We start from the raw sequence: 144,179 nt of genomic DNA, 5'->3' as shown, positions 1-144,179 counted from the left end.
ACCACATTAATCTTTATGAGAAGAGGAAAGGTTGCCAAAATGAAGAATCAATATGACACTTTAAATGACCTGACTAGTAAAAAAAAATTAAAAAGTAAGTAACAATAAAAAGTGACTTGGGAGGATTGGTTCAGGATGGCAGAGTAGAAGGACGTGTGCTCACTCCCTCTTGCGAGAGCATTGGAATCACAGCTAACTGCTGAACAATCATCGACAGGAAGACACTGGAACTCACCAAAAAAGATACCCCACATCCAAAGACAAAGGAGAAGCTGCAGTGAGATGGTAGGAGGGGCGCAATCACAATAAAATCAAATCCCATAACCACTGGGTGTGTGACTCGCAAACTAGAGAACACTTAAACCACAGAAGTCCACCCACTGGAGAGAAGGTTCTGAACCCCACGTCAGGCTTCCCAACCTGGGGGTCTGGCAACGGGAGGAGGAACTCCCAGAGAAACAGACTCTGAAGACTAGCAGGATTTGATTGCATGACTTCGACAGGACTGGGGGAAACAGAGACTCCACCCTTGGAGGGCACACACAAAGTAGTGTGCACATAGGGACCTAGGGGAAGGAGCAGTAACCCCACAGGAGACAGAACCAGATCTACCTGCTAGTGTTGGAGGGTCTCCTGCAGAGTTGAGGGGCGGCTGTGTCTCACGGTGAGGACAAGGACACTGGCAGCAGAAGTTCTGGGATGTACTCCTTGGTGTGAACCCTCCCAGAGTCCGCCATTAGCCCCAGCAAAGAGCCCGTAGGCTCCAGTGTTGGGTTGCCTCAGGCCAAACAACCAATACGAGGGAACTCAGCCCCACCCATCAACAGACAAGCAGATTAAAGTTTTACTGAGCTCTGCTCACCAGAGCAACACCCAGCTCTACCCACCACCAGTCCCTCCCATCAGGAAGCTTGCTTAAGCCTCTTGGATAGCCTCATCCACCAGAGGGCAGACAGCAGAAGCAAGAAGAAATAAAATCCTGCAGGCTGTGGAACGATAACCACATTCACAGAAAGATAGACAAAATGAAAAGGCAGAGGACTATGTACCAGATGAAAGAACAAGATAAAACCACAGAAAAACAATCAAATGAAGTGGAGATAGGCAACCTTCCAGAAAAAGGATTCAGAATAATGATAGTGAAGATGATCCAGGACCTTGGAAAAAGAATGGAGGCAAAGATCGAGAAGATGCAAGAAATGTTTAACAAAGACATAGAGGAATTAAGGAACAAACACCTAGAAGAATTAAAGAACAAACAAACAGAGATGAACAATACAATAATTGAAAAGAAAAATACACTAGAAGGAATCAATAACAGAATAACAGAATAACTGAGGCAGAAGAATGGATAAGTGACCTGGAAGACAGAATGGTGGAATTCACTGCCATGGAACAGAATAAAGAAAAAAGAATGAAAAGAAATGAAGGCAGCCTAAGAGACCTCTGGGATAACACTAAATGCACCAACATTCGCATTATAGGGGTCCCAGAAGGGGAAGAGAGAGAGAAAGGACCAAGAAAATAATTGAAGAGATAATAGCTGACAACTTCCCTAACATGGAAAAGAAAATAGCCACCCAAGTCCAGGAAGTGCAGAGAGTCCCAGGCAGGATAAACCCAAGGAGAAACATGCTGAGACACATAGTAGTCAAATTGACAAAAAGTTAAAGACAAAGCAAAATTATTAAAAGCAACAAAGGAAAAATGACAAATGACATACAAAGGAACTCCCATGAGGTTAACAGCTGATTTATCAGCAGAAACTCTACAAGCCAGAAGGGAGTGGCATGATATATTTAAAGTGATGAAAGGGAAGAACCTACAGCCAAGATTACTCTACCTGGCAAGGGTCTCGCTCAGATTCGACGGAGAAATCAGAAGCTTTACAGACAAGCAAAAGCTAGGAGAATTCAGCAGTGCAAAACCACCTCTACAACAAATGCTAAAGGAACTTCTTTAGGCAGGAAACACAAGGGAAGAAAAGGACCTACAAAAACAAACCCAGAACAATTAAGAAAATGGTAATAGGAACATACATATTGATAATTACCTTAAATGTGAATGGATTAAATGCTCCAACCAAAAGACACAGGCTCACTGAATGGATACAAAAACAAGACCCGTATATATGCTGTCTACAACAGACCCACTTCAGACCTAGGGACACATACGGACTGAAAGTGAGGGTATAGAAAAAGGTATTCCATGCAAATGGGAATCAAAAGAAAGCTGGAGTAGCAATACTCATATCAGATAAAATAGACTTTAAAATAAAGAATGTTACAAGAGACAAGGAAGGACACTACATAATGATCAAGGGATCAATCCAAGAAGAAGATATAACAATTATAAATATATATGCACCCAATGTAGGAACACCTGAATACATAAGGGAAATGCTAACAGCTCTAAAAGAGGAAATTGACAGTACCACAGTAATAGTGGGAGACTTTAACACCTCACTTACACCAATGGACAGATCATCCAGACAGAAAATTAATAAGGAAACATAAGCTTTAAATGACACAATAGACCAGATAGATTTAATTGACATTTACAGGACATTCATTCTGGAAACAGCGGATTACACTTTCTTCTCAAGTGCACATGGCACATTCTACAGGATAGATCACATCTTAGGTCAAAAATCAAGCCTCAGTAAATTTCAGAAAATTGGAATCATATCAAGCATCTTTTCCGACCACGATGCCATGAGATTAGAAATAAATAACAGGGAAAAAAATGTAAAAAACACAAACTCATGGAAGCTAAACAATACATTACTAAATAACCAAGAGATCACTGAAGAAATCAAAGAAGAAATCAGAAAATACCCAGAAACAAATGACAATGAAAAGACGACAATCTAAACCCTATGGGATGCAGCAAAAGAAGTTCTAAGAGGGAATTTTATAGCAATACAATCCTACCTCAAGAAAGAAGAAAATCTTAAATAAACAACTTAATCTTATACCTAAAGCCATTAGAGAAAGAAGAACAAAAAATCCCCAAAGTTAGCAGAAGGAGAGTAATTATAAAGATCAGAGCAGAAATAAATGAAACAGAAACAAAGAAAACAATAGCAAAGATCAATAAAACTAAAAGCTGGTTCTTTGAGGAGATAAACAAAATTGATAAACTTTTAGCCAGACTCATAAAGAAAAAGAGGGAGAGAACTCAAATCAATAAAATCAGAAATGAAAAAGAAGTTACAGTAGACACCATAGAAACACAAAGCATCATAAAAGCCTACTACAAGCAACTCTATGCCAATAAAATGGACAACCTGGAAGAAATGGACAAATTCTTAGAAAGGTATAACCTTCCAAGACTGAGCCAGGAAGAAATAGAAAATATGAGCAGACCAATCACAAGTAATAAAATGGAAACTGTGATTAAAAATCTTCCAACAAACAAAAGTCCAGCACCAGATGGCTTCACAGGTGAATTGTATCAAACATTTAGAGAAGAGCTAACTCCCATCCTTCTCAAACTCTTCCAAAAAATTACAGAGGAAGGAACACTCCCAAACTCATTCCATGAGGCCACCATCACCCTGATACCAAAATCAGACAAAGATACTACAAAAAAAGAATATTACAGACCAATATCACTGATGAATATAGATGCAAAAATCCTCAAAATACTAGCAAACAGAACCCAACAGCACATTAAAAGGATCATACACCATGATCAAGTGGGATTTACCCCAAGGATGCAAGGATTCTTCAGTATATGCAAATCAATCAGTGTGATACACCATATTAACAAATTGAAGAATAAAAACCATATGATCGTCTCAATAGATGCAGAAAAATATTTTGACAAAATTCAACACCATTTATGATAAAAAACTCTCCAGAAGATGGGCATAGAGGGAAGCTACCTCAGCATAAGAAAGGCCATATATGACAAACCCACAGCAAACGTCATTCTCAGTGGTGAAAAACTGAAAGCATCTCCTCTAAGATCAGGAACAAGACAAGGATGTCCACTCTCGCCACTATTATTCAACATAGTTTTGGAAGTCCTAGCCATGGCAGTCAGAGAAGAAGAAGAAATAAAAGGAATACAAAATGGAAAAGAAGGAGTAAAACTGTCACTGTTTGCAGATGACATGATACTATACATAGAGAATCCTAAAGATGCCACCAGAAAACTACTAGCACTAATCAATGAATTTGGTAGAGTTGCAGGATACAAAATTAATGCACAGAAATCTCTTGCATTCCTATACACTAAAAACGAAATATCAGAAAGAGAATTTAAGGAAACGATCCCATTCACCATTGCAACAAAAAGAATAAAATACCTAGGAATAAACCTACCTAAGTAGGTAAAAGACCTGTATTCAGAAAACTATAAGACACTGATGAAAGAAATCAAAGATGACACAAACAGATGGAGAGATATACTATGTTCTTGGATTGGAAGAATCAATATTGTGAAAATGACTGCACTACACAAAGTCGTCTATAGATTCAGTGCAATCCCTATTAAATTACCAATGGCATTTTTTCCAGAACTAGAACAAAAGATCTTAAAATTTGTATGGAGACACAAAAGACCCCAAATAGCCAAAGCCATCTTGAGGGAAAAAAATGGAGCTGGAGGAATCAGACTCCCTGACTTCAGACTATACTACAAAGCTACAGTAATCAAGAAAATATGGTACTGGCACAAAAACAGAAATATAGATCAATGGAACAGGATAGAAAGCCCAGAGATAAACCCACGCACCTATGGTCAACTAATCCATGACAAAGGAGACAATGATATACAATGGAGAAAAGACAGTGTCTTCAATAAGTGGTGCTGGGAAAACTGGACAGCTATATGTAAAAGAATGAAATTAGAACACTCCCTAACACCATACACAAAAATAAACTCAAAATGGATTAAAGACCTAAATGTAAGTTGGACACTATAAAACTCTTAGAGGAAAACATAAGGAAGAGCACTCTTTCACATAAATCACAGCAAGATCTTTTTTGACCCACCTCCTAGAGAAATGGAAATAAAAGCAAAAATAAACAAGTGGGACCTAATGAAACTTAAAAGCTTTTGCACAACAAAGGAAACTATAAACAAGATGAAAAGACAAACCTCAGAGTGGGAGAAAATATTTGTGAACAAATCAGCAGACAAAGGATAAATCTCCAAAATATATAAACAGCTCATGCAACTCAATATTAAAAAAACAAAAAACCCAATCAAAAAATGGGCAGAGGACCTAAACAGACATTTCTCCAAAGAAGACATAGAGATGGCCAAGAGGCACATGAAAAGCTGCTCAACATCACTAATTATTAGAGAAATGCAAATCAAAACTACAGTGAGGTATCACCTCACACTGGTTAGAATGGGCATCATCAGAAAATCTGCAAACAACAAATGCTGGAGAGGGTATAGAGAAAAGGGAACCCTCTTGCACTGTTGGTGGAATATAAATTGATACAGCCACTATGGAGCACAGTATGGAATTTCCTTAAAAAACTAAAAATAGAATTACCATATGACTCAGCAACCCCACTACTGGGCATATACCCAGAGAAAACCATAATTCAAAAAGACACATGCACCCCAGTGTTCACTGTAGCACTATTTACAATAGCCAGGTCATGGAAGCAACCTAAATGCCCATCGACAGATGAATGGATAAAGAAGATTAGGTACATATATAGAATGGAATATTACTTAGCCATAAAAAGGAACGAAATTGGGTCATTTTTAGAGACATGCATGGATCTAGAGACTGTCATACAGAGTGAAGTAAGTCAGAAAGAGAAAAACAAATATCGTATATTAACACATATTTGTGGAAGCTAGAAAAATGGTACAGATGAACCAGTTTGCAAGGCAGAAATAGAGAGACAGATGTAGAGAAGAAACATATGGACACCAAGGGGGGAAAAGCGGGGCAGGGGGGTGGTGGTGGTGGGATGAATTGGGAGATCGGGATTGACATATAAACGCTAATATGTATAAAATAGGTAACTAATAAGAACCTGCTGTGTAAAAAATAAAATTCAAAAAAATAAATAATTGAAAAGTGATTTGACTGGTCCCACACTTAGTGGAGCCTGGAAAAGAAATGGTTTCTCTGGTGTGGTTGAGTACCTGTGATAAATTGTAAAAACGGGCCCAATTCTTCACCACTCCCCACGTCCACTCCCTTTTCCTTGTAACTTTACAGAGTCCTTCCACACTGGCTGGGTATTTCTGGCTTACCTTTTGCTCTGACCTTAAATGCGTGGTTTGCTTTGTGAAAGTAGTGTAGCAGCTCTCTGGGGGTGAAAAAGAAGTCATGATCTGTAGTGTTGGCAGATTTTTAAATTTCAATCTATCAGTGATATAAAAGGTGTAACTCACAAGCTTTCTGAATATTTCACAGTTGGCTCCTGCAAGCTGGAGGAGCCAGCTCCGGCAAACTGTTGCTCTAGGCCTGTATGATGTTAGCGAATATAATGCAAATAGAGGGTTAAAAAGCATTTGTGAGATTGGGCTCGCTCACTCCTGCTCCTTTGCCATTGCCAGGAGAATTGCCTGGATAGACTCCTTGAAAGATTAGAGACATATGGAGTATGGACCTCCAGTGGCCCCAGCCGATAGCCAGCTGACTCCCAACTGACCTCAGACACACAAGTAAGGAACAAACTGTTACATGTCACTGAAGCTATGTGGTTGTTTGTTACACAGCGTTATGGTAGCAGGAGATAGCGGATACAGCACTTAAAATCAGCAACTTACGTAGGATAGAGATTTCCGCACCCGTTCTTCCTTTTTGACTCCATCCTAATCAGGATGGGCGTCTTATAAGCATCAAAGAGTAATTACCTATCCTGTTCCACCTCTCTCACTGGAGGTAGAACCTCTGGTGGAGAAGCAAAGTTTTTCCTCCCTTAGAAATTCTTTTGAAAGTTCTTCTGCGAGGTTACTTTAGGTGGTGAGGCCTAGGGCCTGTCTTGGGTGTGCTTTTGCATGAGAGGAACTTCCAGAGAGCTAAGTTGGCCAGAGAGAGGCCTCTGGGGAAAGGAGAGGAGCAGTAAATTGCTTAGAGCTTTCTGTTACTACGTTTTGAAGATAGAGCTCTTTAAAGAATGACCTGCAAACATTCCAGGTAGAGGGAACAGCAATTGCAAAAACCTTAAGGAGGTGTGTTTAAAACTGGCCTACACCCCATAGCAGGCAATGACAAACATTCAGTAGATTCTTTTGGTATGTGCTACTCACCTAGGTTAGATAGAACTACACACATAAGGTGTGCATTTGGTATGTATGGGTCTTCACTCGTGATGGTTCAGGAAGGTGGGATGTTATGCACAGACATGGTCAGTGCCTTGCCCATAGCCCTCAGACCTTAGGCACATTTCAGTGTGCTCCATCAAGTTCCTCCTGTTGGCCTCTGCATCCTTGTGCCTGAGGGCTTTTCTCCAGAACCTAGCAAGGCTACCCATCCATGCGCATGGCAGGCCACAGGAGCAGTCCTCAACCTACAACTCTTGGGAATCAGTGTATAAATACCCCTGTTCCCTTGCATACTGGGTTGGGATGGTTGTGAGGTTCCCATTTTGCATAATTCCTCAGAGTTTCCTTGCAGGATTAAGCTTCAGGGGCCCACAGTGCTAGCTGGCTTGATAATGTACTCTTTATTGGTTGCCTTCCTTTCCACATATCCCATACTTCTATCCATATTCCCTGCACCCCTCAAATAAATTACTTGTACGGAGATCTTTGTTTCAGGATCTGATTCTGGGTGAATTCAAACCAAGACTGTTAGAATAAAAGCAAACTCAAATTCTAACAAGTGGACAAACATTTGTCAAACAGGCAGAAGAAAGGTTTACAACCAGTTCTGTAGATCTACCCTTGGCACTCTAGCTAACGCCTGGCATGCAAGGCTTGCTCTATAGCAGATGCAAAAATAGTCTTAGAGCTGGATCAGGTCACGGGGCGTCTAAGTGGAGGGATCCAGGACAACCAGGCTAGGACCTTGAGTGCTGAACTGATGATGCTGAGTATATCTCTGTACTTTATTTACGTCAGGGCAATGAAGCCGTAATGATATTTCTGACTAATTGCCTATACTGAAGTTCTCTCATTTTACCAATAATAATCAGATGTCTCTTTTGGTAATTAACTCAGCTTTCGGATAACAATATTTTAAGTGCTAAGTAACCACGAGTTAACGTATTAATTCTTGATTAGGTTCTCTTATATTGTAGTTAACCCCTGGGGTATTAAGATCTGATATAGGAAATTTAAATGCTAACTGCCTGTAGGGATGCAGTGTAGCAGTAGGAATGACCTTGTGTGTTCAGACAGTAGAATGAGGGGAGTGTGGCCAATGTGTAGGGAGCGTTGTGAGGGAGATGGGAGGAGCCAGATCACACAGGGCCTTTATAAGGAAAGCCAGGAGTTTGAGTTTGGTTCAAAGTGTAATGACCAGCCATTTCAGCAGGAAGAGATGTGCTGAGCAAAGAATGGATTTTTTAGAAGTAAGCCTGGGGAAGAATGAAAGCACGGGGCTCATTAGGAGGTGAGAGGTGGTCATGGTTTGGAATTGGGGCAAGCTGGGGAGATGGAGAGAAGCAGGAAGATTGGGGATATACTTTGGTAATAGAAAAGCACTAGTTGCTGATTTATTGGTTATGGGGATGACACCAGGGCAAGTAAAAATGATTCTGAGGGTTTGGGCTGAGCAGCTGGGTAGATGAACCAAGTATGGAGGAAGAACAAGTTTGCAGGGGAGAGCAGGGGAAAGCTTTATTTTGGCCATGTTATATTTAGACATCTTTTAGACATCCATTCATTCAACAATTATCTGTTGAGTGCCTGCCAAGTGCCAAGTACTGCTTGTTTTTGGTGATTAAGATACATCATTAAACAAAAAAGACAGAGATCCTTGAATTATTGAATGACATTGAGTATGAAGGTGGATAAAGGAGGCTGGAATTTAACACTGTGGTCAAGGTAGGTAATACGAATTTAGGAGTCATTCCCAGGTAGATTGGCCAGGCATCCTCACAGGCACTGGGAATGCAATCCTGGGAATGAGAGATGTCATGGAATCTGCATTCCATGGTATGGTGTCATCTGTATGTAGGCTCATTACCAAATTCATAATTTATCATCTCAGATGAAAACAAATTTATGCTTTAAAGGCTGGTGTCTTTATGGGCGTAGTTTAGCATAACATACCAGCTCTGGATCAGACTGTCTGGATTCAAATACCAGCTTCACCTTTCTGGGTGATTTTAGGTAGATTTCTCAACTCTCTGAACGCTAATTTTCTCATTGAAGAATGGAGATAATACTGGGACTTATCTTTTAGAGTTACCTTAAGGATTAAATGAATTAGTATATGTAAAGCACTTAGAAGAGTTGTGACAAATAAAAATTATTCAGTTAATGCTGATATTCGTTATTATAAATGTTGTTGCTAAGATTCAGCATCAATAGATAAGACAAATTCCAAAATGACCTCTGTCTTTAAATCAAATGGGGGAAGGGGAAGAATTCATGTTCTAATTTCGGAGACCACGTAAACTTTTTAACAAGGATGTGGATTTCACCAAAAATCTCAATCCATGTATGAGGAACTGGAAGAGAAAAGAAAAGTTTAAAAGTGCAGCTTATGGAGATAAAGAAAAGGAGAATAGACAGGCAGGTGGACTGCAGGCTCTAAGCCTTCTTGGGTGATCTGTGTGTCTGATTGCATTCGCGTTCTCCCCTCATTCTCCCCCAGTGCTCCTATGAATCTGCACATATACAGAAACGGCAACCAAATGCACAGTTTGGGATTAAATCTATTATCTTGTCCTGTGTGGCATTATCTTGCCTTGTTTTGTCTGAATAAATGAAAGAGCATGGCTAGATGCTCCTTGAAAGACAGAAGAACTTCTGTTGGGGACAAAGCTTCTAATAGGCATTTTCGAAGATGCTTCTAAGTGAAGTCAGGATTTCTTTTTGTTTTGTTTTTATTGTTATACTTGTATATAATAGTATATATATACTATTTTATACTAATATAATTATATTATTATATAATATACTACTATATACTATATACTACTATATACTATATATACTAATTATATACTAATATAATTATTAATACAAGTATTACTAATTACTAATACAATATAATATTGTATTAGTTTCATGTAGAAAACAAACTTATAGTTACCAAGGGGGAAAGAGGGGAGGGATGAATTGGGAGATTGGGACTGGCATATACACACTACTATATATAAAATAGATGAGTAATAAGGACCTGCTGTATAGCACAGGGAACTCTACTCAGTACTCTGTAATGGCCTATATGGGAATTGACTCTAAAAAAATGTGGATATATGTATATGTGTAACTGATTCACTTTGCTGTACACCTGAAACTAACACAACATTGTAAATCAACTATACTCCAATAAAAATTAATTAAAAATATTGTATAAGTTTCAGATGTACAACATAGTGATTCAGTATTTTTATACATTATGAAATAATCACCCCAGTAAGTCCACTTATCATCCGTCACCATACAAAGTTGTTACAGTAGTATTCACTAAATTCCCCGTGTGTACGTTATATCTCCTGATTTATTTATCGTGTAGCTGGAAGTTTGAATCTCTTAATTCTCTTCACCTATTTTGTCTGTTCCCCTAACCCCTACCTTTTTGTTCTCTGTATCTATGACTCTGTTTCTGTTTTGTTGTGTTTGGTCATTTGTTTTTGCTTTTTAGATTCCACATCTGAGTGAAATTATATGGTATTTGTTTTTCTCTGACTTATTTCACTTAGCATAATACCCTCATGTTCCATCCATGTTATTGCAAATGCCAAGATTTCATTTCTAATGGCTAAATAATATTCCATTGTGTATATGTACCACATCTTCTTTATCCATTTATCTACTGATGAAATTTAGGTTGCTTCCATATCTTGGCCGCTGTAAATAATGCTGCAATGACAGGAGGGTGCATATATCTTTTCAAAATAGTGTTTTTGCTTTCTTCAGATAAATACCCAGAAGTGGTATTGCTGGATCATATGATAGTTCTATTTTTAATTTTTTGAGTAACCTCCATACTGTTCTCCATAGTGGCTACACCAGTTTACATTCCCACCAACAGTGCAAGAGGGTTCCCTTTCCTCCATGTCGTCACCAACACTTGTTTCTTGTCTTTTTGATAATAGCCATTCTGACAGGTGTGAGATGGCATCTCATTGTGGTTTGGGATAATTTTGGCTTTTAAATCCAGTTGATTGAGGGAGTTCTCCTTCTCTGATCTTCTTGAATCACATCCCCACCCTACCTCCCAAACTATTGTGCGGGAAGATGGGAGAGGTGAGATAGTAGGTCTGCTCCTGAAAACAGTCCTTTCTGTTTGCTTAAAAAAACGACCATCACATCCATTTTTTTACTTCAACCTGAGATTACACAAAGTATACTCACCTTAAAAATGTACACAGCGGCCCAGATATGCGTTTTCTGTCTTATCCTTTTATCTTTCCTTTATTGTTGTTATGAGGTCATGAAACCTTAATGCTTTTGTTTCACTAGTGGATAAGTTAAACTCCTGCCGAGTTTAATCCCAAGAACAGAAAATTAAGTTCTCATTATATCTATGCTTATAAACGGGTTTTTGTCTCTGCATCAGTTATTTTTAAGAGCTGAACGTTAAGTATGTGAACCGTGACATCAGATTATGAGATTGCTATTTCAAGAAGCATACTGAACTTGGACATGAGGATGTTATATTTTTTGGAAGTTGAATGCCATTTCAGTAATACTATCATTGTTCAAAATGTTTTGGGATTCTTTTCTTGAATTTCTTTCTGGTCTGATTTACTAACCTTAAAAGTAAAGCCTCAAGTTTGTAGACACTTTAGTTGACAGCCCCTTGTAACCCTCCCCATTAGAGTGTCAGATGTGTGAGTGAAGCAGAATTGGCATCCAGACAACCCCATATTACTCTGAATGTCATGTAGTAACTTCCATGGATGCCATGTGTAACAGAAGAATCACCCAGCAGAGACTTGCCAGAATTCTTGACCTACAAAAGTGAGAAAGACAGTACGATTCTTATTGATATAAATCACTAAGCTTTGAAGAAATTTATTATGCAGGAGTAGATAACTGGAAGAGAATTCCTGAAAACAAACAATTGTTAGGAGTTCATTTTCTGTTACCTGATTTAAATACTGTGTATTATTAGAAGGGTATAATTAGTTGAGTTTAAAGAAATGTAAATTTGTTGTGGTTGGCTTGCTCTAAGTCAAGACCTGGGTGTAAATGATTCATTGTTTATATAACTTGGCAGTGAGTTTCAGAGAAACTTCCCTATGTAAAGCACCTGGCACATAGTAGGTAGTCAATTGCAAACATCCACATAAGCACTGCCTCTTACCAGAGATTGTTTTAGGTTCTAGGGATATGACAGTGAATAAAGTAGATAAAAACTCTGCCCTTATGAAGTATACATCCTTGGGTGGGATGCAGACACCATATAACAAATGAGTGTATATTATTTTGCTTGGTAATAATGCTACAGAGAAAAAAGAAGCAGGGAATCCTGGGGCAGGATGGAGAGGACCCTTGTGATTTTAGACAGGGAAGCCCTCACTGTTAAGCTGATATATGAGCAAAGATCTGAAGAAAGTGTGAGGGGAAGAGCATTCCAGACAGAGGAGATAACTAGTTCAAAGGCCCTGAGACAGAAGTGTGCTCTGCTTGTTCCAGGAACAATACAGAGGCCATTGTGGTGGGAGTGGTGTGCAAGGTGGAGAGTCACACTGGTGTGTTTGGGCAGAGAGCAGGAACTGGGCCATCCAGGGTCTTGCAATGAGTGCCATGGCTTCCACGTTGGGTGAAATGAGTGCCAGTGGAGGCATGGAATACAGGAATCACCTGATCTAGTTGTTATTTTCATTGCTTTCTATTATTAGAATTACATGCTAGCAAATGACAGGGCCAGAATTAGGCTCTGGATCTGTTTAGCCTCCAAGTCCGTGTTTTGGCATTGTCCTATGCTGACCTGTTACCTGGCCTGTCCATGGCTTTAGGGACCTTGAATTTACAGTGGAAGACAAAGAAAAAAAATCTGAAATGCCAAAAACCCTCCCACCCACAGCTCTTCAGTGTTTGCCATCCACTGCCATTTCTCAGCCTCCTCTCATTCCCCCTATTCTCCAGTTTTAGCCCAGTTGGCAAGAAGAACTTAGAAATATTTACATCAACTTCCCACAAAGGCAAAGGAGGTACTCTCACAGAAGGTTTGAATTTTTTTTTCTTTTGCCCCCCCCCTTCTCTTTCTTGGGACTCATAAGACTATCTGGATGAAGAATATCTTATTTCTCAAAGGCAAAATCCTAATGATATTTGGCCCAAATAACCTTTCCTGCCCATGCAACTTTCACTGAGCTCATCATAGGGGGGACACAATTTACATAAGAAGTGGATCTGTAAAAAATTTCCCCATAAATTCCTTCCAGCAGCATGCAAACCTTTTTAGTTCCACGGTGTGTGCTCATATAATGATCCTCCACCTGGCTCGGGACCTTTTTATGTGGGAACATTAAACTAATTTTGCTTGGAATGTGGGATGGTTTCTCAAGATGGCACACCTGATGCTGAAGCACAGATCACAAGGCTCCTTGGGAAGATGGATGGATCCCTGGAGGCTCTTTAGGCTTTCTGTTGCTCTCAGAACTTCTCTCAGAGCCCAGTGCACCTCTGACAAACTTCTGCTTCACATTTGGTATCCCTGTGACAGCCACCAAATGACTGGGTAGGGTCAAGATGTCAACTGACTTCCTCATATGCTTCTGCCATCACTTCGTGCCTGGGTGGGGGTGGAGGCCAACCAGGGTGCCTTGGGTCTCTGTAAGGGTGTGAGAGTAACAAGGGTACTGATCAGAATAAAAGATGAGGTGGAATTCTTCACCAGGCTTGGGTTAAATGGCACATTCCACGAGTGGCTTTTGTCCGGTAGCAGCGAAAACACTGAGTCGTGTGATCTCCCCTCCGTTGCTTATGACATGAGGATATGCTTTCCTTCTGGTAACAAGTTGATTCTTCGCAGTGCGTAGAATGGTGCTACAGGAGGACCTAACGGGGGCTAATTCCTGGGGGCTCTGTGACTACAGCTGATACGCATTAAATGATTTCATCTATCAGCTACCAAATGCCAGCCCTTACAGAAGCCAGGGGTGCATCCAGGGGAAGCTTGGCATAAAGGGTTTGACTTAATGAAAAGGATCTAAGGAAACATGCAAGTCCTATGTTTGCAACTGGAGAAAAAGCTAAACCAGGAGCTTCTGGTATTTGCTGCCTAAATGGTAACTCCTGTTGCGTTCTTAACTTTCGGAAACCTCAGCTGAATCTGAATCTGCTTATGCTTTGTGGAGTAGCTCAGCTTAAAGCAAAGCCACATTATCCTGCTTGATATAGTGGGATGATTGCTGGGTTATGAGTGTAGTCAGAAAACCCTGGCATGAAAGAGACTTTAAATGAACACATGAATAGAGCGATCAAAGGGCCATCCAATCAGACCTAAGCGGATTAGGACTTCACGCAGCCTCAGACACACAAATAGATCGAGTCCTCTTTGATGTATCAAAGTCACTCATTCGAGATGCTCATGTATCCCTGACTCTCAAATGCTGCTCTTGAGACTGACTTTAGTTGCATTTTTCACAGGCATCGGGCAAATAGAGTCCAGGGGACGTGACCCTGACTTTTAGTATTGCTGTAGTGTGTGTCTTCCTGTTGTTCATTTATAAATATTTCTATGTTTAGGTTTTGATCAAGCCTTTTACAATGATTATTATGATCCTTTTCTAGCTGGTGATTCTCAGCCTGAGGTGACTGTTGGGAGATATTTTTGGTTGTCCCAACTGGTGGTGGGGGGGGTGCTACTGACATCTAGTGGGTACAGGCTAGGGATGCGGCTACCCATTCTATAATGCAGGGGGTACCCCGCCCCTTCCCAACAAAGAATTATTCACCCCAAATATCGAGAGTGCTGAGGTTGGAAAACCCAGACTTAGAGCGATGCTGTTGGAAATTTTTATTTCAGAAAAAAAGGTCCCAAATTGCCACTGCCTTTGGCCGAGTCTACATCATGTCTTAAGTAGACTTTTTCAATAATTTCCAATTTTCAGTAATCTAATTACATCACGTTTTTGCTTGAAATCTTTTAGGGGCTTCATGTCCCTTACAGTATATGGTCCAGATTCCTTAACATGGCAGACAGAGCGGGACTTCCCCTTAAACCTCCACACTCAATTCAACATCAAGATGAGTCAGTACTGCCTATGTTACATATCTCCATCCATTTGCCATCAGCCAGCTAGGTGAGGCTCTCAAATCATGGTAAGGAACAAGGGCTTTGAAGTGGACAGATCTGGGGGTCCAGTCCTGGTTCCTCTATTTACTAGCTCTATGACTTTGGGAGAGCTCTGTAACTTCTCTGAGTCTACGTTCTCCTGTCCATAAAGTCAAGATATAGAACCCCACGATGTTGTCTGGGATGACGCCTCCTGTGGCCTCATGCATGGCACATGAGTGTGGGGCACTATTTTATTTGCTCCGACACTAGTATATTCAAACCAAAACTATTGCAGTAATTTCTTGACTGCCCTTGCTGCCTCCTTCCTTAGGATAACCTAGAGAATGATGTGTATACTTTTTTCAGGGAGATGAATTGAGGGAAACTTAAAAGAAGTCATTGGTCAAAGTTTTTGTTTTTCATTCACAAAGAAAAAAATAGCTTTATTAAGTTTCAAAGGAAAATATATGGATTATTCCAAGGTAGAGGAATTGATTTATGAAATTGAAGAATTTCAATGAGACAACTGTGTTTTTTGAGCTACTGGCAAGTGAACAGCTAGATATGTTTGTGAGTGGTAACATGAAAGTGGCTTTCTATTCTTTCATCCTATGAAGTCTGTGTAATTAAATCACAGACTTTATTACCAAGCTAGGATAGCTCTGTGTGGCCCCCAAGTCCAAGTCGCTCACTGCTAATCTAGTGTGTCCATCACACGGCTGACTTGGATATCACCCTTAGAAACAAGTGAGGTTGTGCTCGGGCCCACCATTCGCGAATCTCCGGTTTCTCCGTGTTGTGTCCAGTGCCTCCACCACTCAGCCCCATCCTACTTTTCTTGTTTTCTCTTACTTTGTTCACTTACTGACCTGCTCCATCTATACTGAACCATTCTTCAAACACACCCTTTATTTTTCATACATGTATGTGTCATGTCTTCATGGTGTTGTTCCCTCCACTTAGACATCTGCCAAACTCCCATCCCTACCTGTAAAAATCCTACCCTTCACTTCTCTGAAGCCTTCCTTGAATTCCTTCAGTCAGACAGGATCACTCAGCTCTCTGTGTTCCCATTGCAGTTTTAGTTGTATTTTTGTTAAAGCACTGATTTAATTCTTTTAGGAATTATAAAGAGCGCTTCATTCTTGCATCAGTGGTGCTCCATAACAGACCAGAACTGTGTCTTATTCTTCTCACCTGTTGTCCACATTTATGTCTTAGTGCTTTGAAAATGATACACATTCAACCAGTCTCATTAGTCTTCTTTCCAACAAAAACAGAAAAAAAAAATCCTATATTTATTAACAAGTTATAACTGCCACAGGATTGTCAGGATCAAATGAACTAACATCTATTAAGACATTTTTATAACCTGTACACTATTTTTCAGAAGTATTTATTGCTATAATTATTGCACAACAGTAAACCCAGATACTCTTGTCACACAGATTTAAGTTCATTCTGTCCCCACCATTTCCTAGATGCCATATTTTAGGGGTTAAAAGCTTTTGGAGCAAGTTTCATCACTCTCTTTGCCTTGTTTCCTTTTTTTTTTTTTTCAATTTTATGGTCTTTATGATGAAGATTTAAGTAAATGAGATAGTGTGTCTGTAGTTTTCTTGGTCTAGTACCTGGCACGTTAGAAGTGCTCAGTGTTAAGTGTCATGACAATTAAAAACATATAGATTATTGCTCAGTTTGGCAAATAATGACAAAATGTCAGAGAAACATATTACCTCTCTCCTGCATGCATTTCTCTAAAGAAAGGGTAACGTTTTGACAACAGATAAGCTGTTGGCTTACAATAGCCCCCATTATAGAATGGGACAGTTTTCTTTTGACCCCCACTATGGCCCTATATGCCCAGGGCTTTTCCTTTTGCTTAACATTGGAAAACCTACGCTACTAGCTGGCTAAAGAGGGTCCAGTCGGCTAAGATAATAAAATGCTTCAGAATTTGGCCCACAATATAGACAGATGCTGTCTAAGGTTGAGTGCAGAAACATGATCTCTCTTTTGGGCAATTTTTTTGGTTACATTTTTTTTCTTATTACAAAAGAAATATGTGTTCGTCTCTAGCTACCATGAAATTATCAGTTGCCACTTACTGTCTGTCCCACTAAATGTCTACTATAGCTACTCTGAAGTTTTGGGTTTTCCGAAACTTTTAGATTTTATGATCTTTTCAGGGCATGAACTATTTCCAGCACTACTTTTTTATCTTTCATAGGGAAGCCATCGATTAATGGGTTCCTGTAAATTCCTGAAATCATTTTAACAGTTAAAAATATTTTTCTATTATAGTTACATGTATAGGAATAGGTGGAGGTTCATAAATCCAGACACTCCTAGGCAGAGGCCAGGCAGATACTTCAAATGAGATGGTGAGTCAGGCTGGAGCTGCACGAGGAGGAGGGGGTGTGCCCAAGGAGTGACACAACTAGCTACAGGTGAGTGTTGTTATGTACAAATACAAGCTAGTGTTGCCATACCCTAGGAATCTTCAAGGAAAGGCAGAAACCAAGAATTTTGAGTCAAAGTTCCTGGTTCTTAAATGCTGACAACCACTTTATTTTTTTATTTTTTGCGGTACGCGGGCCTCTCACCGTTGTGGCCTCTCCCGTTGCGGAGCACAGGCTCCAGACGCGCAGGCTCAGCGGCCATGGCTCACGGGCCCAGCCGCTCCGCGGCATGCGGGATCTTCCCGGACCGGGGCACAAACCCGTGTCCCCTGCATCGGCAGGCGGACTCTCAACCACTGCGCCACCAGGGAAGCCCAACTACTTTATTTTTAAAATGCCATGAGGACTAAACAAATGTGTTGGTGGGCTACTCTGGACCTTCACTTTGTGACCTCTGGTGTGTGCGATTCTACAACTTAATTCTCAGTTTAGTAGGCAAATTAAAAATCTTGACCAGAGCAGAGGAGTGACTATTTCCTAATGCAAAGCAAACAGAAGTTTCTCACCAAGCAATATTCTTAGACCATTAGAACTAAGGTAATACTCAGGAAGGATATTTAATATAGTAGTAGGGCTGTCTCTGTTAACTTCTTAAACTCTTTAATATAGATAATTACAATAGGGAAGGGAGAGAAAGGGAATAAGCCAGATAATAGCCCTGTTTTTTAAATTTTTCTTGAAAGTTCTTTTTTGACCTGTTATGGCTTAGGAGCTGTCTTCTGTATTTCAGTATATGATCAGGTTAATAGATGGTGGATCCATCCAGTGAACTAAAAATCAAGTATTTGCTTATGATCATTGGCAGCTGGTGCTTCTAGCTGAAACAAAGGGCTGTTTTTCTCAAACCACTAATGATCAGTAAACAGAAATCCCTCTCTATGAGGCTGGATTGGATTTTCACTCTGAGGCAGATCCTGCTGGTTGCTTAACCAATATCCATTTTCCCCTTCTTCTTTTGCACTAGAAATAATCAGGGTTTTGGGTGGGAAGAATAACAACAATGTCCAGGAAATGAACAGCTCAACAAAAGACACACTCTACTTCTACTTCTTACCCTAGAGTGGCCGTGTGACTTGCTTCTGGCTGAAGAGAAATCAGAAGAAATTGCTGGATGAGGCTTCTAGAAAAGGCTTTTAGGAAGGGACAGATTCACTCGACATGCACTCTTTGACTCTCATCTTCTCTCTTCTTTCTGTCTGAAACATGTAAACAATACTGTTAAACTATTTTTATCAATTTATTGTCTGGTGCACCTCTGATACTTTTTTTCTTACATTGCTTGGCTGTTATCTTTTGCTTTGCCTTTTCTCGTGGCCCTGATTTTGTAATATTATTTTGACAGGGAGCATAGAAAGTTTTCAGTCTTACTTATAGAACGGTTCATCACAATTTGATTATTATTATTGGTATATAGTAACAATAAACACAGACTCCATGATTTCATACAGAGATGCCCTCCTTCCTCATAGCACTGATTAAGATCGCATCAAACCGAGGAATTCGTTTCTGTTAGATTTAATTTCATATAATTACCATCAAAAAAAGAATAACAAAAAAATGATGTGTTTATGATGGCATCAGTGCATTTCTGACATTTGTTCCTGGAAGGAGAGAACTTCCATTCTGACTGTGTCAATAAGATCCTAATCCTCTAATCCTCTGCTTATAATTTTACACGTTGGGTGACTGGCAGAATATTCCACAGACCAACATCTGGTGTGGACATTTTATAACATGGTCTCTTTCATTCTATAGTTCATCCAGTGCTGGGCCCCATAGGACACATTGTGATGTGACCTTTGTCCCTGCATCTCTGTATTATAGTGTTGGGTGAGTTTGCATTTTGGGCTGTAGGAGAATTCCTGGCTGTTACTCCTATACCAGGATGGCTAGTGATAACTAGATACAAACGTGACTGTAAACCACATAAATATAACTCCCTGAAGTCAAACAACATCTATGCTCATCTATCCCTTTCATCAGATCCCCAAAATATCTGTGGCCACTTGGAAGCCACCCTTTCATTAGGGGAAGTGTAACAGAGAAGCAGCTAGAGTGGAAATAGCAGCATTAAGAGATTACAGTTAACATATTCTGTTTTGAACACAAAGGCAAGACCAGGGATGGGACCTGTGCAAGTGACCTTAAGCTTCATTTGCTTCTGGGTAAAATTGCCTCTGCTTAAACCTTGAACTGACTATAGACATGCTGCCTTTTAAGGGTAGCACTTTAATTAATATCAGTGGAGAAACAAATTGCTGTCCTGTTATTTCTCAGAGATACCTGTAGGTAGAGTGTCAGGAAAAATATAAATTTCAAAGCATTTTTCAGTTCTGTGCCACTCAGAGGTAGGTTTGGAAATGAGGATCTATGTTTTAGCTAAGTGTGTGTGTGTGTGTGTGTGTATGTATACACACACACACACATACGTACATACATACAGAAGGGATTGAATATAGAAAAAAATAAATAACTTACCGTAGCATAATAAAGTAAAAAGAATTGAGTTTGAGGGAAAGAAGCATTTCTATTATCTATCACGGGGGACTAGAGCATCTCAAACACAGAAGCTTAAAATAAAATCTTTCACTTATTCTTTCTCATGATTTTGTGGGTTGGCTGAGCTCAGCTGGGATGTTCTTCTGCTCCATGTTATGTCAGTTGAGGCTGCAAAATCTAGAGGCTTGACTGTGCTGGTACATCCAAGGTGGTCATTCACATGGTTGGCAGTTAGTGCTGGGAGCTGGGCTGTTGGCATAGTGCCTTGGCCTTCCTCCATGTGGCTTGTCAACATTGTATGAACTTCTTACACCATGGTTTCTGAGAGACTCTAGGAGGGAGTGCTAGAACAAAAATGGAAATTGTAGACCTTTTAGGACCCAGCCTTAGAAAGTTACATAGCATCATTTCCAAAACATATGAATCAAAGCAAGTCACAATGCAGCATAGATTCAAGGGGAGGAGAAACAGATTCCACTTTTTGATGTCATGAGTGGCAACGAATTTATGGCCACCACAGGAGGTAAGGATATCCAAAGTTTTGCATTCTTACTGGGTTGAGACTTTACATATGGATTATAAAAACAGAAAAAAGTAAAGATAGGAAGACAGTGACTGACACATAGTAGGCGTTTAAAAATAGTTTGTTGACGTAAAATTTAGGAGCCAGGTTTTTTAGTAATGACTTTTAACGACTGTGATCTTACATTTTCCAAAATATTTATACTTTCAAATGCTCTGTTCTAGTCTCACATCATTCATCAAATTGAATCCTATGTTTTGGTTCAGAAAATTTGGTCACTGTACTTATAGATCATTCGTCTGTGGTCTTAACTTGGCTGGCTCTCTGGTATTGGAGTTTCATGGGGTTATTTAGAGCCCTGTTGCTTTCTTTTCCACTTTTATTTGCTTAATAGACATTTTTGGGCAGAGGCAGGTGAGGGGGACTCTAAGGTTGAGGATTCCTGTAGACTGTAGGCTTGAAGGCATTCTTCCAGTCTGAGGCAATCTGTCAAAAGAGGCAAGCAATCTTACAGTGGGAGTAATAGCCCCAGCCATAGCACATGTTTGTATTTCTACTGACAATTAAGAGGAGGGGAAACCAATTTTCAAAAAAAAAAAGTTTGGAAGATGGAAAGGGAATAAGGGGTTTGTTTGTCTACATGAAATATTAGTTTGAGTGTAAGAGGAAGCCCTGAGAACCATAAAGATGAGGTGGGAATAAAAACCCTTGATGCATGCACAACTCAGCTGGGATTAAAAGCCCAAGGCCTTCCTAGAACCTGATATAACCATTCATGTTGTAATCTAAAGCCTTGTCAATGTATCACAGGTGCACACCACATGACCAGGTGGGGGAAAAGGAGGTGAAGCCATCGGGGAAGAAATGTGGCAGTTTCATCTTCATAATACATACATCCCAAGGTGCGAGTGTGCATCTGGTTTCTATTTCAGAACTTTTTACTAGTAGCTTTACCAAAAGTAGGGCAGACAATTCTGTGAGTTAGGGAGACCATATGTTAACAAGGGGCTAGGAGGGACATGGCATGGTAGTGATGCTGAGGGACCTAGGAGGGATGCTGGGAACCAAAAGGATGAAACGAAGGGATCTGGGAGGAGGTGTTCAGACTTTAGGTTGGGCCACCTGAACAGTCATATGTTGCTTGGCACTGCTAAATCTTCAGGGAGTCCATAGAATTTTGAAGACATGGATTAAAAAAAATTGTTTCAAGGATGATTGCCTTTTGGATAGAGCTAAAATGCCTTTCTGATGCGGAACAGATGAAAAAATCACTGATTTCTAGAGTTGGAAGGGATTTTAAAGTCATCTAGTGCAGCTCTTCATTGACAGGAAGGTCCCTGATGGCCTCATGTGTCCAACGGGTTATTGGACCTGCCCAAGGTTACAGAGTTTGTGTTCAAGGCAGTGTAGAGACCCATATTCCTACCCTCTATGCAGGACTCTTTTCTTAAATGTATGCTGCTCTGTTGAGCACCAGCCATGTGAATGTGTTAAGACCCCTCTGGTCTCAGATTCCTGGGCCACTGTCCTGGTAATCAACTAGCATTTGTCCAGTGGCCTTCGTTGAAATTCACATTTGGGAACATTTTTATTAGTCTTAGGTGAAGTGATGCCGTGGTTGTAGTGGTGCTGAAAGCCTCTCTCAGTGGTTTGGCAACATGGGGAATATACTGGTTTTCCTCTGGAAAGTCATTGTCTCCACTTTTATAAAGTGACACTGCTCCCCTCACCCCACCAATATAATCACTCTTCACCAGTGCATCCGTGGGGTTACCCCTGAGATCTTCATTTGGTTCTAATTTATTTCTTTATTTGTGTATTGATGAAGGCTTTGTTGAAGACCTGCTTTAGGCAAAGGACCATGAAGGGTGCCGTAGGGGTGACGTGTTAAATGAATTTGAGCCCTGAACTTAAGAAACAGACTGTTGAGTAGAGTTGAAAGTATAACAGTACTTTAAAAAAGTGTTTTAAGTGTTTAGTCAGAAGGGATGAGAGGAGTTTGGTTTTACAGCTGTAGGTTATGATGTGGACCTTGGAAGATTAGTAAGATGTGGTTGTGCAGGAGGCAGGAGAAGCATCTAGATGGAGAAGGCGTGTGAGTGAAGGCAGCACCTTCTCATCTCCAGAAACAGAGTCTCAGAGAAGAGGATGACTGTCCCTGCTGCTGCTGCCGCCGGCCCCCCACTAACAATTCTCCCAGCTCTTTCACTAAAATGAGAATAATTTTCCAAAGTTCCCTTTGCTCTTATTTTCCCCCATCTCTGGCATTTTGACTAGACATCAGTGACGAAGAAACTAGGAAACAAATTAACTTGCCTTTTTTTTTTTTTAAACACTTACCATCATATTATCGACTGAATCTTTAAGAGTGCCTTAAATAAAAAGGTACAACCAGTGCCTTCTAAATGTCAAAATAGATGTTTTCCCTGAAAGCATCTAATCTTGCAGCCTCTGAGGCTTTCCCATGCTCTGCTTGGTTTTATTCACCTTGAACCTTCCATTGCATGCTCTTGAGCATCTAGCAAACTCGATGACATAGGACTGCTTCTCCGAACGGAGAAGCTCCTGGGAGCTACTTCTTTATGTGGCCCCAGTGGGTTCAGAAAGGCTTACTTTGCTTGTCCTGGAAGGACACCCAAACGAAACCTTCCAGTGACATGTCAAGGAGTGGCGGGCCCGGATGTGTGCTTTTGGCAGTGTTGAGCTGACACGAGCATCTGTCAGGTCTGCCTTTTTATGACTCCCTCCAGACAGCTTGAAAAGAGATGAAAAAGTTTATTGGATCTGAGGAAGAAAGTGGTCAGGAAAGAGCGTGAGGAGGGTGAGGCTCTTGCCAAGCTCAGGTTCCCCTCTGATATCTCAGAACATGTGGTTTTTTTTGCTAGCCAAGTAAGACGTGTGGTTTGCATTCTCTCTCTGTCTCTGTCTTTATCTCTATCTCTCTCCCTCTCCCTCTCTGGGAGCTGTCTTTGTACTTCTCCTTGGAATCTATTGCCTTTTATTTCTTTGTTTTGGGGGACTTGTAGTCAGCCTCTAAACCTTCCTATTGATATTTCAAATGGGGGCAGGCTTCTTAGCCGTGTGTTTTTGGAGTCCTTTCTGGAAGGTATAAGAAAGATTGAAAAGCTATTGTCATCTTTGTGCAAGCTCCCTACCCTCCTCTTAGAATTCCGTAAAGCTATTTGTTTTTCTTCTTCTGTAGCTCTTCGTGCTCTGTGGCCTCTTTTGATGATCCTCTTACTGAATTTTACCTAACTAACCCCTCAGTCCCAAACTGAAGTCTCAGCTTTATCCTAGGCTCCAGGAGCAACCTAGTCTTTGATTGGAGCAATTTTAGGAACACTGTTTAACTCACATTTCTCAAAATAATGTCTTTTTGCTGCCACTTGAGATCTGACTCTGGGACTGTTCATTTGTTCGTTCATTCATTCAGTAATAAGTATATATTGATTATATACTAGCCTGAGGCATTGTCTTAGTATCTGGGGACATGGTAGGAAGGAATTCAGACAAATTGTTTGCCCTCAAGGAAGACAGATGCCAACTCACTAAGCAAGTAAACTGTGTGTAGAGCATATTAGATGGTAATCAGTTTTAAGGAAGGTGAAGGCAAGGATTACTTCCAGAAAATAGAGAAAAAGTTGAAGAGTTACCCATAGGAGAGAATACTTAAGTAATTTAGAGAATTGGTGCAAAAAATTAGAGAACGGCGCAAATAGGATTTTCAGAAACAGAAATGGAAGAGAGGAACATTTTTGAGAAATGATACAAAAAATTTTTCCATAATGGAAAGAACATGAATTTCCATATTGCAAAATTTCACTTAGTCCCTAAAACCATGACTAGAACCAGGATACATTCTCGTGACAGGGATGAAGAGGAAATTCTGAAATCTTCCAGAGAGCAAAATACAACTCACTCACAAAGAAATGAAGATGGCATTGTCCAGTAGCAACACTGGAATCAACCCAGAAGATAACAGAGGAAAGTCTTCAAAATTTGGAGAGAAAATGATTAAGATAGAATTTTCTATCCCAAGAGACTCATAATTGAGTGTGAGGGTACAACAAAGACAGACATTTTCAGATATGCAGGTTTGCAAGCAGTCTTCTTCTCATGCTTCTTAGAAGCTACTCGAGGAGGACATAGGATGCAGGAAATAGACAATGCATCATGGAAGAGTAATGAGAGGGATTTCCAAGGTGACGAGAAGAAACCTCCCAGGACATCAACTCTGCAGCAGGACTGGAGAGTGACATTTCAGCCTGGAGCAAGAAGAGAGCACATGAAAAAAACATGTAATTAATGAATTTACTTTATATATTTGAGAATATGGAAAATTGTATTGAGAGGTTTCGACAGAGTGTAGGGGGGGTCTGGTCATAAGTACCTAGAAAACTAAGCAAATCTTAGGACAAGCAGAAGGTTCTTTGGGAAAGGAAATGTAATCATGCTTAATACTTGTCACAGCAGTGAACAATATTCAGTAATCACAATAATGTGTATTATATTGTAGGTTGTGTATTGTAGGTTGTGTATATAAAGTGTATTATATTGTAGGTTGTAGAGAAGGTTAGTGGAGGTATGAGGAATGGAATGTAAATAAGCTAACCAATTCTCTACCATAGTGAGAAATCGATACATAGTAGTTAAAATTGAAATTGGCACTAAAGCACAGTTTTTAAAAATAGTTTCATATCAGAAGAACAGCTAAGGGAGCTGAAAGTGGTTGTATTCTAGGAAAGAGGATGGTGGTGAGTCAAGGAGTCAAGGAGTGGTGAGTCAGGGGACTGGTGTTCTTTGTTATCTACCTTTTAGTATCATTATCTCTATGACTGCTAAGTAAGTGTCAACTTCAAGAAAATTAAAAATATGAATGAATGAAATGGGACGAAGAGCAGAGGGTTTGCTGCATCTCTATCTATCTTGGCACGTGAGTGGGGAGAAAGAAAGGAAATCTGCTTCCCAGAAGGTACCACTCAATTTACCCAGGGTCAGTAGAGCCGTTCATAGGAGTTGACTCTTTCCTTCGTTATGGCTGCTTGACCTCACCAGGTCAAACAATGATGTGTGTCCTCCTCTCTCTGAATCAAAGGCAATAAGTAATACACATCCCCACACGCACCAGAAGGTTTGCAGGATATTTTTACATGAGTAGCATGGTAGCAAATATGATTTTTTATTCTAGGGAATTCAGATATTTGGCCTGGATTATAACACATTCAAAAGTCCCTCTCAAACCATGCTCTTAGCATTTTAAAATGTAATGATCTGGATGGGAAAAACAGAACTAATTGCTGGTATGGCGGTCAAGGGGAATTTGTTTAGTCTTTGCTCTACTCTGACCTAACCCACATACTTGGGTCTCAACCCCCTGCACATGCTTATTGACTTTAAACAAAAAAGGTATATGTCCATATTCAGGGGCCCACAAGGTAGCCAGATGGTTAGATTCTTTGGGGGTAGTGATTCACTTCTCAACTGAGAGAGGAAAACTGCTGTAATGACATAGAGTGTGTATGGAAACCAGAGCCCTGTTAAACTCATAACCTGAGTGAACGTTCTTATCTTCCTATGCCCCTTTTAAATCAATATGCCCATTTTATGATTTTGTAAAAATTTCATGTGATATCACCAAGGAGAAGAAACTCGATACTTTTAACAGGTCTCTTCTTGGCGAGGTGTTATGCTTGGCTCCTACAAGTGGGCTCCACAATATATTTCTGGACACCTTGTACATATCTGATAAAGAGTGAAAAGCTGACATCTTTTGTAGACTGAAGTGTCATTATGCTTTTGGAAAACGTGTGTGTAATTGATAGGACAATGGGTGTCTGGATAGATATACCGTGTAGACTGATTCTTATTTCATCATAGATTGTAGTTCAAAGATGTGGTAAATGGGGCAATGTTGTGATCTCCCATGTGTGGGTATGTAGAAGTGTGTGCACACTCATACACACATATGTTTAAGGTAAGAGTAAATATATACACACATAAGGCAAAAACAAAGCCATGGTTAAGAAGAAAGGACATAACATTGCTGGAGTGAACCGAGGGCAGGAGCTTCAGGAATACAGCAAGGGAAGGGGATTAGAAGAAGTTGGAAAATCTACGCTAAAAGACGAAAAGTGAAGCCTTTATGTGAGCTGGAAGAGTTCTTGTTCAACTGCCTTCTGCGTATGAACAAGGAAATGGTGGCCCAGGAAGAAGGAAGGGACATATTTAAGTCACACAGCTAGTAAGTGGCGGAGTCAAATCTAGACCACGACTTGACTAATCCTTGGTCCAGTGTGCTTTGCAATTGACTCTGTTACTTGAGCAGTCAGTAGGGAAAGGAGTCAGTGATCATGATCATAGGTCCCTAACAGAGCGATTAGGTTAGGCTTCCCTATACCCCTGTGGGCATAGTTGATGTGGGAAAGGGTGAAAGAGTTAAGCATTGATCCAGCAGAAATGACCTGTTGTCCATCAGAATTCAGGCTTGGAGGCTAAACGATTCAGAGATGACTAAAAGATAAAAAGAATTTCCTCTTGAATACATTGGTCTTATGTATTAATTCATACCAAGTGGGAGTTTGGGACAAAATGGATCAATTGCAATTTTTCTAATCACTTTTTAGATCTCAGAAATGATCACAGCGTACAGTAGATACTGCTTTCAAGAATGACTGGGAGTGTTAAGAGTGGCTGATGACGAAGCAGGGAGAAGGGGTTAGGAGAGGGCCTGGGGCTTGGGGCTCAGTGGGAGGGTGCACATGTGGAGAGGAGACAGGTACTCCTGGAGCCAAAGGGACTAGCATTTGTTGAGTGTGTTGTGTAAGTCACAGTCCCCACAGATAGTGTAAGGCACACTCAAACTAGGTAATTGAGAATTCAATAAAGGAACTATTCGTAAAAGTGTGGCCAAGAATTAAGTAAAGCAGCACTGATGCTGCCACTGCTTGGACCTGGCTGCGGTGGAGCCCTTACCACCCTAGGCCAAAAGGAGCAAGTAGATGGAAATGGGAAGATGGTAGCTCCAGCTGTAGGAAAGGCAGGAGGTATGGGTGTAAGGATGTAGTCAAACTATGTGATCTGGTAGCAAAGGAGCCAGAGGGGGGAAAATAAAACTAAACAAAACAGACCATCACTCACTCTTCTCCACTGCTCTGATCTCCTCCCTTTAGCATCCCCACGTGAAGCTGGAAGGTATTGCAGATCATTGACACAGTCTATATGGGGCAACCTCCCAGGGCACAGGGCAGGGCAGAGGAGGGCAAAAAGTGGATCTGTAGTGGTGAATGCAGTATATCCAGGGCAGGGGTCTTGAGTGATTGCAACACAGTTTCTACAAGCTGCATATTGATTTATTCTCTATACAGACCTCTTCCTTGAGAAACCACTTTTTTTTTTTTCCATGTCAGTAACTTATCCTCACATTACCAGTAACTTATGCTAACATTTTACTTTTGGAAAAAGTAAAACACAAACTCTAAGAGTACTTCTTAGCATACTCCCATGATCCCTGCTGCTGTGTGGCACTGTCCCTTAACATAGTGAAATGACTTTCCCAGGCTTGTTTATAAATTCCAAAGCCTTATTTGACCTTATATGCTTTTAAAAAATTCAACTCTCCTCACTAAATGTGTAATGTATTGTTCACATGGCAAAGTCTACCCTGATGACTTAGGCTTTTCCCCTTTAGTCCTGACCTGCAATAACCACTATAGTCTCTGGGTATAAAGGAATGTGAGACTGTTTAGTTTTGAAAGTGCATGGAGTTCACTGAAGGCAGGAGAGCTTGTTCCCATAGAGCCAGCTTCTCCAATATAAGGGGAAATCCTGCCTCAGTATTTTAAGTTCATTAATATGTATCAGCTCACCTTGGGGTATTTAGACCTATTAACAGGTAATTGATATTATAAAACCGTAGTTAATGAATAAGAATGAAAAGTAATTTACATACACTAAGAAATACAACTGCCGAATGAATAGGAATGCTTATTTGGACATTGAATGGATTGTCGTAATTCTCTCTGGAAATTGCCCTTGGTCAAACGGACCTGTCTTACACAAGGTTACATCCTTCCCTGAAGGAAGCCCACATCCGATGGCTGGTCCAAAGGTCTCTAGGAGCTTGGGCTCTGTGACTCAATTAAGGACCTCCCTCAAGAGCGATTTCAGCTTCAGACCTTCCCATGAGGTCAGCTGGGGCCTCAGTGGCAAATGTGACCCACTTTAGTCTCCCCACACCCAGTCCTGTTTCTTGTGCTCCTCACAGGTGTTGCTCCCAAGACGGTTCACCAGTAAACTTCCTTCATGCAAATCTTCACATTAGAGTCTGTTTCAAGGAAAGCTGACCTATGACACTTGGTACCAGGAACAGTCCTAGGAAGCAGTTTCCAAAATGGGATTTTGAAACTAGATCACCTGCCAGCTTCCTGGCAATAAGGCCTCCTTCACTGGTGGTAGATGGAGTATTAATAACCCTGGCATGTAGTTGCAAAGCAGTTGTTAAAATTTTCACTTGTATTGAACTTGAATGAGACACAGGTGGAAGGGAATGAACTGCTGGGTGCAATATTTCAAGTTTTTGAGAGGTTCATATAGTAGTTATCAGGACTATGGAGTTGAATAGCTCTTTCTAGGGCCTATTGAGGAACTGGAAAAAGACAATGATAGGCCAAGGGCAGTTAATTACCAATTTAATACTAAGTGTGAAAGCGAGAGAGCCCATGGCAGCTTGTAGAAATATTCTCATCTCCTGAAGTTGGAGAACAAAAAAACCAGATGGCCCATAACTTCATTCTCAATTCTAAGGGTAGCAGAGCACCAGGGAGAGCTAAAATCTCGACTCTGGCAAGTCTGCTCTACCAAGCTTAGGACACAGATTGAAAGAAAATGAGACCTTGAAATTTGGCACGGTGAAAATACACTAGAGAATTTTGTACCCTCAAAATATTTTCTTTTCTCCCTGAACACTCTGGGCCTACAGTAGGCCCGTTTCTCCCTGTATAGTCTTGCATTCTCCCCTCTTTGAAGAAGATACAGAAGTATTTGTCTTGGATGACAACATGTAGCTCTCTCAGGATCTAGCTTCAACACCTTTCTGGCTAGCAGGCCAAGAATTAGGGTCAGATTACAACATAACCTAGCAGGGAACCTAGCTCTTAGGTTTAAGGAGGAAAGGAACTATACCCCTAAGACGCTGCAGGACGTAGTCAACTCATACCAGCAGGAACTAGGAAAATATGGATCCTTTAGGTACTGAATCAAGTGGGAAGGCGGAGATGCAGTTGAGTAAGGGATGTTTACTGATGTGGGGACATTCTCCTATGATGTAGGATTTAACGCCTGGAAAGGACCCAAGAATATGATCTAACATGCTGCTAGAATTGCTCTTAAAGCTTGCAGAAAGTGATGGGGCACACTGAGTGAAGCAGAATTGCCAGAACTGTCGCACATGGTGAATAGATCAAAACGTTCAGAGAAGGGGGCATGCCAGTCTGCAAAACCTGTCCACCAGCTCTATTCTGTTTGAGGGCTTAAAGAACACTCCACTTACCAAAAGGATAAAGAATGCACTGGTGAGAGGGGCCACGGTACTGTTGAGAGCCTCCGTGGTGGCTGCCCTCTGAAACCAGGGCTGATAGAAGGGGTGCTATAATAGAAACGGGCTATGATGCAATGGGATTGACTGGAGCCTGATGATATAGGCCAGGTAGGGGCACTTGCCCATCAGAAGCCAGATGGGAGTGAGCATGGTAATGCACAGCAAGGTTGGAATGGCAGCTGGTCAGCCTGATCCACAGAGAGCTATGGAGATAGGTAACAAAATACAGTATTTTTAGGGGCAAGATAGATGGGCAGCCATTGATGGTATTACTTAATCGAAGGAATCAAGGATGATCATCTGGAGTCTGAGGGTAGCTGGTCTAATAGAAACTCACAATTCCTAGCTCTGCTTCAGGACCTGAGCCAGTCTTCAGCCCTGAAACCCAGTGACTAAAGGAGAGGCTAAGTATTCAGCCTTCCAACACCACTCTAATTGTATACATTAATTATATTCTCAGTCATTTCCCGAAGGGAATTATGGCCATTTACTTGGGAAACCGTACACTGGGGAACGGGCATAAACCACATACTCTGTGGGCTGTTGGACACGCAGTCCAAGTCGATATTGATTTATAGGGCCTGAAACATCATCACTGCCCTCCTATTAAAGTAGGAACAAATAGGGGGAGGTTATAAATGAGGTACTGGCTAGGCTTGGCTTATAGTGGGCCCACTGGTCCAGGGGCCCATACGGTGGTCATTTCCCTGATCTCTGAATGTATAATTGGAGTGGACACCTTTGGCAATGAGAAGAAATACCCCAATAGTTCCTTAGACTACGTGGTAAGAGCCTTCCTAAAGAGGAAGACCAATTGGAGGCCTCTGAATCTGCCCTATGACTGATGTTTAAGATAGTAAATAAAATAATGGTTCATCCCACCAGAATTTGATTAATGCCACCCTTAGAGCCTAAATAACACAGAGGTGGTGGTTACCATCATATTTCCAATTAATTCACACGCTGGCACATAGAAAAACCAAATGATCCTGGAAAATGATGGTGGACTTCCACACATTACAGTTTCCCCAACTGTAACTGCTATGTCAAATGTAGTAACCTTTACAGATTAATATGACGTCAGGTATGTGGGATGTACACATTGATTTGGCACATAGTCTTCTTTCTAGCCTTGTGAAGAAGGAAGACCAGATGCAGTTTGCATTTATATGGAATGCTCAATAATGTCCATTTGTGGTCTTGCCCCAAGGCTGTACTTACTCTCCCACCCTCTATACAGTCTGACAGTTTGCTCTTCCACAATACAGTCCAAAGAAAACAGGACCATTTGCATATTTTGTAGAACATGACATTGGTCCACAATATTGATAACATCTTGTTATTTGGACCAAATAAGAAAACTATGGAAAATACACTGGAGGCCATGGTAAAACACATGTGGTCCAGAGAGTAGGAGGAAACATTCAGGGTCCTGCAACATCATTGAAATGTAAGGAGTCCTGTGGTCTGGTACATGCTAGGGCATCCACTTCAATAAAGGGAAAAAATATTGCATCTTGTTCCTGGCATCACTGAGAAGAGAACACAATATCTGGTAGGTCTCTTTGGGTTTTAGAAGCAGCATATTCCACATTTAGGAATACTTCTTCCACCCATTTACCAAGAAGGCTGCCAGCTTTAAGTGGGGTTCAGAGCAGGAAAGGGTTATGTAGCAAGTCGTGGTTACCTCTTAGATCATACAACCTAGTAGATCCTATGGTATTAGAGGTGATTGTTTGATGGGAAAGAGGCCATGTGGAGCTTATGAAAAGCCACAAGGGCTCTGGAGCAAGACCATGCTCTCTGCAGCAGAATATTATGTACTATTTAAAAACTGGCTCCTGTATTTACAATAGCTAAGACATGGAAGCAACCTAAGTGTCCATTGATGGATGAATGGATAAAGAAGATGTGGTACATGTATACAATAGAATATTACTCAGCTGTAAAAAAGAATGAAATAAAGCCATCTGCAGCAACATGGGCGGACCTAGAGATTATCATATTAAGTGAAGTAAGTCGGACAAAGACAAATATCATGATTATCACTAATATGTGGAATCTGAAAAAATGATACAAGTGAACTTAGAAACAGACTCACAGACATAGAAAACAACTTTATGGTTACCAAAGAGGAAATGGGGGAGAGGGATAAGTTAGGGGTTTGGGATTAGCAGATATACACTATTGTATATAAAATAAACAACAAGATCCTACTGTATAGCACAGGAAACTATATTCAATATCGTGTAAAAACCTATAAGGAAAAGAATCTGAAAAAGAAGATGTATATTGAATCACTTTGCTGTACACCTGAAATTAAGACAATGCTGTAAATCAACTGTATTTCGATTTAAAAAAATGGCTCCTGGTGTACTAGTGGGCCCTGGTAGAGATGGAACACCTGAACACGGAGCAGCGAGTGACTATAATGAGCTCAGTTCTGTCAGAACCACCTGGTTATCAAAGTCTGACAGGCCCAGCAGAAATCCATTGAAAGATGGAAGTGGTACATCTAGGGTTGAGCATGAACATGGCCAGAGGGTGTAAATAAGGTGCTCAAGCACACTCCCAGACCGCCATATCATCTACCACTATCCCATTTTCTCTGCCTCAGCTTGTACCTGCAAAGGGAGGGTACCTATGTCCAGCTGACAAGAGAGGGAAAGTCTGAACTTGACTCATGGGTGGGTGCAAGATGAAAATGGTTTAGTGCTTCACTACAGCCCTACTCATGGGCAGCCCTGAAAGAAAGATCTAGGGGAAATCCTCCCAGTGGCCAGAGTTTTGGCAAGTGTATCTGGCATCCACATAGTGAGAAAGAGATGTGGCTCTAAGACTGTATATACATGGATATGAGTAGTAGTGGATGGTTGGTGGTTTGCCAAGGGTTGGAGGAAGAGAAAGATTAGACCGTAAGAGACAAGGAGATTTGGGAAGTAGCAGGCACGTGGATGGACTTTTGAGAGTGGGCATGAAGTTTGAAGGCCTTTATATCACTTGTTATTTACCACCAGAAGACCTCCTTCATTGAAGAGGCACTAGACAGTTGATGTCAGCCAGAGTGTAGTTGGCCTCTCCATTTTTGGCACAATGGGCTCAGCAACAGAGTATCCTTGATGACAGGGACAGGAAGCTATGCATGGGCCCAAAAGCATGAGCTCCCACTCGACAGTGCTGAGCTAGTTTTTGCTGCTGTGAATGTCCAACCTACCAACCTATCCAACTGGAGCTCCTGGTATAGCACTGCCCTTCAAAACCAGCCAGTCACTGTGGACGCCCCCTTCACTGTGAAAGGGAACAGAGGTTCCTCTTGACTGGAACTGATATAAATTCCAGGTATGGGTTTTCCTTTCCTGGTGGCAGAGCAGTGACCTACTTGGGGGAATTTATACTTTGTGTTTCTGCAACTCTAAGCTCTTTAGTTCTAGAGGCTCCCAGAGTCAGAGCACTGCCATCGGGGGACACAGCAAAAATACTATTACATATTAAGCTCTAATTGCCACTGAGCCCCTTTGGGCTCTGATTGACAAGACATCAGCAGACAAGGAAATAAGTCATCATCTTAGCAGGAGTGTTGACCTTGATCATTAGAGATAGGGCTGCTCTTATATAACAGGGGGCAGGGAAGAGTGCCTTTGGTTCCCAGGTGATCTAATGGGGACGTTTCTTGGTTCTCTACTGTAAGATTTTGATAGTAAATGGGCACATGCTCAAGTGCTGCAGTTACAGCCTCAGAAAGGCAATAGGATTGTGGGCTTAGACCCCTTAGGGATGAGGGTCTGGGTCTCCACCTGGTAAACCACCAAGACCTACATAGGTGCTAACAGAGGTTAAGAGGAGTCTAGATTGGGTAATAAAGAAGACATGGCTACCAAGTGTGTCCTGTGACCAGCAGCAAAGGCCTAACTTGTCTTAATAACTGTCCCCTTAAAAAGTTCCCCAGGAAAAGATATAAACTAGAAAGAATGTCATGAGAGTTGTTTCCAGGTGGAAGGGACTCACAATTCCGAAGCAGGTGGTTTTGGTGGCAAGGAGTGCTGTCTTGTGGACCTGTGGTACACCCAGATACTGCTTTAGGAACTAAAGCACTGGAAGTGATGGCTGCTGACCACTGATAGCTGAGTCCCTTTTGGGGAAATGCCCTCAGCTGGATAAAGCTGCCTCATCCAAGCTCACACCCTCCCTCTGGGTGTATCCTGCATTCAGTGACTGATCAAATCATGGGGACAAATATTTGGCCCCCTTTGTCTCAGTGTGGGACACCTATGATGGGCCGTTCCAGCTTCATACCCCCTGTGGAATTGTCTGAGGCTGTTGTCACGGCATTGCAGCTCAACATCTACTCTGCTCCCTCAAAGAAGTTAGTCCCTAGTTAATTCCCTTCATGCAAATCTCCATCCCAAAGCCTATTTCCTGAGAAACCCAAACTACAACAGATAAACAGGGTTTTTTTTGGTGTTTTTTTTTTGTTTTTTTTTGCGGTACGTGGGCCTCTCACCACTGCGGCCTCTCCTGTTGCGGAGCACAGGCTCCGAACGCGCAGGCTCAGCGGCCGTGGCTCACGGGCCCAGCCGCTCCACGGCATGTGGGATCCTCCCAGACCGGGGCACGAACCCGTGTCCCCTGCATCGGCAGGTGGACTCTCAACCACTGCGCCACGAGGGAAGCCCGATAAACAGTTTTTAAATCATAAAACACAAGGGATACCTACTGTTCCTGGCCATTGTAGGTTAAGTTTTGTTAATTTCAATTTTTTTTATAAAGTGGGCTTCCCTGACATTGTCGTTGGATTTTAAGTGTACTCTACATGTATTCCAGTAGTCCTCTATCCCCTTATTGCATTAATTAGAGCCACAGAAATTCTCTGAATTCCCAGCTGCAGGAAAAGTGTCCACTGAGGAAGACATCATCTTCATGTGGATTTGCCTTTTTCTATGGGTTTACTTAGTGGCCATGCCAGCTGTCATTTTCAGCTGCTTTGAGTTGGCCAGTGTTGTCATTATCCTCCGGATGACATTAGAAAACAATTTGATTTATCATTATGTGCCTATTGTATTGGCTAGGCATTTCCACACAGATTGTTGCATTTAGCTTTTGAAACAAGATTGTGGACTACTATGATTTCTAATTAACAGATAAGGAAAATTGAAGCTCACTGAGGTCGAGTATTTTTTATTTAACTAGCTAGAAAATTTTAATAGTCCAGATTCAAAGTCAAATCCTGACTCCAAGTCTAGTATTCCCTTCTCCCCCTAATAAGATAGCCACTCATTGTGTATAGACTTATAACTAGTGCCTGCACCAGGCCTGGGTGATTCTCTACATTAAACGATCACCTGTAATGAACTAGGATCTCTTGAAAGCCTTTGAAACTCCCCACATCCCTTTTCTAGCTGATGTGGATCCACCCTAAGTCATGGATGTTGTTTTCTCCTTAATCGGCAAGCCCCTGAAGCGTGGTTGAGGAGTTGCATCACCGTCCTGGCTAAACTCTTCTGTCTTACATGAGACAGCCCAGTGAAGTGCTCCTTTATAAGCGGTCTTAAATATGCAGTGAAGCTCAGCAAACTCTTTCACTCTCACTGATTTAGTTGTTTGTTTGTCTGTTTATTTTCTTCTACCATCAGTATTACCTGGAAGGTCACCCTGTTTAGTCACAATGTAGATTTGCAGTCCTTGTCTGGGAAACGGCTTATTGGTGAAGCCTGATACTGAAAAGTAATCTTCTTCAGGATATGAGTACCAAGGAGCTGTTATTGTGTGTAATAACAAAGAAAAACTAAGGATCCCAAGAGAGAAGGTAGTTTGGCAACTGATGGACCACGGTCATTATCGACAGAGTGCTTAAATAAGAATACCTTCAAACCCTGAAGAGTGGGTTTCTGTGTTTTAAATATAGATTCTTGCTCTTCAGATGGGACTCTTTCCAAATGACCTCCTGACTTAAAGGGGTAGACTTAAAGAACAATTGAAGGCACTTTTGTGTCGAGAGGAAATGAAATGAGACTAGATCTGTGGAAACTGTAGAGTATGTCTTCTGGTGTTTTGTATTTGAAACAAAGAATCTTCAGGTATACATATGAGAATATGAAATAGCAAGTGTGTTGTATCCAGCTAATGTTTGGTGGCAAATTATCATCAGTGTCATTGGTTTGGTCTAGAAGGCTCAACAGGACTCCGAATGAAACTGGCCCCTTTGGAAGATAATGCAGGGCAAAAATTATAGGCCAGTCTTACGATGTTGAAAAGTCCATGTGGTTATTTACTTTAACAATCGATGAACTTTTTAAAGAAAGAAATCACTTTGCCATACAGCATGTTATCTATGTAAGTCAATTCATTTGTCTCATGGAATAAACTCAGGAAAACAGCTGGTGGGCTGATCTCACCAGGATGGCAGATTCCTTGGCCATTCTTCAAAACACATTTAAAAAAAGAGAGAGTGATTTTTGCCATTTGCCCTGGAAGTGTGACTGTTTTATGTGGCTTCCAGGAGAAGAGATGATGGGGAAATAGCCCGCATTAATTCCACACATGAATTTTGGCTAGATGTTCCTAAAGGATTTGAAAATTCTGTACACATTGTTGCAATCTGATTTATTTAAATAGCGCCAAAAAGGTGAAAACCAAAGCCCTTTCCTTAGTTGCTACATTCATCACATTTCCACTTAAACATAACTATCTTAAAAAAGATTCCCCTCAGCCTGATTTTCCCCTTTTTCCTTATTTCTAGCTAGGATTTTTTTTTCTTTTGGGAAAGTTCCAGGTTTAAATAAATCATTTCTATAACCAGTTATTTAAACTAAAAATCTCTTTCAAATAAAGAGGTGCCTTTTGAGTGTTATTAAACATTAAAATATCATGAAAATGTGTATTAATTGATTCTTCAACTCGATATGTGTTGAGTGACTGCTCTGGCCTGGGCACTGTTCCAGGTCATGGATGACAACCTAAGATAAGAAAAGTGCCAGAAAAATTGTTAAACTACCCTGCACATCAGCTTCTGGCCTTTGAATGACTAGATCTGCTGCTGGAGGTGATAGGGGAAAATGAGTAGTGTTGATAAACTATAACATTTTGATAAGTGTTCAGTTTAATTAAGACCTCACTTTGGAGGTATATTTAATTTAATTAATTTATTTAACATCTTTATTGGAGTATAATTGCTTTACAGTGGTGTGTTAGTTTATGCTTTATAACAAAGTGAATCAGCTATACATATACATACATCCCCATATCTCCTCCCTCTTGCGTCTCTCTCCCACCCCTCTAGGTGGTTACAGAGCATTGAGCTGATCTGCCTGTGCTATGCGGCTGCTTCCCACTAGCTATCTATTTTACATTTGGTAGTGTATATATGTCCGTGCCACTCTCTCACTTTGTCCCAGCTTACCCTTCCCCATCCCTGTATCCTCAAGTCCATTCTCTACGTGTCTGCATCTTTATTCCTGTCCTGCCCCTAGTTTCTTCAGAACAAGTATTTTTTAAGATTCCATATATATGTGTTAGCATATGGTATTCATTTTTCTCTTTCTGACTTACTTCACTCTGTATGACAGACTCTAGATCCATCCATGGAGGTGTATTTTAAATGTTTAAATGGAGAACTCCAAACTAAAAACATCTTGAGTAATCTGAAAAAATGTACCTCCTCTTTTGAGCAATTCCCTAAAAATAATTTCCTGTCTAAAAATGTTGGTTAATTAAAAATGGGAAGTAGGTCCTAAAAATACTAGTTTTGGTCATAAGCAACAGAAATCAATGCCAGATAGCTTGGGGGACAAGGAGAGAGATTTATGAAAAGGAAATAGGGGTCTTCTCAGGAAATCCAAGGATAGGGATGTAGCTGGGCCTTAGGAATAAACTGAACGTAGGACTCACCATCAAGATCCTTCCTCCATCTGTCGCCTCTGCCCTTCTTCCTGTGTTGATTTCATTTTTCTCCCTTTGCAGACTGTTTTTCCCTGCTTTTCCTGTCCAGGTGGTAGAATCCATGGCCACTGAAAAGCCCCTCTTTCATTCGATATAGACTCCCAAGCAGAATGATAAACAATATCACTCATTGTAAGGATTCTCAGTTCTCTGACCCAGATTTGTTCACATGATCACCTTGGACCAATCGACCGAGACTGGATGGGTGTGTTCACACGGGACTGGACTACCAGGGCTCAACCATGTGATGGTTAAAGGGTGGAGAAGATATGTTTCAGAAAAGCATGACCGGTGGGTCTTTAAAAGAAACTGTGCAGTCAACAAAGTAGTTGTCCACAAAAAGTAGAGCTATTTTTATCTACAGGTATTGCATGTACATTAAAAAAAATTATTGTTTGAGAAAATTTGGTAATAAACTTGGGTTGGCAAACTATGGCCCACAGACCAAATCTGCCATGAGGCCTGTTTTTGTAATGGCCCCTGAACATTTTTAAATGATTGTTCAAAAAGTAGAAGATCACGCAACAGAAATTGTGTGTGGCTTATGGAGCTTTAAGAGAAAAGGGGCAGAAAAACTGACCCCTGATCTTTAACATGGTAGGTGGGCAGGAAGCCTCTGCATCTCATCTGCTGGGTCCTAATCCTAACTCAGTCATCCTAGAGTGAGACCTAAGGCAAGTTACAGAACCTGTCTGCGCCTCTGTTTCGTCCTTTGTTGATGAGAACAATAATAACAATCACAACTATGCCTATTTTATATAGAATTGTTATGCATAGTAAATGAGTAGATATCTGTAAGTCATTGAGAATAGTGCTTGATATATGTTAAGAATGTAAATTATTATTACGTCAAGTCACATATAATCCTAGTCATCTTTTTATATATATATATATATATACACACATATATATGAATATATGTAAAATATATATATTAAAACACACATATACACTATGTATGAATAATTTCTTTTTGTGAATATAATTGTCCATGAAGTGTACTTTTGGAGACTATTGGATTGGCCAAAAAGTTCGTTCGGTTTTAAGTAAAAAGACATTTTTCATTTTCACCAAGAATTTTATTGAGCAATGTATTCAGTAACCGAACGAACTTTTTGGCCACCCTAATACTATTGAAAGGAACCCTATAATGTGATGATTTGTGAAGAAAAGAGCTATTTTTAAAAAAGAAATCCTCACCTTTCATATATTGACATATATAAGACTCTTAAGGAGTCTTAAAGCAGGAGAAGTCTATTTGGATGTAGATAAACTTAAAACCAATAGCTCATACCAAACCAAAGGATATGAATTTGACATTGTCCTCAGTGTTACTCCCTCCTTTAAAAGCAAAATTTACTTTCCAACACTAAATGGGAGTATTCGTATTACAGCAATACAAATGTCTCAAAATTAAATTTAAAACATTTACAGAACTCCACAGATGTGACTTTGAACCTTCAGAGTTCTTATTCAACATAATTGTATGATACAAATACCTATGTATGGATTAAAATCCACATGAATGTGATGATCTATTCTGTATGATTGCATTTTATCCAGAAACCATCCTAATCTCAACCTCTTCCCTCTCCTGTTTTCTCTCTCCTCTCATATTAACATGTGTTTGTATACACACTGTGCACGAGGACTTAGAGCCTGTAAAGGGAAAAATATATAGGCACAATCTATGTTTATCTGTAACCATATATTACATCACATAAAGTCTACAAAAAAAACCCTTGTAGTATTTTTACCGGAAATACCATCTAGGGGTGAAAAAGTATATCTTACCGACTTTAAGGTACTTCATTTAACACATAGGTATAAAGCCCCATTTGGAAAAGATCTTTCTGAAAAGGGGGTTATCTCATCAATCAAGCGCTTCCTGTGTATGTATTGTAAATAATAAATGCATGCCACATGTGTGGCTGGAGGAATGCTGAAAAAACTCTACTGGTGTGCGGAGGAAATACAGCTGAAATAACTTCTACCAATCGAGTTCATCCCACTCAGCAAAAATTGAGCAAGCCACATTCATCAATATTGAGTTCAGGTTTCATCAGCAGGAACTTTTTGAGCAAGACCTTTTCAGTTACATTTGCCATTTGACATTTCTCATTAGACTCAAAGTGTTCACTGTGTGTAAGTCTTGTCATGTAATTCAAGACTGAACTCATCAAGCAACCTTTCCAACCGAAAGAAACAGTAGACGCGGTTGCCTCTTGAAGAAGTAAATTTCTATATTTAGACAGCTTCATATGTCAGCTTGGAATCCTTGCTTCCTCCTCATCCTGTTTTTTGGAGTAAATATTGTTATTTGTTTGTTTTTGTTCATCAATCACAAAGAAAGGTACTCTGTGCCTGTAAGCAATATTGGAGATATCATGAAACACTAGTTCTGTGGAATTGCTCTGCTGGCTGTTTAGTGGAATATAATGCACTAGTTAGGGCTCTGGAGTGATCCTCATTCTGGCCCCTTGACTCTAGAATTCTGATCCGTTTGTGCTTCTAAGTGACCCTTGTTTTTCCTGAGCTCTCCATATCTGTAGATGAAGAATAAATCACAAAGTAGTTCTTACATGTTGAGATGAGTGTAGAGTGTCAGGTTCTATGTTATACTCGTTCTTCTTTTACACCTTCATATCTCCCATCTTCCTTCTAAGCAGTCCCCATAATTGTTTTATCCACAGAATAAGCATTAAAAAAGAAGCAATGTGCTCAACTTAGAAACTTAACTCCTTAAAGAGGATGAATATTTTAAACACTTACTTTAATGCAAAAGACAACTGTTCTGTTCACAACCATTTACCTGTCTCTGTAAATAGACATAATGTGCACTGATGCTGCCCCTTGATTGATCTGGCGGCAACTGTTTGATCCAAACTGGGCCAACTAGATTCTTGCTCCTGGAAATCTGAGACATGGACTGGAATAGTCAGGAGTCCAGGGCTCCTTGGGGCCAAGTTAGGAGTAAATTAGCTCATTAGAGAATTAGTTACGGAGACTCTAGGGATGTCTTGGCGTCTTTCTCAAGGCTTAGCTGTTCAACAATTCCTTTGGTTCCAGCAGTTACTGTTCTTTTGCATAAATTAATCAGAATTGATTTCTGTTGCATGAAACCAAAACAGACAAACATATCTTTTAGCAATTGGTTATATATACAAGATAATCAATTTAAGATTTATTTTGATGTATATGTGTTGGGAATGGGGAGGATGGAGTAATTGTTTAGGTAAATACTGATGAACTGAAAATGTTTGCATGGTAAAGTTGTAACATACTTTACTGGAACTGGATCAAGTATAGCTGTAGAACTCTACCAATGAAAATACTTTTAAGGTGTAATTTGCTGAGATTTATGGTGACTTTCATTTAAACTGGAGAGACTTCAGCTTTGTAGCTCCTTGACATTCCTGGGTAATTCTGAATCAGTAACCCCCCACCCCCCTGTTGGGATGGCTTTTTGTGCTGTATGAAGGTGAACCCAGACTTAGAATCCTTCTGTGTAAGAAAGCAGCAGAGTGAGAGAAAAGGAGAAAAAAATTAGGCTATAACTCATACAACCATCGGTGAAACCTAGTGTTTTTGTCAAGGAGTTTACTTTCCACAAGCAATTGTTCATTTCATTTATTTCCCTTGTGCTTATTTATGAGATGCGATTGTGTGAAATACTATTATAGTGAGGTCTGCATCTTATTCAACTGTGTCCCTAGCACCAAGAGATTCTTGGCACGTGATGGGTATACACAATGAGTGTTTGTTGAACAAGTGAGCACACATATATATATATAACACAAATCATCTTACCTCAATTTGTATATTACTTAAGATCCTAAAAATTTTATGAAAACAGAATTCTTCTTGAATCAAATTTTATTATATTTAATGTCATGTGTTATTTCAAAGAGTTTCATTATGATTCCTTTCGTGATAGAAGTAGTCATTTCCAATTTATACTTCTGATAGTTTGTTATGTCTATCTTCATGTCATGTCACAGTTTTGCTTATGTCAAGGTACAGGGGTCAAATACTTCTCACTTTAAACAGTATAGCTTATCTGAATGTGATTCTAGCTGCCTAGGCCTCAGGTTTGCACTTACAAAAATTAAAACAGGAAACTCAGAATAGCAGGAGTGGGGGAGGTAGAAGAGGGACCCACCCAGCAGGGGAGGGTCTTACAAGGGATTTATTGGTCAATTACCAATCCGTATCGCAAGCCAGGTGGGAGGAACACCAGAGTTCCTTTTATATTTCATCTTGTATATTTGTTGACATGGAAGACATCTTTCATAATAAAAAAGTTTTAAAACTGAAAATGAGAAGAGTTTTAACATTAGATCATGGGCATTTTTGACCTGTAAAATCTAACTGCTGCACTTAATTGCATTTATCAGATTTGACTATTTGTTTTACTTAAATTGGATTCCTGTTTATTTCCTTTTCTTGCAGAATAAAAATGAATATCCTAATGGTGAAACCCATATTCCCCTTTGAATCCCTCACTAAAATGAGGGTACTATTCAAATGTATACTACTTCAAGAAATATTTTTAATTTTATCACAGACCCTTAATAATAAGAGGCTAATTGAATTCAGTGGCTTATGAGCACCACTGGGTTGGTATTTTGAGAGGGCATTTTAATTACCACAGTATTCACTGAGGTTAAACATGGAAAGTTCTTTTTAGGGAAATGGAAATGTGACCTAGCTCCATAGAAACTTCAGAATGTACTATGTTTTCCTTCCCCCTGTAGGAACATGAGCTTTTGGAATCCTTTTACATGGAGATCATTTATTCCTTTTAAACATTTTTTAAAGCTTTTTGACTTCATGCCCGAAACCAATTAATGACCTCTTTCTGTGAAAGGATGAGACACACTGAGTGATGGGGCCACATGGCCTGCTGTGACCTAGAGATTGTTTTAATGACACATTGAGACTCAGTTTAGAGATGGACCTTGTTCCTTTTGAAGGCTGGTGGGTAGAAGTTTCACTCATACCTGGGCAAAGATTGGATCATCTTTCATACTCCTGCACAGAAAATTAAATTAAGATAAAAGAGAAACCTTTGCAAGGCTCTTTTTCATCATTTGCAAATTTAGTAATTGTATTAGTTTCCAGGGAATGCCGTACAAAGTACCACAAACAGCAGCATAGCTTAATATGACAGAAATTTATCCTCTCACAGCTCTGGAGGCCAGAAGTCTGAAATCAAGGTGTGGACAGTCTTGGTTCCTTCTGAGGGCTCTGAGGGAGAATTTCTTCCATGCCTCTTTCCTCGCTTCTGGTTGTGGCCAGTAATCGCTGGCATTCCCTGGCTTGCAGCTGCATTACTCTGTCATCACATGACGTTCTCCCCCTGTGTCTTCACATTGTCTTCCATTAAGGACACCAGTCATAGTGGATTAGGGGCTCATCCTACTCCAGCATGACTTCATCTTAACTAATTACATCTGGAACAGTCCTCTTCCCCCAAAAGGTCACATTCTGAGGTACTGATGACTAGGACTTCAGCATATGTTTTGGAGGGACACAATTCAACCCATAACACTCATTATTTGAAATCACTTTTTAAAGAGATGAGGTACCTCTGTTCGATCTATTATGGCAAAGAAATTGTTTGATGAATACCCTGGAATCTGGTGTGTGTGTGGGGGTGTATCTCTTCTCTGACCCACTTCAGAAGTTTCCCATAGAAAGTGTGGAGGCTACTGATGTACTACATGTATCTCCTTCAAGTTAAGTGTGTCTCACCATGAGCTTTCTGACCTCCTAGACATTGGCTTTGCACAGAGCATTAGAGGACATCTAGTCCTGTGCTTTTCAAAGCAACGAGTCTCTTATCAAGCTAGATCTTAAACGGCACTGAGCATTACACAGGAAGGCTGAGCTACTTTTCTGAATGTGGTGGTGAAGATGGTAGGGCCCTTTTCACATCTACCCCTTCACCTCAAAACTCTGAAGCTACCTCCACAGTCCTTGCATCAGAATCAGCTGAAAACTTGTTAGCAGTTTAGATTCCTGGGTCCCCCTTTCTTCCTGACCTACTGAGTCAAACTCAGAAGTGGAGGATTATGAGTATGGATTGTGAACGCATTTCTTAGGTGATTCTTTATGCTCACCGAGGCTTAACAACCTTTTCCCTAAGAACTTCATGAAGCATAGTTTAAAAGTCTCTGATCTAGCCCAGCCCCTTGAAGACGAGGTGACAGAGGCAGATGGGCCAGCTGAAGCTAGAAGGCAGATGAGGCTGGATAGGAACAGCCTATAGGGGCTCGGGCTCCATCCTGTTTCTCTGGCTTCCAGCCTCTTTGCAAGTTCTGTACGAGAGATAGCTCTTTATTTTGTAGCAGAGTCGGGGAGAAAGTCCACTTTTGAGCTCTTCCAGAACATTTCCCACACATTACTTATCAACAAAAGGTATTTATTTCTTTATTTTAAGGGTGAAAAATAAATCCGTTACCCATGTTTTCACCTAAGAGAACACTGTATTCCCCAGGGTCAGCCTTTAGGCAACTTGTAAAAATCAATCTCCAAAAACTAATGGTTTCGATGGGGAGGTGAGGATTTTGGTTCTAAGCCTTTTCTTTTACCTAATGGCTCAATAACAAGACTGAAACCATTTGGGATTGAAAGGAATTTCCGATGATGAAGGAACATCTTAATAAGACATGAGTGGGATAGCGCTGTAACCCTGAAATCTTGGCGCTTTCAGCCTCGTAAACCTGCCTAAGTTCCTGAAAGCAGCTTTTGTGCCTTGTCTGGCACCATGTGTGAGAAAGATCCCAGATTTCTCATGAACTGAAGTGGCTGGAGTGATGCATCCGATTGTGTGAGATGACACACACCAGGCCTTGGAACTGCCCATAAATGGAGGACCCTCTTAGCATTCAGGATTGAACCTTGGGCAGGCAAAGTCAAAGAAACTCTTTTCTTTTTTCTCCAATTGGTTGGTTGGTAGAGGCATGCAGTGCAAGTTCAGAGTGGATTAGAGAAAGGGGAACTTGTTTCCATTAAGTATAGGTGTAATTTCAGTTTGTAATAAGAGGTAAAATAAGACAGGACCTTCAAACCTCATAATTTTCAACAGTTTGAGTCCCCCTTCAAGTCCTACTTGGATGAGGGTACACTGGTTTAACCCTAGTCGATTAACGAATGTTTTCATGCTGTGTTTGTTTTTCTGGCAAGCGTGTGGGTTGCTAGCTCTTTCTGCACCCCTTGCTTTTAGGGAAGTGGCCCAATGGTTTCAAAGAGTATGGGCCCATTCTTTTAAGATTCAACATCGTACCATGTCTTAGAAGCTACCCACATGTTTATTTCTTTTTCTTTCTTTCTTTCTTTTTTTTTTTTTTTTTTGCGGTACGCGGGCCTCTCACTGTTGTGGCCTCTCCCGTTGCGGAGCACAGGCTCCTGACGCGCAGGCTCAGCGGCCATGGCTCACGGGCCCAGGCGCTCCGCGGCACGTGGGATCCTCCCGGACCAGGGCACGAACCCGTGTCCCCTGCATCGGCAGGCGGACTCTCAACCACTGCGCCACCAGGGAAGCCCCCACATGTTTATTTCTATAGAAGCTGTTGCTTTCATTGAGTCTGGGCATGTGCTGGAGGAAAGTTTCCTTTTTGTTTATCTCTCTGCGGGACCCTTCTTCAAAAATCAGGAAATCTTTGTCACTAAGGGAATGAACATTCCCTCTCTTCCATGGTCTTTCCCTCGATGTGTCATGCTCTTTTATATTTGCCATTTAAGGTCATTTTAAGTATATAAAAATAAAAAATTTAAATCATTGGTATGAATCTTACCATTTATATTGTGCATTGCCAGTATTAAATGTAAGAGCATTTCACTTGTATGCGGAATCATTAAAATGACACGCTGAGCACCTGGTAGCTCATGCATGCATATGTATTTTGTTCTTAACAGAACAATGGAACTCCTGCATTGTGGTAACTCAGTTATTTTGATTTCACTTCACGATTCACCCGCATTATACCAACGCTTTCCACCTTTGGCTTACTGAAGAGTAAGAATGAACTGAAAGGAACAAGAACTATGACTTGTCCTATCTTTTCCTTTCTATGACATCATTTTCAGCATAAATGGTTGGCCAACACAGGGAAGTAAAGTGGGTAACTAAAGCTGTGATAGCATTCTTTAGTAGTTCTTGTTTCCTAGAATATCACTGCGTTCTTTCTGTGTTTGAAGCAAATTCTGGTTAGAAGAGAAAGCATCACCTCTCTGGGCCATCAGTGATCCTGCTTATTCAGTTGTAGACATAACAGACTTACATTAAACTCATTTTGAGTGTCATTGAACTCCCGTGCATTATAGATCCACCAGAATTCTGTGCCCGTAGGGCAGTGCAAATACTGTCTGTGAATGGGACAGCAGACGTATTGCCCATACCTCTTCTGCTGACGTGCACACCCCATTGCCCCATGGGACTTCACTTACAAAGCACAACTTCAGTTATAAAATTACTAAGAATTTCAAGATGGTGACAGTAGAGCATTAAACCAAGTGTGAGGCCTTCTGAGCACTAGGACTTACGTGACTACACAGGTCACACATCTAAGAAGCCAGCCAGGGAAGTTATAATCAGAGAGTATTTTTTAAGCATAAAATAAAGACCAAAGACTTTAGGAGAGCTTAAGTGACCCCTATGGGAAATTAAGACCAAGACATGTTGAAATGAGTGGTGGAGGGGTAGACTTTTCATTTGAAGTCATTGGTCGGCTTGACAAAATGATGCCATCTTGTTGTGCTGTCAGGAAGCATATGGCGTAAGTGTCATTGTAGGAATACTTCCTAATTTCCCCAATCTCTCTGTGAACCCCTTGTTGCTGTTGACTGGAGGTACCTGGAAAGGAGCTGTTTTTGGTCGCTTTAAAAGTAAAGATTCTGTCCCCAAACTTCTGGCTGATTTTTTGGCTAAGAAGTTTCTAACGGACCTGTGAATAACCATTGTTTTACCTTTTGAAAAGATAAATGAAGGATTTGTCCTGCTTCGCTCTGGAAAGAGTATCTGTACCATCCTGACTTTTTGAGACCATACACATGCCTTCACTTACAGCATTCTTTCGGGTCTTCTCCATCATCAGAAACATCAACCAAACATCATCACTAATTTTGTTCTTCAGAGATGCTATCAATAAATTACGCACGGGAACTTTCCAAAAGAAGCAAAAATTGATGTGAAATCATTTTTTCAAGCAAATGTTTAAAATTCAAATGAGAGCTAGATGAACAATCACCTGGGTAACTGAGTCCAATAAACTTTCCTTCTTAATCATTCTACTCATGTTGAATCATGTCATCTTTCCCATTGAGGAAAGACTTTTCTTTTGACTTCTTGCAGTTTTTGTATCTTTGCCAACCTTAGTCATTGACGCCTCAACCATTGAGAAGGTCTTCATTATACTTGCCCGCAACATACTCATGAGGGGCTATTGCGCGTGAAGTCTTCTACTTCTTCCTGTACTTCCACTGTTTGTATTTTTCTTTTTATGAAATGTAGCAAAACTCTAATCTGTGAAAGGATACACTCAGATTTATAAGTGGAGAAGGTCCAGAACTTCCAAATGCAGGGAATTTCTTAGGGAAATGTCACACATTTTTTAAAGTAGAGGGAAGTGTTTTTTATTGATTTTATACTGTTTGCAGTAAATGTATAATTGTTCTTTTAAGTAAAAGCAGTTTCATGCAACAAAAAAAAGACCAAGACGTGTCCTAGCACAAATGACATTCAGGTCTTAGCTCAGATGCCATCTGCTCAGAGAGGTTTTTTCCAATCACCCAATCTAAAGCAAGTTTCCTTTCATTCTTTTTTTTTTTTTTTATAACGGTATGTGGGCCTCTCACTGTTGTGGCCTCTCCCGTTGCGGAGCACAGGCTCCAGACGCGCAGGCTCAGTGACCATGGCTCACGGGCCCAGCCGCTCCACGGCATGTGGGATCTTCCCGGACCGGGGCATGAACCTGTGTCCCCTGCATTGGCAGGCGGACTCTCAACCACTGCGCCACCAGGGAAGCCCCTCCCTTCATTATTCTTTATTACATAAGTAGTTCTCAAACTTGAGTGTACATCAGATTGCTTGGGCCTATCTCTCGAGTGTCTGATTCAGAAAGTCTGGAGTGAAGCCTGACAGTTTGCTTTTCTAATGAGTTCCCAGATCATGGTGGTACTGCTGATTCAGAGACCAAACTTTGAGAACCACTGCTCTATTTCATCCCTTGCTTTATTTTTCTTACAGCGTATATCTCCAATTGTATCTATATTTATTTACTTGTTTATTGTCTCTTTCTACCACAAGAAATTAAGTTCATTGAGAGTAGAAATTTATTCTATGTTCACTACTGTATCCCTAGGCTTGGAATATGTCAAATCGTAATAGGTATTAAATACATATTTGTTGAATTTATAAAGGAATATATGACCAGGAAGTTCAGTGGATAAGAGGTTATATTAGATGGTAGTAATTGGTGTAGGGTTGGGCCACAGAAACACTTGTACCTGTGCCCAGATAGGAGGTATTGCTGGCCAAATTTGCTTCTAGGCAAATAAAATGCAAAGCTGCAGATCTAGGGGCAGGGAGCAGTCATCTTGAAACATGATTTAGGGAACCAACTGGATACTTTAAATGGTGGAAATAAGAGGGGCTTTGTAATTTCCTTTCAGACTTGGGTATTTGGCCGTGGCTAAAACAGAATGATAGGCAAGGGTCCAATTTCTTGTCTGTAGGTGGATTCTAGAGTCTCAGGAACTCTGCAGGTGAGGGATCCCTGCATTGCTTTTGGTTGAACAAAAGCAAATATTCAAGCTAGATCATATATGGCAAATGCCTTAGACCTAATACCTGTGTGTTTATGAATTGAGGTGAGTGATATTCCATGATAACCCCTTGGAGAATGGCCGTGGCTTTCTCAGATGCCCCCTTTGGAGGTTGTTACACTCTGACTCTGCAGGCCCAGGAAAAGCCGCAGGCTCTCAGGGCTAGTAACTCATGACACCTCATGCTTAAACATATAATCCTTGAGCTACTGAGCTGCTTCAGCTTTCCATCTCATAGCAGTTGTCCAGCATTTTGGTCAACTTGACCTGATGCTCTTTTCTCCCTACTTTTTTTTTTTTTTTTTTTTTCAAGAAATAGATTTTCATGTCATCTTAAAATACCCATCTGTGTTGTCTTTCAAATAGCTTTGACAGAAGCAGGTTCTGAGGAGAGACGTTCCTTCGAAACTCTTAGAACAAAAATGTGTCAATTATTTTATAAGGAGTCCAGTTAAAGGGAAGGAGGAAGAACCAAGGCTCCACCACGGATACCTAGGAGTGTTTCTGTGGCAAGAGTGGGCCCAGAACGTGGCCATTGTCAGAACAGGTCAAGGTGATGGGCAACCTGGGAAAGCTTGTTAGCATCTTGGGAAGAAGTCCACGTTGGTGGTTCTCAAACTCTGTCTGATGTGTGAGGCTCGCCTCTGCCCCCAACCTCCAGGGATTCTGATGCACTCTGTCTAGGGGCATGTATTAGTCAGTCTGGGCTTTGTAACAGAGGACCACAGACTGGGTGGACCAAACATCAGACATTTATTGTATCGCAGTTCTGGAGGCTAGAAGACTGAGATCAAGGTGTCAGCAAGGTTGGCTTCTTCTGAGGCCTCTCTTCTTGGCTTGTAGATGGCTGTCTTCTTCCTATATCTTCCCATGATCTTCCCTCTGTGCTTGTCTGTGTCCGAATCTTTTCTTATAAAGACACCGATGGTATTGGATTAGGGCCCACTTGACCTACTTTAACTTTAATTACCTCTTTAAAGACCCAGTCTCCAAATCTAGTCATATTCTGAGGCAGAGGGTTAGGACTTCAGCATGAGAATTTGGAGGGGACACAGTTGAGCCCGTAATGGGTGGAACCCAGGGAATCTGTATTCCCAGCAGTGTCTTCAGGTAATTCTGATATAGCCAGGTTTACAGTCAGTGTTTTGTATCCACTGCAAACACCTGCTAGATCTGAAGCCCAGTGATCACAATCCTCATTTTTCTCCTTTGCAAATGAGAGCTTCTCTGCCAAGCCAGCTGATTTTCAACAGGATTGTAACAAATATGCTCTGGAAGGACTTGGTAACTCAATACCTTGCTGCCTGCAAATATAATCTGGATTCATCTGTAGCTGGACTTTTGGGTGTCAACTCAGAGACATTTCATTTCATGTCCAGTGAATTACATTCTTAAAAGCAAAACAGGTTTGGTCTTGCAGAAACACATGAACCTGAAGACAGGTTACGAGTGAAGCTTAGTGTGCCGGAAAATGTATCCGATGTAGACCTAATTGCCTATAGTTTATTTTCTGTGGCTACAATTTCGTCTCTTCTCCAAGAATCCTCATTAGATCTTAAACCTCAGGATGTACCCCCTGTCCCCTAAGGAGCACTACAACAGTAACAAGGATTTGCCTGAAAAGTCTATCTTCAGTATATATTTCCCTCAAATAAACCCTTCTTTCTGCCAACTGTCAAAACTGTCTGTATGAGTGCAAATAACTCATCTACAGGGGGAGCCACCTTCTCTGCATGTGTGTTTTTTGGGGTGAGGTCAGTTAGGATTAGCCTCCCTTTGTTTGTCTGAAGAGAGTTTAACTCTAGGAACACACTCCACTTGCCGTTTCTGGAGTTTATGAAGTGGTAAATCTGCTCCTAAGTGGAGATAATATTTTCATTAGAATTTTGTGGGACAAGAGCAGTTTTTGAATCGTGCCTCCCATGTCTCAGAGTAGTAAAAATGATACATTTTCTTGACTGATCCGGCTGTATTAGCAGTAGCAGTACCAGTACCACAACCTAAATATATAACTCACTATTTGTGTGGGAGATTAAGGTTCAGCCATCCTCAGTTTTGATTTTGGACCAAATCAAGCCTTGACACAGAGGCTATACCATCTTTGTAGACAGTTTGGAAATGTGTGAGGTTTTTTTTTTTTTTTAACATCTTTATTAGAGTATAATTGCTTTACAATGGTGTGTTAGTTTCTGCTTTAGAACAAAGTGAATCAGCTATACGTATACATACATCCCCATATCTCTTCCCTCTTGCGTCTCCCTCCCTCCCACCCTCCCTATCCCACCCCTTCTAGGTGGTCACAAAGCACCGAGCTGATCTCCCTGTGCTGTGCGGCTGCTTTCCACTAGCTATGGTTTTACATTTGGTAGCTGGGACAAAGTGAGAGAGTGAGGTTTTTTTTAGTGCTCACAATGTCTGGGGGGCATTCCTGGAATTTAATGGTGGGAAGCAGAGAAGTGAGACATCCTACAATGTTTCGAACAGTTTCACACAATGAAGATGGATGCACCCAAAATGCTTTTAACAGCCTGTTGAGAGGCACCGATGTATATCAGGGGGTGAGCTTTACTAACAACAGAGGTGGAATGAAAATCGATGTGGTGCTTCCCTTCAGTTCCTCCAGTGCTGAAAACAGGCAAAACGGAAAGGCTGGCCTTGCTTGTTCTACCTAAATTGTTCAGGAGGGGAACCAGAACCGAACAAGAAGAAGATCTTGGCTGCACCATCCAGAAGCAGGTACCGCCTGGTCTGCATGTCCCACAGAACCTACAAGCTCAAGGAAGTTCTGGTCTGGGAGACAGATGAGGCCACCCAAGTATACATGAACCCCTCACAGAGAAATGTAGTCCCATGAAGGCAACTCAGAGGGCTAAGAAGTGTGGTGTTGCTGGGGGACAGGAGCAGAAGTTCCAGAACTTCCCTGAAATGACAGCAGAGTTTGCATGACTCTGTTTACTAAGGTGCATGGATGGAATGTTGGAGAGCTATTCTTCCTTATATATATATATATTTTTTTCTTTACTTGGGCCTCTCACTGTTGTGGCCTCTCCCGTCACGGAGCACAGGCTCCAGACGCACAGGCTCAACGGCCATGGCTCACGGGCCCAGCCGCTCCGCGGCATGTGGGATCTTCCCGGACCGGGGCACGAACCCGTGTCCCCTGCATCTGCAGGTGGACTCTCAACCACTGTGCCACCAGGGAAGCCCCTCTTCCTTATAGTTTGAACTTCATCTAGTATCGATTTGTATATTATGTGGATTCGTATATGCTATCTGTATGATCTCCTATAGATAGTATTTTCCTCCTGACTTCCTCGGGTCCTCAGCATTGTCCTCAAAGACTAGGTCCTCACCTTTGATTCCCTTAAAAAAGGAATTTCTCTCGCAATGGACACTTTTACCCTTAACATAAAATCATACATTTTTAGTTTAATTCCACACACTGTTACCTTTGACTAAAGAGTTAATGCGAGTAAACGTGTTTTTTAAAATTCATTTTGTTTCTGCTAAAGTAATCATAAATGATCGTTTAAAGCAACAGTTATCTTTGCAAGCATGTCGTAACTATTTGTTGATCATACAAGGACACTTCAAATAAATTTTGAAAAGAATCATACCCGAAGGTGACTTAAAGTTGGAAAGAAGATAACTTCTCCAGTAATAAAAAGTATATATTATTTCTACAATTTGAGACTTAAGAATATCTTATTTTGTAGGAGTGGCCGACAGTATGAAAACAACATTAATTGCTGACTATGGAAATAGTTATTTCAGTTTTAAACCTTATAATTAAAGAATGTCAAAAACCTAAATTTTGTTCCATGAGTTTTAGAGATTTCTATTTTGTACGTGATTCCAAGTGTTAATTTTTTTCCTTTGTGAAGAAAAAAGTATCTTATTGGATCCAAATCTTTCTTTTGACCCCAAAAGGAATGAATACACTCAACTGTTCAGTTTCACAAATATTTATCATGAATCTAGTTTGTTTAAACCAGTCTTCTAGGTGCATGGAAGATGCCAAGATTAATAATATTCTTATTCAATTTCTATTGGGGGATAGATATAAGAAGTGACATGGCTGGAATCTAAGGCAGGCTGTCATCAGTGCTTCAATAGACATGTAGGGAAGAAATGATGCACTGTGGGGTGCACAGTTATTCAACAGATACATATGGAGCATGTGCTAAGCCAAGGTCTCTCCTGAGTACTGGGAATACAGTGGCCAAAAAAACAGATGCTGTGCCTGCTTTCTTGGAGCTTATAAGGGAGGGAGGCCATTTGTGTCTAGAAGTGGCTAACTCTGGGGTGATGAAGGGCAGTAGCATTGCAAAGACCATGTTAGAATTTCTTGGGATTGCTAGGTAGGATTTCAACATGTAGAAATATCAAGGGAAAAAGCATTCCAGACAGAGAGAACAGAAGCTCAAAGAAGAGAATTTGGAAATGGAAAGTAAGTCCCAGACACTGGATCCAAGACACTGGAGCATAGGGTGAGTGTAGAAAGATCCTTTGGAAATTTTTTCCATGTTGTGAAAGATTCCCAGTGAGCACATTTCACTTAACATCTCATGAATCACAAAGTGACATTCATCTCTTAATGACAGAAGTATTTCCTATTAAATTTTGTAAGCCAAACATTTTTTTCTTCCTGTTCTGGGTAGTCATCAAAGTTTTGGTGAGTTTTAGTCGGGAGGATGCTATGATCATATCTGAGTTTGAAAAGAATAGCTGTGGTAGTAAGGCTGTTTAAAGAGATGTCAGTTATAAGCTATACTGCCCCCTCTCAGTTCCCAATGAACAGGTCATGGGAGACATATCATTCACAGGCAGTTAAGCCACAGGCAATCAACTTAACGGTATAGCAAGAAAATATAAATGGGCCCAAGTCTTGCTTTTGTGAACTTGATCTATAAGATACAGACATTCGTTAGTTATGTAATTGATGGTGAAAGGAGGCCAAGAAGTTGAGTCTGAATTCAAAGCCTCATGTGAGCCAACAAATGAGAAGCTGGTGAAAAAGAAGCTAGAGAGAGATTTGGGTAGTGTGGATGGACAGAGAAGGGCAGAAACTGTGTGAGAGGATGCAGTGACATTGAGAGCAATTTAGATTCATGGTCATGAGAGTTAGAGGGGATGGTCAGGAAATCCGTGGAGGCAGACACCTGTATTTCGATAACTTGATGGAATTGGGGGAGGGAAGATTATGGAAAGGGAAGAGCTTAATAGGACTCTGAAATATCAAGACAGCACTTAGGATGGTCATGATTCCATCGCCTGTGTTAGAACACAGGAGAAAGGGGATTTTGTAGAAGCAAAATGTGCCGAATTCTGTCTTGGACGAACTGGGTGGAGGTACTTGTGGAATAGTATGGAGAGATGCAGAGATGAATGACTCTGTGAATCTATAACTCAGAAGAGAAATGAGTGAAGGGCAGGGAGCCAGCATTTTGGGGATGCCTATTATATGGCAGGCACTGTGCTAAATGCTTTATGAATGGGCCTTCATTTAGTTAACATCCTCTGGGCAGGCCATGTCATTCGTCAGGCATTTGTTCTCAAATTCATCCCCCCACCCTTTTTTGCTCTGTTCTCCATTGAAGGAAGCTGTCCTTTGTAACAGCATTTCCACGACTTCTTCGGAAGTGGCTCCAGGCTAGTTTAGTCAGTGGGAGTCAGAGTGGGAGATGGGTGGACAGGAGAAAGGTGTTTCTCTCCTTTTCCTTCCAGTTGCATCTCCAGTGTTAGTAGCTGCTGTATGTCTTCTGTGGGGTATTTTTCTCACTAGGTAGAAGGAGGAGAGGAAGAAAAAACACGGTAGATGTGCTAGACTTGGCTGCATATGTATATAAGAAAAGAAACTTGCCAAACAGTGATTCCCCCCACCGCCCCCCTGCCATTATATAAAATGTGGGCAGTTCAGGTCTGTTATGGTGGTTTTGCAGTCTCTTTGGAGACCCAGTCATGTAGCTTTCTGCCTGGCCAACTGAAGCATCTGGCTTCTACTCTCAAGGTCTCCTCATGATCCAGAATGGCTGATGAAGCTCAGCCATCACATGTGTGATCTTGAAAAGGGAAGAGGGAAGTAGAGAAAAGGCTTTCCCTTGGATGCCTCAGCTTGCCTCTCACTGGCTAGAACATAATGACATGAAGCTGAAGGGGAGGCTGAGAAATGTTGTTAGAGCCTGGCAGTAAAGTACTCTGCTACAAATCAGGACTCTGCTACTAAAAAGGAGGGGAGAATGGACATCAGAGCCCCTGGAGATCTTGACCTCAGCTTTGAGATAAATATTCTTCTCACTTTAAGGATGCGAAATGGTTCTAGACAGCTGAAGAAGGTCTCACAGGTGCTGTGGAGCAGTGTTGATATTTCACCCCAAGCCTGTCTGACTCCCAAGTTCATAAGCTCAAGTGTAGGGCTGGAGAGGCAATGGAAAGTCCACCACATAGAGCTGGTGGTTAAAGCACGAGGGACAATGCGATTTCCCAGGAAGAACACAGAAATTAAAAAAGCAGAGGGGCCTAGGAGAGAAATAACAAGCGAAAGGGGCTTGAGGAGGCCTGGAGTCCAAGGTACAAGGTGAATAGCCATTTAGGGAAAATAGGATGGAAGAGTTGAAGAGGAAAGACACCAGGGAACCAAGGTACAGAGCAACCAAGGGAGGAGCAGGCAGAGGCAGCCGTTCTGTAATGGAGGAATATTGGCCTTGGAGTCAGGGAGTTATGGTTCAGAGCTCAGCTCTGTCATTTTCTGATGACATTACCTCGGGTACTTCTTCCGTGACCTGAACTTCAGCACACTCACTTCCTGGTAAGCAGAGACTACGCTCGGGCCATTGTTGGAGGACGTCAGGACAGTTTGTATATCGACACAAGTCATATTGGTGGGGGGGTGTTTCACAGGCTATGTACCCTGAGTGAAAGCACTGCTTTCTAAACTCTTGCTCTTTTAATAGTTTCCACTACCTTGGCTGGGGCCTAGGAATATGAGTTGTAGTTTATGGTGCATGTCTTAATTCTGGGTCACTATTTCGACTTCTGTTTACAAAACAAGTGTGGAATAGCCAAAGGCATGGAGAGGTCAAGCTGTTTCCTCCTGTAATCCACTGCAGTGTAGAGGAGCTCTCATCCAGCAGAATGTGACAGTGTCTAGAAACGGTCCCTGACTCTGGACAGCTTCAGCTGTCCATCCATCTTCCTGCCCTTCTCTCTCCTTAGATGCCTCTGCCATTGGACTTGACTTGCAGGTCCTTTTCTAGGCCTTGGGAGAAGGTGTTGTTATCGCATTGGCCCTTCTGTGATACTCTTCAGTGCTCTGCACATTTATAGCTTGCATAAATATTGAATAATAATAAATAACTACAAGGGAGGAAGAATATTGTAGACTGGGGAGAGTGAAAGATGCTGAACTCATTATTTGAGGGCCAATCTTGGGCCTCTTGGCTATCTCCTTTAAAGAGATTTGTTTGCCAGCTGTGTTGAGAAATATACTTTCCATATGATGAGCCCAGAGAAGCAGCCAGTTTCCCTACAGTGCTCTTTCAGAGTAGCCCCAGGAGGGCCCACAGAATCCTTAATGGTGTTTCAGAGAGGATAACCCCTCACGCCTCCTTGGCAACTGGGTTAGAGGAAAGCCCTGGGGAGAATGGCTGTAGCAAGATGATGAAATTAGAGGAATGGGATGGAATCTTTTTATTTCATTTTATTTTCTGATTCCATGTGCAAATAGGGCAGCTTTCCAACCATTTTATGGATGCATCATCAACTGAGAAGGTCACTTGCTTTTCACTTCACAGTGATCTTGGCTCAAGGAGGGCATTTCTCGTTTAATACGTAATCCAGTTTCAGTGTGTCAATCAGATGCTATCACCTCCGTCTGAAGAACTGGTTTTTCTGTTTGGTGTTCATAAACCAGCTAAGAGAGACAGCCGAATTCTTAAATTTAAGTGCAGTAAATATTGAGTAAATGTTTACAGAACCTGGGCAATTGGAGGAACTATAATTAAAAAAAAAAAAAAAGCAATATGCAAACCAGTTGGACTCACGTTTTTATAGTTCTGACTGGCTGCAGCCCAGGCCAGCCAAGGGGGTGTTTAGTAAATAACATTAAAGCCTTCTTTATAGCATGATCGATATCGGCATGTTGTGCTGAAAATGTTTTCATCATTTGTGAACAGATTGGTTTCATTTACTCAGAATGTCACATATACCCACCTTGGGTTGGGAATGCAGTTCTTCCTGAAGCTAAGTAAACAGGATTGAGCAATGCATCCCCTTGCCTTATTTCTTGATGGACCTTTGCGATAGCTCAGCTGTGGGTGAAGCACAGCAGGGGCAAGGAGGAAGTGGAAGGGGAACTGGACGGAAGTCAAGAGCAGGAGATAAAGGTGGATAAATGGTGGTTTTAAGAACAGAAGCTTGCTGATGACTTTGGATATCAAGTCCCTGGAAACCCCAGGATGGGTCTGGCTCCCCAGTGGTAGTTGGTAGCAGCTGGCACCATGAGTGTACTAAAGCGGGAGATTTTTTTTTGCAGAGACCCAGAACTATTTGCGCTCAAAGATTTGAGAATCAGATTTTGGGATTCTAGCTTTTTCCTAATGACAGTAAATGATACAGTATCAAAGCTTTTCTGACTTGTCTGTCAACTACCCCTGCAGAAGAAAGTCTCTTATCTTTTGGATCCTTTTCTTATTATGAAAGACCCATGTCTAGAAGTAGCCAAGGAAGGATGTCGAAGGGACCGTCCCTGAACATTTTATCGGGACAAGCCGAACAAACAGTGAATGTTGGGCCCAGAAAAGAAAATGTGTATTCTTAGGCCTTAGCTGTCTTCAAATTTTTGAAGGAATATTACAGAGAAAAGAAAGCAAGCCATCTTTCAAAAAGACCCTTCCTGAACTTCCTAACCTACAAGAGGCTTCTCCTGCATACCTGTCCTGGTTGGTTCCCTTCATGTCACTTCTTAGAACTTTCGATTATTTTACTTATTTCTTTGCTTACCATTTGGGTCTGTTTTCCCTCCAGGAGGGCAGGGATCATGTTTGTGTAATTTACCTCTGTCTCCCTAGCCCTGGGTGTAGTATCAGGTGTGTAATTAACACTCAGTAAATATGTGTGGAAAGAATAAGTAGGGCAGCTTAGGAGACCCAGCGTGGTAATGGTGTTCCTGAATGTACAGACTGATCCCATTGCGAACCAGTGGGCTGGTTGCTCTCTGCCCCAGAGTTGCTAGCTGCTCCTAATTTCACTCATATTCCAGTCAGTTGAAGTATAAATTCATATAGTAGGTTGCCTGGGGGAACAGGTATAAGAAAATATCAGTGGGTAGATGCAAATCTTCATTATAGGAAAAAAAAACTGTAGAAGTGTGTATCTTGATAGTAGTTTCTTTTTTAATAGAATCAATAAAGTAAAAAAGTTATCCCTTCTACCTCAACTCTTCAAAAGAGTGGTAGCTCAACTTTACTTTCAGGCATTAGTGGTAGACAGCAGAAGACTGTAACTCCAGCCTGGAATTAAACAGACTTTGTGCTTGAAATGGCTGGCTACTTGGTGAAATGCTGAATAGTCAGTTATCCATCAATCAGCTTCCTTGGGTTAGTGAGACGAGGAGCTTTAACTTTATTTTGAAGCAAAACAAAAACAAACAAAACATAGCCCTGAGTAAAACAATTCTCTCCTTCTAGCTATTTGTCTGCCTCAAATATATGATATGAAAAGATCTCTTTCAAACCAGACACTCAAAAAACTAGAGACTTTTTTGGGCCAGAATGGTGCCATCTGTCTCAAAGTGGCAATTTTGCAAGATTTCTTAAATCGGGTGGTGTCCCACTGTACCTGTGACAGATGCATTTTCATTTGTTCAAGCGGTGGCTCTGCCTTACCTCACACCGTAGGATTAAAGGACAGCTTCTAATGTATATGCTGCCCCCAGTATGCATGTCAAGAGAGTTTACCAATGGCCTGAGTAGAACATAGGAAACAGAAGCTGTGTAGCATGTGAAAATCTGATTAAACCCATCAAAGTTTATTCTAGATGCAGAAGTTACATAAGTTTTCTTCCAAAATATGCAGGAAAACAAAATGCAGATTCTGCAAGAGAAAAAGCCATTCAGCAGTCAGTGGAATGAAGCCCAGGGCCTGTGGTGGGAGTTTATTTATATCACCGGTATAAAGTACTCTCACTGTTTTCATAGTCATAGAGCCTAAAAATACGGCCATAGTTTGAATCCAGGACAACATGCCTCAGAATACCCCACTGTTGACAATTCTTCCAAAGTATCCCAATGGGAGTCATCTTCTTAAGTGATCAGTATTTTTTTCTAATATGATCTCATTATTACAGGAGAATAGGAAGCCCCTCTCCCTCTTCCTATCCACTAAAGAGAATTTGCCATTGTCTGCTGGGTTTCCCAGTCCTCTGTTGAATAGATTCTGGGTAATGGAGGAAGGGAAGAATTGAGGAGAATCAAGACTGGCCTGATTTGATTTTCATTAGAAAGTGCTGAAGGGAGAATGATTCCAAAAATGTGGAAAGGAGAAGAGCTGCTGAAGTCAGTGTGGCCAGGATTTGGGGAGGTTTAGAGTGAAGTGGAGAGTCTTTGGGAAAAGTTCCCCCTAGTGTGAAATGAGATCAGGAGGTATGGAAAGAGGATTTTAAGGATTTGGTCATACATTATGAATGTATGATCCTTCTTTGATATTGTATCAAGATATTGCAATAAAGTACCATATAGCTCTGCAATTTTCTTATGATTCTAGGCTGACTGATCTTTGAATGAAAATCTGTGTCCAGACTGGGTCACATGGCAGCTAGACTTTTTAAGGGTTGCACTTGTTATAAGCTTACAGGTGAATGTGCAGAGTGGTTCTATTTTGGACAACATCTCGTGCATCATGGCAGGGAGAAGGCACAAAGATTCTCTTAATTAGGAAATAGTTGTCACTACTCAGAATTAGGATTCAAGACATTGCTGTCACCATAACAGCCTAACATGGACATTTTCATTTTCTCAGAGTCATTGAGGGACCAGAACTGTCCCTCAATGAGGGAGTTGGTGTTGTTCTATCTGGGCATTTTTTGTATTATAGCAATCAGTTTAAAAGTTAGAAATACACTTTATGCTGTAAGGGAAATTTTTTTTAAGCAGAACTTGATCATCTAATTAAGCAAAGTGACCTTAAAGTCATTATTATGACATTGTGGGCTAAACAAATGCTGTAGATGAGATTAGATTAAAAGTGGATTATAAGGAGGCCAAATTAGCTTCTTTATTAACAACTAGAACTTAGAGTCTACCAATTCCTTAGTAATTTCACTGGGGAAAGCAGGGGGAAGCTTTGGTGAAGACATTTGGGGAAGTTTTCCACTGCTTATGCCACTAGAATTTCTTTTGCTTATGGTGTTTTCCGAGCTTCATGGAATTTCCATTCTCTGTGCTTTCAGGAAGTTACTGACATGATATCAGCAGAGGATACATTTCTCAAAGGACTTAAGTAATCTTTACAGGTGACCCTTGAACAACTCAGGCTGGAACTGCGCAGGTCCACTTCACTTATACGTGGATAGTTTTCAGTGGTAAATACTACAGTACAATATGATCTGCTGCTGCCATTTGACCTTGTGTATGCAGAGGAACCACAGACAAGGAGGGTCAGCTAAAAGGGCGTTAAGTTATATGTGGATTAACCCCCCTGTTATTCAAGGGACAACTATGTATAAATTTGGAACTTCCAGTACCAAGTCCTTAGCTTACCTTGACAGTGCTTTGGAATTTTTTGCTGCCCCCCAAAGTGGGAGGTACATTCAGCCCCTTGGAATCTGTTCTAAAATCAGTGCAAGTCCTTCTGGCCTTCCTGTGGCTTCCCAGTATCTACTGTCTTTTCCTTACATTCCCTTCCTCCATTGATGAATCCTCTAATGTCAACCATCCAGCAAAATGAGCATCACTTACCTTTTATATCTTATATGCTTCATCTTACTGTGTAGGGTCTATGCCTCGCCTCAGAGTATCAGATCTCATAACGTATTTGTCGTCTTCACTGGATGTTAGTAGTTAAAAAGCACTGAGGGGAAATTCATGTTAAATTTGCAAGACCAATAAAAAGGAAGATCATCTCAAAATGATTCGAAGTTCTTCCCTTTCCATCTCAGGTCTTTGTTTTTTTTGCTTACTGCTCCACATTTATGAAACAAGGATTTGGCAGGCACTGTGGTTCCCAGGAAAGTTTCCTCATTCAGCTCAAATGAGTCTAGTGCATGTGTGTTAAGGAATCTAAATTGAATACCTTACCACTTCAAGCAAAGGAACAAACTTAAAAGAATAATATTTGCAATCTACTAAACATGCCCAGCAAAGTGGATTAATAGAGGAGACCAATCGATAGGACGTTACAGGTTTGTTATTTGGCAACATGTCATTCCATGTGCAATAACCATCGTCTCTGGTTTATGCAAATTGCTAATGACAACACATCCACAATTAACAAGACTTCCTTCTGACTTTGATTATGATTTTTAAATTCAACAAGAAAAGATTAGAGATACTGCTCTGTTACCATTCACTTTTTAGCTCATTTTAAGAGCAAGCCTTTGCCTGTTAGTCCAGGCTAGGTTACAGACCTAAAAAAAAAATTCCAGCAATTACATCTCCAGATATGCCTTTTTATATTTTCTCTGGAGACCTATTAGTTTTGTTTGAGTTCCTCAATATATATTTTATATATCAGCTTTCCTTTAATAATTTTCATCTCCTTAGCTTTCTGTGCTGGGTTCTGAGTGATTTAATTAATTGTATCATGTAACTGACTAATTATATCTTTATGTCCAGTCTCCTGTTTATCCCATCTGCTGAGGTTTTAAAAAGATAGGTTCTAAGGCATCTATTCATGAATTTATTATCACAAGCATTGGTTTTATAACCTGTTGTTTTTGTTTTACAGATACAGTTTTCCTCTTAAATGTTTTAGAAACCTACAAAGTCATTTCAAGTTGCTTTATTATTTTTGGTTTCTTGGCTGCCAATTTTTTTTATTACCTGCTCTCTTACCCAGTACTAGATTATTTTGGTGTGCTCTGTAACTTTTATTTGAGAGTTATCTTGAGTGGGTGTTTTATTTTTAGTTATCCTTATGCTCGCCCCTCCCTTTAAGATTTCAGTGATGTCTCAGCCTGGCCCTCAGTGATAGTAAGTAGGTGTAAAAGTCAGGATTTTATATGTACTAAGTCTTCCAGCTTCCTTGAATACTAAGTACAGTCACTAATAACTCTTCAAGATTTATTATAAGTTTTCCTATTTCATGTAACAAATATTCAAGTGAGTCACTGCCGGTTCCATTATTTCTTGGATTGGATTCCTACTTTGTGAGATGATTGTGAGGGTTCTCCCTGCAATTTCTACTACGTAGTTATACAAAAGAGCAACAGTGTATTAAGTGGGTGTGGCTCCAGGGGTGTATGATACCATAGGTACTCTCCTTTCTTCTGCATCTGTCACCAGCCTGCTCAAGTGTTATGGCAAACCATCAGTAGCAGCATGGCTCCATTTTAAAACGTGAATTAGGTGAAAGAAATTGATTCCATGCCATTTTAAGCTTTGTAAGATAACTCCATCAATCCAGCTCAATGACCTAAAGTGACTTAGAGAGTTACATATGCAATACATATGAGATAGAGTGAGACCCTTTATATTGAGGGGGTTCAGGGAGCCTTATGAGGGTGCATTAAATTGCGATATGTGACCTTTATTGTTAGAACCTCCAGACTCTTTCCCACCTCTACCTCTATCCCCTCGTGAAGGGAGCACCCTTTTCTCCCCTCAATACACCCCTGAGCCTCAGGGTCTGATTCACGCCTTGCATTCTGCCTTCTTTATAAGGTGGGCGTTATTCAAAACAAGTGCTGGGGGACGTGGAGCCCCCTGTCGGCAAAGGTCTGAATCTCTGAACTTGATGTTCTGAGAACATAAACTCTCTCATATCTCTGTGTCTTTGCACATTGCCTTTCCTAAGACTTCACTGTCATCCTCCATGTACCCAAACCAGTCCAGCAGGTACGTGCCTACTCGTCTTCTCCGTGTACCCTCAAGCACTACCTTCTCCATGAAGATTTCCCTGGTTCCACCAGGCAGACATAGGGGCTATTCCCCTTATGGGCACCTGGTACACACTTCTCTCATTGTAATTGCCACTTCAAGTGTGTCTTTGCTGTCTGGTTGGGCACTGTGTAAGGACACGGACCGTGTTTCTTCATCTTTATGTCCCCAGGGCATACTACAGACATTAAAGTACTTGTTGAATAAATGACTGAACCATGGTATCTGGAGAAACAGCCAATGTGCCACCATCAGGGCCAGAGACTAACTTTGGGACAAGAGTTGGGAAGGGAATCCCTAGCTCAATAGCTCCCCTTTGTTCAGTCACTGGCACCCAGCATCTCTGAATCGGGGCATAACAGAGCATGGCACAGTGAGCACAAGAGAGAGTTGCATACAGGTCACTGGTAAAAAAAAAAAAAAAAAAAAAAAAACAGCTGAAATTGTGTTTGATTTCACTGAAACCCAACTCTCCAGAAAGAAGTAGCTATTTCAACTCATTTGGTCAAATAGCCTCAGTGAGTCATACTTCTTAAATGCTTACCAGATATCTAAACATTCTAGTTCGTTAGCAGGCAACATCTAATGATTAATAAAAGAGCTTTTTTCCCCTAAGTTGTGGGAGCCTTTGGGGTTAAAAAGCTCCAGCTCTTTCGAGCTCCCCTCCTCCCTTCCCCCGCCAGTGCTGACAGTTAACTTGGTTGGGTTACATTCCAAAACACGGTGACAGCTGGGCACTCTTTAGCACAGGAGTTTCTACTGGTCTCTGTCCAAGGAGGATTATGAGTAAGCAAACTCTGGAATTGGTAGAGGGCTGATGAGTGCCCCGAGGCCCCACATTCATAGTAATCCTCCGGGGATGGGAGCCAGGGCTGTGCTGTCCGGCCACGGTGTTGGGCGGACGTCCCATAGCCTAGGCTGGAAAGGACTCTGGAAGCACAGATGTGGTGACAGTCATCTTGGGCTCCCAGTGCCCCCCTGCACAGATACTCTGTCATTTCGGCACTGCTGGGGAGGGAGAGTTGAGGTTGTCATACCTGTGGCTCATTGTGACTTTTGCTGGAGGAAACAAAGGAATATTGGCTTTCCTCCACAGTGGTAGATTCTTAGAGGCGCTCTCACAATGTGGAAAGTAATTGTGTCTCCGTCTTCTCTCACTTACATCCTCATTTTGTTTTACTTATAATTTAGATATGATATTTATCAAAAATACTATTTCTGAGTTTAAAAAAGAATTCTGAAATTTTCTCTTTATGGTATACATTTTAAAAAACGTGCCTGGTACGTTAGAACGAATATGTTACAGCCTGAAGGGGCCCTAGAGATCACGGAGTTTTTCACCTTCTTTGTGGATAGAGAAACAGGGCTAAAAAGTCGGGTGCCAAGATTTCTGGAATATCACCTGACTGCAATATCATTCTTAAAGTGGGATGTGAACTCAGATCTTTTTTCGTGGACCCCAGGCCTCTCTTTAGTGCACAGGGAAACTTGACATATCTGTGTTCATAGAAAGTCTTAGGTCATAACCTCAGTGAAGCAGGACTCTGGAAAAAATATTTAATTAAATTAGTTTGCACTATAAACAAATGGAAATCAATCTGGACCTAGGTTCTGAGTGTTCTAGAGTGCAACTTACTTTTAGTTTCTATTGATGGTCTTTGCAACAACAAATATATCTGTAAAATAGCTAGTCAACCTCAAGAAAAATATTACGTGTGGAGATAAATGTTTTTTCTTCTACAGTAGAAACAAGGAAAATTGAGATGATGACTGTAAGTCTCTGAATATTCCATATAGGAATATAGAATGATCTTGTGGCTGATAATTATGCTGTCTCATTTTCCATTAAGAGTTCTAAATTCTAAAAATGAAATAAAGTCATCAGTCTGGAGCCTTTTCACAATATTTATCAAATTCCTCTTTTTTTTTTCTAATTCAGAAAAATGGATGGACAGAAGTCCCAAAAGGCAAGTATCACTGGGGTTCACTCCCTCTGTACTTTGCACAGGGCTACACGTGAACTGTTCAGTTAATGTTTGGATGTTTCCCAGTCTTCCGTCTTGCTTGAGTAAAGGGAGGAAGGGGCTGCAACTGGACTGGCCAGGTCTTCAGCAGTCAGAATCCTCATTCAAAGAGAATAAGAGTTTGCCTTTGAAACCTAACCGCAGGCTAAACACAAAATGTTGTAGCTGTGTCTAAGAGATCGACATGGATGCCAATGCCCTGGAAAGCTGTCAATCTGAAATTCTCTTTGAAAGTCAGGTGACTTGCTTTACACTTTACACAGGCATGAACCACGGGGAGTCGGACACCCAGAGCTTTAAGGAGAAAGGCTTATGCTCTTTATAATTCTACATGTCTTTTTCACCTCTCTTTGCAATTCTGCATTGGTCAGCTGGGATGTGGGAGCTGTAAGAATCTAGGGCCATGCTGCAATGCTGTATATTCTGAGAATTCTCTGGGGAAAATTCATATTCTTGATTATGTCTTTGCTAAAGACACTGGCCGAGATAAAGTGATCCCAGAAACACATGGACTGCACTGAAAAATGTACACTTGCTCTTACATACCTGTGATTATATACACATCCAGGAACTGAATCTATGTAACTTACGTTACTGGTATTGAAATCAGTCATTATAATAAGAACCTCCTTTTTCATTAAAATCAAGGATGCCTATCATTGAACTCAGGGAAAACAACATTTATTATAAAAGTGAATGTCACATCCAAAGTTGATATCAAGTTCCTTCCCCCCGACTCCTCCCCCCATCCCCCCCGCCAAGATCCTTTAAAGAAGAATGGAGGGAATACATTTCATAAGCACTGGGATTGCCCTTTCTAAAGCATGTATTTTTAAAAATTATTTTCGGGACAATAAAACAGGAAAAGGTGACATTGGAAATGAATTAGTGAAAAGACCACAGGCCTCGCAAGTAAATGGACTTAGGTTAATGTGCCGTAGGTAATAAACTGGGTGACTTGGCACATGAGTTAGCTAACCTCTCTGAATCTCAGTCTTCTCATCTGTAAGATGAGACTAATAAAATTTTTATCACTGTGTTTTTTTTTTATAAATTTATTTTATTTTATTTATTTATTTATTTTTGGCTGCATTGGGTCTTCGTTGCTGCGTGCAGGCTTTCTCTAGTTGTGGTGAGTGGGGGCTACTCTTCGTTGCAGTGTGCGGACTTCTCATTGTGGTGGCTTCTCTTGTTGTGGAGCACAGGCTCTAGGCACACGGGCTTCAGTAGTTGTGGCTTGCGGGCACAGTAGTTGTGGCTCACGGGCTTTAGAGCACGGGCTCAGTAGTTGTGGCACACGGGCTTAGTTGCTCTGTGGCATGTGGGATCTTCCCGGACCAGGGCTCGAACCCGAGTCCCCTGCATTGTCAGGTGGATTCTTAACTACTGTGCCACCAGGGAAGTCCCCACAGTGTTGCTCTAAACATTCACTCAGATGCTCCATGTAAAGTGCCTGGCTCATAGTAGTAATTTAATAAGTGCTCATTTCTATCCTGTTAGCAACTTGGCTATTGCTTTTGAATTATCTGCTGGATTTGCCCTGAAAGTGGTTTTTAAGTTTATCGGCTTTTGTTGGCTCAGTCAGAATGTCCAAGGGAATGACTTTGGCTGGGTCAAAGATCCGTTCCCAAGATGATGGAGGGACCAGCACCTTGTCAGCCTGTCCACAAAGTGTAGAAGGATGGGTGTTGCCCTAGGTTCCGATGCTCAAATGTACAAACACCAGTGCAGTGGTTTCCAACACCTGCCTGGTGTTGTATTATTTCTCATGTTCAGTATCATCATTTTGCAACAGCTGGAGATGAACTAACTTTTGAGAGTCTGTGGAAGTTCAACAAACTGGCACTCTGTTAACATTGGACAGAGATGAGGTTAGGTATGGGAGTCAACTGAAGAAACAGCTCCAGGGAGGACGTTCACAGTAGGGGCTCAGCTCACAGAGCACAGAGCTTGTGTAATGATGCCGTGGAGCTCTGTTTTCGTGCAGACTCAGGCACCAGATGTGCACAGCTGTGCGAGGGAAGCTAACCCTGCCAGAGCAAGAAAAGCCACACGCCGGTTGTTTTACTTCTGAGCGAGAGGGAAGGGGAAATAAATCTCTCTCAGTAGAGAAAAACAACATTGTTAACCTTTATTATTTATCAACTTATCTTTTTCTGAATCAAGTCTAATTGGGCCATTTGTCTTTAACATGCCTTTCCTGATTTAAAAGTACAAAAACAATTTTGCAAAAGATTTTTCAATTCAAGTGGCCTGTTTAAAACAGGCTCCATTTATTCAGTAATATGTGCTTTTAAAAAGGCTATGCTTTTCTTGAGGATTTCTTAATGTCGTGTCATGAAAAGCAGTGAGCGGCTGATCGTGGCCACAGAAGTATTGCCTTTATAACCATGTATTTCTTTCTCTTGTGAAGAAAGTTATTTTACGTAAACCACCAACAACAAATACCGTTGCTAATGGTCGTGTATACAGTGGGACTCTGGGGTAGTTCGTCCATTGAAACTGATCTGCTGTGACTTATTCCTTGCTGTAGGTAATGTCATGGTCTCTAACAAAAAAGCATTTAAAACTTTGTCATGTGTTATTGAGGAGTATTTATACTTGTGGGTTGTTCTTAGGAAAACCAGTGCTCTTGTCACTGAGTTACAAGTGAAACGCACTCTGCCAGGATTTAAATAGAAGAAAGGGAATGCACAGAAACCTTGTTTTTCACGTTTCCATCTATCCAGTGTTAAGTTACCTGGGAAAATTGGCTAGAGCTAAAATATTGCTTAATTTCAATTTCTTTAAAACTGAGCTTTCCAGTGTGTCTCTACACATACAGAATGGTGTTAAAAATGCAAAACACGTCAGAAGACTGTATATTATGTTTTGTGAAAATGTCTTAGTTTTCATAATTCATTATAGTGACAATTCAAGATGGAGATATGCTAGTACATTATGATCATACTAAAAGAAAGATTAGGGCTTCCCTGGTGGCGCAGTGGTTGAGAGTCCACCTGCCGACGCAGGAGACACGGGTTCGTGCCCCGGTCCGGGAAGATCCCACATGCCGCGGAGCGGCTGGGCCCGTGAGCCATGGCCGCTGAGCCTGCGCGTCCGGAGCCTGTGCTCCGCAGCGGGAGAGGCCACAACAGTGAGAGGCCCGCATACCGCAAAAAAAAAAAAAAAAAAAGAAAAAGAAAGATTAGACTAGTAAGGGAATAAAATTAGCAGCAAAATCGCCTTTTCCTCCCTGCTCTCTTATTTGAGGTGGAACACTAGAAAAGGTAGTTGATTTACTCTACACGGGAAAAATACCTTTTCAGTTGCCAACTGACCTTTAAGTCTCAGCAATGTAAACACATCATATGATCCACAAGGGCCTGAGTTCCTTTCTGTGTAAATACTGCACATGAGCATTAACACCCAAGAGGTGGAGTGATAAAGGCAGACAAATTGCCCTGGAATACAGATATCATCTCCCTGGGCCCTTGATCCTAAGGCACAGAGACAACGTTGGCATGTGGGGCTTTTGCAATAGTGAAGGACCACTGCCACCTGTGGACAGCAGTAAGCTTCAGCGCTGACATGGAGAAGTGGAGAAGTACCAGCGATGAATGATGAGTGCAAGAACTGGGCCACCTCCTGACTCTGACGGTCTAAAAATTTCCCAACAGCCAACGTTGCCATGGGTACATTTGTGGCCTGGGTGGGACTTTTTTTTCCCACAAATCAATGACTGTCCTTATAACCACACAAAGGATATGATTATCTTGTATTAATATAAAGCACAGAGCAGGCATCTTAAACTCAAAGGCCTTTAAGGGGCAGGTAGATAATGTAGTTGTAAATAGATAAGAGCCATAGGGGCAGGGAATTGGAGACCACATGCCCCAACAAGAGACATTCAATTTTATTAAATTTTTTGGGGGGAAGACTCCATGAAGCAGCACACATTTACAGCTCAGATTCAGCCTGCAGCCATCTAGCACTGGAGGTCAGTGGGTGGATTTACAAAATCCCAGGTGACATTTGTGCACCTGGGAACAGAAGTCTAAGAATACCTTATTCTCTATAAAATATTTATTGAATGTTTCTTTTATTTCAGGCATCACTCCATATTGATAGACAAGTTAGGAAAATAGATATTAAACAAGTAATTACACAAATGGAATTACAGTTACGGTAAATGCAATGAATGAAAAGTAGTATTCCTTTACTAGTCTAATCCTTCTTTTAGTGTGATCATAATGTACGTGCATGAATATATACCATGTTTCATAAAACTTGCTTATGTCACATCACTATTTTATATTCTACTAAGAAAGATAAAACCCTGCCAGTTAAACTACAGCGTTATACTTCCTTAATTATAAGAAATTAATACCCTATGCTTTTGATACATTTTATTTCATACTTATTTAAAGAGCTCATTTTGGATTAATTGCAACATAGATTTTTTTTATCACATCACTCTTGTACATACTATAAATTAAATAAGATATTACATTGAGAGTTGTACTCTTTTGGGTCACTTTCTGACTCAGCGTCATCAATGTCCATACTTTTCTATACAGTGTCATTCTCTGGTCATCAGGAGAGCTGGGGAGCAACATTTCTTAAAGACTGCCTCACTATTGTCTAGAATTTTCTTCCCAGCAACTGACACTAGTTCTCAGAGTTTTGATGCTGGTGCTTTCTTCATCTTACCAAAAGGTGTCAACAGAAGCTTTTCATACATTGACGAGGACTTCTACTCTTTCCCCATGTGGTCTTTAAATGTTCTGTAGACTGAAACGGCAAGGGGCTTCAGTGTGCTGTCATGTTGGCAGGGCTGACACCCACATTCACTCGTGTGCTGGCGTGACAGCCGTGTCAGGTTGCCCATCTGACCTGCCCTGAGTATGGAAGACCCCACTGTTAGAAAGTCACATCTAATTCCAGAGATGTGAAAATATACAAATAATATAGGATGAGCGAAATGCAGTCAGTTAATGATCTGACCTGATCTTTAGGACCAGAGACTTTCTCTTGGAGAGGGTGACATTTAGTGTTAGACCTGAAAACTAAGAAGTTATCCAGAAGCTGAGATGGAAAAGTGTCATCCCAGTAGAGGCAGGGCAGGGTTTTGGAGCAGACTAGCTGGACAGCTCATCAGGCCACCAAACTACAGGAGTGCTACAGCATTTCCAGACTCGCTATGAAAGGCAGTCCCTGCTAACTCAGGTTTCTACTTGCGGCTTCTTCTCTTCCTGAAGAGATGCAAGGAGATCTCACTTTCACTGAAGCTGAGGGGATTGTTGAGTGCAAAACAGAACAAAATAAAATCAAGCCATCACTGGTTTGTTTCTCGGTACTACAGGTATGTCTGAAACTGGCAGTTGTCATCTGAAATTCCAAAACCACATCATGCATGGCGTAGAACAAGCGATAGTCTTCTTGATCTCCATGGGAAGCCCTTTTAATATCCTGTTCCGCCCCCTAGGAAATTGTTCAATAATTGACGAAAGCAAACCAAAGAGAGACAGAAAACTAGAGAACAAGTGAAACTATGGGGAGAGGAAGGCTGGAGGCTAGTCCAAAGCCATGCCTTGTAAATTCTCTGTGAAGGATTTTGGTCTTCATCCCCAGGGAACGTGGGAGTTATTAAAGAGTTTTGAGCAGTGAAATAACATGATTGTATTTGCATCTTTACTCTGGCTGCTATAAAGCAAATGGATTGTGGGGAATGAGTTATCTTCTCTCTGGGCAAGGTAGAGTTCTTCGTGCATGCAGCAATCTGGATTTCAGACATCAGTGAACCAGCTTTCAGGCATTTTCTCAAAAGGGATATGTAAATTATTAATCATTCACAGAATCATTTGGAAGTATTGCAGAGCTGAAATGAACAGTTAACTACAATGACAATAATAAATCTACAAGCAGTCTGTTATTGGAGTCTTCAGTGGTTTTATTTCTTTACTATTTTTGTTTTGGATAAATGAATTCAATAAGAAGTGAACAAAATCAGGGTTGGGGGCCAAAAGAAAATTTCCTGTGAAACAGGGTGAGAAGAGATTCAGCTCAGCATACCATGTGAATAAACCCCTGGATAACACACAGTAACTTGAGTCTTACTACATAAAAAGATGTTATGACACTGAGGCATTAAACCATTAATGGTAGTTTTGGTTTAGTTGGTGGTAACTACTTTTGTTGGAAAATGATGACTTTGATTTTAGGAACACTGAATGATGAGAGCTGGTGGCAAAAGTGGGCTTTGGCTCGTTAGTTATTCCCCCTAAGAACTCCTGTACATAGCATTTGAGCTAGGTACTGTTGTTCTTCATCTCTTTTAATTCTTTCAAACACTTTTTGGGGTAAGAACGTGATTCTCACTTTATGAGCTTTACCTCAGGATTCCAATGAAATAATTTTAATAATAATGATGAAAGCTAATACTAACACAGTCTCCTTAGTATAAACCAGGAACTTGTTTAATCTTCGTAACAGCCACAGGAGAAGACACTATTATGACCCAATTTTTACAGATCGGGAAACTAAAGTACAGAGAAGTTAAGTAACTTGCCCAAGGCCACACAGCCTGTAGGGAGTGTGGCGCTGGAATTTGGTCTTAGGGAATCCAGCTTTGGAGACCATGTGCTTAACCACTATACACATCACCTGTTTAAAAGTAATGTTTTTGAAAAGTCAGTTCATGATACATACATATATGTACACACAATATTTTTCTTTTAAACATTTTCATAAACTCCTTTCAATGGATCACCCCAAAAGAAAAATATGGGAGATTTTTGAAACTGAATCCAACTTTACGGCACAAGATGAGTAAAGTTTAAAAGCAAGCAGATGTTTGCAAAGCATATAAAACTCAAAATTGCTCTACACTAGACGTTATTTGGAACACAGACATAATTCTTTTCAAATATGATTTTTATCTAAATGGTGTCCCTTAAAACTTCATTTTAACACCCAAACGATTCCCAGCTGTTCGGGTAGATTGGCCCCTGCTGGGTCTGTTTCCCAACACTTCCCATATTCCACCATAAATATTCATGGTGCAGCACTGCTGCTCCCCAAAGGGGGGCCAGGCTTCATTTTTATGAACCTCTCTCAACTGGGATTAGCATCTTTCACCTATTACCCAACTCCTGAATTATGGTTTTGTTCTGCTGTGCTCTCCATTTTCTTTATTTTTCCTGATATTTGAGAAGTCTGAAGAGACAGTGGAGTGTGGAAGAAACTTCTAATACCAGGAAGTTGGCCCAAGTAGTATACAAAATCAATTTTTAAAATACAATATCTTATTCTAACTTTACACCCAGACCTCTGTGAAACCAGTGTTTTCTTCCTTTGCCAGATTTCCTAGGCAACAGCAATGACTTCGTAATAGGTTTGTAAACTTAATTTGAGGGCTAGGGGTGGGGGATCCTGGAGCCGCTACGTGGAGGGGATGCTATTTCCACAGATAACACATGCGTGGGTTACCAAAATGATGATTCTTTTTCCCTGTGTGATTTATGTTTGAATGTGTTTAGATCCCAGAAAATACTAGAATTAAATCTGCCTTTTTGGGGATTGAAAGGTGGCAGGAGAGGTGTGAATTTTCCCACCTCTGCAGCTCTCTTTCTCTCCCTCTCCCTCTCCCATTTTTAGAGTTTCTTAAATCAGGTCTACTCTTTGCATTTGTCATATTTCTAGCCCACCCTTGTGCATCCAAAGATTCTCTTGACCTCATCCAGACCCAAATCAGGAAACTATGACAACTTGCCTTGTCAGTGGGCAGAACGCTTGCTCTTTGACATTAAACTTGAGTTCCTATATCTGCTTAGCACTAACCAGTCAGATATAATTGGACACAGTATATAACTTCTTGAAACATCTATTTTCCCATTTGTAAAATAGGGGAAATATCAGTCACAAAGGCTTCTTATGAGCCATAAATAAGTTTGTAAACTGAGGGCTCCGCACAGGCCTAAATAAGGAATTTTAGCTTCCTCCCCTGTTCCTTTATGTGACACCAGCTACTCTCATGTCAGAGGAAGAAATGCATAGGGGAAGATTGATGGTGGCCCTTAGTGCACTGGGCACAGTGGCACTTCCCACATTTTGTGGGTTTGCCACATCACACAGTGGCAAGAGGTCAGCCTCTGAATGTTTTGGAAATGTCATCCAGTTCTGCAAAGGTTTCTGCCATAGTATGAGTGGGTTGTGAGGAGAGGCAGACTAAGCTAACTGCCCTGTGTGGGTTGATTAACTACATAGTTAAGTAGGCAGTACCTTTAGCTGATCCTTCTGTAAATGGTACCCTTCTTGCTTTGAAACCCATTGGAGCCAACCACTTACCACAAACAATCCTTTTCAACCCTGCCGAGACACTACTGCACATGAGGAGATGCTGGAAGAACAGTTACTCAAGGAGGATGGATTATTGAGTTCCTGGAAATGGACTCCAGAAAGAGACATCTATTAACACACTGACTGACTGTCCACATCAGAAGAACTGGCTAGAACGGAGTCAGTGAACCAAAAATCTGGAGGCTGTACCTTGGAGTCATTTAAGACATGAGATCTGCAGTCAGACTGATGGGGGTTGAATCCTGCCTGTGTTGTGCCCAAACACTGTGACACTGAGCAAATCCCTTAACCTTTCTGAGCCAGGTTTCTAATCACAATAGGACCTGCCTCTTACGGTTGTGATAGGGATTAATGAGATATTCCAGGTAAACCATTCAGCACACAAAACACAGTGTTGGCACAATGCACTCAATTTATATTACCTTAAAAATTATTTTTGAAAGAACTAGTTGAGAGCCAACATTAGGCCCCATCTCATATTCTTAGGCCTGGATACTTAATTGACCATGCTGGCAGGGCATTGGGCAGATTGCAGCAAAGGTATTGAGTGTCCACTGAACATAGAGTACATTTTTAACAAAACTGAAGGCTGCTTTATATTCGTGCTCATATTTTTAGGGGTGATACTTAGTGGGTTGCCCTGTGTGGGGAGATGAATTATGTGTGCATTTGGAAGGTGCAACAGTGCTTTCCAAGGTGTGCACATGGAAAGGTCATTTTTTGATGTGAAATAGCAATTAACTCTATGCGGAGCCTGGTGCCACTTAGAATTTCATTTCTGAAATATAACTGTCTCCCACCAGGCAGAGATGTCTGCTATTTCAATCTCAAGCATCTTCAGATTTACCCTATTGTTTTAGCCATGCTTCACTGTGTATTTGGAGCATTTCTTCAGCTTTGCTTGCTTCCAGTTACAACACTTCGGTCCCTCTTGGGCTGTCTTGTGGTCTCCGGTGCCACTGAGGAATCCAACCTGGAGAAGGTGGGGTAGTGAGCATTGTGTAGATGCATTCCATTACCATCTGACTGATGAACATTTTGCATCAATTAAAATTAGCTTAGCTGAGTGGCAACGATAATAAATTTGTTCAAGGACTGAGGCATAACGTTGTAGTGCTTCTGACAACTTGACAAAGTGGGGTCAGAGACTGATGAGGAGAAATATCACCATCACCTCCTTCCACATTCTCACCTTATCTGTTTGCCTCAATACGTAGGCATATAAAAGAATGTTATTTGGATAAGAGGCAGAAATGTTGGATGAAGAGACTCGTATGGTGTCTGTCACCTATCTGATCCTGTGCACTGGCTTTGAACCTCTTTTGATAGAAGATGACTGTCAGAAATGCACTGAATTCATGGGGCACTCTGGGTCCATTCTGGGCTATTTTGGCCTCAGGTCAGAAAGTGGAGCACAGCAAGGTGAGAGAGGCCAGTCTCGTCGACTCTGCTCATAATCTAGCACAGTCCTGACTTGTGGAGAATTGGCAGCTCTTGGACTCCAAGAACCATTGCTCAAGATGGCACCATCAACATAGTATTGGGGTGGTTCCTTCAAGGAGCATCACTTGACATTGATAGGTTCAATGTGGATAGGAGAGAAAAATTGGAGGCCAGTAGTGACTGCAGCTTATAAAATGGTTCACTCTGGGGACTCTAGAAAATACTGGTGGAAACTCTGTGGAAGTCTCAGTCCTTCCCTGGTGTGTCTAACTGTTGGGGAACAGGAGCTGCTAAAAGTATTGTAACTTAGGTGTTTGAATTCAATGTGATCTTAATTTTTATAAATAAAACCTTTGGAGGAAGGAATGTATTATTGTAACCACTTTTGGAGGATTCTTTTAGACTAAAAGAGAAAAGCATTCTGGGTTATGTTTACAGAGATAGTAGCCTGCAAGGAATTTCTTAACTGCATCATTCATAAGTAAATTATTACAACAAAGTAGATTAAGTCAAACATTCACAGCTTTCTAGATAATATTTATGTGTTTGGTTTTATTTTTAAAAGACATTTCAGGTAATGGTGAATCTCTACAATAATCTATAGTGAGATGGTGAGTGACCTGAAATACTATTGTTCCATGCTGCAATGTGTTGGCTATTAAAAGAGCTGTTCGATATAAAGATCTTTCTTGATCTGTTTCCACTTCTCAAAACATGCCCATGGTGTGAGGATAAAATGAGCTTGCATGTAAAGTGTCTAGCACAGTAGATTCTAAGTAATTGGTAGACTGCTACCTGTAAGTTATAAAGGACTTTACTTACTGTATCTGTAAAGGCAGGATTTCAGGTGAGAAATTGTTTTAAGTTTGGAGCCTTACTGTTAGAAGATTTGGGTACCAACGTCTGGGTGTAAAGGAAACTCTGAATGCACAAGTTAGAAATGCGTCCTTTGAATTTGGCGGCCATAGTTTGGAGTACCAGTCTGCCCATAGACTCTTTCTCTGGAAACTGCTCCCACTGATAACCTCTCCATCAGAAGTCTGGGAAGCCATATTATACCACGATCTGTTCCCCTAATCACAGAAGATTGGATAAGAATGGTCATATGACTTGAGTTGGGCTAATCACACTGCACCCCTAGGGTTCTGAAATCAGGGCACTGAGAGAGATTAAGTGTCTTAGTTTGCTTTCCCCAGGCAAGGATTCGAGTGCAGCAGTTTATTTGAGAGGAGTTTTCAGGACACATCTGTAGGGGAGGGAAAAGAGAGATAGGAAAGGGAAATATGCCAGTAAAATGTAACTGATCAAACATGTGACCACTGGGGACTAGAGCTTAATCCAATTAGAAAATTTAGTGTCAGAGTTATCCCATGCTATGGGGCAAGGGAGCCAAGGCCTTTATCCATCAGTTGGTGTTGCCTGTTAGTTAATGGCTATTTCCAGGAGGTGCTAGTTCACAGGCACTGTCTGGGGGCACATCTGGCCCAAATAGCCAGAGATAACACTGGGGTCAAGAGTTGTAGGTAGTGGTGGGAAACTAGGCTAGGTTTCAGGAGTCTTAGGTACAGAAGTCTTCAGGGCTGAGAGGATATGAGAAGGGCAGTGACAGAGCCTGATTACCAAGTCAGTTTGCTATCAGTAGACAAGTGATTTCAACAGAGGGGCTGAGGGCAGAGTTTTAGGTTTGTGTAAGCTGATGAATAAGAAGAGAAAGCTGTTTTTCTCTTTCTGACTTACTTCACTCTGTGTGACAGACTCTAGGTCCCTCCACCTCACTACAAATAATTCAACTTCGTTTCTTTTTATGGCTGAATAGTATTCCATTGCATATATATAGCTGATTCACTTTGTTACACAGCAGAAACTAACACAACATTGGAAAGCAATTATATGCCAATAAAGATGATGTTAAAAAAACTAATATAGGGAGAGACCTTCAAGATGGCAGAGGAGTAAGACGTGGAGATCACCTTCCTCCCCACAAATACATCAGAAATACATCTGCATGTGGAACAACTCCTACAGAACACCTACTGAATGCTGGCAGAAGACCTCAGACTTCCCAAAAGACAAGAAACTCCCCACGTACCTGGGTAGGGCAAAAGAAAAAACAGAGACAAAAGAATAGGGACGAGACCTGCACCAGTGGGAGGGAGCTGTGAAGGAGGAAAGGTTTCCACACACTAGGAAGCCCCTTCACTGGCGGAGATGGGGGGGGTGGCTGGGGGGAATCTTCGGAGCCATGGAGGAGAGTGCAGCAAAGGGGTGCAGAGGATCGGTGCCAACTGGCACTCACCAGCCCAAGAGGCTTGTCTGCTCACCCGCTGGGTGGGGGCTGGGAGCTGAGGCTTGGGCTTCGGAGGTCGGATCCCAGGGAGAGGACTGGGGTTGGCTGCGTGAGCACAGGCTGAAGGGAGCTAGTGTGCCACAGCTAGCCAGAAGGGAGGCCGGGAGAAAGTCTGGAACTGCCTAAGAGGCAAGAGACCATTGTTTTGGGGTGCATGAAGAGAGGGGATTCAGAGCACAGCCTAAACAAACTCCAGAGATGGGCGCAAGCTGCGGCTATCAGCGTGGACACCAGAGACGGGCATGAAACACTGAAGCTGCTGCTGCAGCCCCCAAGAAGCCTGTGTGCAAGCACAGGTCACTATCCACACCTCCCCTCCCAGGAAGGAATTTGTCTTCCTGTCAAACAACTAGCAAGACAGGAACACAACCCACCCATTAGCAGAGAGGCTGCCTAAAATCATAATAAGGTGATACACACAAAACACACCACCCGACGTGGTCCTGCCCACCAGAAAGACAAGATCCAGCCTCATCCACGAGGACACAGGCACCAGTCCCCTCCACCAGGAAACCTACACAACCCACTGAACCAAACTTAGCCACTGGGGGCAGACACCAAAAACAACGGGAACTACGAACCTGCAGCCTGCGAAAAGGAGACCCCAAACACAGTACATTAAGCAAAATGAGAAGACAGAGAAGCACAGCAGATGAAGGAGTGAGGTAAAAACCCACCCTACCAAACAAATGAAGAGGAAATAGGCAGTCTATCTGAAAAAGAATTCAGAGTAATGATAGTAAAGATGATCCAAAATCGTGGAAATAGAATGGAGAAAATACAAGAAAAGTTTAACAAGGACCTAGAAGAACTAAAGAGCAAACAAGCAATGATGAACAACACAATAAGTGAAATTAAAAATTCTATAGAAGGAATCAATAGTGGAATAACTGAGGCAGAAGATCAGATAAGTGACCCAGAAGATAAAATAGTGGAAATAACTACCGCAGAACAGAATAAAGAAAAAAAAATGAAAAGAATTGAGGAAACCCTCAGAGACCTCTGGGACAACATTAAACACACCAACATTCGAATTATAGGGGTCCCAGAAGAAGAAGAGAAAAAGAAAGGGACTGAGAAAATACTTGAAGGGATTATACTTGAAAACTTCCCTAATATGGGAAAGGAAATCATTAAATTCAGGAAATGCAGAGAGTCCCATACAGGATAAATCCAAGGAGTAACACACCAAGACACATATTAATCAAACTATCAAAAATTAAATAAAAAGAAAAAATATTAGAAACAGGAAGGGAAAAACAACAAATAACATACAAGGGAATCCCCATAACATTAACAGCTGATCTTTCAGCTGAAACTCTGCAAGCCAGAAGGGAGTGGCAGGACATATTTAAGTGAAGAAAGGGAAAAACCTGCAACCAAGATTACTCTACCCAGCAAGGATCTCATTCAGATTCGATGGAGAAATTAGAACCTTTACAGACAAGCAAAAGCTAAGAGAATTCAGCACCACCAAACCACCTTTACAACAAACACTAAAGGAACTTCTCTAGGCAGGAAGCACAAGAGAAGGAAAAGACCTACAATAACAAACCAAAAACAACTAAGAAAATCATAATAAGAACATACATTATCAATAATTACCTTAAATGTAAACGGATTAAATGCTCCAACCAAAAGACGTAGACTGGCTGAATGGTTACAAAAGAAGACCCATATATATATGCTGTCTACAAGAGACCCACTTCAGACCTAGGGACACATACAAACTGAAAGTGAGGGGATAGAAAAAGATATTCCATGCAAATGCAAATCAAAAGAAAGCTGGAGTAGCAATTCTCATATCAGACAAAAGAGACTTTAAAATAAAGACTATTACAAGAGACAAAGAAGGACACTACATAATGATCAAGGGATCAATCCAAGAAGAAGATATGACAATTGTAAATATTTATGCACCCAACATAGGAGCACCTCAATACATAAGGCAACTGCTAACAGCTATAAAAGGGGAAATCGACAGTAACACATTCATAGTAGGGGACTTTAACACCCCACTTTCACCAATGGACAGATCATCCAAAATGAAAATACATAAGGAAACACAAGCTTTAAATGATACATTAAACAAGATGGACTTAATTGATATTTCTAGGACATTTCATCCTAAAACAACAGAATACACTTTCTTCTCAAGTGCTCATGGAACAGTCTCCAAGATAGACCATATCTTGGGTCACAAATCAAGCCTAGGTAAATTTAAGAAAATTGAAAACGTATCAAGTGTCTTTTCCGACGACAATGCTATGAGAATAGATATCAATTACAGGAAAAAATCTGTATAAAATACAAAACCATGGAGGCTAAACTATACACTACTGAATAACCAAGAGATCACTGAAGAAATCAAAGAGGAAATCAAAAATTACCTAGAAACAAATGACAATGAAAACACAACTACCCAAAACCTATGGGATGCAGCAAAAGCAGTTCTAAGAGGAAAGTTTATAGCAATACAATCCTACCTCAGGAAACAAACATCTCAAATAAACAACCTAACCTTACACCTAAAGCAATTAAAGAAAGAAGAACAAAAAAACCCCCAAAGTTAGCAGAAGGAAACAAATGGTAAAGATCAGATCAGAAATAAATGAAAAAGAAATGAAGGAAACAGTAGCAAACATCAATAAAACTAAAAGCTGGTTCTTTGAGAAGATAAAGAAAATTGATAAACCATTAGCCAGCCTCATCACGAAAAAAAGGGAGAAGACTCAAATCAATAGAATTAGAAATGAAAACGGAGAAGTAACAAATGACAGTGCAGAAATACAAAGGATCATGAGAGATTACTACAAGCAACTATATACCAATAAAATGGACAATCTCGAAGAAATGGACAAATTCTTAGAAATGCACAACCTTCCAAGACTGCACCAGGAAGCAATAGAAAATATGAACAGACCAATCAAAAGCACTGAAGTGGAAACTGTGATTAAAAATCTTCCAACAAGGGCTTCCCTGGTGGTGCAGTGGTTGAGAGTCTGCCTGCCGATGCAGGGGACATGGGTTTGTGACCCGGTCCAGGAGGATCCCACATGCCGCGGAGCAGCTGGGCCCGTGAGCCATGGCTGCTGAGCCTGCGCGTCCGGAGCTTGTGGAGGGGCCACAGCAGTGAGAGGCCTGCGTACCGCAGGAAAAAAAAAAAAAAATCTTCCTACAAACAAAAGCCCAGGACCAGATGGCTTCACAGGCAAATTCTATCAAACATTTAGAGAAGAACTAACACTTATCCTTCTCAAACTCTTCCAAAATATAGCAGAGGGAGGAACACTCCCAAACTCATTCTATGAAGCCACCATCACCCTGTTACCAAAACCAGACAAAGATGTCAAAAAGAAAGGATACTACAGGCAGCATCACTGATAAACATAGATGCAAAAATCCTCAAGAAAATACTAGCAAACAGAACCCAACAGCATATTTAAAGGATCATACACCATGATCAAGTGGGGTTTATCCCAGGAATGCAAGGATTCTTCAGTATATGCAAATCAATCAATGTGATACACCATATTATCAAATTGAAGGAGAAAAACCACATGATCATCTCAATAGATGCAGAAAAAGCTTTTGACAAAATTCGACACCCATTTATGATAAAAACTCTCCAGAAAGTAGACATAGAGGGAACTTAACCTCAACATAATAAAGGCCATATATGACAAACCCACTGACAACATCATTCTCAGTGGTGAAAAACTGAAACCATTTCCTCTGAGATCAGGAAAAAGACAAGGTTGTTCACTCTCATCACTAGTATTCAACATAGTTTTGGACGTTTTAGCCACAGCAATCAGAGAAGAAAAAGAAATAAAAGGAATCCAAATCGGAAAAGAAGAAGTAAAGCTGTCACTGTTTGCAGATGACATGATACTATACATAGAGAATCCTAAAGATGCTACCAGAAAACTACTAGAGCTAATCAATGAATTTGGTAAAGTTGCAGGATACAAAATTAATGCACAGAAATCTCTTGCATTCCTGTACAGTAACGATGAAAAATCTGAAAGAGAAATTAAGGGAACATTCCTGCTTACCATTGCAACAAAAAGAATAAAATACCTAGGAATAAACCTACCTAAGGAGACAAAAGACCTGCATTCGCAAAACTATAAGACACTATGAAAGAAATTAAAGATGATAGAAACAGATGGAGAGATATACCATGTTCTTGGAGTGGAAGAATCAACATTGTGAAAATAACTCTACTACTGAAAGCAATCTACAGATTCAGTGCATTCCCTATCAAACTACCAATGGAATTTCTCACAGAACCAGAACAAAAAATTTCACAATTTGTAGAGAACATAAAAGACCCCGAATAACCAAAGCAATCTTGAGAAAGGAAAACCAAGCTGGAGGAATCAGGCTCCCAGACTTCAGACTATACTGCAAAGCTACAGTAATCAAGATAGTATGGTATTGGCACAAAAACAGGAACATAGATCAACGGAACAGGATAGAAAGCCCAGAGATAAGCCTCTGCGCATATGGTCACCTTATCTTTGATAAAGGAGGCACGAATATACAATAGTGAAAAGACAGCCTCTTCAGTAAGTGGTGGTGGGAAAACTGGACAGCTACATTTAAAAGAATGAAATTAGAACACTCCCTAACACCATACACAAAAGTAAACTCAAAATGGATTAAAGACCTAAATATAAGGCCAGACACTATCAAACTCGTAGAGGAAAACATAGGCAGAACACTCTATGATGGAAATCACAGCAAGATCCTTTTTGACCCACCTCCTAGAGAAATGGAAATAAAAACAAAAAAACCAAAGGGGACCTAATGAAACTTCAAAGCTTTTGCACAGCAAAGGAGACCATAAATAAGATGAAAAGACAACCCTCAGAATGGGAGAAAATATTTGAAAATGAAGCAACTGACAAAGGATTAATCTCCATAATTTACAAGCAGCTCATGCAGCTCAGTATCTAAAAATGAAACAACCCAATCCAAAAATGGGCAGAAAACCTAAATAGACAATTCTCCAAAGAAGATATACACAGTGCCAACAAACAGATGAAAGGATGCTCACCATCACCAGTCATTGGAGAAATTCAAATCAAAGCTACAGTGAGGTATCACCTCACACCAGTCAGAATGGCAATCATCAAAAAATCTACAAACAGTAGAGGCTGGAGAGGGTGTGGAGAAAAGGGAACCCTCATACATTGTTGGTGGGAATGTAAATTGATACAGCCACTATGGAGAATAGTATGGAGGTTCCTTAAAAGACTAAAAATGGAACTACCATATGACCCAGCAATCCTGCTACTGGGCATATACCCTGAGAAAACCATAATTCAAAAAGAGTCATGTACCAAAATGTTCATTGCAGCTGTATTTGCAATAGCCAGGACATGGGAGCAACCTAAATGTCCATCTACAGATGAGTGTATAAAGAATATGTGGCACATATATACAATGAAATATTACTCAGCCATAAAAAGAAATGAAATTGAGTTATTTGTAATGAGGTGGTTGGGCCTTGAGTCTGTCATACAAAGTGAAGTAAGTCAGAAAGAGAAAAACAAATACCATATGCTAACACATATATTTGGAATCTAAAAAAAAAAAAAGAAGAAGGTTCTGTTGAACCCAGGGGCAGGACAGGAATAAAGATGCAGACATAGAGAATGGACTTGATGACATGGGGATGGAGAAGGGTAAGCTGTGATGAAGTGAGAGAGTGGCATGGACATATATACACTACCAAATGTGAAATAGCTTGTGGGAAGCAGCCACATAGCACAGGGAGATGAGCTCGGTGCTTTGTGACCACCTAGAGGGGTGGGATAGGGAGGGTGGGAAGGAGACACAAGAGGGAGGAGATATGGGGATGTATGTATATGTATAACTGATTGACTTTGTTATAAAGCAGAAACTAACACACCATTGTAAAGCAATTATACTGCAATAAAGATGTTTAAAAATTTAATCATATAGCACATGATCACACACACAGAAAAATAAAGGAAGAGAAAGCTGATCTTCAGACAGAAGGAGAAGAATGTAGTAGCAGGTGTACAGAGACAAGGAATGGGGCATGTGGTTCCTAAAATGTGGGGAAGGTGAACTGTGTTAGTGAAGACACTCAGTTCACCTAAGACTTGACTGTGTTTCATTTTTCTGTTTCCAGATTTTGCGAAAATAACTGACCCCTGTTCTTGCTCCTGCTTCTTTTAATTTTGCTAAACTGAGTGGCACCCGTTTGTAAGATGTAGCAGAATATATTTTCTAGAAATAACCCCAAGGGTATTTTCAGTCTCATGCACTCTTTGGAACTTTACCACTCCCCCATCAAAAGGCAAAGTCTGTTTTCCTTCCCCTTGAGATGATGTGGGGCTTTGTGGCTGTCTTGGTGGATATACTATGGCGAAGGTGATGCTTCACGACTTTTGATACTAAGGCATAAAAGGTGTATCTTCCACCTGGCTCCCTTTCATAGTGTACTTGTCCTTAGAATCCAGCCACCATGTTGTAAGCAAGGCCTGGACATATGGAGAGGTCACTTACAAGTATTCTGGCTGATAGTTCCAACTAAAGTCCTACTCAGCAGCCAGAATCAATCCCCAGAGGGATGAATGACTGAGCTTGGAGATAATTCTTGTCCTCAGATTTCAAGTTGCCCACCCTGACACCATGTGGATCAGAGGGGACCCATTCTCACTGAGTCCCATCCAAATTGCAGATTTGAGGACAAAATAAATCTCCTTGTTTTAAATCACTAAGTTTTAGGGTGACTTGTCACACTGCCTTGGTAAACTGCAGCACAAGATAAGGTAACCTATGTGGATTTATTTAAGATCTTTCAAAGAGTTTAGTGTAGTATAAATGGATGGTTAGGCAGTTACTAATTTGTTAACAGCTAAAGCTCCCTTTTCTCCTCCCAGCCCATCGACACTACTGGAGTCCTTTATGGAGAATTTGTCATGACTCTCACTGGTTGATAGCACCAAAGCCAGATCAGCAAACTCTTATCCCCAACCCAGTGTATCTGATTACTACACAGCTCTTGTATTCTGGACCAAGTAGGACTCAGGAAGCCTTGGAGCTTTTATTGTAGCTGCCAATCATTGTGCCTAAATTTGTTAGCAGCTGTGCTTTTCATGCCTCATCTCATTTAATTTTTGCCAAAATTCTGGGATATAGATAGCATCTGTCATTTATAGATAAGGAACCAGAGATACAAGAAGCCTAAAATGACTTGCCCAAGATCACACAATAAGTGTCAGAATTTGGACTTGAATGTAGTTCCTTCTGATCCCACAGTCTGTATACTTTCTTTAGTGTTACTTTGCCTTAGCCTTGAGGCCTTTGAAGGACTTGGGGTTCATGGTTTGTTTTTATCCCATTTTAGCCATGTTCTGCACTACACAGATTTTTGAGTTGGTATGGTAACATAACCAACCATTATACCTTTGTTATGAGAAAGTAACTTTTGAGGTTAAAAAATTTTTGTAACATCATAAGTTGGGGTGCTTTGCTTATATATGGGTATGTGTATACACATACCCATGTATAATTATGTATATATAATATATATTATATAAAAGTACATTATATAGTTATGTATGTAATATATATTACATACAAAATTATATAAGTTAAAAGTTTGTATATATATATATTATGTATATAAATACATGTAACATATTTATATATATAATATATATAGGGAGAGAGAGACTGTGGTGGAAATTACTAATTTATTTGTGCTGTTCTACAGAAAACTAGACAGTGCCTCACTGATGTCTTGTAAGAATGAATGCCATTATTCTAATCTATTCAAGATTTATTGATTGATGGCTTGATTTTAAAATCTTTTTCTTTTGAAATAATATCTAGATTTACAAAAGAGCTACAAAGATAGTACTCAGAAATCTAATATCCCTTTACATGGCTCCTCCTAAAGTTGACATCATACACATGAAATTTACAGTGGTACAATGCCATTATCCAAACTACACACTGTGTTCAGCTTTTACCAGTTTTCCACTAATGTCCTTTTTTCCATTCCAGGATCTAATCCAGGATACCACATTGCATGCAGTCAGAATGCCTTCTTCGTCTTCTCCAGACTGTGACTGTTTCTCAGTCTTTTCCAGTTTTTCGTGACCTTGAGGCTTTTGAAGAGCATTTGACAGGTATTTTGAAGAATGTATTTCAATTGGGTTTGTCTGTTGTTTTCTCATGGTGAAGCTGGGGTTATGGGTTTTCGGGAAGAACACCACAGAGGTGGATACCTCAGTGCCCTTCTCGTTGCATCGTATCCAGAGTACATGATATCTGTGTGAATTCTCACTGGCCATGTTGGCCTTGATCTCTTAGTTGAGGTGGGGTCTGCCATGTTTCTTCACTCTAAAGATGCTTATTTTTACGTTTCCACACTCCTGTTAGAAGTTAGTCACTAAGTCCAGGCTATATTCAAGGAGAAAGGAATCACCTCTTGGAGGGAGGAGTATGACTGGTTGATTTTTTTTATGTGGCCATGGGAAAGAAGATTTTTCCCTCCTGAAGTAGTCATAGGTCTACCTGTATTAGCAGCCTCTGGCTTATAGAAATACTTCTGGGCCCTCAAACCTTGGGTCATCTACGTCTTTGAATTCTTCATCATGGGAAATATATCTCATAAAGGAATGCTCACTCTTATTTGCTACATGACTGAGAGCCACGTTGTAAGTATTCTAAACATACTCTCTTCACCCCATAACAAAGGGCTCCCTTTTGTTTCTCAAATCTCAAAGTATGTGATGTTTGAGGTAAAGCATACATAGCTTCATGTATTGTTTCTTCATGTGTATGGGACTTCTTACCACTGAAGGGAAGGGGTTATGTCATTTTTATCTTTAAATTGTCTCTGGCACCCAGAAAGTAATAGTAATTATTATGAATATTATAAATCATAAAATTTATAAAATATGTTGTATTTAATTTATATAAATATGTATTTATATACAAATATATTTTTGAATATAAAATTAGAAGTTATGTTATAAAATAATAATAATAATTCCCATTGATTAAATACTTCCTATGTGTTGTTGAACACCGTGATTGGTACCTTACAATCTTTATTTCTAATTTTTATAAAAGTATCTATGAGGGAAGTACTGTAATTCTCATTTTACAGTAAAAGGAAGCTGATGTTTAGGGGGAGAAATTATCTTCCCCAAGATCACATGGCAAGTAGCAAGGCTGGGATTTGAATTTAGGGCGCTTTGATTATCGACTGTGAGCCTGGTAAATGTTTGCAGACTGACTGATTAAAATTAAGTATGGAAAAAACAGGATTTGAAGATTGGACTAGCAAAAAGTATTTCAAAAAATTACACACAGTCACACATGATTGAAGAAGACAGGTATTAGGCTGTGCTTGCTTAAAGAGAAGCTGCCACCTCAACTCAGTCAAAAGAATCATCCTGACATTCAGGTTGACGTGTGCAAACAGCAGCTCCCTCCTGAATGCTGTGAGGCTGGGGTCCCAGCTGCCACTCCTTGATACTGTCTAGGATGAGGTGTATTAGTTCATTGTATACCCTTCATGTGCCCCATAGGAAGTGATTCCCCTGTCTCGTAGGGAAACAAAATAAGTAAGAGAGTTCCTAAAATAGCTACAGAGATCATAGAAGGGGAAAAACAGAAAGTCGCTATAGGATTAAAGTGATTAACACTCCCATATAATAATCAAAAGATAATATTAGAGATGAAGCATAAATTAAACAGGTAAAAACAAACCTCTCTCTGTGTTTATGTATGCGTGTGTGTGAGAGAGAGAGATAATATGAGGAAGTATAAATATGAATCTCAGACCACAAACTCCCATAAGCTTCTGTACAGCAATATTGCATCTCTATATTTTTTAGAAATCAGCTTAATTTTTATGTGTGTCCCTTTACTCCTGTGCTATGGGGTACTTAACTGTGCTTATTACTTGAATTTTCCCCTATACTGAATCATGTTGAGATGTGCTGGGGATCTTGATATTGCCCTGGGAAGCTCTTGACATTGGCCTATCTGCCCATATCCCCACAGAAATATCCAGTGTACCATCCATAGCGTCTCTGTGGGTAAGGATATATCTATTGCTTCTGTGCCCTGTGTGTGATAAAGATATCATCACAAGCTCGACTGATTTCAAATCAAATGGGCAGTTCCATCCAACAAAAAGGGCTAGACACCCCTAACAGTTTTGTCCTACAGAAGTGGAAACGTTGGCTCTGAGAGGAATAGGCGGACAGCTGTGGCTCAAGACCTCATGGCCTGGCTTGTCACCTGTGTGGTCTCAATGGGGCGGAAATTTCAGGGCATGAAACCTGCAAACCATGCAAGATGCACATCCCATTAGGCAAATGCGAGTTACCATTCTGCAACTGACTTGAGGATTCCTCGGGGCTTCTTTATTTTTTTACCTCCTCTTAGATTACTTGGTTTAGTATTTCAACCACCATCCGCTGAGAGACATCACGAACATCCTGCTGTCCCAGGCTGGCATGGTCCCCCCTGCAAGCCATTCAGAATGCTGTTGGAAGAAAAGTGTAATGGGCCGTGCATGTTGACAGCTGCCTCTCAGAGCAGGGCTAGCCCTTGAGGTTCCCGAGTCGCCGCCGTTCCGCACAAACCCAAATACCAGTGCTTTAGCTGAACCCAGGCCTTTCCGTTTAGCCATGGTGAGGTGTGTGTAACCGAGCCTAAAGGACAAACACACAAAACTCTGCACCCACCCTCCCCCTTCTCTCTGTTCCTGTCTTAATTCTGTAATTTCAAAGTGAAAACAGAACTCCTACTCTGCTTTCTTTCTCCTAGAAATTCTAGGTCAAGGATTACTGTCTTTCACCCTTTCTTCCTCAATGTAAACAGCACCAACCAGTCTTTTCTTGTAAAGCATTGACTTGAGAGACAAACCAGTTCTCATTTCTACTTTCGGGCTGGTCTAGAAAGTGTTTTAAGACTTCAGGTTACACTCAGCAAGCCCGTGCCCGGTGGGTCGAAAGGGTACGCAGGGCTGGCCCTGTTTCTCAGCTCTGAGTTCATTGATTTGCTACAGCTTCTTTTGTTACTGCTGAGATGGAGGCAGGCAAGACTTGGATTAATAAAAGCATGAAATAAAATACACGTGTAAAATGCAGTAAATAACAAGGAAGGGTGTGGGGGGTGAGGAATGGAAGGCCGAAGAAGCTCATTGTGTAAAAATTGAGGTTTCTGTGATCTGTACTGTGGTTTACTTGGGAAATCATGACATCGGCACCTCAAGAAATTCGCTGAGGACAGTTGACGGATGGATTTCAAATGAAAAGCCATGCATAAGAAATTAATTCCCAGGTGTGCATGACCATTGAATTTAGATCCCGCCTCCCTGGCTAATGTATCCACAGGCACAGTTTTTATAATGTAATGAATGTACCGTTTGTGTCGCTCATGGTAGGCGCTCTGCATTCTATGGGGCGTGGGGTAAAATGCTCACTCAGCACAGGCAAAGGCCTTCTTCAAGGATTTTGTCTTTATTGTAAGATATGTCTAAGCCATTTGGAAAATGCCAAAGAACTTGACCATTTTCCATGGGAGTTAATAATTATTTTTGATATAATACATTAACTAAAAATGTCAGTATACGTGTTACTATCTTTTCTAAAGGTTATGAGGAAACAACAAAACACTTCCCTGCTTCATAAACACAGATGCTGCATTCTAGTTGCTGTGGTTTGTGATTATCATTGTCATTGTAAAGGTTATGACATATCCGAGCTCCATCAGAAATTGTTTAGACACAGGCCAACTTCCTGACTTTGGTGCCGAGTACATGTATGATGTTGTACAAACCCTTTAACCCAGCTTATCTGTTAAACGAGTAAGTTTGTCTAGATGATTTTTACTTACATGTAAGTTGTAATGTAAGTTGTGATTCCGAGTCACAAAGACTTAGTGAGTGAGCACTGATCTGAAGCAGAATGCGCAAAGTAAATTATTTATGTTGTATTGATGAGACCAGCCATGCAGTTATGAGTAGTAAGGGATAATCTTAAAACTTAAGCTATGACAGGGGAGGACAAAGGATTAGATTTTTCTAGTTCTATAAAAGTCATCTAGAGAATACTTACTTTAATTATATGCAACTTAGTTACTTTAAGTGGCATCCTTAGACAATCCAAAGGTGAACTGAAATTCCTTCAGCAAGTACCAGGGCACAAAATCTTGCTGAATACTGTGACAGGCCTTGCCCAAAGCTTCCTTATCAGATGTTCTCAGCAGTTTCATCTACTGTCTTCATATTGCCGACTGGCAAAAAAGGCTAACTCAGTTTGTGTTTTGTAAACGATCAGAAGGCATCACAGTTATTCAAGAATCACACTAGATTGTACTCTTTACTTGTTTGCAAATGATTCTTTTCTTTATGATGTATTTTATGCCATGTCTTACACTTCTATTTTCTTATAATAAGAAGTAATGTAAAATTCCAGGGAATTTAAGAGCAATGTCAAGCTCCCATAATTTTTTAGTCTCCCACAACTTTCATTGTTGCATATTTGTTTCCAATCAGTCTCAACGTCTTTGTTACACACTTACAATCATTGTGTTTGAGTATAAATCGTTTTAGTCACCATAAGCGTCAGTAGTTTTTCATTTACCTGGATGTTCTCTAAGCTGAAGAGTATTTGATTAGGTTTGTGTATGTGCCCCAACTTTTTCCTTCCTTCTCATTTTTTGATATCCCCATTTATTTATTTATTTATTTATTTATTTATTTGGGCCGTGCCGAGAGGCTTACGGGATCTTAGTTCCCCGATCAGGGATCGAGCGTGGATCCCGGCAGTGAAAGCACCAAGTCCTAACCACTGGACAGCCAGGGAATTCCCTTGACATCCCCCTTTAGAAGGGGTTAATTCTGCACAAATTTAAAAGAAAGGCTGGATGACTCTGTAGCCAAGCAAATGAATGGGATGAAAACTGACTCCAGAGGCTGGGCATCCAGTGGGGAAGGAAGCATGTATTCCCTGATCACTCTCAGAAGACAGAAAAGGGAGGACTTGCTCCATGTGGGATTAAGGGATTACCTCAGTCTGCTCTGCAGCCACCATCTGCCCTATGCCTAAATTGTTATTTCGGTTTTCTTCCTTGATTAAATAGATTATCCACATGTCTTTCACTTTGAGCTCTGTTCATGAAGTTGGTACCTATGTCTGTATTTATGAAATAGATGGAATGCTGTTTGGCCAGTCCATTATTTGGTGAGAATAACTGTACTATTAATTGAGTTACCCCGCCATGGTTGGGATTCAGACTGCCAAGGTTCTAGGATCAAGGCATTAGGGATTATCGAACACAGCCTCTAGCCCAAAGTAGCATCCACAATGCAAATGTTTCCAGTTGAGTGATTCAGCAGCTTTCGGTCTTCCAGGGGTGGGCTATCCACTGCCTGTATACTGGTCTATTCTAAGGGTACAAACTCAACTACTATGGGAGCTGGTCAGGTAACAGATGAATGAAATAGGCCCAGAACAAGAAAATCAGATGCAGAAGTAGATCCAAACTATTTTTATGGTTACTGAGCTATGGTGTAAGGATGTAACATGATATAAATATGTAAATATTTTAATAAATTTATTTATTTATTTATTTATTTTATTTTTGGCTGGTTGGGTCTTCGTTTCTGTGCGAAGGCTTTCTCTAGTTGCGGCAAGTGGGGGCCACTCTTCATTGCGGTGAGCGGGCCTCTCACTGTCACGGCCTCTCTTGTTGTGGAGCACAGGATCCGGATGCGCAGGCTCAGCAGCCGTGGCTCACGGGCCCAGTTGCTCCGCGGCATGTGGGATCTTCCCAGACCAGGGCTCAAACCGGTGTCCCCTGCACCGGCAGGCAGATTCTCAACCACTGCGCCACCAGGGAAGCCCTATGTACATATTTTAAATTCAAAATTGAAAAAAACCAGAAAAGTAGAAACAATGATTCTTTCAACACAGCATCCTTTGTCTGCATATTAAACCCATATGCCTGTTCTCATTTTTCTTGAAATGTGACATTTTCAATCTGTCTTTTATTTTCCTACATTTGATATAGATGCAGGTTCAGAGAAATAATTCTCTAGAATAAGGAAAAAAATGGGTGAGCATGATGCTAAGTGGTAACTGATATTAAACCCCAAAGTCGGGAAGGCGAGAGGCCTGTGGTGGGGTCTGTGGTGACCCAGAGGGCCCATGTTCCCTCCAAAGTGGGCAGCTACTACCCAGCTCCAGTCAACTGTTGACACTTGTTGACACATAGGAATGTGGGCCCTGTGTTACTAATCTTCCACTTTCTTAAGAACAGCTAGGAATCTGGATTTTTTGTAAAACCCTTTAACTCTTAATGTTTTCTATTTTAAAACACAGTTTGGGCCTAAAAAACATGTCTAGGGGCTAGATGACATTTGTGAGCTGTCATTTTGCCTTCTCTGGCCTATCCCAGGGACTGGCAAACTATAGCCTGCAGGCCAAGTCCAGTCCACCACTTTTTTGTAAATAAAGTTTTATTGGAACACAGCCAGGCTCATTTGTTTATGTATTGTGTGTGGCTGCTTTTTTTGCTACAGGGGCAGAGTTAAATAGTTAATACAGAAATTGTATGGTCTGCAAAGACTAAAAAGCGTACTATCTGAACCTTTACAGAAGAAGTGTGTAAACCCCTGCTCTTTTCCAATTTTATTAAACTAAACTTTTAGAAAGCCCTTCCTATTTTGAATTGAAATTTGCCTTTTTACGAGTTTCATCCATTGATCTTGTGTCTGTCCCTGACAACCCTTGGGCATTCATGAAAGACATTTGGAGCCTCTGGGATTATTTAGTCATAAGACCATCCAGGGAAGGGTTGATCAACTTTCAGGTCCAAAACTGTCACCCAAATTAGACCTGATTTCTTGGATATGTGGTGTATTTTGGAATAATCTAAGATACCACATGTTCATCCAGAAAGTGGATGGAGCTTGTTAGCAAATTGCAGAACCAAAAACAAAAAACCAAACAATGGAGAAGTAGTTAATAGGAACACTAGAAGAATTGTCGTCATGGTCTACGTGAATGTACCCATGAGAGGTTGACTGATGTCATGTCCCAATTAAGCCTAAATTCTGTTATTTCTCTTAGAATAACAGCTAAATTTGTTCCATGCCCCACAAAGTTCTATCCAATCTGGCCTCTTCATCTTGACTCCTTTCTTTCCCCAACATTCGAAGGTGCTTTGGTCACCTTCCCCCATATTCAATTGCTCAGACATTTTAAGCTCTGTCCTATCTTAGGCTCTTAGCTCTTGCTATTTTTTCTGCCTGACACACTTGTACCCATCCCTTCACAAGGTAGATTGTTCCTACCTTTTGGATTTTAGTTTAATGTCATTCCCTTAAAGACATCTTCCCTGACCACCCTCTTTTATATGGCACACCTCCTGCTAGAGATGACCTCTTAGCACACCTTTCCATTTATCAAGTTTTTTGTACTTATTTGTTATCATTGTGCTTATTTATCTGTATTCTAGTTTACTCTTAGAACAAGTGTGGTGAGCCCAGGACCTTTCCTGTCATATTTGTTGTTTTTCCTAGGATCTAGAAAATTGTAGGCACTCAAAAATATTTGAGGAATGAGTGAATTGCACATCAGCAGTAGTTTAGCATTATATACATTATAGTCCTGATTATTTTGTTTGACAAATAAACTTGCAAAACCCTACTCTTCTTACTATATGATAATGCTTTGAGTTAAATTATTCCTGCTGAGTAAAAACTCAGTGTCTGTATTCCTGTATTTGGTGAGGGCATTTTTTAGATGTTCTCATTAGTGGAAACCAACAATCATGTACTAACATGTTGATTATTAATTAATCACTAAATTAATAATGTGAATATTTTCTATATGGTGCTTTGCCATGTGCAAAACCTGTATCTCAAAAGCTCCTGCTTTGCAATTCTCCCATGAGAGGCAGATCAGAAGGGACATTCGTGATTTTCCACCTTAGTTTGTAGATGAGGAAACCGAAGCCCAAAGAGATTTCTCAAGATCACACAGGCAGTTAGCTGCAGACCCTGGAGGACCAGTGAGGTTGCTCTTTTCTTTAACTAACTGTGTTTCCTCTTTGTTGATGATTGGCTTATTTAGTAAGTCCTGGTGACTGTGAGAACCTCATGTCTTAATAATAGTACTTTTTTCTTTATAAAGCACCCTACATGCATATTCTCCTAGATCTACAATAATGCCATAAGAAAATCTGAACAATTGCTATTACCCTATTTTTTAAATTTTAATATAAGGAATGATCAAGTGGAATTTTGGACAGCCCTAATGCCATGACCAAAACCTCACGGGTAGAATGTGGTGTAAACGGAATGTGAATCTAGATGCTCTTTCTTACCCTTTGGTGTGGTACCTGCTTGTTCTTGTTCTTCTTCGAATGTGGGTGCTGGAATTTAATGCCGAGCGTAGTGAGTAATAAAAATGCTAATATGTACTAAGGACCCTTATGATGATTTACTGAAATACTAGGTGCTTTCATATTTATAACAATGGCAAAAGCTTTATATAGTGCTTAATATATGTAGGCATGGTTCTAAGTCCATTACATTTATTAACTCATGTTCTTTTTTCAGAAAGTCTATGAGTTAGATGCTGTCCTATCCCCATTTTACAGCTGGGGAAACTGAGGCACAGAGCGATTAACTATCTTGCCCAAAGCAGCATGGAGAGTGAACAGTAAAGCTGTGTAGCCTGGTTCCAGAATCTATCCCTTTAATAACTGTGCCAGGTGGCTTCCTTTCTGGCCTAAAGAATATAAAACTGAAGTGATGGTCACATTATGAAGGCTGAGCTGAAGCCCTGGAGAACTTGACTCCATAGGAGCCAGCAGAATTCTAAGGTCCTGGGGCTACCTGTCTCGTCTCCCCCATTGCTGTGTTGGCCCAGGGAGAGGGAACCTCTGCTACCTTCTGGGGGGGGAAGTGTTAAGGGAGGGGCTTTGCTCCACAGGCAACCTGCTAATTGGCTCTTCTCTGTGGAGGAGGGATGCATCTGGCTGCTGAAATGATGAAAGTCTGTCCTACACTGGGCCACGATAACCACAGGTAACCAACTGTGTTGGCCAGGGTAAGATGTTCCATATTACAGTCCGAGGCCAAAGTCCTTGTTCTTAATAATCATTATGAATGATTTGCTAGACTGTCCCCACCGCTTATCCACCTCATACCTGGTGCTTGTCATTACTGGTGGGAGAGGAATTTTGCCAAATATCTTTGCTTCTCATCAGAGCCAGTGGTGAGATAGTGAGGAGAAGGGATTAAATGTAGTGATGCTGGAGGCAGGGAGGCCCCTTTGGAGGCCTTAATGCTCACAGGTGAGGGGAAGGAGGCCACGGCTCTCTGAAATAAGGCGGTTTTGTGGATATCACCAGGAAACAGAATGCAGAGTAGGAACAGATTTCATTTACTGAGCAAATTATTTGTTGAACTGTACTGCGTGCCAGGCCTTGGGCCTTCAGCTTTGAACAACATAGACATCATTCTTGCTCATGAAGGGCTTACATTCTGGTGAAAAGAGATAGACAGCAGACAAGTGAATAGATAAATAGGGAGACATGCTCTGAAGGAAAAACAAATTGACAGAGTGACCAGTGAGAGGCTGGAGAGGGGCTACTTCAATTTGGGCGGTCGGGGTGGGCCCTGAAGAGGTGACATCTGAGTGATGAAGAGCAGTCTTCTGAGCTTCTCGAGAAGTGTTCTTGTAGAGGGAGCTGCACCATGACCTGCTTCTCCCTTTTCCTCCCATCTTAGACGTGTGGTCAATTTCCCAAATGCCTCTTTCATCCTGGAGGGCGTGCTTGCTCTTGTCTCTCCTTGTTTGCCTGATTCCAGCAGTGGAGAAAGCTCTAGCATTAGCAGATGTCAGTGAAGGCTATCAGGTGCCCCAGCCCCTCTCCCCTGCAAATTTCTTAGTCCAACCAAAAAAAGAAACAAGATTAGTTTGGCACGATGTGTTTCCGGGGAGCCTACAGCTTCCTGTGCTAAGAGCTCAGAAGCCATCTGTTTAATAACCTCTGCTTGAATTTATGCAAGGGTTGATGTCATATGTCCTGGGATTGAGTCTCTGAAATTCACCAATCTCCCTCTTTTGAAAACCTGGACAACATTTGTAAATTTGCGGCCTTCTGGAACCACGCCTGCTTTCTACAGTTCCTCTAGGATTGCTTACCCTGGTTCTGTGACCACATCTGCGTGTTCCTTTAGTACCCTGGGATCTGATGTGCAGTGCAGGAAACCTCCACTCATTCATTGCAGCCATTTCCCCTGTCTCTTCTCATCCATATTTGGCAATAAACCTCTCCTTTTAATCAGTTCATTGTATGTGGTTTTCTGATTAGAAAAGTAATACGTGTTGTAGTAGATTGTGAAATATATAAAAATGGAAAAAAATCCCTCATATTCTCAATACCTAGTGATGATTACTTTTAACATCTTGGGATATGTCTTTCCAGCCTTCCCTCGACTATTGCCCCATACATGTGTATGTGCGCACACACGCGTATATGCATTCACATACATGCACGTGTAAACACATGCGTGTTCATAAGTTTATATTTTAAAATTTGGGAAGTAATGCAAAATCTGCTTTGTAGTATGATTCTTTTCACTTAAAAATACATTGTCAGTATTACCCTTTACAGTCTGAAAAGTCTGTGTTTTTATGACAGAAATGATGGAAGCAAAACAGAACTGAAGAGTTCCTTTCCTTTGAGACATATAGCATTATGTCCCTTGTTTCAAGTAGAGGTAATATGCCAATTCTGCACTTTTTCACTTTCTGTGCTGACTATACCTAAGGTAGTTCGTTGGGTGGCCTCTTTTCTGGAGATACAGAGTGCAGAAGGAAGAGCACGTTTTCCTGCCTCTTTTGGGACTTTCAAAACTCCTGGCCGTGGGCCTGTGTCTTTGTCTTGCATTTGGGGTTGTGTAACACTTTAGTCGGTACCTTTGTTCAAGTAACTTTCTCCAGGTAATTCGTATCTTGCCAGTTAGCAGAGGCTTCTCTCATGGGTCTCCTGGCAGTATCCAAGAGAAAAGACCAGCATGCCTTCCAAAAACTTACATTAAGACTTGCAATTTATAGAACTGGTGTGCAATACACACAGCCAACAGTGAAAGTGGTGACATCTTATAGGTGCTGGAGATCTGTGGTCAGCTTCAGTCTACAAAACCCTTCAGTCCTTCTACAGCCCTCATTCTGCTCCTGAGCTCATGGGGCAGGAGCTGGAGGGGATTAGGGGCTGTGTAAATTTTCACGTTTAGCCTTCCAGCTTCCTAGCTCTTCTTGCAAGCTCTGACCTCTGAACACTCGAAGTTCAACATTGCATGAATATCACTACGCTCTACAGTGCATCCCTGTCCTGAATACCTGTCTCCCAAAGCACACTAAAATTTGGAAACATTTAGAGAAAAGCCTCCATGCTTCATCTAAGCTAAATTCTCTTTTAAATAGGAGTCCATGGGCTCCTGATTCTGTGCACAACCTTCATTTCGCAGGACCCTTGTCAATATTATGGAATGGAGAACCGAATTCATTTAGTGGGGTAGGGGGGATCCTCTCTGCATCTCCCTGAATAACTATTTCAGGTTTTCCACAGGCTCTTCTGATAGGCTGGCCCTCTGAAAACCTCTCTCTGTAGTATGCTCCTCCATGGCACCCTATTAGAGTTGGTTATGTATCCTTTTTCCTGTTTCTGTAACGCCATGTAGCAATCTGAGCTGAGTTCTTGTGAGTGGTTCTTTTATAGCTCGCAACTAGATCCCAAGGTCCAGGAGAGCAGAGCCCTTGTCTGCTGTTCAGGTTGTAGCCTCGAGGTCTAGCAGAACGCCTGGCATAAAGTAGGTGTTCAGGAAATATGTGTTCACTTATTTAATAGATATAACTTCAATTATAAATAGGGTAGTTGTGGAAGGCCTCATTTGAAAAGGTGACAGATGATCAAAGACTGGAAGGAAGTGAGGGATTAGCTTTGCCGCATCTGGGGGATATCCACAGGCAGAGAGCAGGTGGGGCAAAGGCCCAAGGAAGAGTGGGAACTTGTTGGCAAATACAAGGAATGGTGAGGAGACCCATGGATATGCATAACTGAGAGGGAAAATATTATAAAATGAAATCCTATTGGTAAAAGTCAAAGGATGAAGTTGCCATCAAGTAAGATGGGAAGACAGCCCATGGAGCAGGGTTGTGGGTGGAAGATCACAAATTTATCCAGGGCATGCTAAGTTCAAGATGGCTATTAGACACTCAAGTAGAGAGGTTGAGTAGACAGTTGGATATTGAAGTCAGAAGTTCAAAAGAATGGGCTGAGCTAACATTCGGGAGGTTTCAGTAAATAGATGGTTTAAAGCCCTGAGACACGATTTCAAGTGACTGTGTATCTATAAGGAAGTGGAAGGACCAGGGATGTGGCCCTGGTTCACTGCAGTGGTAGGATATCTGGGAGCAGAGGAAAAACAGAAGAAACTGAGAAGGAGTGATCACTGAGGCTGAAGGAAAATCAGGAGAGTGCAAAGCCTGGAAGCGAAGGGGAGGAAAGACTGAGGATGACATAAGTGCATTCCTTGTTAGATAGGTTGTTTTTACTCCTTTTCTTGTGGACAGTATTTTTCTCACTTCAGCTACTTTGTGGTAATAGTTTTAGTGTCCTTCAACTTCCGGTTATTTTTCTGTCTTATAGCCTTTATTATCATCATGGACCATGTGTAAAGAGGGTACTGTTTGCTTCGGCAGCTGATCAGCCTGGGCAGTAACTCCAGGACCCCATTCCATTTGTGCCACATTCTCTCTAGGGAAGTGAAACAATACTGTGAACATAAAAACCAGTCTGACTGATGTACCTTACACAGGGCATGGAGATAAAGATAAATAAGCCTGAAAATATTATATCTCATATCATCTTTATTCAAGTCTTTCTGGGTGATATTAATTCATAGGTCAGATTAATTGTTTATTCTCAGGAACTGAGGGACAAAACCATCAATCAGTAAACATAGGACTTTTATGTTTGTGAATAATATCAATTAAAATGATAGGAAACAGCCCTTTCTATATAGTACACTATAATTAATATCACAAGGTTTAATAGAAAATTACTAGAGCAGTAATTCAATTCAAAAGACACATTTGAGCAACTTTTTATATAAACCATTGTGGTAGATGTGAGGGTAATTCACAGAAATATAAGACATGATCCGACGGTGCTACTGGCAGGGACAAGCTGCTATAACAGGGAAGTCCCCAAATACTGTGGCAGAAAGCAAACAGACGCTCATTTCTTTCTCACCAACAATTCTGAGGTGAGTGGTCCAGGATGAGAAGGAAACTGGGCTCACAAAGTCACTCAGGGAACCAGGTTCTTTCCAGAATTTTGTTCTACCTTCAGTAGAATGTCGTTCCCACTCACGTGGTTGAAGCTTGGATGTAGGCACATCCGGGATCCAGCTCATGGCCTGGGGAGAGAGAATGTGTTTAAGCCTGTACCACATATTTTAATCAGATCTAGAAGCTGCAGAATCACCTTAACTCACTATCTGTTGTCAAAAACATTGTCACATAGATTCACTGAGCTGCAAAGGAGACTGGGAAATCTAGCCTCTACAAGTACCCAGCTGCTACTTTCTAACTAGAGGGGAAGTGAAGGCTGGATTTTGGTTGATAGCTATGTATCTCTACTACCATCCCTCAAAGTGCTTTTTATCTTGCAAAGGAGATAAGATGGCATGACTTCTACAAATAACCTTGCTACTCAGCAGACTGTGCAGGTCCCATGAAAGCTGCTGTGGAGTGACAGAGGAGAAACAACAAAGCCTTCCTGGCTGGAGAGATAGTGGGGGCTTCAGGGAGAAGATGACATTTAGGCTTGGTAGGGTAGCAGTAGGCAAGAGTGCACAAGAGGGTCCCAAAGAATGCTCTTGGGAAAAGGTATGAAGTTGGAAGTATGAAGCTGGGGATGTTTAGAGAATAAGAAATTGTCCCATTAGGCTAGAGAGTAGATTGTTTAATAAAGCTAAAATGACTTTAGACCAAATCTTGGAGACCTTTAGAATATTTAGACCTTTAGAATATTTAGAATGTTTGGACCTTTTGTAGAAACAATGATAAGTCATGGAACTTCTTTGGTTGACCCTTGAACTTGCACTCCCACTTCAAAGAGCAGCACCTCTTTCGTATGCTTATATATTAGGGATATACAGTGAGCGAGATTTCATTGAAAAAAAAAGACTTCTGTTGCCAAATAAAGGGTTTGAAAACTCTTGCTTTAAGATGCATGTTGAGAGAAGTTATATAATGATATTGTGCCAAAGGCAATATAATAGGAAGTGTGTGGGGGGGGCGGGGGAAGGGTGTGCTCTGGCTTCAAGGTTTTCAAAATTAAAAGTTTTAAAAATGCTATGCCGGTAAATTACATTCTTGCAGGCTATCTGTTTGTAACTTTTGACCTCAAGACATATAAACATGGTACTTTTCCCAGTAAACCTCAGTAATTATTAACACCTCACGAAGAGGTATGTAGGTCTCTGAAGTGTGTGTGTGAAGAAAACAGAGATGAGAGGCCTCTACTCAGCACTCGGGGTCTGATGTCAGTTCCTGTTACATGTGTTTTTCATGAAAAGGATAATTTGAATAACTCTAAATCAAGTTACCCCACCTGACCCATTCCCCTCTCCCTCCCTCCCTTCCTTCCTTCCCTCTTTCATTTCTCGTCCTTCCCTCCCTCTCCCTCTCCCTCTCCATTTTTCTCTCTTTCCCTTCTTCCATTATTTGCCTTTGTCTGTTGTTCTATTGTTCCTACAATTTATTTGTTTGCTTATTTAGTTATTTGTAGATATAATTGACATACAACACTATATAAGTTTAAGGCATACAGCATAATGATTTGACTTAGATATATCATGAAATTGTTGACTAAACAATGTTTAGTAAACAGCCATCATCTCATATAAATACAAAATTGAGGAACTATTCAATAGATTCTGTCTTTACAACTTTCATATATAACGTACAGCAGTGTTAATTATATTTCTCATGTTGTACATTATGACCCTAGTACTTATTTGTCTTACGTCTGGAAGTTTGTACCTTTTGACTGCTTTCAATCAATTCTGCCTCCCCACTCCACCCTCTGGTAATCACATAGCTGATCTCCTTTTCTGTAAATTTGTTTGGTTTTCTTTGATTTTGAAGTATAATTGACCTACAACACTATGTTAGTTCCTATTAAATAACATAGTGATTTGGTATTTCTATACATTTCAAAATGATCACCACAATGAGTCTAGTTAAGATCTGTCACCATACAAAGATATCACATAGTGATTGACTATACTCTCCACACTGTACATTTCATACGCGAGACTCGTTTAGTTTTACAACTAGAAGTTTGTACCTCTTAATCTTCCTCACCTATTTATTCCTACAGTTTATTTCTTGTGGTTTTACTTAGACATGGCTCTGCTTTCTCCTTTTAGAGTTTATTAAAGTAGGCCATGTCACTGTAAAACAAAAAAATCAAAACATGTAGTGGCACAATAAAATGGAAGTTTGTTACGTTTTTTTTTTTTTTTTTCTCAAGTAACAGTCTTGCTGTGTAGCAGGGTAGCTCTCCTCCATGTGGTCATTCAGGGGCTCAGATTGATAGTGGCTCTACCATCTTCAACATATAGCTTCCAAGGACACCTTGAGGTAGAGTGACCAACCATCTTAGTTTGCCTGGGACTAAAAGGTATCCTGGAATGGTAGAGTTTCATTGCTAAAACTGGAAAACTCCTGGTGAAATGGAATGGTTGGCCACCCTACCTGGAGATAAATATACCAGTCAACTGGAAGGGAAGAGGATGGAGGATCAAACATAAGAGGTTTTTGTAGGTCGAGGCTGGTATCATTTCTGCTTACATTCTCATAGAGAAATCTTAGACTCATGATCATACTAACGAAAAGGGATGTTGGGAATCATAGTCTAGCTGTTGCTCAAAGCAAAGAAAGGATTTTGTAAGTCAGAAAGAGTAAAACGAATACTGTATGCTAACACATATATATGGAATCTAAAAAAAAAAAAATGGTCATGAAGAACCTAGGGGCAAGACGGGAATAAAGACACAGACCTACTAGAGAATGGACTTGAGGATACGGGGAGGGGGAAGGGTAAGCTGTGACAAAGTGAGAGAGAAGCATGGACATATATACACTACTAAATGTAAAACCGATAGCTAGTGGGAAGCAGCCGCATAGCACAGGGAGATCAGCTGGATGCTCTGTGACCACCTAGAGGGGTGGGATAGGGAGGGTGGGAGGCAGGGAGACACAAGAGGGAGGAGATATGGGAGCATATGTATTACTGATTCACTTTGTTATAAAGCAGAAACTAACACACCATTGTAAAGCAATTATACTCCAATAAAGATGTTTTAAAAAAAAAAGAAAGGATTTTGATGGATAGATAGCTAGAGGTTTCTGCTACAAGGAGAAACCAGTATTTTTCAGATCTCTTCAATTTTTAATACATTTTTGTTGTACCTGAATGACAAGTAGGGACTAGCTTATTTTTAGGGTATAAACCATTGGCAGTTTTCTGTTTTTACTTTTGTTATGGAGCTGACAAGCAAACTTAGGGAACAGCTCATCAAGGAGATGCAACAAAATCGCATTTTATTTTTTTATTTTTAGTTTTTTGCGGTACGCGGGCCTCCCACCACTGTGGCCTCTCCCGTTGCGGAGTACAGACTCCGGACGGGCAGGCTCAGCGGCCGTGGCTCACGGGCCCAGCCGCTCCGCGGCATGTGGGATCTTCCCGGACAGGGGCACACACCCGCGTCCCCTGCATCGGCAGGCAGACTCTCAACCACTGCGCCACCAGGGAAGCCCCCAAATCGCATTTTAAACATTCCTTTTTAAAAATGCTCTCTTCACGACAAATGTATCCCTGGTGCTCATGCAGGAATTCACCTACGCGTCAGTGCCACTAAACTGGGATTAAACATGAATACATGAACCTAGTGGTCCTTACCAGGTGGCAGTACTCTCTGGTATATATAGCTGGCAAGGCAGAGAGGGACAAAGGGGAAGGCCTCTAAGTTGATGATGACACTTCTGAAAGGAGTCCTCAAGAGACATGTATACTCAAATTTAAGGAAGGTGTTTTCTCTCTTATATATTAGATGAGAAGCATCGTAGAAACAGAGGTCATTTTTAGTGTATATGAAAACTCTGGCTAGAACATTTCTTCATGTCAAATTCTAGTCTTTATTGTCACACATTCAGAATTAGTGTATGAACTGGTAAGTGACCCAGAGACATGTAAAAGTTCAATTAACAGAGATGGGCTTAAAAAAAAATCCCCCTTTATAGCTGGTCATTTCATTACAAAGATGCAACATCTGAGTTTTGTAAATGTAATGGCTCCTCAAAAGACCAAACGTCCAGGGCAAGATGGGACAAAATGAGAAAGTGGCATGGACATATATACACTACCAAATGTAAAATAGATAGCTTAGTGGGAAGCAGCCTCATAGCACAGGGAGATCAGCTCGGTGCTTTGTGACCACCTAGAGGGGTGGGATAGGGAGGGTGGGAGGGAGGGAGACGCAAGAGGGAAGAGACCTGGGGACATATGTATATGTATATGTATGTATGTATATATGTATATGTATATAGGACATATGTATATGTATATAGTTTCTGCTTTGTTATAAAGCAGAAACTAACACACCATTGTAAAGCAATTATACTCCAATAAAGATGTTAAAAGAAAAAAAAGACCAACATCCAAAATCTTAAAGCCACATGATGTTCACATACCTTTACACCAAAAATATACAGAGATCTCACAAAAATAGTTTCTTAAGAAACTTACCATGCCATTAAGATTCCTTTAAGGAATCTTGTGATTCCTTTAAGATTCTTGTGTAGAGTTTAGTATTAGTGCTTGGTTTTAGCCCTGTAAGGCCACACTTCTCTCTGACAATGAAAGTTACTACAGTCCCTACTCAAGAGACAAAGCTAGGCTGAGTGTGAAAGGGACAATCTTCACTGACTTTTATTAATGACTTAGTTGCTTCATTCACGCAGAACCTTTACGTTATTGTTTCTTAGACTCCTTCTAAGCACGCTGGGATGGAGATGAACTGTCTGGAATTGGTTTGGGTTGATGTCTCCCTTCTCTGAACTCCTTAGTATCTTTAAGATTCTGATACTTACCATATAGCGCATTCTAGATATTCTGACACTGAGCTAATTCTGTTGTTTTACTTTCCTTGCAAACATTGAATTGCAGGCTCCCCAACACCAACGTTTTTTCTTTACGTAAACCCAAAAGAATATACAGTCCTCCCTTGGTCTCCACAGGGGATTGGTTCCTTCCCCTGAAGGTACCAAAATCCCTGGATGCTCAAATTCCTTATATAAAATGGTGTAATACGATGAATACAATGGGCCCTCCATATCTGCAGGTTTCACATCTGTGGATTTAACGAACTGGATGGAAATTTCAATTGGTAGATACAGAGGGCTAACTGTATATACAGTAGCATCACAGCCTTTCAGATCAGAGATTTTATGCGCCCTACCCTTTCATTTTAATTTTAGGAAACACTACAGAGATAGAGCAATTGGGTAATGAAAATGGGCAAAAGGGAAGTGTGAGAATTCTCCCAAAGTTTTGCTTGTCTTGTTATCAGTCTTAATGGAAAATGGTGAGATGAGTCAATCTTTCTTATAGCCTCTTTCTTGAGTCTCTTCTTGGATGGTCCAGTAGAATCATAAGAATGAACATTTATAGAATGTTCTAGGAATTGTGTAGGGCTCTATGGGCTTTATTTTCATTCAGTCCTTATAACGGCCCTGTAAATAAGGTAATGCTTGGCCCCGTTTCACAGACATACGATTAAGTGTCTTGCCTGTATTCCCATAGGTAGTAAGTGTGGAGCTGGAGTTTGTCCCCAAGCAGTCTGCTTTGAGAGCTCTTGATCCTTTAACACTTTTTATATGGCTTTTCAGTGTCTTGAGACTGTTATGATAACAACGGACATAATAATTGCTTAGTAATTTACTGGTGGCATTTTAAAATCTATTGTCTTATTTGAAATTCACAACTACCCTGTGAGCTACAGCCTGTCCTTTTATACGTGATGAAGTGGATCCAGAGAAGCTAAGTAGTTGACTAAGCTCACATAGTTTGCTATTTAGTGTTTGGGACCAGAACTCAGAATTCCAGATGTGTATTCTTTTCCCCCAGTAGACCATATTAACTCAGTAAATAATTGCTAAATGTAAGTGAAAGAATTAGATAGGAATAACTCTTACTAAGCTGGAGTTGGAGATTCCAGTTAAGCAGCCGGGGCATCCATCGCAATGTGACTATCCCAATTTATTTCAGAATACTGTGGTCCTCAGTGGAGACTAATTACAGAAATGGGGGTGGCACCTTCTGTAGATCAACACTTTGTTAATATGGGAAAGTGCTCCAATTCTCAGATGATGGTTTCTGTTCATTTCAAATAAAAATGCGTTGTATTCACACCAGACATCTTAGTGCAACCACATTTGAGTGGTTCTTAATGACAGAGACACATTTATGGCCACTTGGAGGCTGAGTCATGAGGAATAATTACTCAGTGGACTCAGTGTTGTAGCAGATGTCATCATTCATTCTCTCACTTGAGGTGATGAGTCATAAATTGGGTTGGAATTTATAATTAAGGCAGAGTGGTATGTTACATATGAAAGTTGCCAGGAGAGTAAATCCTAAGAGTTCTCATCACAAGGAAAAATATTTTTTTTCTCCTTCTTTCACTTTGTATTTATATGAGATGATGGATGTTCACTAAACTTACTGTGGTCATCATTTCATGATGTATGTAAGTCAGATCATTATGCCGTACACCTTAAACTTATACAGCGCTGTGTGGCAATTATATCTCAATAAAACTGGAAGAAAAAAACTAAATTAAGGTAGAATATATATGTGAGACCACCCACAACTCACAAATTCAGTGTCCAAAGAGGCAGGAGAATGTAAATAAGGATGCTTAACAAGACTTGCTATAATTGAACTCAGTGGGTTCAACACATATAGCATAACCTATGACCCCCCTCCCCACTCCATCCCTCTTCCTCAAAATTATATAGGATTTTACTTGGTTTGGGGGATAGAAACAGAGGATAGATAGATAGATAGATAGATGATAGATATAGATAGATAGATATAGCTATCAATATATAGATATACATCATTCTGGGCATTTAATATGGAAATTTAGAATGAAAAAATCAGCTACAACATACTAAATGTTACTCCCCTTAGAGAAGACACAATCCTTCGGACGATTTTCGGGTATAAACTTTGCCAAGTATAGAGTAGTTGGGGCATAGTTGCATGTATATGTTGGGAAATTACCTGGATGACACTGCACAGCACAGCACCATTATACACCTTTTAGTGTCCCAGGAGCATGAACATGCTCAAGCTGTGACTCGAGGCCCATTCAAATATGGGGTTGTGGCGCAAGTATTTCATGGGTGGCTCACAGTGGAGCCAGGGGTGGGGAGAAGAAGAAGAGATGAAATTTCATGGTGGGGCTCAGACTGCTGGAAAAATCCCGTTAACATGAGTGAAGAGTTTATTGAATTCAAACAAACAATTATCCAAGCTTTTATGGGCATTGTGAAGCTCTACAGAAGAAACAGGCTGCAGTTGTAGGTGATGTGGGGGAGGAATGCATTCATTTTCTGTACATCACCTGCAGACTGTCTTAGAGGGCCTGGATGGGAAACTACAAGCCTCTGGTAGGCCTGAAATTAGCATGACTGAAGGAAATTGTGTCTAATATCATTGTTGAAGATGCTCTGTAAAACGATCCACCCCAAAGAGAATATAATATGCTAACATAACCCCTCCCATCCAGACATTTAAAACAGTACAGCACAATCTCATACCTTTAATAAGACAATATGCAATGCCATAGCACCTCACTAGAACCCAGAAAATATAACATACTGGTCTTACTCTTGTCTCTGAAAATAGATTTAGAGGTTTGTTTAATGAGTTAACCTGAAGAGATTTTTTTCCCCCATCTCAAGGGCCCTTGGGCTGCTGCCATTTACTCTTTTTATACAGTTAGTCCCTACTTTACACTAACAGGTATATCTGGAAGTGAGGAGACATGGGGACAATTCAGGTAGGCCAATTATTTGGGGGTCCTTTAAATCTTTATATTTTTTAAACCCCTATTTAGAAAGAACATTGGCATAGTCTGGAGGAAGGGTGGGAAGGAGATTCCAACTGCTTGAGCAGCACCCTATGCCTCCTTGCTGGTCCAGAGTCATTCAGCTCTGGGCACATCTCCACACCCCACTGAGCAAAACAGCAGCTCTGCAGAAAACAGCCCCACCCTCCCTAGAAGGTGGTATAGTGTCCATCTGTGGTCACTCTAGCATGTCCCTGGAAGTGTCGTGTTCTCCCTCTTCCAAGCAGGTTATAAAAGTCTTTAAGCACATATAGTACTTTTCCTGAGTGGTACTCTGATAAATCTGAATGTTTCTATCTAGTGCATTATTTAGCCAGTGGTGGTTTAGTGTTCCTTAGAGTCACAAGGCAATTTCCCAGCTGAGCTGTTTCTTACAGGGGCTTTGCCCTCAAATTCTATCTTATAGGCAGTATTTAAAATTTGCAGTTTCGAATGTACTTTGCACTTTCTCATTTGACTCACAGATGCGTGAGGATTGTTATTTCCAATTTACACATGTAGAGAATGAGGCTCAGAGCTGGAGACTCCCAGGTGTGGTGGGAAGATGAAGAGGAATGAGGAAGGGAGCCTGCTGTGATCCTTTTAACCACTAGGGGGTCACCTTGCATATCTGGCAAAATGCTTTGTTCCATCTGCAAACCCTGAAGAGATGTTCAGAGACCAGTAGAAACTGACAAATGAGGGTTTAAGGCAGAAAGAGGTGAGGCATGGGTGTATTGGGGGGTTTGCTGAGTGCTGGGAGAAGAAAAAAATAAACCTGGTAAAAGGCTAGAGCTTTTCAGGATATTTTCCTTATCAGGACCCTCACTTAGATGGATTGCTTCAGAGACGACAGAAGGAGCCTGTGTTTGGTGCCTCCATGTTGGTGTAGATACAGAGCGTGAACGGAACACCGAGCAGAGCACAGGGAACTCCTAGCAAAATTAAGAAATGGAGACTGAGGACAGTCATGAGTAATAAGATCTTGCTGGAAAGACAAACCACTGTAACGATGTGACTGGAAGGACTCCTAGTCACACAGAGCCTCCTGGTCAGGACTGATAGGTCCTGGATGGTGGCTTCTGTATGTTATTCCCATCCGTATGGTTGAATCTTGTTATTCTCTTCATGGACAGGACACAATCCCCAAAGCGCAGGGCTCACTGCTTAGTGAGAAATGAAGATACCGTTTTCTGAATGAACCCCCCAGATGACCTATGCAGGAGGAGTGAGCAATACGCACTCGGGGTTCTCAGCTCGTTTCAATCTGCATTATTTAAAAATATCGTTAGGCAGGGTGGTGAGTTCTCTGAGAGGAAGGACAGCTTTGAGTTCTAAAATCCGAATAAATCACATGGCACCCAGCAGGTATGGTTATAATAACCATCCACCTGTATTTTCTGAAGTAGTCCTAATTCCAAGTCTCTGTCCTGTTGTCTTTACTGGATTTCAGATGTTCCAGAAATGCCGTCATGTGGGGGATGATCTTAAAATAAGTAATATTTATAGAACACCCACCTGCTATTCACCAGGTGTGCAGCCAGGGCCTAATGACAGAGACTAGAGTTTCTGGTGTCCCTGAGCTTAGAGGCTAGAGGGGTAGGCAGGCCTGGAGACAAAGAATTACAAAAGAGTCTGGTGGGTCTAGGGTCGTGGGGCACACCCAGTCTCTGGGAGAACAGAGGAGGCTGGCCTAATGCAGCCTGGATGGTGAGAAGCCTTTCTAGAAAAAGGAGCTTCTAAGATGAGCCCTCCAGGGCCAGTGAATGATGGCCAGGTAAAGGGAGGTAAGAACCAGGGTAGTGTGGGAAAAGTCTGAAGTCTGAGATCAGAGTGTGCTTGGGGTTATCAAAAAAGTTTTGTTTGATTTTAGAAAAAAATATTTGTATGTGGAAGAGGGTTTACAAGGATGTGGGTGGTGAAAAATAAACTGGGGCAGGTGGGCCATGAAGGTAAGCTCAATGCTCAGTTTCATGTTTTACCAAATCTTTTTTTTCTTTTTTTTTTTGCGGTACAAGGGCCTCTCACTGCTGTGGCCTCTCCCGTTGCGGAGCACAGGCTCCGGACGCGCAGGCTCAGCGGCCATGGCTCACGGGCCCAGCCGCTCCGCAGCATGTGGGATCCTCCCGGACGGGGGCACGAACCCGCGTCCCCTGCATCGGCAGGCAGACCCCCAACCACTGCGCCACCAGGGAAGCCCCTACCAAATCTTTGTGATCAGTTGTGGAAGATGGATTAGAGCAAGTGAAGAGTAGACACCCAGCTGCAACCAGGTGGCTGGTATGGGAGTACAGGGGAGAATGGAAAAGAGCCTGACCTAAAGTGTTAGTTGTTGGGATGGGAAGGGAGGACATGCAAGAGCACTACAGGACTCGTGAGCCCTTCTTTGTCTCTTCCTATCCCTTTGCTTTTCTTTCTCCTTCCACCTCTGAATCACGCTGAGATGAGAAACATAGGAAAAAGAGCAGGGTGGGCGGGGGGGGGGGGGAACACAAGTTTTTTTATTTTTTAAATTTTTAAAATTTTTATTCAAGTATAGCTGATTTACAATGTTGTGTTAGTTTCACGAGCACAGCAAAGTGATTCAGCTTTATATATATGAATATATATACATATTTTTTCAGATTCTTTTCCATTATAGGTTATTACAAGATATTGAGTATAGTTCCCTATGCTATACAGTAGGTCCTTACTGGTTATGTATTATGTATATAGTAGCACAAGTTTGGCTTTGGGCATGCCAAATGTGAGGAGCAACTGGGATTCTCTGGTAGAGATGTCCCATCCGCAGGGATCTGGGGCTCAGGAGAGATCCAGCCTGCACTACATATATTTAGTTAGAAGTCATTTGGCCTTGGGGTGGTAGTTAATGTGGTGAGAGTAGATGGAGGAGCTTTCCAGGGAAAGATGGTAGAAGGTGAAGAGAACAGGGCCAATGACAGACCCTATGGGAGCACCACAGTCAAGGACTGGCCAGATGAAGGGGATGATACAGAGGAGACCAAGACAGAGAGGCCAGAGACTCAGAAGGTAACTGATAGACCAAGAGAGGACAGAATTTTAAAAAGAAAGGTACTCAGGATTGTTAAGTACTTCAGAGAGATCAAAGGGCAAAGGGGTTTAAGTAGCAGCCATTGGACTTATCAATTAGGAGACCCTCGGAGGCCAAGTGCCAATTGGCCAAAATGGTGCAAAACTGTGTCAGATGATGTATGGCACTTTTCTGACACATAAGCCCCCTCAGCACCCAAATTCCAGATAGACTGGTTGCTTATCTGTCCCTCCAACAGGCCCAAAGCACCCTTACCTCTGGGTTTTTGCTGCTATCCACGCCCCTGCCCAGATGTCCTTCCTCTCTTCTCTCCTATGAGCTTACTTTTGCTCCTTTCTCAAGGCTTGGCTCAATTTCGATTTTGAAAGTCTTCCCTAATCACTCTATCTTCCCTCCCTGCTCCTCCTCTGCCCACCCAGCCTTTGTGTGCTCATTCCCCCTTCAAACCTCCTTTAAGATTTTAATCTATTTGAGGATGGATGCAAACAAATTATATTTGTTGTAGACATCTCAAAATATCATGAAATCAGGGAATATAAACACTCATGAGCACTTCTTGAAAATCAGTTCCCTGGTGACACCTTGCCCAAAAAATGAACCAAAATAAAGAACTCAGGAATAGAATAATACCTGCTAAATCTAAATATAAACTTAATATAAATCTGAGAGCTACAACTTGAGCAAATATAGCTGGAGAACAGAAAGAAAAAGAGTTAAACCCTGGTGAAGTAAGTGTTCTCTGTGGAGAGAGAAGGAGAGGTGAAAGGAAACAGAAACATGTTAATCTAGTTGTAGTGGCAGAGATAGTAGTTCCTGAAATGTTTCTGTAAAGTTCAAAAAGAAATTATGAAAACCATTAAGAAGCAGAATTTTTAAAAAGTCTTTCTCAATTTCAGACACTGTAGATGGGCACCTTCTCCTAATGCTTTTGAACTCATAAAACATATGATTACAAAGGAAATGAATTACAATGAAACACAGTTATAAAATTAATAAAAATTTTGATACAGAAGTATGTTTATTAATGCATTAAAAACCAAATCTCATGATGAGTTTAATAATTACTATAATTTTGAAGCAGCGATAAGTATTTTTTTTTTTTTTTTTTTTGCGGTACGCGGGCTCTCACTGTTGTGGCCTCTCCAGTTGTGGAGCATGGCTCCGGACTCGCAGGCTCAGCGGCCATGGCTCATGGGCCCAGCCGCTCCGCGGCATGTGGGATCTTCCTGGACCAGGGCACGAACCCGTGTCCCCTGCATCGGCAGGCGGACTCTCAACCACTGCGCCACCAGGGAAGCCCAGTGATAAGTATTAATGATATTTTGAAATATCTACAAAAAATGTAATATGGTATGAAAATACCTGTCGCATGTACTGTTAATACTATGATGGTTTGTAGTCAACATTCATAGTTGAAGGAAATGCTAAGTTTCAATTAGATGTTGGCAAAAATGAAGACGCAATTTTTTTTCTCATTTCAGTTCACAGGCCAGCTCAATTCTTTCTCTCCACAGATTTCCAGGGGTCCTTAGACCTCCATATTAAGAAACTCTCCTCTAATGCTAACACAACTCAGAATCTCATATTTTTTCTGTTCTTGAAGAAAGGACTTACATAAATAAATAGATGAAATTATTTCTTCCTCTGTCCTTAAGTGGTGGTGAAATTAATCATTTTTTTAGGGTCATACTCAATTGTTAATGATCCACTTGTAGAAAACAGTACTGGTTTTAAGTGTCCTTATCTTGATATATTTTGATTATGAATAAAAGGGAAAAGGCTAGGAGAATTTTGTCTTCAGTTTGAATTGCCTTACATAGATGTGAGTATTGGAAATAAAAGAAGTAGCATTGCCTTGGACACAATGTGTTCTTTCTGGCTCCTTTGTGCTTATTAGCACTCTGTTGGTTGAATGGGAAAATTCCTAGAAAGTTGGACTTATGGTGTCCATAATCCTTAGGGGAATTAAGCCAATTCACCACAACAGAATTTGAAAGTAATACATCAATAATTTGTCTAAGTGGAACGGTTGAAATTCGTTGAGTAGAGACAGTCTCATAAGCTTTATTCTTACTCAAAGCCGGACTCTTACTGAAGTTGCAACATTAGGGATAAGAGAAGGAAAGGCAAGGTTGGTGGAAATAAGGTAGATTTTGGCAAAATGACTCCTTTCCAGGATGAGAGCATTTAACGTTTCCAGAATGGCAGACATTTATATTCTTTTAAAACTAGGATTCACTGCAGGATGTGGGATGAAAAGAATTTCACTGCTTGTCTAGTGCACCTAACCAGTTTTCCATCCACACATTTTTGAGGTTCACTTGAACTTGGCTGTGTCCTCATACTTCCATGGCCACTCCAGCTTCCTGTTATTATTAGCCCATGAGTCTAAAAGGTATAATTTTCTTCCTTTTTTTCCCAGATGGCCTACATATGCTGTTCACTCTTATACTCCATGTTCGGCTTGCACTGTCAATCAAAGATAGACTTTTTCTTCATAAGGCAGCCTCCTTGGGTGGTCAGTTGTCCTCCAAGTTTCTATATAATACTAGAAGATGAGACATTACTCAATACGTGCGGAATTATATGACCAACATTAATGGGAATGTGTCGGGGATGGTCTTTTATTTTCCTTTGGGTTCCTTAAAGTTTCCACTGAGAACACTTTAGTAAGTTCAGGAGTCAGGCAATAAATTCACAATTTTTTAGTAACAGCTCCACTGGAACTCAGGCAGCAGGTACCACACAGTTCTAGACAAAGATTGTCACTGTCCAGGAATTCGTTTTCAAGTATTCATCTCCAACACAAGAATAAAAGATGCTACTATATGCCAGGCACCGTGCATTGTAATAGGCTTCTGCCAAAGCAATAATCAATTGCCTATAGACAGTAAGATATACAGGCATCCCTTGTTTTACTGTACTTCACTTTACTGTGCTTCATAGATATTGCGTGTTTTTTTTTTTTTTTTTTTTTTTACAGTTAGAAGGTCTGTGGCAACCCTGCATTAATCAAGTCTATAGGCACAATTTTTTCAAAAGCTTTTGATCACTTCATGTTTCTGTGTCATATCTTGGTAATTCTTGCAATATTTCAAACTTTTTCATTATTGTTACGTTTGGCATGGTGATTTGTGATCAGTGATCTTAGATTTTCTATTGTAATTGATTTGGGGTGCCATGAACTTCACCCATGTGACAATGCTAACTTAATTGATAAATGTTTTTTTTATTCTGACTGCTCCACCTACCGGCCGTTCCCCCATCTCTCTCCCTCTCCTTGGGCCTCCCCCTTCCGTAAAACACAACCATACTGAGATTAGGCCAATTCATCCTACAGTGGTCTTTAAGTTTTCAGGTCAAAGAAGGAGTCACACATCTCTCACTTTAAATCAAAAGCCAGAAATGATTAAGCTTAGTGAGGAAGATGTGTCAAAAGTCAGGAGAGGCTGAAAGCTAGGCCCCTTACCCCAAACAGGTAACCAAGTTGTAAACGCAAAGCAAAAGTTCTTGAAGGAAATTAAATATAAACACAGAAATGATAAGAAAGGAAAACAACCTAATTGCTGATATGGAGAAAGATCTGGATAGAAAATCAAACCGGCCACAACATTGCCGTAAGCCAAAGCTTAATCCAGAGATAGGCCCTAACTGTCTTCAACTTCTGAAGGCTGAGGGAGGTAAGGAAGCTACTGAAGAAAAATTTGAAGCTGGCAGAGGTTGGTTCATGAGGGTTAAGGAAAGATGCCATCTCCATAACATAAAAGTGCCAGGTGAAGCAGCAAGTGCTGCTATAGGATCTGCAGCAAGTTATCCAGAAAAGCTAGCTAAGATAATTCTTGAGGGAGGCTACACTAAATAACAGATTTTCAATGTAGACGTAACAGCCCTTTATTGGAAAAAGATGCCACGTAGGACATTCATAGCTAAAGAGGTGAAGTCAATGCCTGGCTTCAGATCTTCAAAGGACAGCCTGACTCTCTTGTTAGGGTCTAATGCATCTGATGAGTTGAAGTTGAAGCCATTGCTCATTTACCGTTCTGAGAATCCTATGGCCCTTAAGAATTATGCTCAATCTATTCTGCTTATGCTCTGCAGTGGAACAACAAAGCCTGGGTGACAGCACATCTGTTTACAACATGGCTTATCGAATATTTTAAGAGACCTACTGCTCAGAAAAAAAGATTCCTTTCAAAATATTACTGCTCATTGACGACGTACTTGGTCACCTAAGAGCTCTGATGGAGATGTACAATGAGATTCATGTTGTTGTCATGCCTACTAACACAACATCCATTCTGCAGCCCATAGATCAAGGAGTAATTTCAACTTTCAAGTCTTCTTATTTAAGAAATATATTTCTAAGGCTATAGCTGCTGTAGATGGTGATTCCTCTGATGAATTTGGGAAAAGTCAACTGAAAACCTTCTGGGAAGGGTACACCATTCCAGATGCCATTAACAACATTCGTGATTCACTGGGGAGAGGTAAAAATATCATCATTAATGGGAGTTTGGAAGAAGTTGATTTTAACCTTCATGCCTGACTTTGAGGGGTTCAGGACTTCAGTGAAGGAAGTAAATGCAGATGTGGTGGAAACAGCAAGAGAGCTAGAATTAGAAGCGGAGTCTGAAGATGTGACTGAATTGCTGCGATCTCGTGATAAAGCTTTAACAAATGAAGAGTTGCTTCTTATGAATGAGCAAAGAAAGTGGTTTCTTTAGATGGAATCTACTCCTGGTGAAGATGCTACGAGGATTGTTGAAATGATGAGAAAGGGTTTAGAATATTACATAAACTTAATTGCTAATGTAGCAGCAGGGTTTGAGAGGATTCATTCCAAGTTTTAAAAAAAGTTCTACTGTAAGAAAACGCTATCAAACAGCATGCATGCTACAGAAGATCATTCATGAAAGGAAGAGTCAATCGATGAGGCAACCTTCATTGCTGTCTTATTTTAAGAAATCGCCACAGCCACCCCAGCCTTCAGCAGCCAATCTCCTCACCAGCAGCCATCAACACAGAGGCAAGACTCTCCACAGCAAACAGAGTATGACTCCCTGAAGGCTCAGATGATGGTTAGCATTTTTTAGCGATAGTAAGTATTTTAAAATTAAGGTCTGTCCATGTTTTTAGACAAAATGCTCTTGCACATATAATAGGCTACAGTATACTGTGAGCATAACTTTTATATGCATTGGGAAACTGAAAAACTCATGTGAGTTCCTTTTTTGCGATATTCGCTTTATTGCAGTGGTCTGGAACTAAAGCCACAATATCTCTGAGGTATGTCTGTAATACATGTAGTAGTACTCTTAAGTTTAGGAGTAGCTAGCATCTTTCTGCACTCATGAGAGATCAGTAGAAACTTGCTGAAAACAAACACGGGCGTGGGAGGCCCTGAATTCAGGAGTACTTCACTTGACCCTCCTTTAAAGACATGTAAATTACCTATCTGTGTCTCCTGGTGGGGGAGCGTACTCTATGAAGGCAGAAGTGCACTTAATTTTCATGAAATAAAACCAGAGATGAGGCCAGGTAATGAGGAAGTACAATTCCCTTGAGAAAGAGATAAGGGAAAGAAGAAGTGGTGACTCCATAAAAAGCTGAGACTGGCAAGTATTACAGAATGTCCACGAATATCCTCAAGCAAGGGATTGGTCCACTTTGCCTGGAGGCAAGGAATGATATCTTCTGAGTTAGCAAACATAGTTTGATTGAAGCAGTACATATTTAAATTAAAATCCTGCCTAAGTTATATCACTTTCCCACTCTCAGTCTTCCATGTTTCTGTGAAGGTATGTTTTAGGATGAGATTAACATTTAAATCACTAGACTTTGAGTAAAGCAGATTGCTCTCTATAATGAGGGTGGGCCTCATCCAAACAGTTGAAAGCCTTAAGAAAGAGACTGACTTCCTCTGAGGAAGAGGACATTTTGCCAGCAGACTGGCTTCAGACTCGAACTGCAGCATCAACTCTTCCCTGAGTCTTAAGCCTGTGAGCCTACCCTGCAGATTTTGAGGAGTTGTCTGTTCCTTGAAATAACAGCCCCCCACACCCACCCCCTCTCTACACCCCCCCCACACACACCCCTTACTGGATGTGTTCCCTGTTTTTCTGGAGAGCCCTGACTACTAAGAGTCCTTATCAGAGTCTCTCTCAAAAGAAAAGTGTCCCCAACTCCAGGTACTCAGGATAGATGCCTTTGGAGGGCTGGGATGACATTGGAGAGATTCTTATTGTATTTAAGGGCTAACGCAGGAAGTGGCCTTGACCTAGAATGAACTAAGGCAGAGACTGCTAATTGGTAGAGGTCTTAGCACGAGCTGATGCTGTGTTCTGACTCCAGCTTTTGCCTAGGAGGTAGCTGGGCATGTAAATCGAGTTGGAGGAACGTAGTCTGGCTGTACCATCTACTACCCTATCTTACTGGCTTCTGTTTAAAACTGGTTTATGCCACCACACCCCCATCCCTAGTTCCCTGAAAACTTTGGTTCCTGGCCCTAAGTCTGTCATCCTTTTTCGTGTCTTCAGCATGTACAACAGATGACCTATCTCACACCCTGGACCCTCATTCCTTTACTTCCTCGTTTCCAGCGACATGCTGTTTTCCACGGCACTGCAGCCAAATTTCATCTTAGACCTTGTCATCACTAGTAGCTGCTCCAATTCCAAAGTCTGTTTCAAAATCCAGTTGCTCCATATACCCCTTCCTATACTTCCAGCTTACTTGCTGTCATGTTCCTCTGAGAAGTTCTTTGACCAGGGAGACCCACAAATTCCTTGATCCACTGCTTTCTCACCATCCATCAACACCTTCCTGTTTTGTCTGAGCCCCTCCTTGTTGAGCTTATCATCACATGGTCCCTCACTAGGCTAATACTATAACAAATGCCTTCAACTAAGCTGAGGCAAAGCGCATGCACCTCATTCGTCACTAGAACCTGTGGTTCTTAAGGGACTAGGCCCCCACCATTTTGAAGGGCAGTATTTTCTTAGGAAATGTGATGAGGTGGCCAGCGCATTTAAAAGCCTTAAGGGAATCGGAAACATTTTTCTCAGCAGGTAAAATAAAGTTATTTTTTCAAGTTTATCAGGTTGGGGCTACTTATAGATGATAAGGATTAATCTTGACGTTCTGAAACCTAACAACTAAAGCAACTTCATAGAGCCACCAGCTCTGAAAAACTTTCCCTTGCTCTGAATGTGCACAGATAGAGATTTTTTTAATGACACCTAGACAGCTTTGGGGGCTTTCTGGTTTCTTGTATCATACTGAGTAAGGAGACCCATCATCACAGTTACATTTTCTAGTCGCTGACTGTCTGGTTCCCACATAGTCTACTCATCTGGAGTCTACTCCCGAATACTCTAATTTCAGGGAGTTGGTAGTTTGAAACAATCTACTCATGTGGGCAAACCAATACCCACATATGACTATTTAAATTAAAATTAATCCAAGTGAAGTAAAATTTAAACTTTAGTTTCTCAGTTGGACTAGCCTATTTCACATGCTCGATAGCTGCATATGGCTAGCGGCTACCATGTTGAGCAGCAGAAAAAAAGAGTCCCACGTTACAGAAAGTGTTATTGGGTTCTTCTGTCTTGGATCAGGGGTGGTAAATTACATCCCTGGGCCAATTCTGGTTCTTGGCTTGTTTTTGTACAACCTGCAAGCTAAGAATGGTTTTTACATTTTTAAAGGATGGTAAAGGAAAACAAAGAAGAGTATCTGACAGAGACCATGTGTAGCCTACAAAGCCTAAAATATTTATTATCTGGCCTTTTACAGAAAAAAGATTGTCAACCTTGTCTTAGGTAATAAATGACTTCAATGTCTGTGTTTATGCAGATGGTCCCTGACTTGTGATGGTTCAACTTAAGGTTTTTGACTTTGCGATGGTACGAAAGTGATATGCATTCAGTAGAAACTGGCCTTCGAATTTTGAATTTTGATCTTTTCCTAGGCTAGTGATATGCAGTACGATACTCTCTTGTGATGCTGGGCAGCTGCAGTGAGCCGCAGCTCCCAATTAACCAGGTGATCACAAGGGTAAACAATTGATACACTTTCACCACTCTTTTTTTCACTTTTAGCACTGCATTCAATAAATTTCCTGAGAGAGTCAACAGTTTATTGTAAAATAGGCTTTGTGTCAGATGATTTTGCCCACCTGTAGGCTAGTGTAAGTGTTCTAAACACATATAAGGTAGGCTAGGCTAAGCTATGATGTTTGGTAGGTAAGGTGTATTAAATGAATTTTCAACTTATGATATTTTCAACTTATGATGGGTTTATTGGGACATAACCCAATTGTAAGACACAGAACATCTGTATAATGTATTGTGGAATGTGAGAGCTTGTGATCAAGAATCGTATTTTTCATTATACTGTTGTATAGGATTCAGTACATGGCTAATTGCCTATTGAGTACTCAATTAAATAAATATTATTGAAAGTCTATTAGATGCCAGTTGTTGGAGATTTTTAGATGGATAAGACATTCAGGAAATTCGAGGAATTCATGTTTTAGTAGAGTAGGTAGACCTGTAAAGTCCTAGCGGTATTACTAATTAAACTGTAAGTACTATTAATAATGGTATTAAACACAGTAGTGTTGGAGTGTAGAGAGTGGTGAATTCTGATTAGGGCTACGTGTGGCTGGGGAGTAAAGAAAGGCAGCATGCAAGTGGGACTTTGAAGATGAGTAGGAATCAAATAGGCAGAGAGACAGGGAAAGGCATTCCAGGCTATGGGAACATCAGGAACATGTGTGGAGTGGTAAAAACACAAGGTGAATTTGAAGAAATGTGAAGTAGGCAAATGTGAGTTATTTAAGATGAGGAGTAAGCAGTATACCAGGAAACAAGTAGGAAGGGTTGATATTTGTTGAGAGATGGTGGCTTTCGCTCACTAGGCAGTGAATGAGCAGACTGTCATAGGTTCTCAGAAGAAAACCCTACTCTATTGAGTGCCTGAAGTAGGAAGTGCTCTGTCCATTTTTACACCTATTGGGTTGGCTTCCATACTTTTCAGGTGTCATCAAGAGCTTTGAAGATGATGGAATGGTGGACTCGGGAATATTATAGCAATGGGAAACCGACACAGCACTGCTAGTGACTTAGCTTTACTCAGAACTTTTCAGTTTCCTTGTTGCTTTGGACCAGCAAGTCTTGCTTGTTGGGGAGAGTGGATTGTGGAGGTGGTCACAACCAAACAGTTTGTCAGGTACAGCCATGAAAATGTGTATTTTGCTTGAGACTACAGAAAGAGACAGTTGAAAGAAGAATTTTCTCTTTTGCATAGCTGTTGTAGAGTTCACTGTTGAAATCCTAGAAAACTAAGCAGGGTGATAGAATCAATGTAAGGATTATAATACTATACAACAGCATGGGATTGCATCTATGAACTTGTGCTTCTCCCAGCCCTATTTTCTGGAATTTTATGATGAGGAACGTTTGACAAGGGGCTTAGATGAATCCCCCGAAATTCTAGTATTTGTTCTGGGAGCAAAGCAAGTGGCCCGTGAACTTCTTAAATAGCACCCATGGTCAATCCGAAACTTCTGAGAAGGAGTTTGGATCTCTCCCTTTGTCACATGATGACATTCGATGTTTTATCATTAGCTGCCTTTGTTCAGCTTTTTCATTTTATTTAGATCCCAAAATTCATTTAATCAAGGGACTGTCTTCTTTAGCCAGTGGCTAAAAAGGCCAAATATAGAATAGATTGTGCCAAGTTTAGAAGCTATTTAAAATTCATGGATATGAAGTTTCAACCTGAACCCAAACTTTTTGGTGTCTGAGTTAATTTACATTTGGCAAAGAATAATTTCCAGGTTTCAAAAAGGGAAAGCTAAGCAAAAGAAACTTCTGTGGACGTGTATTTTAAGGCTTCTTGGATACCATTACCTCTTAGGGAAAAAATACACTGATGTTTTAAGAGAAAGCCAATCAGAAACACATGGATTAAACTGCCTTCAAAGGAAAGACAGCTTTAAACAATAAGAGGGAATAGGATTTTGGAAAAATCTGATGATGTTTTCAAGGCCCAGAAGTTTGGAAGAAAGTGAATAAAATCCAAACAGACCCTTAAAATAGATGTCTTTGTATCTGACCAAAATTAATAATCACTGACTTACCTCCTACTGCCTCTGCTTTATAGATGAGGAAATTGAGACAGTAGGCCCCCAGATCGTGCCACGTGGAGATCAAGACTTTATCCATGAGTTGATGATGTCACTAACTCTTGGCTCGGAGTGTGAAAAGGGCAGACTGATGTAACAGTTCGCCTGTAAGTCCTAGACATAGTGATCTAGCAACGTGGTGAACTTCTCCAATCCTTTGGACAACTGTTCCTCAGAGAGGGGCAAGAGAATCACACTAGTCATCCATAAAACCTAAACTGTGGGCTGCACACTCACCAGAGATTCTATAGTATGCACTTTATATCTCTATGTAGTGCCATTGCATCATAAATGCACTTAATGTGTGCAAACTCAACTATTTGTACTACTCCAGGTTTAAAGTGAAAAGGGAGAGAGGGAGACAAGGAATAAAAAATAACAGTAATTGCAGGTTATTTCAGTTACGATTCTATTCAGTGAGCATGAAATGAGAGAGATATTCCTCCAGCCTTAGGTGACCTCTCTTCCCATGTAACTCTCTTAGGGAGAACATCTTGCTGCATTGAAAGTCATTCTAGTTATTAAATATACAGATATGTGTTTTTTATAAAATGGCCCATTAATACAAGCAGCTACAGCTCAGCCAAAGAAATGGTGAATTATTTTCCAAAGTTAACTCTGGTGGATTCACTGGAAAATTGTACATTTGCTTGCAGTGTGACCCCTTTCTAAGGATTTTTCAAGAGAAAATTTGATATTATTCAAATTCTTTTTTAAAAAAAATATTTATTTAGTTATTTTGCTCTGGGTTGCTCTGGGTCTTAGTTGCAGTAGGTGGGCTCCTTCGTTGTGGCATGTGGGCTCCTTAGTTGCAGCTCGCCAGCTTCTTAGTTGCAGCATGCAGGCTCCTTAGTTGTGGCATGCGAACTCTTATTTGTGGCATGCGTGTGGGATATAGTTCCTTGACCAGGGATTGAACCAGGGCCCCCTGCATTGGGAGCGTGGAGTCTTAACCACTGCACCACCAGGGAAGTCCCGATACTATTCAAATTCTTTTCTTATGCCCTGACTTTAGAACTTAGCCACAGCACACAATGGAATACCACTATTATCTACCTACAGAAGCCCAGGAACTGAGTAAAAGGAAATTCAGAAGGATAGGAAATTATGTCTGTGGCATAGAATTATCAACTAACGTTAGTGTTCAATGGAAAACATTAAAGAGAAAAAGAAGGAGGGGCTGGTTACAAAATAAACATGGGCAAGGGTCATGCTTTGCAGAACACTGGTTTTCTACACTAAAGGAAAGACTATTAGGTAGAGAAGAGAATTGTCATGGCAGGAAATACGTGAAGGAGAGAGATTACAGAGCAATGACAGGTGGAGGGAGGTTGGGTACACGGGGAGGGTAAGTGAACTCTGCCCAATAGGCTCAGTATGAAGGAATATCATGTTGGGTATACCCATGACTTCTAAGTATTTGACTTGCAATCAGAGAATGTGGTTACTGGTTCTAGTGGTAAATTACAGACCCTAAATCTACTGAAAGTCATTTATGAAAGTGAGCAGTAATTGGTGTAGAAAAAATGAAGAATTTAGTGTTGTATAAAAACCATATGAAACTTTCTTCACCTGCAAAATGGCTATAGTAATAGTGCTTAGACCGTTGGATTGTTAAAAGGCTTGAATAAGATATGACAAAGTACCCAGCACAATGATTGGCAAATGGAATGCAGAAAAACCTCACCGTTACTTGGGGGCATTCAGAAAATTTCTAAATGTAGATGTTTCTATTAGATCTTATGTGACCTTGTAATAAAATTCCATCTTCCTGCATATGGAAAATAAGAGCTGCTGGATATAAAGATTTGGAATCAAATACACTTAAACTTGGGTCACTTCCCCATCTATAGCTGCTTGATATCCCAAGATGATAACTGAGTTTAACTTTCAGAGTTCTTGCGAGGATTAAATTAGGTAATAAATACATTGAAAGCACTTAACACATAGTTTTAATTCAGAATCTTAGTTCCTTTCTCCTTTACCCTTTTTTATTTTTAAAGTATCTCAAACAGCTTTAATACAATTTTAAAAATAATGTAGAATTACTTTTGCCTGTGAGATGAAGTTCTGAATTGTATTTTTGACTACTAATGATCTCAGATATTCTAATTAGCAATATTTAAAAATAGTTTTTGGGGACTTCCCTGGCGGTCCAGTGGTTAAGACTTCACCTTCCAATGCAGGGCATTCGGGTTCAGTTCCTGGTTGGGGAGCTAAGATCCCATATGCCTCAGGGCCAAAAAACCAAAACATAAAATAGAAGCAGTATTGTAACAAATTCAATAAAGACTTTTAAAAAATGGTCCATATCAAAAAAAAAAAAAAAGAAAAATCTTTAAAAAAAGAAAAAATAGTTTTTGAATATATAGCAGGGTCTAAACATCCGGCAATATTATTTCAAATATCCTCTGTCTTTTTACCTCTGGGATTCAGTTTGACTATTTTACACACACACACACACACACACACACACACACACACACACACATGCACACGCACACACACACACATGGATTCTAGGATTCATGGATAAAGAATTATTTTTCTTAGCTTTCTTGAGGGGTAATTTACCTATAATAAAATTTATCAATTTAAAGTATATAATTCGATGGGGTTTTTTGTTTTACATCTTTATTGGAGTATAATTGCTTTACAATGGTGTGTTAGTTTCTGCTTTATAACAAAGTGAATCAGTTATACATATACATATGTTTCCATATCTCTTTCTTCTTGCGTCTCCCTCCCTCCCACCCTCCCTATCCCACCCCTCTAGGTGGTCACAAAACACCGAGCTGATCTCCCTGTGCTATGCGGCTGCTTCCCACTAGCTATCTGTTTTACGTTTGGTAGTGTATATATGTCCATGCCACTCTCTCGCTTTGTCACAGCTTACCCTTCCCGCTCCCCATACCCTCAAGTCCCTTCTCTAATAGGTCTGTGTCTTTATTCCTGTCTTATCCCTAGGTTCTTCATGATATTTTTTTTTCTTAAATTCCGTATATATGTGTTAGCATACGGTATTTGTCTTTATCTTTCTTTCTTACTTCACTCTGTATGACAGAGTCTAGGTCCATCCACCTCATTACAAATAGCTCAATTTCGTTTCTTTTTATGGCTGAGTAATATTCCATTGTATATATGTGCCACATCTTCTTTATCCATTCATCCGGTGATGGACACTTAGGTTGCTGCCATGTCCTGGCTATTGTAAATAGAGCTGCAATGAACATTTTGGTACGTGACTCTTTTTGAATTATGGTTTTCTCAGGGTATATGCCCAGTAGTGGGATTGCTGGGTCATATGGTAGTTCTATTTTTAGTTTTTTAAGGAACCTCCATACTGTTCTCCATAGTGGCTGTACCAATTCACATTCCCACCACAGTGCAAGAGTGTTCCCTTTTCTCCACACCCTCTCCAGCATTTATTGTTTCTAGATTTTTTGATGATTGCCATTCTGACTGGTGTGAGATGATATCTCATTGTAGTTTTGATTTGCATTTCTCTAATGATTAATGATGTTGAGCATTCTTTCATGTGTTTGTTGGCAGTCTGTATATCTTCTTTGGAGAAATGTCTATTTAGGTCTTCTGCCCGTTTTGGGATTGGGTTGTTTGGTTTTTTGTTATTGAGATGCATGAGCTGCTTATAAATTTTGGAGATTAATTCTTTGTCAGTTGCTTCATTTGCAAATATTTTCTCCCATTCTGAGGGTTGTCTTTTGGTCTTGTTTATGGTTTCCTTTGCTGTGCAAAAGCTTTGAAGTTTCATTAGGTCTCATTTGTTTATTTTTGTTTTTATTTCCGTTTCTCTAGGAGGTGGGTCATAAAGGATCTTGCTGTGATTTATGTCATGCAGTGTTCTGCCTATGTTTTCCTCTAAGAGTTTGATAGTTTCTGGCCTTACATTTAGGTCTTTAATCCATTTTGAGCTTATTTTTGTGTATGGTGTTAGGGAGTGTTCTAATCTCATACTTTTACACGTACCTGTCCAGTTTTCCTAGCACCACTTATTGAAGAGGCTGTCCTTTCTCCACTGTACGTTCCTGCCTCCTTTATCAAAGATAAGGTGACCATATGTGCAGTGAGTTTTGACAAATGTAAAAAGTCATGTAACCATCTGTACTATGACACTATGGAATATTTTCATTATTTCTGGTACCCGTTTTGTAGTCAGTGCCCTTTTACCAACTCCTGGTCTCTGGCAATCATTAATTATTTCCTTTTCTTTCCTTTCACTATAGTTTTGCCTTTTCTAAAATTTTATGTTAGTGGAATCTTATAGTATGCAGTCTTTTGTGTCTAGATATTTTTCAATTTAGCATTATGTTTTTGAGATTCATCCCTATTGTTGAAAGTATTGCTAGTTAATACCTTCTTATTGATAATCAGATAATCCCATTTTATTGGTAAACCACAATTTGTTTATCCATTCGCAAGCTGATGGACATCTGGCTTTGTTCCAGTTTTGGGAATTTGGGACTAAAATCTCTGCACATTCATATGCAGTGTGTGACCTTTGTGTGACCATATATTTACATTTTTCTTGAGTAAATACCTAGATGTGGAATTGCTAAGTCTTATGGTAAGTGTATGCTTAAATTTATAAGAAACTGTCAAACTGCTTTCTAAAATGCTTGTCCTGTTACTCATTCTCATCAGCAGTGTGGGATACTTTCAGTTGCTCTACCTCCCTGGCAACACCTGGTATTGTCAATCTCTTTAATTTTAGCCATATCTAATGGATGTGTGTTTTATCTCATTCTGTTTTTTATTTGCCTTTCCCTAATGAGTAATGAGTTTCAGCATAATTTTATATGTTTATTTGCCACCCATATATTTTCTTTGGTATCCTTCTCTCTATCTGGTTTGCCATTTCTTTTTCTTACCTATTGAAGAGTAAAGTTTTAAATTTTGAAGAAATACAATTCATTAACTTTTATATTTTGTGCTTTTTGTGTCCTACTTAAGAAATCTTTGCCTAACCCAAAGTTTCACATTTTTTTAATGCTTTCTTCTAGAAGTTTTATAGTTTTAGCTCTTTTATTTAGGTCAATGATTTATTTTTCAGTCTTGTATGAGATGAAGGTCACTGTTAATTTTTTAAATATTGAGCTACAATCATTCCAGTGCAGTTTGTTGGAAAAAAAATTTTCCAATTGACTTATTTTGGCACACTTGTCAAGCATCAGTTGTCAATATATGTATGGATTTATTTCTGGACTTTCTGGTTCATTGATCTGTATGTCATTATGCCAATACCAAGTTGTCTTACTTACTGTAGCTTTAGAGTAGGTACTGAAATCACATAGTGTGAGTCTCTCAATTTAGTTCTTCATTCTCAAAATTAGTTTGTCTATTCTGAATCCCTTGAGTTTATATATGAATTTTAGCATTAGCTTGCCAATTTTTATAAAGAAATCAGTTGAGATTTTGTTTATGAATGAATTGAATCTATAGGTCAATTGGGAGAAAACAGACATTCTGGAAATATAAAATCTTCTGATCATAAAAATGATATAGTTCTGCATTTGTTTAAGTCTTCTTTAATTTGTCTCAGCAGTGTTCTGCAATTCTCAGTGAATATGACTTATGCATATTTTACTAAATATATTTCTATTTATTTCATGTTTGATGCTAATGCAAATGATATTTTTAAAATTTCAAACTATGATCATCTGTGGCTAATGTATAGAAATATAATTGCCATTTATGTATTGACCTAGTATACTGTAATCTTGCTAAAGTCACTTATTATTTCTAGGGGCCTTTTTGGAAATTCCTTAGGGTTTTTAACATGGATGAACATGTCCTCTGTGAACAAGGACAGTTTGAATTCTTCCTTTCCAATACTTATTTCATTCATTCATTTATTTATTATTGTCTTGCTTTATTGCTCTGGCCATGATTTACAGCATAATGTTGAATGGAAATAATTAAAGCAGAAGCTTGCCTTGTTCTGCATCTAAGAAGGAAAGCAGTCTTTACCCATTAAGTGTAATATTAACTGTAGGTTATCTGTAAGTGTCCTTTATCAGACTGAGAAAGCTCCCCTTTATTCCTAATTTGCTGGAAATTTTTATCATGAAAAAATGTTAAATGTCAAATTTATTTTATGAATCTATGGGGCTGTTCACATGTATTTTCATTTTAAGACCCTTAACATGAGGAATTACATTGATGATTTCCAAATGTTTCCAAACCTACCTTGAATTACTGAGATGGGTTCAATTTGCTGAATATTTGTTAAAGATTTTTACGTATATATTCATGAGGGATATTGTTCTGTTGTTTTCTTGTCATTTCTTTCCTTGATTTTGGTGTCAAGACAATGCTGGTCTCATCAATGAGCTGGGAATTGTTCCTTCCTACTGTATTTTCTAGAAGATTTTTAATATAATTTGCATCGTTTCTTAATGTTTTGAAGAATTTTCTAATGAAGCCATCTGTGCAAAGAGTTTTATTCTTAGAAAGTTTAAAAATGATCAATTCACTTTCTTTAACAGATACAAGCCTTTTCAAATTACCTATGTGTTTTGCGTTGAGCTTCGGTAGTTTGTATCTTTCAAGGAATTTGTCTATTCCATCAAGTTGTTGGACTTCTTTTCATAAAATTTCCTTATGGTATCCCCTTATTAAAATTTCTTGTTCCTAATATTTGTAATTCTTTGTAATTTTGTAAATTTGTAATTCTTCTTTCTCGTGTTCCTAATATTTGTAATTTGCATCTTCTCTCTGTTCTTCCTTATCAGCTTGCTAGAAGTTTATCCAGCTCATTTATCTTTAGAATTAGCTTTTTGATTCATTCGTGTTATCTACTTCATTTTGTTTTATGTTTCATTGATTTCTGCTCCTCTTTTTTAAAAATTTCATTCTTCCTTCTTACTTTGGATTTAATTTGCTCCACTTTATCTAGTTTCTTAATGTGAAAGTGTAAGTAACTGACTTGCGATATTTCTTCTTTTCTAATGTAGGCATTTGATGCTATAAAATTTCTTATAAACACTGCATTAGCTGCATCCCACAAGTTTTGATATGTCGTGTGTACATTTTTATGAAATTCAAATACTTTCCAGTTTCCTTTAAATTTCTTCATTGAGCCATGGTTTATTTAAAAATGTATCATTTAATTTTCAAATATTTAAGGATTCCATCTCCTTTCTTGGCTTGTTATCTATATATTTGGGCATTGCTTTTTAGTAGTTACCTAGGGTTTATAATATTCATCCCATGCTTAACATATTATAAAATATGTATTTTGATTTCACAATTTCATATGAAAATTGCATTTCTATTTAACTTTCTCTTGGCAGTATTACAGATATTATTTTTATCATTGATTGCATTTCTGCAAATGTAATAAATCTCATTATTAGTGTTGTTATTATTGCTCTGAGTAATCATTTATCTTTTCAGGAAATTAAAATAATGAGAAAAATGTCTTTTATAATTACCTATGTATTTATTATTTCCTGAGCACTTCTTTCTTTTGTGTAGATCCAAATTTCCATCTGGCATCATTTACCTATGCCTGAGGACTTCCTTTAGTAATTCTAATAGTGCTGCTCTTCTTGTGGTGACTCATCTTGGTTATGTTAGAAAAGGTCTTCATTTTGTCCTTGATTTTGAAAGATTTTTCACTGGGTATAGGATTCCTCATTGACAGTTATTTTTAAAGAGATCATTACATTCTCTTCTTACGTTCATTGCTACTAATGTGAACCCTCCTTTCAGTCTTATCTTTGTTTCTCTGGTGATATTAAAAGTATCTCTTTATCATGTGTTTTAAAAATTTTGATTGTGATATGCCTTACTGATAATTTCTTCTTGTTTATTCTGCTTGGGGTTTGTTGACTATTCTGGATCTGTGTGTTTATGACTTTCTCCACATTTAGAAAATAAATGTCATTACTTTTTAAAGTATTTTTTCTTCCCCACTCCAACTTCCTTTGGAGGCTCCAATTAAACATACATTAGAATGTGTGATATTGGTCCACAAGCTTATGGCTGTTCTGTTCATCACTTCAGTCTATTTAATCTCTATTTCACTGTAGATAGTTTCTATTGCTGTGTCTTCTGGTTCACCAGCTTTTTCTCCTACAATGTCTAATCTGATGTTAATTTTTCTATTCATATATTGCATTTTTCATCTATAAAATTAATTTGGGGCATTTTTGTATCTTTCATTACTCTGTTTTAATGCCCGTGTTTACCAGTTCTATGTCATTTCTGGATCTATTTCTATTGACTGTTTCTTTCTCCTGGTGTGGGTCATATTTTTTAACTTCCTTGTATGAGTCATAATTTTTGATTGGATGAAAAATTCTGAATTTCACATTGTTGGGTGCTGGGTTTTTAAAAATTCTTTTCAATATTGTTGGGATTTGTTTTGGAATCCAGTTATTTAGAATCAGTTTGATTCTCTTGAAACTTGCTTTTTAACTTTGTCAAGGCAGGTCCAGAAAAGCCTTTAGTTCAGGATAAATTTGGCTCTACCACTAAAGAAATACCCTGCTGAGGAACACATCTATGCTCTGTATGTTAGGAGATGTTTCCATTCAGGGTGGTAGGAATAAGAATAAGATAACTGGTTTTCTATGGGCTCCAGAGTCTTCTGCTGCTTTTTTTTCAGTGGTACTTGTGTGATATTCAGATAGAAAAAAAATAAATTATAATCTAATTGTGAACAAAAAAGCAGACAAACTCAAATTTAGGGAAAATCCATAAAATAATTGGCCCGTACTTTTAAAAGTGCTATGGTTGTGAAATACAGAGAAAAACTGAGGAACTTTTTCCAGATTAAAATAAACCGAAGAAACAGGACAACAAAATGCAATGAATGATTCTATATTGGATATTGCACTGAGGGGAAAAAAGATCTAAAGCTTATTATTGGAACAACTGTGAAATTTGAATATGATCTGTGGATTAGATGATAGTAATATAACAAAGTTAAATTACCTGATTTTGATAATTGTACTGTAGTTGAGTAGGTCAGTGTTCTCAGGAAGTGCATGCTGAAGTATTTAGGGGTAGGGGTATGCAACTTTCTTTGAAAGTGTTTAAGACATTACACACATTCACCTGCACATGCACACAGACACACACACATAGCACAAGCAAGCAAATGATAAATTGAAGAAAATGTAAATAGTTGTTGAATCTGGGAAAAGGATATATAGGAATTATTTATATCATCCTTGTAACTTTTCTGAAAACTGAAATTATGTGAAAAAAAATTACCAAAAGTGAATTGGCTCAAGCACACAGGATTGAGTTTCTTTTTATTGCTAGGTGTACATTGGTTAGCCTCTTGGGAGAGTTGATGGGTTTAATCTAAACACAGAGGAAATGGAATGATTTATTATTCTTTCCTGATAGCTCCCCCTTTCTGAATCAAATTTGAGTTACAAACCAGAAGCTCTATGGTGCCAGGACTGATATGACAGTAGCTTATCTTTGTTGGCCAAGGAGACAGTGTGCTACATGCCTACATGTCACTTCCCATTACCAATGGCATGAAACTGATACTGAAAAAGATGACATTAGAAATTGCAGCCCTTTCTTCCTAGAGTCATTCATCATGAGCTTTAGTAGCAAAATGTTCCAGATTCTTAGTGTAGCCTCATGAAACCAGAACTGACTTCTTGCTAAATTCCAATATTAGTCACAGTTCTGTGGTCACAGTACTTTTTTAGATTTTTTTGTTTGTTTTTTGTTTGTTTAATAAAAAAACTTCTCATGACTGTAACAGTTTACAGTTGGAGGCTTGGGGAGGAGGGAGAAGAGGGAAGGATTATTTGTCATCCTTCATTACAGGTGACCACAGAAGGCACTAGAGGGGAAGAAAATCTCTCAGAAATTGGTGGTAGTTGTCAAACTTGGTCAAGTGGGAACAATGTGGGCAGTGTCATAAGTGAATGAAACCTTTCTGAGAGGGTGTGTATGTGGGGGCAGGGGGGACTATATGAAAGGTAAAACAACCCACCGTGAGTTGCTCACAGCTTCACTCACCTAGTCCTGGTTACAGATAGCCCCATAACCGCTTTTGTCTTTGCTTGTTAACAGAGAAGAATGCATCTGATCTCCATGTCTTGTCCACATGATTAATGGGGATGCTACTGCCTGGATAAATTCTGCTTCCTTCTGTGCATCTCTGGCATCAAGTAGCACCTGCTCAGTTACCAAGGAGTGTTACCTTACAATCAGTAAACAAAGTTAGGGTGAAGTGAGTAAGCGTCTTGGACTAATGGCAATGTTTAACAAGACAGGGAGCTGGGCTGCAAAAGGGACGCTTGATTTCTTTGATCAGCTTAAACATTGCCTTGGTTAGAATCACAGTTTGTTACAACCTGCAGATCATTCCACGAACATCATTATCCGTAACATATCAACCTTTTCCCCAGGAATACACTTACCAGTTCCAGATAAATTGGTAGAGTGAGTATTCGCAGAGCCGGTCTTAAAGTATGCTCTCATGCTCTGCTTTCATGTTCCACTTGTCCTTTGGGGGACGCTTGTCTCACTTATTCCCTCCCCTTAGAATTTGTCTTGTTATAAGACATAACCTGAGATTTAAAATTGAGCTCTGGAAAGACTGATTTAAGATTGAAGTTTTAAAGGGAAGTGGTCAAGTACTGAACAGGATGATTTTTATATGATTTAAATAATCTCTTGTCAATCTACGAAACTTCTACAAGTATTATTACCCCTATTTTAGAGATGAGGAATTTGAGGTAGGTATCAAAAAGATAAACATTTTGCCTAAGGGCAGACAGGTAATATATGGAAGAAGTAGGACACAAGCTCAGTTCTGTATGATTTCAAGAGTTGCCTCTGGTACCAGGTTGTGGAGATACAAATCTCCCATCCTACCTCTCTCCTTCCCACAAAACACTGCCCCCAAATTCTATCTTTCCTTTGTTCAACAAATGTATCTTGAAGACTCTGTATGCCAGGTACTAGGCCAGGTGTTGGGGATACTTCCTTAAAAGTATTAATCACCAGTGATAATTGTATCCTCAAACTTTTCTATAACTCCTGATTTGGTTTCAATTCCCAAAGAGCCCGTCATAGTGACTCAAGTGTGAGAAGATGAGCATTGCAGCAGGTTGCTGTCTCTAATCCTGCATAGTACTTTGTACCTCAGCAAGTTTAATTAATTAAGTTTAAAAAACTTTGTCACGTGCACCATGGAGCTTCAGACCTTCATGCATTTTGCTTATGTTTTGTATACTCTTTGCTCTTCCTGGGATACTATTTTCTATAATTTGCCTTTTGGCATCCTTCAAAACTAAGTTTCTTATTGACTTTATTATAAGACTTACTTTATCTGAGAAAGAATTACTCCAGCTAATTCTGTTCTTTGAATGTACTTCTATTACTTCCCTTAACAAATTTTAACTCTTTACACACATGGTTCATGTCCTCTGATAATGTCTGGGCTCCATGGGGCTATTGACCTTGTCTCATTCATCCTTGCACCTCTAGCACTTAGCTCAGTGCCTAGCACAAAGTAGACTTTCAGTAAATGCTAAATGAAATGAGCGCTTAGTGGAAGTTCATGCTCTGCCATTAACTCAGAGCATGGTCTTAGGTGACTCATTCCTTTCTCAGGGAACTCAGTAAGTTATATAATTTATAATATTGCATTTGAGTGGATTATATACTTTGTAATATTAATAGTTATTGAGTACTTACCTTGATTGAGTACTTACTTTGTACAGCCCCTATGTTAGGTGTTTTATATGCATCATCTCAATGGATCCTTACGTCAACCTCATGAGGTAGCCGTCAATATCATTCTCATTTGGCAGATAGGAAGCTGAGATCTAGGGATGAAAAGTGACTTGTGCAAAGTTGCACAAGATAGTGGAGTCTAGAACAGTTCAGAACTGAGTCTGTTGGACTCCAGGCCTATGCTCGTAAGTATCTTGCTGAATTGTTTTCAGTCCTCTGGATTAGTAAAAAAAAAAAAAAGCACCCTGATGACAATTCTTCTCCATCCTTTTCTTTCTGATGTAGGCAATGCTTAAGTCACTGTAGGTAATAATTTTGTTTGTTTGTTTGTTTGTTTGTCTACCATGAAAGCTGAGAAAGTGGAGTCTCTCACTGGCTCATAATTATGAGTCATTAATAGGTTGTTCTGAAAATGGATTCTAAAGTGAGCTTTTGGGGAAGGCTGAATTCCACTGCCAGGACTGGTCCATCTGCTAAGAGAATCATGAAATGCTAGCACCACACAGGGAAGGCAAGCTGATCTGGGACCCCAAAGAAATAGGGCTCTGGGGTGGGGTTAGTGATAGGAAAAGGTGGAATTGAAGAGCGAGGGTAGAGGGCTCACAGAAAAATGTAACCAGTTTTAAATGCAAGGACTTTGAAACAAAAAGAATTCAACCCTAGAACATGATTGTATTTAACCAGTGGAGATTTAACACCATGCCTCTGCATTCTAATCCAGGGAGCAAACATTGCTCAAGTTACAAATCTCACAGAAATGACTGTTGCAGTCCAGGACACAATACACCCAGGTGGGAGGCAACTATCACCAGAATACAGCCAAGCCAGTCAGCACCTAAATCATGGCCGTGGGTCTGTTTTGGTGGGATCTGTCCTGGTTGATCTGTCCTTGTGGGTCTGTCTTGGTGGGATCTGTCCACATCAGCCACCTTAGGGGAGACAAGTCATGGAGGAGAAGGAGGAACATGGTGTCACACAGATGCATTTTAGTAATGTATCAGTGGCACAGGGTTCTGTAATTCCCAGTTTAGGACGGAGGGGCAGCTGAGCTGTACAGGTGGAGAGGTATACAAGGAAGACCCCAAAATTCATGTGGGAATGCATGCAGAAGGCTGCTTTGTCTTCCAACTCCTGGCCAAGCACAAAATGACCCACACTGCCATGAAGGTCAAATACCAAACCAAAGGTCTAGTTAGAAGAACTGACTGACTCCTGGGTGTTCTCCCTGCCTATTGCCTCCATTCTTTCTCTGATCCTCCCCAGGCATCCTAAGGCCCTTCCAAAAACTCTTCCTTATTTGATTCTTGAAGGTCTACTACTGGTTTGTCGATTGTCTTGAGTCAAAGTTTGCCTATAATTTTCTGGTTTTCTAAGAACTTCACACATGCTCTTTCATGGCAATTCTGAGACATAGTTATTGTTTCTATTCCCATTTTACAGCAATCCTGAGACATAGTTATTGTTTCTATTCCCATTTTACATAAAAAGAAACTGAAGCTCTGAGAAGCTCAGTGATGTAACTAAGATCATGTGTGAAAAACCACCATTGTTGGAAAAGAATCATTTAATTCCAAATATTTGGCTTTTCTTTTCCCTTTTCTTTTTTTCTTGTGGCTAATATTGACTTTTAGAGTTCCTTCCCGAGCAAAGTCTGTGCCGTACTCTTTGCTGAACTGACCCTGCCCCACCTGCCTCTATCAAAGAGTATTAGCTATATCTCCAAGCCTCAAAGAATTTTCTGTGAAATTTAGCATGTGAGAGCTCTAAGTTCATAAACTGCTGATAATTTCTCCTAAAAAGAACATTTTCATTAGGATGACCTTAAAGCTCCTTGTCCATATTGGCATATATTTGAGATTAAAATGAGCAACAAAAATAATTTAAATTACATGATTTTGCAATATTAATTGACTAGATGAAAACAGTTCTATTAAAACAATTTTCAAAGGGCTTCCCTGGTGGCGCAGTGGTTGAGAGTCCGCCTGCCGATGCAGGGGACACGGGTTCCTGCCCCGGTCTGGGAAGATCCCACATGCTGCGGAGCAGCTGGGCCCGTGAGCCATGGCCGCTGAGCCTGCGCGTCCGGAGACTGTGCTCCGCAACGGGAGAGGCCATGATAGTGAGAGGCCCACGTTCAGCACAAAACCCAACAACAACAAAACAATTTTCAAATACAAAATTCTTTTTTTTTAAATTTATTTATTTTTGGCTGCATTGGGTCTTTGTTGCTGTGCGCGGGCTTTCTCTCGTTTCGGCGAGGGGGGCTATTCTTCATTGCGGTGCTCGGGCTTCTCATTGCAGTGGCTTCTCTTGTTGCAGAGCACAGGCTCTAGGCAGGCCGGCTTCAGTAGTTGTGGCAACGGCTCAGTAGTCATGGCTCGCAGGCTGTAGAGCGCAGGCTCAGTACCTGTGGTGCGCAGGCTTAGTTGCTCCGCGGCATGTGGGATCTTACCCAACCAAGGCTCGAACCTGTGTTCCCTGCATTGGCAGGCGTATTCTTAACCACTGTGCCACCAGGGAAGTCCCGAAATACAAAATTCTTAAAGTAAAAATAACCATATCAGTTAATATAAACCAAATTTTTAAAATGTATATTGATTGTAGGAATACTAAAAATAACATGCAAAATAATTATTCTTGGTTATTTATTCACATTCTTTATAAGCAATTTCTTAGCCAGATATATTTCTAATACCCAATCATTGATATTTCTCCTAGAGAAAATAGTTTTAATATGGCCATATTATTATTTTTAAAGAGCTTGAAATCTTCTTCAAAGTAACATTTTATAGTTAATAACTTTGAAAAAAAATTTTAATCCACGAGAAATTTATTTTCTCATGTACATAAAATCCTCAGTGAGAGGCTGTGTTCCATGCAGTCATTCAAAGACTGGCGCTAATGGAAGGCAGAGAGTTTTTCAAACTGTGATCTCCAAAGCTGTCTTGAGTCTTGACATCCAATCAGCAAAGAGGGAGGAGAGAGAGAAAGCAATGCACAGGAGGTTTCCATGGCCAGGTTTAAATGAAGTGCACATCAATTCTGCCCATTTTGCATTGGCCAGGACTCAGTCACCTGATCCCAAGCGAGTGCAACAGTGTTCTTCCTGAGTCCTACAAGTTCCTTCTTACTGTGTGAGTAAGATAAGGGAAATGGATTTGTTGAACACCTCCCCACTGTCTTCTAGAGAAGTGTGGGTGGTGGTGTTGTCATCCTCGTTGTCACCATCACCGTTTCCTTAATTTTACAAATGAGGCAACCAAGTTCCCAGATTAGGTAACTTGCCCAGAGCTATACAAGTAATGAGGGCTAAAGAATGGACTTTAGCCTGAGGCTTTGTGGAAAAAAAAAAAAGCAGAAAATAAAATCCACCCATTTCTGTGTTTTTCCTTTCCTTTCCTCTTATGCCATGAGTCTGCTCTGTATCAAGAAACACATACATTATTTATGGGATGTCAGCTAATACCACAGGGAATATATGAATTACTTGATTTTTTTTCACATTTCTGTTTTCAAGGATAATATTATGTTTAAAGTTGTCTCCTGGTTTTTTGTTTTCAGGGTGATTTGTTCTACTGTAGATATCAGAGCTGTTGCAATACCAAACCCTTGAGAATTTCCTTGTCTTTTGAATGTTTCTTGGCTGTTTAACATTTTTGGCTCATGTTTTGTTTTATTTTTTATTTTTTCATAGCATACATTGTAGTAGGCTTATAACAGAGAAGGAAACATACTTTAATCAAAATACTCTCAATCATACTATAGGATAAATGCCTTCCATGGAAATATTCTACAGAATTTCTGTGTTTTAATTTCTATTTTTTAATATGGCCATATTTAAAAAAATAGCTTGAAGTCTCCTTCAAAGTAGCATTTTATAGTTAATAACTTTGAAATTTTTGATACTTGCAGTGACTCTACCCGGTAGACCACATAATATTTTTAATTGAAAAAGCAAGTTTTCTATACAAGGAAGTTCAGGGTAAATTTTGCTAAATAAAAACATTTTCAGTTATAATTTTTTGTACTGAAATGTGTAACTATTTCAACCGAAATATTTTCATAGGTACTGTCTTATGGCCTCCATTCTGTGCATCTTGATTTAATAAAAATTATTTAAAATATAATCAAATAAATTGTACTTATGATTCTTTTAATTCCCTTGTGAAAACTTGATGTTGCAAAATGTAGGCTTCCTCACTTTCATTTCATTCTGACATAGATAATAGACTTATGAAATCATAATAGGAGTTCTACTCCATCAAAGATTGGCTAGATGTCAAGATATTCCAAAATACAATTATCAAACTTCAAAATTAAATCCTGTACACCATTAGGGTTCTCATTGTTTAATTTGTTCAGCTTCCCCCTAGATTGATTGCATAGGAATAAATTTCAACATTTTCTGGTTTGCAAGCATAGTTTTCAATAACTACAATTTAATAAAAGCAAAAATAAGGTACTTTTTGTGCTCCATTCATTAAATTTTCTAATTAAGGCTTTCCAAGTGATTTTGAACAACATGCAGACAAAGCATATGCAAAAGTTTAATATTATTTTAGACACTTAGATTGATTAACATAGTATTTTTTCCTAAGTCTCAAACATTTCTAAAGTCTCTTTGTTCTTATAGTGAAAAGAGAAATTTAATAAGATAGCATGTTGGTATGAAAAGGTAGACAGCAAAGAAAATATATACCTCCATGCTACAATATTTTTTAATTCAAAATAAGCTTTGTTTTACTATTTACTCTAGTTTTACATGAATAAAATATTTGTAGATTTTGATATTACAACTTCTCTTTTTAACTTTTCATTTTAAAAATAATTATCAACTCAGGAAGTCGCAAAAAATGGTATATAGTCCTGTGTACCCTTCATTCAACTTCCCCCAGTGGCATCCTGTTATACAGATGTAGAACAATATCAAAACCAGGAAATTGATGTTGATACATTACGGCCAACTAGACTACAGGCCTTATTCAGTTTTCCCTAGTTTTAAACTTTCATTCATTTGCATGTATGTGTTGTTGTATGCAGTTTTATCCCATCGGTAGATTCATATAAACACCAGCACAATCCAGATCCAGAGCTCTTCCATCAACGTGAAGGAAAACCCTATGTTACCTCTTTGAATATGCACCATCCCCATCCTCTCCACATCCCCAGTCCCTGTTCCCTGGCAACCACTAGTCTGTTATCCATCTCTATAGTTTTTTTGTTTTTTTCATTTTGAGAATGTTAAATAAGCAGAATCATAAAACATTAACTTTTGGAGGTTGACTTTCTTTTTACTACACGTAGTGCCTTGAGTTTCCTTTAAGCTGTTGAATGCATCGATAGTTCATTCCTTTTTATCACTGAGTACTCCTGTATTGTATGGATATACTAGAGTTTGTTTTACTATTTGCCCATTAAAGTACATTTGGGTTGTTTCTAGTTTTTTGCCACTATGAATAAAACTGCTGAGAACGTTTGTATACAGGCTTTAATGTGGCCATACGTTTTCATTTGTCTGTGATAAATGCTCAAGGGTATGATTGCTGGGTCCTAAGTGCATACTTAGTTTTGTAAGAAACTACCAAGCTATTTTTGAGAGTGTTTGTACACATTTTAGATTCCCACCAGGAGACACATTTGGTATTATCACTATTTTTTTAAAAAATCTGAAATGTTCTAGTGCATATATAATGGTATCTTGTTCAGGTTTTAATTTGTGGCTAATGATATCAAACATCTCCGTAGTGGCTAATGATACCAAACATCTTTTCACATGATTACTTCCCATCCATATTACTTTGGTGAAGTATCTGTTCATGTCTTTTGCCCATGTTTTAATTGAATTTTCTATTCTTTATTGTTGAGTTTTGAGAGTTCTCTCTTCTAGGTATAAGGCCTTTGTTGTATATGTAATTTTAAAATATTTTCTACCTATCTGTAGCTTGCATTTTCATCCTCTTAAGGTGGTCTTTCACAGAGCAAAATGTTTTAGTTTTGATGAAGTCTACTTTCATGGATTGTCCTTTTGATGTCATGTCTAATAAATCTTCACCCATTCCTAGGTCCTGGATGTCCTCCTGTGTATTCTGAAAGTTTTATAATTTTACATATTATTTTGAATTAAATTTTGAATACAGTATGAAAGTTGACTTTTTTTTGCCTCTGGATACCCAGTTGTTCCAACATCATTTGCTGAGACTATCCTTTCTCCGTTGAATTACTTTTGCAACTTTATCAAAATTAGGTGTACTTGTGTTGGTCTGTTCGGGTTCTCTATTGTGTTCCATTGATCTGTACATCTATCCCTTTGTCAATACCTTGCTGTATGGATTACTATAGCTATAAGTTGTCTTAATATCAAATAGAGTAATTTCTACCATTTTAAACTTCTTTTTCAAATTGTTTAGTTCCTTTGCCTTGCCATATAATTTTTAGAATGTTTGTTGTATATTTACAAAAATCTTTGCTGAGAACTACAACTTCTACTTATTTCTAAAAGACTTTATTGAGATATAATGCACTTACCATACAATTTACCCATGTAGAGTGTACAATTCAGTGGCTTATAGTATATTCACAGAGTCATGCATCCATGACCACAATCAATTTTAGAACATTTTTTTATTAATCCATGAAAAAACCCCACTCCCATTAACTATCACTTCTCAATATCCACATCCCCTCAGACCTAGGCAACCATTAATCCACTTACCATCCCTATAGACTTGCCCATTCTGGACATTTCATATGAATGGAATCATACAATATGTGTTCGTTCGTGACTGGCTTTTTCATTTAGCATCATGTTTTCAAGATTCATACATGCTGCAGCATGCATCAGTGCTTCGTTTTTTGCTTGCTTGTTTTATTGCCAAATAATATTTCATTGTGTGGATATGCTACCTTTTTATTTATCTCTTCATCAGGCGATGGACGTTTGGGTTGTCTCCACGTTTTAACGATTATCCTGCTGTGAACATTCCAAAAAGTTATTGTGTGGGCATAGATTTTTAAAATTTCTCTTGGGTATATATCTAGAAGAAGAGTTGCTGGATTATGTAGTAACTCAGCGTTTAAGCGTTTGAGGAACTGCCAGGCTATTTCCTACAACAGCTGCTGCTCCGTTTTACGTTCTAACTAGCAGTGTATGAGTATTCCAGTTTCACCATATTTTCCCTAACACTTGATATTATCTTTCTTGTTTATAATAGTCATCTTAGTGAGTTTGAAGTCATATATAATCGTGGTTATGATATGCATTTCCTTGTTGGTTAATAATGTTGAGCTACTTCTCCTGGTGCTTACTGGCTATTTGTGTATCTTTGGAGAAATATCTGTGTAGATTCTTTAGGTCCTTCACCAATTGTAAAATTGGATTATGTGTCTTTTTATTATTGAGTTATAAAATTTCTTTATTCTGGATACATAAAAAAAAAATTTCCACTCAATTATAATTTACATACTGATAAGCGTACATTTGTGTGCCACTCAATTGATTTCCACAAGGTGAACACAACCTTGCAACAAGCACCCAGATCAAGAAATACAATGTTTACTAACACCCTAGAAGTTTCCCTCTTGTTCATTTCTAATCAGTATCCACATCCCAAGGTTAACCACTATCATGACTTTTAGCCATATAGATCAGTGTTGTATGTTTTATTTTTGCACTTTATATAAACATAACCATACATAACCATACAGGCTGCATTCTTTTGTGTCTGTCTTCCCTTGCTCAGCGTTGTATATGTGAGATTTATCCATATTGCTATTCGTACTTGTAAAATACTTGTTCTCTTTGCTGTCTGGTATTTTATTGTATGACTATATCGTAATTTATCTATCAACAGTTGATGAGTATTTGGTTAGTTTTCGTTTGGGGGTTAGTACCACTAGGGTACAATGATCATTCTAGTCCAAGTCTTTTTTTTTTTTTTTTTTTTTTGCGGTACGCAGGCCTCTCACTGTCGTGGCCTCTCCCTTTGCGGAGCACAGGCTCTGGACGTGCAGTCTTAGCGGCCATGGCTCTCGGGCCCAGCCGCTCCGCGGCATGTGGGATCTTCCCGGACCGGGGCGCGAACCCGTGCCCCCTGCATCGGCAGGCGGACTCTCAACCACTGCGCCACCAGGGAAGCCCCAGTCCAAGTCTTTTGGTGAGGAGATGTACACATTCCTGTTAGGTGTACAGTTACAAGTGGGAGTGCTGGGTCCTATCTTATGAATGAATGTGTTCAGATTTTACAGATATTGGTGAAAATTTTTCCAAAATTATTGATTCTTCTACTTGCCCCATTACAGCCAGGTTGGGAGAAGGAGAGGAAGATGGCAACTATCTAGGTTAAGGCAATCAGGTTCCCTCACGGGAGATTTGAACTTAGACCCTGTGGAAGGTCACTGGTGGGTTGCAGGGATTCTAGAAGCAGACATGAAGAGGCAGTGAGCCAGGTTCATGGCAGAACACCAGCTTCAAAAGTCAAGGTGTCAGGGCTGTCCAGACTTCAGAACTTTTCTCCCAGTTCCTCTCCTGACAACTACAGTGATGCTTCATTTCCCATCTTGACATCCAGGAGGTGGTATCTTTACAACAAAACCCAGCAGTTCAATTTACCTAGATTTCCTGCATTTTTATACTTTCGACTAATATATCCTTGGTGTTAAAACAGTTAAAACCCATTTGTTGGGTATTGGGCTTCTATATGGTCCCTAATCACATTTTTGTACTGGGAAATTTAAAAAGTAATTAGTCGTTGTTCCTTTGATAAATGCTGTAACTGAGGTAAGTACAAAGAACACTATGTACAAAATAAGGAAGTATCCAGGTCTATCAGGGTGAATTTACTCTGAGATTAATGATGCTTAAGAGTCAGGGTCTCTCATTTGCATAGAACCCATCCTAAGCTCCGGAGGGACACTACTCATCATGTTTCTGTAAGTGTTGCACAGGTAGACTATTTCAACTGAAATTTAGCAAATGTTTATTTTATTTTATTTTTAAAGAGTCTCCCTCCCTGCAACTGTTTATCCATTGGGTTCTGCAACACCTGGATCTTCCCCATTCTGGGGAGTTTAGTAAAGTTCAGGGCTTCCCTGGTGGTGCAGTGGTTAAGAATCTGCCTGCCAATTCAGGGGACACGGGTTCAAGCCCTGGTCCGGGAAGATCCCACTTGCTGCGGAGCAACTAAGCCCGTGCGCCACAACTACTGAGCCTGTGATCTAAAGCCCGTGCGCCACAACTACGGAGCCTGTGATCTAAAGCCTGCGAGCCACAACTACTGAGCCCACGTGCCACAACTACTGAAGCCCATGCCTAGAACCCATGCCCCGCAACAAGAGAAACCGCCACAATGAGAAGCCCCCGCAATGAGAAGCCCGCGCACTGCAACGAAGACCCAATGCAGCCAAAATAAATAAGTAAATAAGAGGGTTAACATAAATTATATACATAAAAAAAAAGTTCAGAGAGTAGGAGACCTTGAGTTGAGGCTTGAAGAATCAAGAGGGTTTTCTCAGGCGGGCAAAGGCAGATGGGTTAGGCCAGGCCTCGAAGACAGTGTGTGTCAAGGCACAAGGTACGGCTGTGTGAAACAAATGTGATTGTTTGAAGACGGACAATAGTTTGATGCTAGAGCTAAGTGGACAGTGGCAGGTTGTAGGTAGCACGTAACCGAGGAGGTGGCCAAGGACCAGTCAGGGAGACCCATATATGCCAGGATTAAGATCTTGTGTTTGTCATGTGGGTGGTGGGAGTAGGGGGAGAGTTAGCATGAAGGAGTGCTCTAAGGCTTTTGTAGACGGAGCATTCCCCCGCAAAACATGCTCCCAGTTCTAAAAATGCTCAAAAAGATCAGGATTTTTTGCAGATTCTGTATCTATAACTTTGAGGAGAAGAGTACTCGGTAAAGGAGAGAGAAGGAAGCAACAATCTATATATTTGGAGAGAAAAACAATACAATGGATGAGAATAAAACAAAATTGAAATAGTGTACAAATGCAGATTTAATATCATTGAAAGCAGTTTCCAAGATGTCAAGGAGAAAGAATAAGAAGGCCGATATGTGTACCACCTGCTATGTAAAGCATCCAATGCCCAAGTGGATCTCCACTGAGGAAAAGACGGGACACAGTCCAGCAGAAACAGCGAGTGGTTGGAATTTCCCCAGCACCCCCCACATGTGCTTCTGTAAATGTACACATATTAAGAGCTGCTTAGTGTAGGTCAGGAGCATGAGGCCTGACGTGAAAAGAAGGGCCCCTTCCCAAATGCCCACATCGTTATGAGCTATGACTCCCCAGCCACTTATATCACACTCTTTCACGAAGTGCAACATAACCCATAGCCAGTCAGCTCTGTGATTTCAGACCTGGCTGTGCATGGCTGTAACCCAAGTGTCTTGGCGGCAGTTACCCTATCACCCCTGCTCCATAATTCTTATCTGGGCGTGAGAAACTTTTAAATTGCATTTGGAGCTAAGACTTCGGCAGCAGTAAGTTAAATCCTAGAAATAAGCGTGCAATAGTGTACGTGTATTTCCATGAAGCTGTTGTGTCAAGCAGACATCAGTTAGGTGATTGCCCCAAATGTGGCCACTGGTAGATTTCACACACTAAGGAGGAGCTGCTGCTTCCTATGTTTGACGAAGACATGGGCTGTTTGGGTGAATAAACATGGAACCATGACAGAGGACCATGACTTAAATTCCCCACGTCGAGAAGAGTTCTCGTTCTGGGTGCTCCGCTTAGCATGAGAAAACGTGCATTCAATTTTGTTGCTAATGAAGCTCCTTCCGAACAGGAAACAGTTGCTCTCTGCTTCATGTATCTGGTATCACCTGACACCAGTGAGTCTGGACAAAAGGAACCCAACAAATAGGAAGGAATTACAGCCTTACTGTGTTTGCCTCCAGCTTCCCCTCCATAGTTTTACAGCATCAACCCTACATATTTACTCCATGTATTTTAGCAGCGATAAAAGAGATTGAGTCAGGAATAAGGTGTGATTCAACTGAAGTTTGCATTGGCTCAATGAATCAAACATTTCTTGGGCTTCTTGTAAGGCTATTATATGGCCACTCATTAAAGATCTCCTATCCCACTTGTCAGGGCAGGGAGGCCAACTTGTTGCTTACAAGCTAGGGGATGTGGACTACATTTTTCTCTCCGGTGTCTTTCTCAGATCCTTTAATTCAATGCCAGTAATGGCTCCCCAAGCCCATGCTCTGACATACTTCCACCAGGACAAGAAAACCAAGGATGAAGCCAAGATATTAAATGTGATTAAGATTTTTATCCAAGGTTATGAGTGCAAGGTCAGATCAGAGGAGAGTGGAGTGAAAAGCATGTAAGTTACCATCTTACCAACCCAGTTGTTTAATAGATGAGGAAACTTAGGCCCAGAGAAGTCAGGCAATGTGCTTAGAGTCACAAAATTATTTAATGAGAACCTCAGGATATGTACCCAAGTCATCCCATTCGTCACTCCATCCCCGGTTACTCTGCTACACAGATGAACTTTATCCTTGAAAATGGCTGTCTTCATTTTCAGCAAAGCCCCGCCACCCTCTTCATAATACCTCATTCTGCCTCCTTCTTTTAGCTGCTGTGTGCTACTACCTACTCTCTATCCTCTGTTCTGTTAAAGCTTATCTCTCAAGAAATCTTGCTTTCGAGAAGTAGCTCAAGCCACACCCTTCCCAGGCATATTTACATGAAAATACTTATTCTGATGCAGGGTTTTGAACAAGGCACTCATTGCAGAGCCTTGACATCATGCCATAGACAGTCACCTCCTTGGCTTGTGTGTATAATGACAATACATGGAGCTGTCCGCTCACAGAGAGAGCATTTGTGCAGACAAATTTTCTTAAGAGGTCAACAATGGGAAGGAAATGTATATTTCTGGGAATCACGGTCTAGAAGTCCTGAGGAAGAAGGATGCTCCTTCTGTTTCAAAACATTGCTGAATTACTCTCCAAGTGAGTTCTGAGATCATCCAGTTCTGAAAATGTATATTTCACAATCTTTCTTGGGATGCCCTTGTGCACAGACACCACTTCGCTAATTCAGAGAGAAAAAGCATTCCCTGGTAACGAGCAGCCACTCCCACACACTTTATGGAACATATTGGAAAGAGGCAAATTGCCATTCATTCAATTTATTCCTCAGGTACTTAAGCACTGACTCTGTATCAGGGCTCAATACCAAATGGAAGATTTCAAGTCCCAACTTGAATCAGTCAGGAAGTGGGATTCCTACTCAGGCCAGTGAAGCCATAGGTCCTAGGTACTTGAGGAAGTGACAGGTACAAGTTATGTAATTCTCAGGGATTGCGCTTTCAGAGAATCTTAAAGATAGTCTGGGGATTGGCAAGATCTAAATGGTAGAGAAACCATAGTCCTGACAGAGATCACTCAGAAAGAAACATACAGATGACGGTTTGAGCTAAACATGAAGACTGAGCATCATCAAAGATGTCATTCCTGCAACTGGT

This window comes from Monodon monoceros, unplaced genomic scaffold (genome assembly GCF_005190385.1).
Source record: "Monodon monoceros isolate NGI ecotype Baffin Bay Population unplaced genomic scaffold, NGI_Narwhal_1 Super_Scaffold_5, whole genome shotgun sequence".
Classification (NCBI taxonomy): domain Eukaryota; kingdom Metazoa; phylum Chordata; class Mammalia; order Artiodactyla; family Monodontidae; genus Monodon; species Monodon monoceros.
The sequence above is the reverse complement of the archived record's forward strand: the minus strand, read 5'-3'. Positions refer to the sequence as shown.